This window comes from Aythya ferina (assembly GCF_964211825.1).
Source record: "Aythya ferina genome assembly, chromosome: 4".
Lineage (NCBI taxonomy): Eukaryota > Metazoa > Chordata > Aves > Anseriformes > Anatidae > Aythya > Aythya ferina.
In genome coordinates this window covers 69790074-69929110 of record NC_140300.1, presented here as the reverse complement: position 1 = coordinate 69929110, position 139037 = coordinate 69790074, and the positions used below count along the sequence as shown (strand labels likewise).

At 45.0% G+C, this 139037-nt stretch overlaps 6 protein-coding genes and 4 long non-coding RNA genes across 23 annotated transcripts in view; 8 read left to right on the top strand and 2 right to left on the bottom strand.

Moving 5' to 3' along the window:
• Positions 1–2869, top strand: part of LOC311436873 — a 19151-nt gene extending 16282 nt beyond the window's left edge. Inside the window, exon 6 of the long non-coding RNA XR_014693139.1 lies at positions 2801–2869. This is a non-coding gene — a long non-coding RNA (uncharacterized lncRNA). The remainder of the gene's footprint in view (positions 1–2800) is intronic.
• The window catches only part of LOC311436877, a 12910-nt gene extending 3326 nt beyond the window's left edge, over positions 1–9584 (bottom strand). Inside the window, exon 1 of the long non-coding RNA XR_014693145.1 lies at positions 9454–9584. This is a non-coding gene — a long non-coding RNA (uncharacterized lncRNA). The remainder of the gene's footprint in view (positions 1–9453) is intronic.
• EMCN (endomucin) lies at positions 6840–50496 on the top strand. 5 transcript variants are annotated; one of them, XM_084519416.1, is made up of 13 exons: positions 7766–7825; positions 11075–11240; positions 20309–20368; positions 21885–21998; positions 22370–22492; positions 27124–27243; positions 32256–32288; positions 34348–34413; positions 35822–35917; positions 37596–37620; positions 38488–38549; positions 47540–47613; positions 48765–50496. In XM_084519416.1, the coding sequence occupies exons 4-13, from the start codon at positions 21914–21916 to the stop codon at positions 48768–48770; spliced, it is 690 nt and encodes a 229-aa protein (XP_084375542.1). In that variant the 5' UTR covers positions 7766–7825; positions 11075–11240; positions 20309–20368; positions 21885–21913; the 3' UTR covers positions 48771–50496. The 5 variants fall into 5 exon arrangements, with proteins under 5 accessions (XP_084375539.1, XP_084375541.1, XP_084375540.1 ...); XM_084519413.1 differs by lacking the exons at positions 7766–7825; positions 11075–11240 and adding an exon at positions 6840–7031; XM_084519412.1 differs by lacking the exon at positions 11075–11240 and having other exon boundaries at positions 7488–7825.
• Positions 50497–57846: 7350 nt separating this feature from the next.
• Positions 57847–68760, top strand: LOC311436872 (uncharacterized protein). 5 transcript variants are annotated; one of them, XR_014693136.1, is made up of 7 exons: positions 57847–58505; positions 58647–58730; positions 59518–59607; positions 60737–60829; positions 65075–65188; positions 67871–68190; positions 68284–68760. XR_014693136.1 is itself a non-coding variant. In XM_084519417.1 (5 exons), exons 1-5 carry the CDS (start codon positions 58357–58359, stop codon positions 60988–60990), a joined length of 477 nt encoding a protein of 158 aa, XP_084375543.1. In that variant the 5' UTR covers positions 57847–58356; the 3' UTR covers positions 60991–61527. The 5 variants fall into 5 exon arrangements, 1 of the variants encoding a protein (XP_084375543.1); XR_014693137.1 differs by lacking the exon at positions 67871–68190 and adding an exon at positions 59126–59338 and having other exon boundaries at positions 60827–61623; XR_014693138.1 differs by lacking the exon at positions 67871–68190 and adding an exon at positions 59126–59338 and having other exon boundaries at positions 57858–58505.
• Positions 68761–71741: 2981 nt separating this feature from the next.
• LOC311436875 lies at positions 71742–73975 on the top strand. Of its 3 annotated transcripts, none has more exons than XR_014693141.1 (4): positions 71742–72056; positions 72135–72265; positions 72716–72807; positions 73801–73975. It is a non-coding gene; the product is annotated as an uncharacterized lncRNA (long non-coding RNA). The 3 variants fall into 3 exon arrangements; XR_014693142.1 differs by having other exon boundaries at positions 72708–72807; XR_014693143.1 differs by lacking the exon at positions 73801–73975 and adding an exon at positions 73061–73181.
• A 6589-nt stretch (positions 73976–80564) lies between these two features.
• Positions 80565–82760, top strand: H2AZ1 (H2A.Z variant histone 1). The gene is made up of 5 exons (XM_084519410.1): positions 80565–80748; positions 81114–81191; positions 81571–81684; positions 82098–82227; positions 82345–82760. The coding sequence occupies exons 1-5, from the start codon at positions 80746–80748 to the stop codon at positions 82404–82406; spliced, it is 387 nt and encodes a 128-aa protein (XP_084375536.1). The 5' UTR covers positions 80565–80745; the 3' UTR covers positions 82407–82760.
• A 411-nt stretch (positions 82761–83171) lies between these two features.
• DNAJB14 (DnaJ heat shock protein family (Hsp40) member B14) lies at positions 83172–105961 on the top strand. 3 transcript variants are annotated; one of them, XM_084519405.1, is made up of 9 exons: positions 83172–83447; positions 83621–83687; positions 88293–88467; positions 96939–97084; positions 100245–100430; positions 100841–100935; positions 101578–101687; positions 102895–103067; positions 105394–105961. In XM_084519405.1, exons 1-9 carry the CDS (start codon positions 83187–83189, stop codon positions 105516–105518), a joined length of 1338 nt encoding a protein of 445 aa, XP_084375531.1. In that variant the 5' UTR covers positions 83172–83186; the 3' UTR covers positions 105519–105961. The 3 variants fall into 3 exon arrangements, with proteins under 3 accessions (XP_084375531.1, XP_084375532.1, XP_084375533.1); XM_084519407.1 differs by lacking the exons at positions 83172–83447; positions 83621–83687 and adding exons at positions 83730–85820; positions 86829–87232; XM_084519406.1 differs by lacking the exon at positions 83621–83687 and having other exon boundaries at positions 83211–83447.
• Positions 105962–110097: 4136 nt separating this feature from the next.
• Positions 110098–113992, top strand: LAMTOR3 (late endosomal/lysosomal adaptor, MAPK and MTOR activator 3). Its single transcript, XM_084519411.1, has 7 exons — positions 110098–110164; positions 110329–110376; positions 110500–110534; positions 110633–110691; positions 111449–111582; positions 112492–112555; positions 112692–113992. The coding sequence occupies exons 2-7, from the start codon at positions 110368–110370 to the stop codon at positions 112763–112765; spliced, it is 375 nt and encodes a 124-aa protein (XP_084375537.1). The 5' UTR covers positions 110098–110164; positions 110329–110367; the 3' UTR covers positions 112766–113992.
• Positions 113891–138006, bottom strand: DAPP1 (dual adaptor of phosphotyrosine and 3-phosphoinositides 1). Of its 2 annotated transcripts, XM_084519408.1 has the most exons (9): positions 137205–138006; positions 127950–128072; positions 125185–125318; positions 121372–121502; positions 119309–119356; positions 119063–119125; positions 117514–117599; positions 115333–115420; positions 113891–114911 (listed from the first exon to the last, which is right to left on the bottom strand). In XM_084519408.1, the coding sequence occupies exons 1-9, from the start codon at positions 137492–137494 to the stop codon at positions 114861–114863; spliced, it is 1014 nt and encodes a 337-aa protein (XP_084375534.1). In that variant the 5' UTR covers positions 137495–138006; the 3' UTR covers positions 113891–114860. The 2 variants fall into 2 exon arrangements, with proteins under 2 accessions (XP_084375534.1, XP_084375535.1); XM_084519409.1 differs by lacking the exon at positions 119063–119125.
• Positions 121509–123819, top strand: LOC311436870. Its single transcript, XR_014693134.1, has 2 exons — positions 121509–121868; positions 122378–123819. It is a non-coding gene; the product is annotated as an uncharacterized lncRNA (long non-coding RNA).
• Positions 138007–139037: the final 1031 nt, after the last annotated feature.

Genomic DNA, 139037 nt, shown 5'->3' with positions numbered 1-139037 from the left:
ACCCTGGATAAAGACACCTCCCAGCCATTGTTATTCTTGAAGGATTTTGTGGCTCTTCCTGTTGTTTTGCAGCAGGTGGCTTGGTGACTCAGCCCGGGGCCTCCCAGCCAAACAGCGGGATCACGGGGAAACGAAAGTCTTTCTAACACCAACCTACAACCAAAGGGCTGAAGTGACCCCCCACACACCCCAAAAGTGAGGGGTGGCGGCCGTAAAGCAGCTTGGTCAAAGGGAGGAGGCCACGAAGGAGGGGCTGGCCGTGGATCGTCAGCCAGGTATCGCTCCCCTCACCCCTGGCTGGTTGGGAATCTGCTGGAGCAGCGCTAACGCCTGGCTATTGCTTCCTGAAGCACTTGCACCTTTTCCGATGCTTTCTGCTTTCGAGTACCGACCTGATCCAAGCGGCCTCGGTAACGCGGCAGACCCAATTCATGTCGGTGCTTCCCAGCAGCGATGAGCTGTATCCAAACAGTCTCTTCTTGCACAGCTCTGTTGTGCAATGCAGATCACAACAAAGGGTTATACCAATTAATTTAAAAAAATATGTATTTTTTTTTAAGTTTCTCTGCAAAACTGAACTTTCTGTCGGTGCGGTGTTACCCCCGCTGCCCCACCTGCAAAGGAGTGGTTTTGTTCTCTCATTGAATTGACTGCAGTAAATGCAATGATACGGCATGCTACATCACAGCTTTTGGCTGTAAATGTGTTAAAGCACGGGTTTGATCGGTTTTATTTGAGGAGCTGCCACCTCAGCTAGCTCTGTGACTCTGCATGGCATGCTATAACCCTCTGGGACTGGCCCCGGCCCTGGGCAACACCCACAGGCTGAGCAGGGCTCTGCAAAGGGCTCCCCATGTCCGTGGGGGATGACAAAAGTTAAATAACGCCTGGGTTAATCGAAAGTTTGGGTTAGTATAAGCAGGGATGGATGTGAATCGGTAGATTCCTGATGACGAACTGCCCAGAAATACAACAACTCAGCAAAACCATGTGTGTGAGAGAAAAATCCGTGAGATTTCCAGTTACCTGTAGGTAAGCTGCAATACCTGCTTTTAGCAGGCACCCGAGATGCTTCTGTTTGCAGTCGGCCTGTTGCTGCCTAACTGTGACATGCCACGGAAAGAACTGAATCCCCCCCCTGTATTTCTGAACAAGTCGGCAAGTGGAAAGGCAGAGAACAGGAAAATGTGTACGGTATCTGCAGAGGGGCAGATAGGCGGTCTGCGAGGAAGCCGAAATACTGGGGGTATGTTTTGGCACACCACCCAGGGATTTTACCCCCTTCTCTTCGCCGGCGCAGTTTCCTTATTATCAGATCGGACCTCCGACCGGACACGCATTGTATTGTGCATGTGTCAAAAAATGCCTGCCAGCAAGGCTCGCCCCGATGGCGACAACAGGATGTCTGAAATCCAGCAAAGGAATGAGAGCCGGGGGAGCCAGGCGCTGCGGAGCAGCAGCACCAGCCCTTCTGCATGCGGCCCCGACGCCACAGAGAGCTCAAGCTTGTGGATGCTGAGGGTTGGGGTGGACGAGGTGGCAGGTGACTGCAAAAGGAGCATGAGGAAAGGTGGCAAGCAGAGAGATGCTGCCTTAAGATCTTGGTGCTGCACAGCAAAGCATCTCCTGTGAGTTATCTTGGAGTGTAACTTGGCCTTGGGTCTGTAATAGGTGAATTCTGGCTCCTTGCTGTCAGGAAGCTCCTGCACACTCCCTCTCTGCCCCACATCAAATCCTGCAGGGCTGCCAAAGCCCCTGTAGTGTGCCCATTCTCCAGCCCCAGTCCCCACCTCAGGAGGTCCCCGGGTGCTGCGAGCAGCAGCTCAAGATGCTGAGGTCTCACAGCACTTATGGACAGGAACAGAACTGGGAGGTGAGGAACCTGGACACATTTTTTACCCAGTGTCTCCTTTTAGGAGTGGATGAAAACATGGATTTGTAGCAGACGCCGGGATCCTGGCGTAGCCACAGTGTTGGCTGCTGAGAAAGCCATAATACTGTGTTGTGTTTAGGTACAACGGGCTCTTTATAATCAGATATTTTATAATGCTCTCAGATGTGTTCTTTTTCTGGCACTCGTGGTCCGAAAACAAAGCTGAGGCAGTTAAACCTATAGCTTACACCGACCAACACGCAGAGTATCCCCTCGTGGGACTGACGAGAAACCCGATGCATTTTTCCACTGCTTGTGCAGAGGAAGACAAATGGAAAAAGGGAAGCCGCAGAAACTCAGCTCGGCAGAAGGTTAATGTCCTTCAGCATCATGCCCAGGAAAGCTGACGAGTGCAGCTGGAACAGAAAGCACTGCTCGCTTCTCAGCACTGAGGACCACTGCAGCCTTGTTCTGCTGAGTATTTTCTAGCCGGGCACAAGCAGGATGAGCTCGTGGCAGTTTACCGCAGTGAAGGCGAGGTATGCATCTGGAGAGATAGCGGCTGGATTTATTCAGGCTCTTGGAAAATTAAGGCATGGTTCAAAAGCATATTTCTGTTTTGTTTCCTCTGAGACAGCCAACAGTGTAATCACTCCATGCGTTTCAAATAACATGAGAACCTGGGACTGACTCACTGTTTCCCATTTCACTAGCTTGGGACAGGATGCAAAGCTTATAAACATATTCCGTGTGAGTCTTTACATGACATGAAGTTCCTTGCTCAAGTTTGCAAGCCCACATTTATTTTTTTTTATCCCTAGAATGACTGTTTGTGGTCTGTCCTCCAGCTCTCCTCCAGCCCATACGTAAGGACTTGGGGCAGCAGTACGTTTCTCCCCCCTAGCTTTCTTCTCTCTATTTCTGCAGTTATGCCTGAGCTTCTCTCTGACCCACAAGATGGAAATACCTGTACCTCAGTAACTCACAAAAAGAGAAGGAATGGACCTAGAACTGGACCATCAGAAGGACCCTTGTTGTTAAGGAGCACACTGCATCTCCAGGTAGGGACCTCACAAAGTTAAGGGACAACCACAGCCAAAGGAAACAGCCAAGTACAGCCTTCAGGCACGCTGGTGGGATCTTAGTAACTCCTGAAGCCAGTGAACCTGGTCAGCAGGTGTAGGGTAAATTGCTGCCCTAATAAAATTGCATTGTCCGCTGGTTTAGGAAAATAAGGACTGGGCACAAAAATTGGACTGTTTCCAGTGATACTCATTCACGAGATTGTGAAATAAACATGGCTCAGGATGAAAGTATGGTTTTCAGGGACATGATGGTGAACAGTGTAGATGCAGAGCCTTCTTTCTATCTCAGGCTTGTCTGGCAGCAGCAATGGGAGTGCAGAGTAAGAGAGGGATGCACAGGGGTAGCTCAGGAGCACAGATCTGCTGTGCCCACTGACAGTGACGTGTATCCACATCACACATACAGCATCCTTTGAAATCTGGCACTCAAACAGAGTGGCAACTGCATTCGTTCAAATATGTTCCTGACCTGAATCAACTGCAAGTGAATAAACATTGAGCTAGTTCCTTCAAGCACATTTTTGCTCCCTGTAGTACATCAGTAGAGTTCCAGGTATGAAAGAAGAGAAAAAACATGCTCAGCAGTAACAGATATCCTTACAGAGGCTGTTGGTATTGGAAAAAAAAATTCACACACACAAAAACAAACAAAATTCATCCCGCAATACTCAAGGGTGATAGCTAGTAATTATATTAGCTCTGGTCTTGAACATATCTTCTGTGGAAAGAGTACTGAAGGCTAAATGTGTTTTGGTCTTTAGTGCCTACATAAAGGGATCCAGGCACTTAGAGATTTAGTGGAATTTTTCACATTATTGGCTGGCTCTGAATCAAATCAATGACATTTAAACATTTCTGTGCTACAAAGGAAAGGTGGCTATCTTGGTTCTTAAGTACTTAAATATATTTGCGAGCCTGATCTTTAATACTTGGCAGTTGGGCACTGACATTTCTATTCGCCGATATGTTCCAGTGCTTTCATAAAAGATTCAGAGCAAAATATCTACATTTTAAAATGTCCCCTGGCATGAATTTTCTGAGTAACTTCTATATATGACCATCAAAATATCTTGGTTTAGTACAGCTATATTCAAGATCTTTAAAGTTCTACTCTATATTCAAATATTAATACATGTAATAGACTAAAACAAGTACTGTCCAAAATGATTTTTAAAAGAATGGAGGCTAAGTAATGTATTGAATGGAACTAAGTATTTCTATACTGTTTACATCTGCATTTTTCAGTGTAAATTAATCCTGCTTATGGGAGTATAAACAAACACAAAGGTAAGTAATAGGTAAGTCATAGGTAATTTCTGATAAAATATCATTTTAAATATATTTGCTGACGTGTAGCAAAGCAAAAAAAAAAAAAAGTGATTATCTTACTTTTTTCAGTGGAAGGAATAATAAGCATCAGTGAGAAAGGCTGGCAAATTTGGTCACTGTGTTTATTTCTTCACTTTAGAAAATCATTGAAGGCTGTGTATCTTTTTATTTTTGCTTGCGTAAAAACTTTGACAAATTTACTCTTCGTACCCACATTGGAAATTGCTCATAGCCCAGAGCAATGCAGCATGGCTGTCCATATTATTTCCTGTTCTACGCAGCCGTGCTTGGAGAATATTGAACAATATGTAAAACTTTTACATTCTCTAAATCTGAAGGGGATTATTTGAACCTCGTAGGAGAACTGTGCAGAAGAAGGCAATGTTTTGCTCCAAGCAATGTGAACTAAGAAAGAATATATAAATACAGCCTGAGACCAATAAATCTCTAACTGCAAATCCACTGTGGCAGTAAATGGTTTCCCTTTAATAATGAAATACCACACTGGCAAAAATAAATATATAACGTAGGCTACCCAACCATTACTGGACTACAAAATAAAGAGACTTTAAAACAGAGAGTCCTTTCATTCTCTAGAGTACTCTGTGGTCATGTTTCAAGTTTTCTTCTGCAACTATGAGGGCTAAAATCTTACTTGAAAAAGTGTGGAAACCGAGACTGTCACACAGACACTTGTACTGGGGCTCTAAGTGAAACTCCAGATAGTCCAAAACTGGCAGTAATACCACAGTTGGCAGCATTACCGATGACCAAATTTCTCTTTATAAAACAAAGCACACATTGGCACTGAAGCTAAATTTCTCAGTTTGAGCAAAGAAAGAAAAACATTTATTCAATCAAGGAAAACTTATTTGCTGTTAGGGAGGAAAAGAGAAGTTTTTTTCACTGTATACAAAGAGGAATAATTTTTTTGCTACAAAGATCTCTGGAAGATTTTTAAAACCTTTGAAAAAAATAAAAAATGTTCCTTTTTCAAGAAAAAAAATATGTTTCCATTGACAAGAGTAGTGAGAATCTCTCTTCTACACCCCAGATACTTCAAGACAGAAGCTGCAACTCAGCTTGGCCAGAGTTTTTCTTTTGGTGATTTCTTTCATCTGCTCCCTTTCTGTTCCTATTATTGCTCCTTCCTGTTCGTGCCGATGCTCGTCCTACCAAGTCTGATCTTGCAAATGCTGTCTGCCTTTGCTGTTGATGTCAGGGGGTCTCTTAGGGGGCCACACAGTGCTCTTGAAGCTGCCTTAGGATCCTCTGAGGTCCAATTCAGGTTTCTTGACTCAGCGGAAGACAGCTGTGGTCCTTTCTCTCCCATTCCCTTGCATGAGTTTGGGGAACTTGCTCCACTCTGATACGTGCAGTACCTACTGCAGAGATGCAACACTTTTTGCCCTCATTGAGTTGCAGGTAACCACCACCATCAGCATCAGCTTTGAGGACTCCTTTGGATGCTGCTACTCAACATGAACACCACTGAAGCAAATCAACACTCAGTTTCTTCGTTCTCAAAAAACAGGGGAGGCATCCTGTTCTCAAGCCTCTTGGATTTTGCTAAGGAAGTTTCATTACAGCCACTAAAATTCCTTTCTGTATCATTCCTTAGAACGAACATTTCAGGTTCTATTTTGGCAGCGCAGTAAGTCGAAGGTTAGAGCTCCTCTTACCACATCAGAAACATCACTACCCTGGGATGAGTTCCATCTCCAAGTTCAGATTTACCTTCTTGATTGAAGGCTTTCTGCTGCAGTGGTTACTGTTTTCTGGGCCATCCAAATTCACGTCCTGTGTTGGCACAAAAAGAGTATAAAAACAGCATGCTGGCTCTAGCTCCCTGCCATGTGCTCCGACCCACTTGAGAAGTGTCATTGTGTGCCCACCTCTGCTCTTAGTCAAATCTGTATTACGGTGAGATCCTTTCCAGTGATGGAGAAAGCTCAGCCTTGCTAAGGACAACTTGCAGATTTTCATTTCTCCTAGAAGCAAATACTTATCCAGATGAATTGCCAGAAATTCAGTATCTACCATCGGATTTCTACTGAGCACCAGCTTCTGCCACCTGCAATAGGCAGGGGATGTGTCACAGTCTTACGATGTAGAAATGTAATTTCTTTAACTAAACAAAAGTTATTCTGTACTCGAGGCTGATCTGCTACTGTTTTCCTCATCACATGAATAAAACAGCACCACTGTTGGAAGCACTGGCTTAGCTCCTGGGAGTTCCTGCATGTGAAACAGTTCCAAAACTTCCCCTTATAGTGAGCAACAATCATGAGGAAAAAAAAAAAAACAACACACAAACAAAACACTTAATTACTACAGTAAGTAGAGTTAGTAGAGCTGAGTATTAACAAGTCAGGCTGTTTGTGAGGTCAGGTTTTCCTCTTAATTTTCCTGAGAGCTGACAGAGAGGGAGATGAGCACACATGCTGCATGGTGTTCTCATTGGGTTTGAAGTTTTGTCAGTAATTATCGTCAGCTGCAGAAAGTCATTAAGGCACAGTATATAAGAGCACTGCAAGATGATGTTTTGATAGCTATTGAATCCAGAGCTCTGCTGGGGACTTTTCTATGTCCTCTAGAGAAGAAAAAGGGGTGCCACAGTTTCCTGGGTCAGCTGGACCTGAGGAGAAGACATAGATCCTACATGGGTTCCCTAGGGAACCCAGCTGGGAGCCACCTTTGAGGACTTTATTTTCACCACATGGCACAGCAAGTCAGCATTGCAGGTACCTCTGCAGAAAATTAAATATATATATATCTTTCCTTTGCTAACGAACCAGGATCTGTTACAGCTAGTTGAAATTCTTACATTTTATAAAGTTGTTCAAAGAGGTGTGTGTGGGCCTGGGGCCTGTCCCTCACGGGGCACGTTGCTCAGTGCCCGGCCTCGGCCTGGGCCGGTGTCCCCTCAGGGCTGGCACACATCCTCTGCTGGCTGTGTTGTTGCCCAAGGCCACTTAAAATGACACGAAGAGGAGGCAGATGGGGGCTCTTGCTGCCAGCTTTGCCCCTCCATCCCCAGCGTGTTATCCCCTATGAACCAGGCTCCTTCGCTGCTCCTAAATGTCCCCTGTGACAGTGCCCCCAGGTGCAGTACGCAAGGCGGTGATGTATAGCCTCTTCTAAAGAAAGTTCTGCCTCTGTTGAGAAACTTTCCTGACCTCTTGGCCGAAGAAGAACAAAATAATGTATTAACAAAAACACAGCCGGCTGCCAAAGAAAAGGAGTTCCTGTAAGGACTGAAACAATAAATCTCCTCCGTGCTGAACTCCCAGAGGGAGTATGCTGTGTTTCCTCCTGTTCTTTATCAAAGTCCCCAAAATAAGCAGGAATGGGCAGTGACTAGGCACAGGCTCTACACACCTTTTTCCATGGAGTAATTAAGGCCCGCCTCAGAGCGAGGGAGCACTCCCTGCCCAGCTGTGTGCGAGGGCGCTGCCCACACCGCCACCACCAAGCATGAATCTCCTGAGGACCGCCTGCCTTCTCCTAGCTGCGCTCTGCGTCTGCACCCTGGGACGTAAGTTTTTGGCTGTTTTCAGCTCAGCAGGCTGTTTTGTGTGCCAAAGCTTTTCTTTCATTAGATAGGTGTTCTCTTCTTTCTTTTTTTTTTTTTTTTTTTGAGGTGTAGTCATTGAAAGACTGCGTGCTGGAGGAGGAGAAGGTCCTAGCTAGGACCTTCTAGTTGAGCTATGTTCTAGGAAAAACTTTCTTGCCATCGTGCTTTTTGCTGTAGCCCTCTTTCTGGACATCGTGAAGCTCCTCTATCTGAGAGGAGTTAAAAGAGCTGTATTTACAAAGCTTTTCTGTTCCGTGTTTTTTTTTTTTTTTTTATTCATTGAACTAAAGCATCTGTTGGAGAGAGAGGGCTTTAAGGGGAAAACTGAAACGTCTGTCAGGTTTTGTGAGCATTTGGAAATCAGACCTGTCCTGATGGATGTCCCTGGCTCTGTGCCAGCAGTAAGTTTGGCTGGGGGTGTCTCTGAGAAACAAGCTTGGGTTTGCCCCAAAAAGATAGGGGGACTTAAGGCATTTATCAAGTGCCAGATCATGAGGGATGCAAGCCTGGGGGCAATGTTGCTTACTGAGTGCAGTATCTTTTTTTAAGTGATTCTGAGATTCACAGATGTAATCAAGCTTCACCGTATTCACATGGTCATTGAACTGCTGTTTTCATTATTCATCGGCCTGGGAGATCGTGCTTTTAAAGGGGAATTAGCTAGAAAATCCTGAGAGGGTGAGAAAATCTGTAATAAGGACCAGAATCTATCATCACCTTTGTCAAAAGATGCATTTGAAGTCAAATCTGCTTTTTATCTGCACTTTAATTTGCTGGTCCTCTGGTGTGCACACTCAGAACCAGAGCTTCCATAAATGCCTATGGATTGCCTGTAAATGATTTTATGAGTCAGAAGTAAAAATAAATAAGTAAAATACCAGGTTAAGTGATCAATTAATGAACCTTTGCTTAGATTATGTGGTAAAATCTGGACACATCTTTTGTGATGTAGTTTATGTGAGCCTGGGCTCACAGCTTTTTGAAAAGAAATATCAATACAGGAGATTAAAAATAACGTTGTGCCAGAGAAAGAACTGCTTTTAAAACTATGTTAAGTAAGTACAAGCCACAAAAGTCTGTGTTGAGGTACTATTTATTCCCTGTCTGCTACTCCTAGTAAAAATAGCTTTCCTGTCATTGTTGAACCTCTAATTTCACAACTTCTGAAAAGCGAAGTGGAGTTGGATCAAAAGGAGCATATTTAACACAGAAGTCCATAGAGCTTATCAGAAGGCAGCATGCGGGGTGGGAGGAATTTTGTCGGTTTTCCACTACCTTTCCTTTAAAAAGGGTTTTCCCCTCCTCTGCGTGATGTGAATGGGGCAGAACTGATGACAGAGAATAAGCGAATTGCACATAGGATACGTTTGCTCTGAACAATTTTGGCTCTGTAGAAGTATTTTTGAAAATGCTTTATCAAAAGGTAAACATGGTAGTGAAATTCTGTTGGCAAATTTACGTTAGGAAATGAAGAATAGTTGCTTGGATTATGTGTCTCTGTCTACGTTGCCCAAGTAAAAGAGCATCATCGGGTCAAGCTCCTGTCTTTCTGTGCCGTCTCTAAAAATGAGTAATTAAAAGCAGGTTACCTGGACTTTTCCCACGCATCACCTGTTAAAGCAGGAGCAGTTTTACTGTCTGATAAATGAGGCTGGACCAAAGTCTTCGGATTTCCACTATTTGTGATCGTTGCAGTGTTCTGTATGTCTGGGCTGTAACAACAGGCTCTGATCCTCTGAAGACCACAAGGAGGCTGATATCAGCCTCCTGCGTGTTCAGGCTCTCTGTTTTGAACACTGGAGACAGCAGCAAGGCATTTCTCTGGTTGCTTGGAAACACCTTTAGTATTTTAATATTAAGCTCAGTAAAATATAGAGAAGGTCAAATCACACCCCAGTGTTTTAATACTCCCTCTGCCAGGTTTTGGGGTAGTTTGTCTCTGTCTTCAAAGTTTCCCAAGACAAGTAATAATGTGGGTTTGCAGCCTTATCATGTAATGCACACAAGCTGTCTGTCCCTGCTCTTTTTTTTTTTTTTCCAAACCATGCAGAGGGGTGTTTCTAGTAGTAGTACTACTACTCTGGTAGTTTTCTAGCTCGTCTTGGGATCTTGCATCCTCAGAGTCCCTACTTTTTGGTGGGATCTGCCCTCTGCCAGCAAGTTACTGGAGGCCAGTACAGACCAGTATGTACTGGAGACCAGCCTCCAGTATATGCGGAGGCTGATGACCTGACAACCTGCTTCAGCTCTCCAGGCTTTTTTCCACCCTTTTAGAGCTAAATGATGTGCTGAGTGTAGGAGTTCCCTCATGCTCATCTCAGGGCTTTCAGTTCCAGCATATTGCCCTCTGTTCTTCACTATGAAATAAAACCAGGGTTCTTTTCACTTTTTTGGGAGCAAGACTTGGCATTGAGAGCCTGGCCCAAATGCCATGATTTGGAGCTGCTCCATTACAGCATGGAGCAACCTGAAGGTAGGCACTTCCCAACCCTTTCCTCATTAGGGGCTTGCTGTAGCACCTGGGGCATCATCCCAGCCCTACAACACTGTGGTTGAACCCAAACTCTGAATGTCTTGAGAGTTTTCCTGTTGTGAAAAAAAAACCCTTTTGGATGTTCCCACCACTCCTAGCAGTTTGCAAGCCCAGCTTTATCAGAAATCAAATTGTGGTGCTGGAGCTTATTGTAGCCTTTAATCGAGTTTTTGTTCCGGTACAGACTTTTTCCCTCCCTTCAATCCCTCCTTTTTTTCCCCCCTCCTCCCTGCTGCCACATCTATTTCATTTCTTTGGGCTGTCTCATGGTGGGCCAATTTTGCCTAATGGGTTTTAAAGGTGTATTTGCTACTGGACAAAAGAAAACCATTTATTTTAGCCCCACACCCGAGTGCAAGTTTACTGCATTTACTGAGGTTAGGAGCAGATGGCTTAATACCTGCTTGATAAGGAGATGATGATTTGCAGCCAAAATAAATAGAAACTGAATTTGAAGGGCATGTTGCCTGCAGCTCCAGACCTAAGGATGCATAATGCCATATAACAGCACCAACAAATGGTTGTCTCATCTGAAAACTTACCAGCCTATTTTCTTTTTTATTTATCTTTTTCTTTCATCTGGTTTAAACCCAAAATTTCTTATTAATCTTCAGTCTTTTACAAGTTAGGATAAAAGATCCACTGAAGCTTATGTTGTGTTTTGTTTTCCTAAACAGGAAAGGACCTTGATTACGGTGTCCAGTCACTTCTGTATCTGTCTGATCTGTGTGAAAAACCTGCAACAATACACATGAAAATAGTCTTTAAGAAACTTTTAACCCGAGGAAGAGAGCAATTTTAACTGGTACCCTTTGGTAGCCAGGCTAACACGCCAGGCCAAAGGTGAGTCCCCAAAATCACGTGGGGACAGCAGCATCATTTGTATTGCTCATGATGGGGGGCTCTGTCTGGTACAGGTGAAAATCCTGGTCTATTTATCAACAGAGAATTTTTACAACAACTCTTAATCTCTTTTTCTAGTGGCATTACGTGCACCTGGGTGTTAGCTGTGCCTTGTAGATAGCACCGTGTCTCAGGTTGCTGAAACCACAGAGCTGGTGGCACATGGTCGTGCATCATATTTATCTGCTGCAACCTTTCTGCCTCGTCTTGTCTCTCTAATGAAATTAAACGTTTTGCCAGGATAGGAGCACTATGCCAGCCTTGCTCTCTGAAGACTTCTCCGAGATATATGATCATTTCAAAAAGCACATCCAGGCTGTCTTAATGCCTTGAGTGCTCAGGGTTGTACTTGATTTGAGGAATGTCAGTGTAATCAAAACTTCAGGGTTAAATTAATTAAATCCCTGATTATATTAATGAGATGCTTGTGCTTCCTGCAGATTTCTTCTTTCATAATCCTTAGCAGGAGATTAATATCATATTTGGGCTTGACAGGCTTGGTGACTGAGGCAACAACTGATAAGAAAAGCAAAAGGCTTGGATTTTAGTTAGTCTGAGGAAAACAGTGCCAGCATGTTTACTAACCTTTCTGGTCAAGAATTTGCATTATTTTCCTCTATAAATGCACTACTTTTTGTTGAGGCATGTATTCATTGCATGATAATTATTTGCAGTGACCAGGGTAATTTTTTTTTTTTTTACTAGTTTTCCCACTTCTTCACATTCTCAACATCGAGCCTAGGCTTTTATTTGAAATACAGCGTTGATAACCTTCTAAATGTTAATATGCAAGCTGTTGTTTATCCCAGTGTGAGGACACTCTGAAGTCATCTTTCTTTGATAGATGAATTACCCGTCCTCATCTCAGCATGGATTATATATCACACCAATATAGGTGAGGTAAATATCAGTGTGAACTCATTCAAAGGCTGTGGAAGCAAAAACACCACCAAGCATTGCGAGATGAAATGGGGAACAAGTCGGGGATTGCTCTGACAAAGTGAGAAATTCAAGCGTTTTCACCCCAGATTCTAAGCTGTGTCACATCTGGGAATGAGCAGTGGCTTTGGCAGGATTCATAATTAATCTTCCACTGTTACTCAGGGTCCCCAGAAGCCAAAATACTGCCCTAGATGCTCTGAAACTCCTACCCAGCCATCCAAAACTCATCTCACCTTGACATCTACAGACAGTCATAAAGGCAGAAGTCTGTGGCACGACGAAGGAAACAGTTGGGGCCAGCATACAACTTGGTAAAATTTACTCATTTATGCACCTGACTGTTGAAATTTCTTTCTGGAAAATGCTGAATTCTTTCAGTTATGGAGCTTTTTGGGCATTCTGCAGAATTAAACTCTGCCTTGCCAAAAAACACACAAGTTTTGGAAGTGATAGATGTCTGGCTGAAAGGCTGCTACAGTAGAGCAGCTTCAGGTTCACTTTAGGAAGCTTTTTCTTACTTGAGCAAGTACTTACAGTCTATGAAGGTCTTTGCTGTGGTGCAGAAGGCAGCAATGTATTTACCAGACTGCGGGCTTCTCTTGGAACAAGTGACCAGTGTAGTTTTCAGCACATAACAAGAGGAGGAACTCATTGAAGATGAATGCCAAATAACCCTACCCATGAGACGTGCCGATGACAGAGAGGGAAATGCACAGCACAGGTACTAGAGGTGAGAGCTGCCCGGTGCAGGACTGTTTTTATTTGCTGTTCTCAGCCCATTTTATCTGCTCTGGTTCCAGTGGCTCCAGAGGAACCCATCATTTCCCTTGCATGCTGCTCCCAGTGCTAATGGAGTCGTGTGGCTGGTGCATCCCGGTGCTGCTGGACTTGTGAACTAGTGCACAGTTTGTCATACAGCAACGCTTCCTTGTAGTGCACTGCATCCTCCCTAGCTGCTTTCACCTTGCCTTTCCGTGAACTGGCAGAAAGCATCATTTTCAAGGGCAAATCCTGGAAAATGAGGATTGGTTATTTACGGAAGCCAAAGGAGAAGACCAGAAGGATCTGAGTAGGAAGCGCACAATGATTTGCAATAATCATAATCTTCAGAGGGAACTAAATTGCACTATTTGCCCACAAAAGTGCAAGAGACACCTGCAGATGTTCAACACCATGAGGTGATCAGCTCCCAGCTCTCCATGACTTCCCAGTGCACTGCCAGAGTTTGGACAAGCCTGAGCACCCCAAATAAGCTGTACCAGGAAGCTGGTTGTAGGTGTGGGTGCTGGTGGGGCTGCCGCTGCAGTTCCTGATGCTCTTTGATAGCATAAGTCCTTGGTGTTGAGCCCTGCCTCAGGTGTTCTCCTACTAATAACTTAATTTCTGAGGTCCTGCTTTGGAAACTAAAGCACGTGAGAAAAACAACTGGGTTTCATATCCAGATCGTATCAGATTGAATGCCCGTGTTATTTGGGATTTCTATCAGTCAGCTTTGTGAGGTGCTTGCAGATGAAGGGCTCTTCCTCTCTGTGTGTGTGCCACTGACAGAAACCAGATCTTTCCGAAGCACATCTTTCATCCTTGCCTGTGATGTGACTCCTGTGAGACCGTACTCCCATCCCCATTTTGGCCTTTCCTTTTGGGGTATTTCATACATCTGGTACCGCCCAGCCTGCCTGCTGGGCGTTGCGGTAAAGGTGAGGGAGGGCTCAGCTGAGCATGAAGTTATGTTAGCGACTGAAGCAACTCACCACGTTTCCACAGGGGCTTTCTGACAGGAATGGGTTTTTGATGCTCCGGATGTTTTTGGACCTTTGTCAGGACCGGGTGCGGCTGGAGCGAGTGCATGGGCTGGGCCCGGATGTGCTAAAAATGAGTCCGTGGCAGCAGAGGCATTTTCAGTTCCTGAATTACACCATTAGTCACGCTGCTGGGGATGAGCTGGGATCTTAGCACAGGGCTAAGAAATAACAGAGCCATGGCTTTTCCGATGGCCGCACCACCGGCACATCACAAAGGAGAGCTGCCCGTTGACCTGGGCTCAGCTTCCCCTCGTGCTCTTTGACATCTGCTCTGCCCAAGCACGCTCTGTTCTGGAAAACAAAAATAGGTTTGCAGATGGCATGGTAAGGAAAAAGCACCGTGAGCATTACCCAGAGGACAACATCACTTGCTCTCCGCTCCCTGAGCGGGGGTGGCTTGCACCAATACTCCTGCTCTCTCCTTTTATCCATTTTCCTTCTCTCCTCAGCAATGCACGACATGCAAAAAGCTCTTTCTTATATAAAACTGCGCCCATTAAAGACGTTTTCAAATTGATTTGGCATGACTAACGCAAGGGGGGTGGCAGCTGGGTTTTCATCCTGTAACACAACCCCTAGGAACTCCTACCTTTTATCTCGCACACGGACAGGCAAGCGTATCACCATCAAAGGGTAACAATCTGGTGGTTTAAATAGCTTTAAAGAGTTTAATTAAAACCTACTAAATAGGTTTAACAGGTTTAAATAAAGAGAGGCACAGAGCTTGGAGCCTTTGTCCAAGGCTGGCTGGGGTGCTGGTGATCACGCTGAGCACAGTTATTACTTTATGGAGTGCAAACAACGTGCTCATCCCTCGTTAGCACACAATAATGAAGACATCCACCAGGTTTCTTTGCAGGAGCAGAAAGCGCCCTGAGGAAAATCGCAGTTAGGTGGGCTTGGCTGGGAGCCTGCAGTTCTGCTGAGCTTATGGAAGAAGCGATGAGATGAAACTGGAGCGGAGTTTGGTGGCCGCGTGTTTGGGGAGGTAAAGCTGGGTGTGTTTGGATTACAGGTGCTAGGTGAAACACGGGGGCACTCAGTCAGACCCCTGCCACCACCGCGTAGCCACAGCTTGGTGCTGGGTTGTGCTTGGTGCCTCATTCGGGGGAGCGGAGGAGCACCGGGGCAGCGCCGGCACCAAAGTTTCGTTTCCTGCCTTCGTCCTGTTCCCGGTGGGAGAAATTGTGGCGGCTCCCTCCCTTTCCTTCCTCTCCTGTGGTCTTGCTGCCAGCCGGCCATACCAGCCTGCAGCCCAGGGGTCAGCAGCAAGCCCAACTTGGGGCAGCGTTGTGCTGTTGGTGATCCCAGCATGGGGCTGTCATCAGGGACACAGCTTTTCCTTCACCAGGCGCTGTTGTGGTGGGGATGGTTGCGTGCAGGTACCTTTACAAACACGTCCTGTGTCGTGTATTGCTTTAACACACCGAAGAAACAAAAAAAGCCGTGAAGGCTGTGCATTTTTCTCAGGGCTTACTTCAATTTCACAAAATTTGCAAATGGTTTTGTTAAATTGAACACCACCTTCGTCGCACACTGTTACCAGCTCTGGCCATCCCCTGGATTGCATCAGAACCGGAATTCCTACAAAAAAAATAGCTGACACAGCCATAGGGGAAAGATGTAAGGTATGAGTCATGAAGAGCTGTGTATATGAAAAGGGAATTAGCTGTACCAAATGAATTACTTTTAAAAAACAGGTTTGCATTTTCTGTGTTTTTAATATTTGTTTTTAATTCTTGAATGTTTAAGTTATAGGTTTTCTTAATCTTGGTCTTAATGGCACTGAATAGGAATGATTGAATTGATGTCTTCAAACCATACTGTTAAAATCGCCCCTAAATCTCTTCCAAGGGAAGGTTTTGTGTTTTGGAAGCACCTACGTTTCTGCTAAAATCTCTGCTTGCTGTTTTCTTTTAGTTAAAATTTATAGCATGGACTAGCCATTTACATGTATAACAACCCACAACTAACCCATGGCCACAATTCAGCGCTGTTGTTTGATGTGGGGGAAGTTTTGTGTCCTAATTTCAATCTTAACTTCTTAACTTCAATCTTACTTCTGATAAATTTGGAAGTACTGCAGGGAGGACTCTTCTTAGGATTTATCCAAACAGAGCAGGTAAAATTCTCTGTTCATAAACCCGTGCCCGACCTGAACCTGCAATTTTCCTGGCAATGTGTTTCTCTTGGTACTGGGTAGCTCTTATTTGTGCCATTTGAGTGGGGGTTGGACTGCATCTAGTGGAGCTAAAATAATTTCCAGAAACGCTGAGGGAGGACTGAAATAACAGCAGTTACTGGAAATGAATCCCTTTCCTTGCACTGTCCTCGGTTACAGCTTTCTGCAGTGTTTTCAGAGGCTTGACTCTGCACTGAACACGTGCTCCAAACAAAGCCAAATACTGAGGAAGCTGTAAATGCAAACCTTGTGGCTTGTACCCATGTTCTGGCTGGCTGTTCAGGAAGATCCACAGATGCAGCTGAAATCTTGAACTGCAGATCTGCCCGTTTCTTGCAGAACTCCTTTAGCATGTGGTGCCACTGTGTGATGCAGCTTGTAGGGCTCTAGGACAGAATTGATTGGAAAATGGGGACACTTTTGGTGTATCTTGGCAGAACACTACCCTGAAATGTGCAGGAAGATGTGCCTAGGATTCCTAAAAACCACTTGCAGTACTCGGTCTGAACCCCGGGACATTCCTGAGGAGGAAAGCCCCAAACCGTGTAGCTGCTAAACCAGATAGAAGGCCCGTGTTGAAGGCCTTGTGGTAAACCAAGAATTAAAGCCTAAGTTTGACCCCCAAATTAATACATTTAGGTGCACTTGAGTCTGTTTGGAGGGGTTGAGCAGTACCCAAAACTTGTTTTGGCTGTGATGTTTGTGCAATGGATGGTTGGCAGAAGATGAGCTACTCATTTGGGCAAAGCACTTTTTTTCTTTGGAGGATGACACAAAAAAAATTCATTACAGAAGAAGAAAGAAATTTATCTCAAGATTTAGGGTAGAAGGCAGCAAAGGAGGAAAGAGAAATGGGTAGGAGTGGAAAGAGAAATAAGAAGTGCAAGAACCACGCCAGGCCCGGGAAAATACCAGGTAAAAGAATGAAGAGATGAGGATTATTGTTTGCTTTCTGGAAAAGTCTTTTTTTATTATTATTATTATTATTATTTTTTTTATTTCTAGCCTCCTGATGACTTTTGTGGTCCTCTGTAACACCCCCACCTCCAGGCATTCATGCTCTTCTTAGCATGCTCCCCGAGGTGCACCGAGTGCTTCAGCTGTGGCCTCGCCAGGGCTCATCTGCATGGAGGGGGTTCAATAGCAGCATATCCTCCTGCCTGCCTACTGCAAGGTCAAGCTAAAAAATGTTTAAAAGTTAAAAGTCAAGTTAAAGAGGGGCCATTTCACCGTTTCTGTGCTTATAGTTTCTTTTCCAGTAAAAATCATTTATTTTCAAAATCAGATACTGATACCGAAGTGGCCAGCATTGGTTAATTCCTATAATAAATAAAATCAAGATGTATTTTGAACAATCCATCTATCTCTAAAGATGTTTACACTTTACTTTTTTTTTTTTTTTTTGGCATTCACTTCTGTATTAGCTGTTGTATGTGGTGTTTTAAACTCACTCAGTGCTCTGTGCTAGTCTGTAACACACAAACAGAGCTGCTGATGTAGTATCATGCAGTCCTCTCTGCCTTTTTTTTTTTTTCCTGTCTTGATTGCAGCAGTAGCAGGCACCTAATTAACACAAGGTCAAAACCCTCTTATCTCGGTCTTCCCAGTGTAAAGTTTAAAATAATGAGATAGAGGGAGGGAAGAGATGGTGAGAGCTCCAGGCTTGGAGATTGAAGCCTACATCAAAAACTTGCAGTTTTAGGACAACTGTGGCTGTCGGTCAGTTCTGGCTGAACTCAGGGATTCCAGTGGAATTTGTAAAGAAAGAAACTTCATTTAGTGTTTTAGTTGGATGGTTCTTAAATCATGCCTGAAGATCAGATACAATTGAATTTACTATTGTTTTAATTTTAGTACAAATGAACCATTTAAATCCGAGCCAGGGAAGACAATAAAGGCACATCCTGTGAACCTGAAAGGAAGAGAAAAAATAATTTAGTTTCTCTTTTCGCATTTTGGCCTCATGGCCAGGGGTCAAATGCTTATCTGCTCTTCTTCATTCATTCGAATCTTCCCCTGCTCCCCTTATTGTCTCCCTGTCTCTGGGCCTTCCTGCCCAGACCTCTCATCTTCTTCCCATCCTGTTATCTTTCTTGCCCTTCTGACTTCTCACTCTATCTACTTTTAGACATGTTTTTCCTTTTCTTTGCGGATCTCCCACCTGGCAGCACCACCAGCACCCTCCTTCATTCAGCCCAGTGTCGTGCCTTAGCACCTCCCGGCTCCAGGCGTGTTCTCCAGGCACAGGGATGCTGCACCCCAGCTCATCCACGCTATTTTGGCCGAAAAATAGGTTTAAGTGAAGGAACCATTGCCAAATAGATTTTGTGTACTCCCACGGCAGAGTGGCTCTCTCATATCAGAGGAATCACTGCATCTAAATTTGCCCAAAAAGGTTGTAGCTTTGGTTGGTTGTCCTTCATCTTACACAGCAGTCAATCCGACACGAACAGAAAAACAAATCTTTTTTTTTCCCTCTCTTTTTTCATCAGCCTATAGTAGGTCAGAGTTTTGTTTTCAATCTCTTTTCATCTTCTTCTTCTGTCCCCCCCCATCCCTCTTTAGTCACAACTTAACATTGCAAATAAGAGCATAATAAGCCACCAGCTGTATCGCTGCTTTTAATCAACCAATTCTCCCAAAATCTTGGCTAGTTTTAAGCATTTTTGCATGCTGCTTTCAACTTGTTTTTAAAGTGTACTTAATTATCCATCATTTTAAGGCAACAATTAATTCATAAAACTCCACTTTATTCTACTCTGCTAATCCAATTTATCTTACTTTATCTCTAGACTGGGATAAAATCAGCAACTCGTGATTCATAACAAAACTGCGACTTAATTTCTCACTTTTATTTTTTATTTTTTTTTTTTTTAGTTTTGAGGAAATCCCAGCCCATCAACGTGGTTATTAACTGGAACGTCTTTAAAGGATGAATAATGAACGTATTACAATGGGCTTTCTGCAAAGTTTTGCCGACTTAGGGCGCGAGCTAATTGGGCGACCGGTGCGTTTAGCTGGTGTTAGACATCGTGGTTGCTGGGAGATGTTACAACAAACCCTATGAAATGTAGGCACTGTGGAAAAAACATTCTGTTTTCGTGCTGTGGCCTTGTGGCACGGGGAATTACACGACCTGAGCTTTGTCACCAGATCTTATGAGAATGGAAAAATGTTCGATGTTCAGGGAGGCTCCCCAAGCAAGGCTGCTTGGGGAAGCCCATGAAGGGACAAAGATGTGTCCTGGCACATCTCTCTCTCTCTCTCTCTCTCTCTCTTTATATATATATATATATATTTATTTTTTTCTGCACAGCCAGGAGGTCTAGAAATTGTTTTGCTTTTGTTATGATGATTTTTTTGTCCGTTTTGTAATACTGGAGATTTTCATCTGTTAACTTGACCTAGGATATTTCAAACTGCCATCATTTATTGCAATAATAAAATCCCTGGAGCTGGAGCACTGCCCGGAGGGTAATGCAGAAAATCAGTCGTTGCTCAACCTGGTGCTTCCTGAACCACGTTCTGTGAATTCTCCTCTTACCCTCACATACAGGGATTGCTTTGATGCTGAAGACCCCTCCTGAAGTGTTGTCATTAGCCAGGGAACTACTAATGACATTTAATTGCTTACAGCAGCAGTTCTCCTGCTCTAGGACAAGAGACTGGGTGCTCACGCCTGCAACTAGTTGTTTTTGTTAACCCTCCACCCTGAAGGCTCAGAGCAACTGTGGTGGTACTCAAGGAGGAGATCAAAACCCTTCAGTTGCTCCAGTGTTCTCCACACCACTCTTAAGAGATGCTAACACTTGTTAAAAAAGCAACCTGTGGCCCAAGGAGGGAGGCTGTAGTAGATGCTTCATATTGGAGCAGCGAGGGCAAAGCCAAGAGCCTGAGGACACAGCTTGTAGAGGTTGCAGGCAGAGTTGTATGACTGGGTTGTTTCTGCTACCAAGCTTCTGGACTTGATTTCCAATGAGGTCCCATGCTGCTCTCTGCCTTGTACGCCTGTGTCATGCTAAATAGATCCAGATGATGACTAAACTAACGTTTCTCTTTTTTTTTGTGTGTGTTTGTTTCAGAAACTGAAATTCCACAGGGTAACGTCGGTGTCAGTACTCCTGTAACAACATTAACCTCTGGTAAGAGTCCAAATTCTCTGTTATCTGGTGTTCTGAAGGTCCCATTGCCTCTCTAGCTTTCATCTTTTCCAGCTGCTGGGACAAATCAGGCAGATTGCTCTGCAATCACCGCAGAGGAAACAGTGTATTTCCATGGGGCTCCTACATAAGCCTGTTGAGAAGAAAAAAGGATTGAGGAATCTTAGCGAGGAGGGGGTTAACTGGGGCAGGTTGTATTTCTTTTTTCTTTTTTCTTTTTTCTTTTTTTTTTTCTTTTTTCTTTTTTTTTTCACATAAAAAAGGGTTTAATTCTGTGAGCCTGTATGCTTAGGGAGTGGTTAAAACATGATCAGACATTAGCAAATGAGCTAAATATTCATAGTTCAAAAAGTTGCCAGAACAATTTGGGAAATAGCATCAGTTTGGGATATGGTACCGGGGAGTATTCAGTTTGATGGGTGTAGACTGAAGAGGACATGGACTTTAAGAGTAAAGAACTAGACAGTCTGTGTCTGTGTTGGGCCTCGGTTAAAAGATAATATATGTGCATAAAGCTGTCAATTCCAGAAAAAGTTATCGGTAACTTCTTGAAACTTTTAATGTCAAGGTTGACGTTTTGGGGTGAGGCAGTGGAACCAGTGCCCTCAGTTTCAAAAGACTGACTCTCTTGCGATTTTTTTTTTAGCTAGGTCAACCATAAAGTCCTAAAGCTATGAATTAACAGAGAAAAAACTGGTTCAGAAGGTGAAGCCTGGCTTAACATCTTCAACTACCACATTAAATTCTCTTTACTCTGTAGTTATGAAAGTTAACTACTGACTACATTGCATTCATGTGGGCCAAATACCAACTCTTTCATAAGTTCAGCTGTCAAAGATTGCTGTGTTGAAAGTGATGCACATGAGGAAGAAAAGTTGGAAATGGGACTACGTTTCTTGCTAACTAAACATGCAAAATAATCTGTTTTGGAGCTGAGAGTACTGATATAATCAAGATGAATATACTCAAAGTGCTAGTAATGGAAGTGAGTAAGGTGCAGCCAGAGGAATTGTGAATGTTATGTTCATTACACGAATTAGTCCTGCTCAAATTGTGCTGTAGTTCTTTCATGTTTCTAAAACCCTGATGTTTGTGCCTGTTCTGAAAACATTTAATAAATGCCCAATGCCTCTCGGTGAATGAGCTCTTCAAACATTTCACTGAAATTTCTCCTACAGCTTTTTGCCACAGAGGAGAAAGCAGTAATGCTATTTATGCCTCTGGGAAAAGCATCAGAAGCCCACTGTGAGGGCACCTCTGTGTCCCTCCCACAGGGGTTGACTGGTGGGCACCGCTGCTGATTGTGTGGGCATGGGCCAAACCCTCCCTCTGACCCAAACCAAGTGTGCTCTGAGCCCTCCTGAAACACTCGGGGGCAAGAAAGGTCTCTGAGGGCCAGACCCCAAAGATAAATTGACTGCTTTTGTGAGAGTCGGCAGCTAGAGGTATGTGATGCTTATGTAAATGTGATAAATCAATAAAAATGCTTCTTTTGCAGTGTCAGAAGCTGTGTCAGAAGCTGTGTCCATGTCCTCTTCACAAGTGACATCACTGCAACCGTCAGTGTTAGCGAACACTGCAGCCAAAGCTACAACTACGTCTGTCACAACTGGTGAGTGACAATTTCTTTGTGCTAATAGCTGAGGCTGTTCCAGAGGTCAATCAAGGGACTGAGCAGCAGTGCCTCGTGGCCTGGGGACTTACTTACACGTAGTCACTTCTTTGGCAAAGCCTTGAGAACCATCAGGCTCCAGGAAGCTCCAAGCCTTGTCTCGTAATTGCGTTATCGCAGATTTATGTTCAGGGGAGTTTTCCCTTAGAGGGAATGAAGACCCCATTGATCTTCAATTTAAAATCAGTATTTAAAGCTAGACTGCAGGCAAGGCAGGATGTGTGTTTTGTGTGTTTGTGCATGTGTGTGTATTTAAAAAAAAAAAAAAAAAAAAAAAAAAGGAACTATTTTGAATGTCCTTCCTTTCGTAGGCTCCATGCCTTCTTCAACTACAGCTAAACAAGGAACAACAGAAGGTACAACAGTGACAACAGTGCAGCAGACTACAGCACCAACCCTTGCAGCAAGAAATGAAGATGACAACACAACAAGCAGTAAGTGATGGTCTCACAGAGCCATTTCTGATTCGTCATACACTACGTTTCTGTAAAACAGTGTGGAGCGATAAAAAAAAAAAAAGATCACAAACAAGTAGCTTGTGTAATGGGTTTGGATCTTTGGAGAGGTAGAGCTCTTCATCCTGCCCACGGATTGTATATCCTAATGAATCTTTCTCCAGAATCTTAAATGCAGAATATTAGACCTTTAATTTGTAGTGGAGATGATCTGAAACTATGACACAAGATTTAAATCTCCCTGTACTTGGGAGAGATGTGCTTGGAAGGGTTTGCAGTTGTTTTTTTTTTTATTATTTTTATTTTTTTTTTAAATAACTTATTTCATCAAAAATAAATGATTCGATGTGATTGGTAGTGTCGGAACAGCCCCTCAGTTTTTTATTTTATATATGTGTATTCAGCGTTACAAATAAGTCTGCTCTGTATTATTATGAGTCATCATACTGAAAGCAGCGAGGTGTTACTAATTACCCTGCATCAATCTTCCCCATAAATCTTTAGAATAATGTGTGTGTTGAGCCAGTACATCACGTAGGGTTCTAGGGAAGGGGGGGAAAAAATAAAAAAAGAAAAAAGAAAAATCCTCTGCATCCAGCAAGTAGCTGGAATAATTTAAGCAAATATAATAACATGCAAAAGGAGCTCAGTAAAAAATAAACTGAAATTGAATCTCCCTTTTTTGTCTGTGAACTACACTGTAAATGTTTGCTCAAGCCTTTTGCTGAACCAGAGCTTTGAAATACTCCATTTTTTGTATTTAATTGAATCAAGCTAAATTTAAAAATAATTACAGAAAGTATTTAACTCAGCAGTCAGTGATACAGTGATGTTCTAGCTGATGTTTAGAGCAGAGTGAAGCCTGTGACAACTGGTTAAACCTTTGCTTCTCTTCCTGGGGTTGCCTCCTGGTGCCACTCTGGCCCAGACACTGCTCTGAACCCCAAAAAAATCCCAAAGCAGGCCATATTGCAACCCTCCCATGAATAGTGTAAGAAAGAAAAGGTTTTCCTGTGGGTGGAGTAGGCCACCATGAAAATACACAGGTGTCTGGAGCATTAACACTTCTTCTCTGTTCCTCTCCTCTTCTCTTTCCAGCAGCTAGCCTTCAGTCTCTAGTGTCTTGGATTGAATTGTTTTGAAAACTCCCCATGTAACCAAAACAATAATTAAAAAAAAAAAAACAAAACAAAACACCTTGAAGCTTGCAACAAAAATAGTTGATGGACCTAAAAGCAAGGCCTACTTGATTCTAACTCCCCTTAAGTAAACAGGAAAATTAAAGACACTGATTAAAACACCTCCTCACAGCAGGACTGGCAAGTTGCTCTCCCTGGAAAGAGCAAGATTTTGCTGTTAAAAATGGGTAGAATGTAAAATTTGGCTGCTATCTCCTTTTTTGTTGTTGTTGTTATTGTGGTGGTTTTTTTTTTTCATTGTGTTATTATTTAGCAGTCAGCTTTCCCCCCCTCTTTTATTGGCCTCAGAGAACTGAGGCAGGAATTGATGGTGCCTCTAAGAAATTTCAAATCTTCCTTTTGCTGCACCTGGTTTCTAATGAAAAACAAGCATCTCTGGTGTTCTGTAATGCAGGCCATCACTTTATCTACTTCAATCCTGGCTAAAAGCTTCAGCAAATGATTGCATCCTCACAGCAGGGGTTTGACAGGGCTTCCTGTTCCTGCTGCAATTTCTGTGGCTGTCACCTTCCACTGCAGATTCGGAGAAATACCCCAGTGCTCCATAAACTGTGAAGTCACGCACAGGAGTTTGTCTTTTATTCTTTTTCTTAAGTCTTCAGTATTTTTTCCTCTGCAGGACATAAATACAATCTCCCCTCTTTCTTTCCATGCCCTCTTACCCTGTGTATTATATAGGAAGCCAACAATTAGACTTGCCTCCTTAGTTTTCTAGTACGAGGGGTCAAATCCAACAGTTCCCATTTAGTCAAAAGAGTGACCTCACTTGTGCAGTCCAGGCTCAAACCAGGAATTTTAAGTGGTGTCACGCTACATCAAGTCACACCTGCATGCAGGATTTTACGTCCTGGGACACTGGCTTTATCAAAGAGAATATGAAATGAAAGGCAACGCAGGGTTGTGTTCTTCCTTCCCTGGCCGTGGAGCAAGTGTCGTGGGCAAGGTCAGCACTCAAGTTATTAAATTACGAAGTCAGAGTGGGTTTTTGGCTGTTGTGTTTCTGATTTATCTCGTGCCACTCTCCTGGAGGATGATACATCACACTGCAATGAAATAGGAAACATTAAAAAGAGAGAAGAGGAATGAATGGAAGGAAGACTCTTTCTCTTCATCATATCAAGCTGCTGGTAATTGAGAGAGAAGCTTTACGAGGAGGGATAAGCCAACAACATGTTGCTTGGCTGTCCTCAGGTCCCCGCCGCATGCTGCAGGTGCTCTCTGTATCTCTAAGACACGTGGCGTAGTTGGCTGCGGGGATGTGATGGTCAGAGGGGGGAAGGTTTCCTTTGGAATTCGTGCTCTGCAATTTTTCAACACTTCCATTAATGCAGTCGCCAATGCAAGCGGTTTCTCAGGCTGCTGATTTCAGGCAGAGACTTGCATGTGGGGTTTATATTCAAGACGTGAGCTCTAGGGGAAGGTTTGGCCTTCCCACATTTAGCAATGTGGGTTGTAATGTGGTCAGTGTGCCCTGTAGAGGTGTATCCTGGGCTCGCTGACTGGCTGAGTGGTGCTTGTACGCCCGTGCAGATGGCTGCGCTCTCTGTGCTGCCCGCCTGCTGCTTGTTGGAAGCATCACACGATGCCAAAGCTTGTTAGGCAGCAGCCTGCTGCAAGGAAGATTTAGAGCACTGTTGGGAGATGCTGAAACGCTCGTGGATTATATAGAGGTTAAGCAGAAAATCCTGCGAAGATCAAGTGAGGATGCGCGTCAAATTTCAGTTGGTTAGAGAAAAGGAAGGGCTCTGGGAGGACAAAAGCAGGGCAGTAGCTGAGGCTCAGGCAGCAGCTGTGCAGAGCAGCTCCAACCTGTTTGGATAAGCCCTGGTGTTGCTTATCCCTTTGACCACTGCATGTTAGGCACCGTCATTTATCTCATCACAGCACCTGCGGGGAGAGCGGCGTCACCTCTGGGGAGCTCTGCCACGCCGCTGGACAGCCACGTTATGATCTTTACCCTTTTATTTTTACTTTACCCTTTTATCCATCATCAGCTGATGGCAGCAAACACGCTACCAGGTGATGTGAGTGCTTTCCCTTGTGCCGAAGCACCATGGGTCGCTGCAGGGACCTGCCTGCCTCCCTCAGCTCTTCCTCGTGCACGATGAGCTTTGCATGGCTGGCAGAGCGTGTTCGTGTACCCGCCTCCCTGCATGGGAAGGATCGCTGCTATTCTAGGTTGCTAGAAGTTCATTCATCACTTCTTCAATGAGAATGCGGAAACGATTCAGGCTGGTAGATCTTTCCTTTACACTGTGGTCAAAAATGGTGTACAAGTTGTGTTTTTCACTCATTTCTGCTGCTGGTTAGACTTACATATTGAAGGTGCACAGCGCTGAGGTTTCTGAAGGGAGCTGACAGAGAAATTATGCCTCTCCTCACTAGAATGCCAGCAAAACTTTTAGATATTTAACCTTGTTCTGCATGAAATTCATTACAGTTTCCTTCCCTTCCCAATTCCCATATTTGCACTGAACCCCCAGGCTCCTGTGGCTTCAGCTCACTCTTCCTCAGCACGTTGATCTTTGAAGCCTGCATCTCCAAGCTTATTGCACTTGCTGAACAAAAGGGGAAGGGAAGGGGTGAGTTAAAGGCATATGGTGCTAGGAAAGGGAGCTTTGGGTGTTGGTTTTGTTTTCCCTGAGTAAAGGGCTCTCTGGGAATGCCTAGTTCTGGTCCTGCTGTGCGCCATCCAGGCTCACCCTGGACTGTGAGTCTCATGACGCGGATGGCCTCGATCCTCACAGAATCACAGAATTTCTAGGTTGGAAGAGACCTCAAGATCATCGAGTCCAACCTCTGACCTAACGCTAACAGTCCCCACTAAACCATATCCCTAAGCTCTACATCTAAACGTCTTTTAAAGACTTCCAGGGATGGGCTTCCTCTGTTGACTCTGCGAGAGCAGCAATAAGGCTCTTCAATTTTTCATATGTTCATTCTTGTGGCTATGTTATTTCCCAGACCTTAACAGCACAGGATGAAGTAATTAACTCTGCACTTAATTGCAATACCTAAAACTTTCCCAAATATCCCATTATGTGACTGTTGCAGCTAAAGCTTTATTTATTTATTTTGTTATTAACTATTTTTTTTTTAATGAAGGTAAGAGAGAGAGGGCAGTAAGCCATCTTCTGCTCATGTTGCCATTGCCATGACTGCCCTGGGCTCCCTGGCCAGTGCTCTCAGCTCTTTTCTGGCACAGGCTGTGTTGGACGTGAAGGATGTGCTTTAAAGATGCCCCAGCTGTGCCAGTAGTAACAACCCCATAGGGATTGCTTGCTGTTTGAATGCGTTGTGCTTTCTGACCTGAGATCTGTGATGGAGAGTGCATTTGTCTGCAGAATGGCCGGGGATCTAAGGCAGCACTTCTCCTGCTGTACCTTACCCAAATGTTTGTCTCGTTTCCAGCTGCTCAAGTGAATGGAACGCAAGCGACACAAAATGAGAGTGTGGGTGCTCCGTCTACTAAGAGATGGCTTTTGCCTCCAACAACCTCTCCACAAAAAAACACTTCTTCTGAAACCTCAAGTAAGTCTCGAAAATATACACTCCGTTTTCCTATGCAACGTGTTCAAAAGATCTTGAATCTCTCCTTCATTTGTTGTTCGTTGTCCCAGAATGAGGGCCACCTCCTTATTCATGCAGGGTACAAAGTGTTCGTGCCATCCAACTATGAAGTCCTGATAAGTGATGAGCGAACTTCAAAAGATTTGGTTAGAAAACTCAATGTCATTACAGGAGGATATAAATTAAGCTAATAGAAATCTTTATATATGCTGGATGTGGTCATTGTGTAGCACTGACTGCCAGAAGAGGTCACCGAGATAAATTCTCTGGCTGCAAAGCAAAGGAGAAAACAGCTATAATTTTTACAATTGTTAATAAATCTAGAGGGCAAGCTAAGGCATATCACCAATTAAATGGCATTGTTCAAAGTACAACGTGGTCACACGCAAGGTCAGAAAGATATCAATCCTTCCCAATGCCTGGCTAGCTATAATGTTTTTCAGGGTGTGTTTTGGTGTATTTAACCACTAAGCAACTCTGTGGCGAACGTAGATGCTGGGTTGTGAGAGTGATCATTTATTATGTGTCTACCAGGCTTAATTTTCCCAGATTTTGAAGAATCATTTACTTAGGTTTTCTTAAAGTTCCCTGAGCTTTCACTCAATACTATGTAAGCCTAATAGGGACACTGACTTTGTTTGCATTTCCCTATTAATATTAATGTTTAACATTTCTAGAGGAATAAGACTCTTTACAGCACCCTGGATTATGTTTGTAGGAGATAACTGTGAGTGCTCAATAATGCTTTTTTTTGTGGTACAACAGCACAGTGAACGGGATTCTTCTTATGGAGGGTGGGACTGGATATAAAAGTGTAGTAATATCATATCCTCAGTACATACTGAAATGCTTAAAAGCATGCAGAAAGACATAATAATAAGCATGTTAGGGAAGTTGGGATTTTCTCATTTTTAAGCCGTGGCCACTGATCTAGAGAGGAATCTCTCATTATTTTAATAAGCTTACGCCCCATAATGCACACACTGTGAGCTGTAGTTACTTGACTGTCCTGTCACATTTTGTGTCTTTTGGTAGACATGTGGACATTGATGAAACCTTACCATTGGCACCCTGCAATAAACCAAGAAATTGCAATGCTTTTAGAGAGAGGTTCTCACAGGGAAATTCTCCAGGTTAAAATGAAATCATAACACATACACGGCCGTGGATCCTATGCATTGAATTACCCGTTACATTAGTTGTGCAATTACACTTTCTGCATAAACCTTGCCCTGAAAGGTTTACATTTTTCCTTGGGTCTGTTTGTGAAAGTCATCGTCTTACTCAGCTCGCTCTGCTGGAAAGCCAATAAATCTTCTTTAGCTCAGGGACTACCCAAGGTGCCAGGGCTGTAATTGCCTGGCTGAGGAAGAAAGGGCCCATCTGTCCTGGGGGATTCAGCCTCGGTCCTTGGCATAGCCGCTGCTTCGAGTTCCCATAAAACTGCCCTGTCAAAATCATTTCCTCCCTCACCAGGGCTTCATCCTTGCACCTTCCCTGCCTCCTCGCAGGACCAGCTCCTTGCTGCTTTCTTCCAGCTTAAATACACAAAAAAATCCCATTACTCACCCTGCTGAGTTAGGTAGCTCATCCCTAATGGGTGCACCCTTACTCCCTGATCCACGTGCTATTGCTCAGGGCTGAGGGAAGCCACAGGCTGCACCCTAGTTACTTTTAAGCCATCAAAAGCCTGAAGCCAGTTGTTTCAGGCTGTACTGAGACTAGAAGAAACGCAGACTCTTGCTGCCATTGGACTCCTTTGCAACACTGAAATTTCATCTTCCATGGGGGCCTTCTGTAGGGTCTGGATGCCTTTTGTTCGCCAGAGAAGAGGTTGGTACATGCGGTGTGGCTCATGCTGCAGCCCACAGGGGATCACAGAGCTAAAAAGCTGAAGGCACCCAAGCCACAGCTTCTGTGTGGGAAGACAAATTAATGTGAAATTCATCCAGAACAGAACGTTTCTGTTTGGTGTGCTGAACCAAAATAATTCAGATGGCTAATCTCAATCCAAAACAATATGGGAAATGGTCTCAAAACTAAGCATAAAAAAAAAAAAAGCCATTTTTTTTGTGAAAAACTCTTTCTGCAGGAAAAGAAGGGAAAAAAAAAAAAAAAGAAACATTTTGAAGAGAAATTTGCAATCAGCCATATCAAAAGATCAGGGTGTGGGAGGAGTGCCACAGAGAGCTGGAGAGCAACTGAAAGGAGTGTGGGGGGGAGCCTGGGAAGGAGCTTGGAGAAACATCAGAGAGCAGCAGCGCTGTGTTGGGGAGGCTCGCAGCCAGCAGCTGCAGAGGAGGGGCTGCGTGGTGCTCACCCAGGCTAGCGGAGGGAATTGGGGCTGTTTTTAGCAAAGAGAGCAAGCGGCATGCGTGCCACTGACACGTACACGTCTTCAACTTTGGCTGTCATGTATAATACGCCTCCTGCTCCACCTCCGCAAAGGATCGCTGGCTAATATTTAATTTTTTTCTCCTTCTGTTTAATTGATGAAGAACCGGAGATTTCGTGGATCAGTCTAAATACCTCAGAGAAAGTGCAGGTATCGTAGCTTCTTATTCTCTGACCTGAACAACAAGAATCCAGAAGGCAGCGTGAGCTGAAATCCACCCAGCAGGCTGGTGAGACCGAATGACCTGCTGCAGTAAGCTGACAGGTGAATCAACCTGCTGCAGGTGTTGATGCCTCTATTGCACTCCTCAAATTGCAAGTCCTACTCACTTGATTCACAGGAAGAATCTTCCTAAGAAAAATTGCTAGGAGTAAGACGGGGAGGGTACGACTCTTGCCGTGCACAAACTGTATAGGAACACTGGATAGTGATATTAAGTAAAAATTGCCCTTCAGCTTCTTCACAGAGAGAGAGACAGAAATTGAAGCACTGGGGAGATGGAAAATACCGTGAAGCCTCAGTTAACACAATTGTAGAACCACAGCACAGTCAGGGCAAGGAGGGTTTTTTTTAAGGTTCTTAATTTCGCTGTGATTTATCTCGTGGTATCCCCTCTGAGTAATCAGCCAAATTTATTCGCTTGTTTTGCCAGCGAGCGCAGTTCCACGTGGCTGCCCTCCAAAAGCAGAAGCAGCAAGCCGCGGGGTGTCCCGGCTGTTCAGGTAGCAGAGGTTTGGGAGAGGTGAGCTCTCGGGGCCTCTCTCCATCTGCCAGGCTCCTCACCAGTGCTGCCTTGACTCGGGCAGGTATTGTCAGCTCACCTGGGCGTACACCAGGCTCTTTATCCTTGCCTTCTGTCTGTGCAGCCAGCGCTGTAAGCCTCGAGATCCTCGTGATGGATCTGGAAATCTTCCTGGATTATCTACGCTGAGCATCTGCCCTCCAGCTCACAGCCCCAGGGGACGTGGCGGGGGCCAAGCAGAGAGCCAGAACAACACGATAAAGGTGTTAGCAAGCAAAAGGCCGCCTGCCTTTCTGCCCTCTTTCCCTAGAGAAGCAGTGCATGGCCCCACCACCAGAAAGGGTGCTGGATGGTTATGTGGGAAATGCAAGCTGCAAGCACCTGCTGAACAGCTCCAATGAGCACAGCTGCATTTGGGTAGCTGGGCTGAGCAATCTGAGCAGAGGAGAGCTGGCACCTGGCTTGCTTACTGGAGACCAGGGGGGAGAGAGAAGGGCGTGTGGCTTTCTTTCACTGGCCATTTGATTTTTCACACTCTAGCAGAACCCCAGTGAGATATCTTTTATTGTTTATCTCCAGAAACGTGCACACACGTGGCTTTGCATTTGCTTGTTCGACCATTGCTGTGTGCTCACGTGGCACTTGTCCCGCTCACAATAAGAAAGGCAGGATTCAGGTAAAAAATCCTGTCACATTTGGATGTTCCCTGAATGCCAGGTGGGTGTCCTGCTGCTTTCTGTGCTTTTCACCGTTCTTTGACAGGAGAGTTGTGAACTTCCTGAGCGCTTTTCCTTGGCTCATGTCATTAATGCTGCTCAAACGTGCCAGAAGCATCAGCTAACGAGTCGTCACAGAGATCCTCTCTGAGCAAGGTGACGCTGCTTTGCAGCCGGATGGATGAGATGGTAAATAGCTTAGGAAAAACATCTCTGCGTTTTGGGAAGTCAGTATGAAATAACTGTGTACCCTCAGAGTACTTAGCATGGCTAATATTTACTATGTTCAAGAGCAGCTCTTGCTGCTGACTTTCAAGTACTTGCCTTCTCAGCCTGAACATGCTTTTCACGCCCGTTTGTGATTAAAACGTCGTTAAAGCTCCGTCACGTAGATCACTGGCAAAAGTGGCTGTTTGCACGCCAGCGGCTCAAGTGATCCGTGCTTTTAATTGCTTGTAGAGAGGAGGGGAAACAACAGCAGCTGTTCCTGTTCCCAAAACAGCTCTCACGGCAGTAGGACAACGTGTTTAACTCTGCTGCAGCTCCTCGTGCAGGAGCTGTCCTGACCAAGCACAGAAAGTGCTGTAGTGGGTCACAGCCTCCTGAGGAGCTCTTAGGGCAGGGCTGGATGAGCCCCACTCCTCGCGGACACCACAAGACAAGCCAGTCCTGTATGGACCCAGGGGAAGGTTTTTTATGGTGCCATCCATCCTGGAGGAAGCTGACCAGAAGCTGTGAGGTACACCTCAAAATAAGGAGGCAGTGCTGAGGATGTAGCACGAAGATTTATTTTTGAGAGGTTTCATGGCACTTGAAGACGTGTCTCAATTAGGCACTTGAGTTTCTTTTATTACCATACTTAGTTGTCAGCTGAACGCCAGCTATTTGCCCCAGGGCAATTGCTTGTTTTTGGCAGGAAGATTTTTATTCATTCATTTATCTTTCTGCGCACCAATTAATTCAGGATTTTCTGCCCTGCCCCATGCTGGGGACAGTTTCTTGCACAGTTACTGAGCCCGTTTCTGGAGTCTCGAGACCCCCCTTGCTTTCCCCTCCAGTAAGCAAGGATCTCTAGCCCTAAACCAGTTCCTAACAACCCTGCTCTTCTGTTTTATTGCAGGCCTTCACGTGATCACCCTGACAGAGCCATCAAGTAAGAGCAATGGCCAAGCTTGCTCTTTGCATGCTGGCTGAAGGGCTGGGGTGGTGAGGGGAAATATTTGGGGGACGAAGGGGCTGGTGGGGGTAGAATGAACCTGATGTGTGGTATGGAGAAGCAGGTAAGCGATGCTGAAGTCATGGCAATAAGTAACTTTGTTGTGGACGCAGGAGATGCTGCAAAGCAAACAGGATGGGAGCGTACTGCGTGATGCCATGGGCAGCTGATACCAAAATAGTGCTCACCAAGGAGCTAGTCCTTGTCAGCGGCTCCCCTGCCTCGTCCTGTGGTTGGAAGCAGCAGGTCCTGGGCTAAGTCAAGGTCTTCCTGTGCTGGTGAACCAGTATTGTCTTATTTCCCTTCCTCTGGGCTTGTCAGGAAGCAGTGGCTTCTGTGCAGCTCGCTGCAGCCCTTGTGTCTGCCACCAGCAGCCTGTTCCTCGTGTCACCACAAGGTCTATTGCTCCAATTAATTGTTATCTGGATCCCAGATCATTCCCTAGCTGGAAAACGTCTTCCAGATCCAATTTTCAGATCCAGAGAAAGCAGACAGGATGGGCTGGCTTGTGAGAAAACTTCAGTGGATAACTGAGTTGATGTTTTTAATTCCTCCATCCATTTCACTCCTTCAGCAGTGCTTCCTTTCAGCTCTTGGGTTTCTCATTGATGGTTTCACGTAGTTAAAACAATAACCTGTGGATTTGTCTTTCCTGCATTATTCTCATCTTGGCCATTTAATAGACAGCTAGGGAGATAACCAGTGCATTTGAATCCTCAGTTTTATTCTCCTGGGGAGACACTGCACAGGTGTAGAGATTCACATTTTTCAGAGCAATTTGTTTCTGTTGACATTTTCGGCCAGTATGCAGGATAAGTCATTGCTGTGATAATTGTCTGCCTTCCCTTTGTATCCTGTATTCGATCAGGGAAGGCAGAGAAAAGGGCAGTAGGATTTCTTTGAAAAATACAAAGCGATCACATGGACGTGGAGTCATGAATTCATGAGGATTATTTCAGTCACGTTATGATGGCTCACAGTTTCCACCCTCACGTTGTCGCCCCTCAGCAGACAGGCACCGTGGAAGAGAGAACTTCACAGAGACATGGTGATTTTTCAGGGGCAGGGGTCACAAGCAGTGATGGTTTCGATGCTTGGATGCATCCGATGCTGTGGTTGCATTGAGCAGGCCCCATCCAGTAAGTAGTACGTGAACGTTTCTCCCTGTGAGGCCAGTCTTTGGCTGAATGAACAAAACAAAACAAAAAAAAAAAAAAAAAGGAAAGGAAACAGAAGCTAAACAACTTGTCCAAAATTCACACAGCTTTGCAAAAGCAGAACAAATTGAGAACACAGCTCTCAAAACCTTTCCCTTTCCCTTAAAGCACACAGTGTTTTAAGTAGGACCATGTGGCTTCTCGTTATCTGGAAAACCAGTAAGCTGGCATCGCTGGGGGAGAAGCTGGCCCCTGGCTTTTCTCTGCTTTGCTTCTTTTGCAGCAGGAGACAACTTACTCTTACACAGCAGAGCTGAGCAGGATGTTGTAAGAATGGGAATAGGGGCAAAAGGAGAATAATGGAGAAAAAACAATCACCAAAATATTTTTCAGGACATCCCTGCGGGTGCAAGGGGTGTAAACGTGTACTGGAGCGGTGGGTCGGAGCCTCCCTGCCTGCTGCTGTGCTATTGCAGCTTGTACACAGAGCTCTTCCTCTGCTGGTACCCCTGCTCGGCAGGCCTTCTGCCTTTACCTCCTAAAAGTGAAAATGTTAGTGAGAAAGCAGATGATCCCAGAAAAAATGGCTGTAGGGGAGCAAGTGCAAAGCACGCGTTTCTCTTAGGCCACAGCAGAAAAGCTTTTCCCCCCCTTGTGCCAAATTTTTCAGGTGTTAACTGAGGGTGCCTATATCCATGGAGCGCACCGTGGCTCCAGAACTGGGGACTCCAAAGTCGCTTAGGGAAGGTTATTTTGGGGAGGCTGAGAAGGGTAAATTTTTCGGGAAGTGCTGGCACTTATATGTTGACCTGAAAACAATATTTCTTTTGCACGTCCAGATGTTGTCGTCACCGAAAGCAGTCCTGGAAACACGAAAATGCAAGAGGGTATTATCCGTTACTCCAGTGAGTATTGCTACTTCGTTGTCTGTCCTCTGAGTTTTCAGTAGATCAGCATGGTTTTAGATGAGCGATTGGAGTAGCAGAGAAGTAAAACTGGCAACGTGATTTCTGTCCATACCAGGCTGTGCACCCTCTTACAAACCCAATTTAACTGCACGTTGTTAACCTCATCCCAGAGAGAAAGAGAACTTGGCAGGTTGACACTTCTCTCACTGGAGAGTGGTGCGATTATTCCCAAGGACTGAAGTCAAAGTGATAAAATAGAGAGGGGAAAAAAAAAAAAGTGAACAGAGTCATCCCCTGTGAGAGGAGACAAAAGGAAACACGTGAAAATGTCATTCACATAGCAGTATGAATACTTATTACTCAAATATGTTGTTATGACTATACTACATGAATGTATTGCCCATTTTGTCACGGGAGGTTGGGTGGAAAGAGAAGGACTGGAAGTCCTCTGCAAAGTCCTCGAGCACTCAGTATTTACGTGGTGCATGTCACTTAGTTTTTTATTTTACAGTTATGTACCTCTGGGGCAAGAGTGTTACTGCAGATCCGATATTTCCTACCAAAAGCACTGGCTCAGCAAAATACGTTTGATGTTTTTCTACTCTGAACTTGTCTCCAGGTTCTCCCTCTGGTTCCAGGGACACCCTTCTGTGTGAATGTTAAATATTAATTGCATCAAGAGCCAGTGGAGATGCCACTTCAAAACAGAGGGGCCAGCAGGAGGGATGATGCTAAGGCTTTGCAGCTTCCCCAGCATGGGGCGGAGGCCACCAGGCTAAATACAAACGTGGTCGATGGCTGCCAGGAAAAAAAAAAAAAAAAAAGACAAATGGGGAGAAACTGGGCTTTGATATTTCCCCAGGAAAGCTTCTCTTCATGACATAATTCTTTCCTTTTTGCTTCTTGGCTGGGAAACACCTGTCAGGAAATGGCAGATGGTGGGAAATAATAAAAGGGAAGAAATGTCCTCATTTGAAAAGGAGATCTTGCATTTTCTCTCCCTGGTTGTGAGTGCTGTGGGGAACGTTGCTGAATTATGTAACTCCTCGGTGTCTTTCTGGGCGCACGATGCTAAAAGAGAAATAATAGCTTTAGTCGCTGAATTTCAGATCAGTCTTGCTTTCCAAAACAAAAAAAAAAGAACACCAAAAACCTTTGCATGCATCCAAAAATTGTTCCTGCAGCAGGGCAGTTTCACTCACTCTCCTACCTGGAGCTCACCCAAATCCTCCCCTGGGTGAAACCAGCACCCTGGGGTGTGGAGTGGATGCTGGGGGTGGGCCGAGGAAATCAGTGGGGTTTGGTGAAGGGGATGCGGCAGGAGGTGCTGGTGGTACCTCTCTCCCAGGTGCACAAACGCCAGGGCAGAGGCGAGCAGCAAAATGATGTTCTCCTTCTTTTGCAGACGTTATCTTGCCAGTCGTCATCACGTTGATAGTCATCACCTTCTCTGTCTTCTCTCTGGTGGCTTTGTACAGAATCTGCCACAAGAAAGCTCCAGGTATTTGGTTTGCTTTCTCTCAGCAGTAGGAGGAGAAAAAAATAAAAGAAAAAAAAAAAAGCAGCATGCTTCGAATTACTCTAAGATCTCTGGGGGCTTTTTAGATTACTGTAACCATAGATGCTGCAGCAGTCTGACAGGAAATCTTGTATTTCAAAGTATTTTGCCTAAAGTGGGAAAGTAGCACTTTATTTTCCAAATCACTAGGAATAACAGAGGGAGCAAAAATGTCTGTGATTTTCTGGAGAATATATAATGCTGTAAAGCTTTTGGTTCGGCCCTTTGCAGCTGCGAAGAGCTAACAAACAGCTGTGCTAACACAATCAGTCAATCAGGTAGAGAAAGAGGGTGAAAATAAGTTTGGAGATACTGTTCAGCAAAATCACCTTATGTTCATTTTATCTCTGTTGCAAATACAGGCAAAGAAACATCAGTGCTTTCTTTTAGGAAATACCTGATATACAAGTATAATTTTTTAGTTACGGTATATGCATGGGTACAAAATTGCTGAGCAAGCAGTACTCTCAGAAATAGTCATTTTTGACAGATAGCTAAAACCAGCACAGGCTTTGCTGCTGTCCATGAAACGTTTAAGGTAATGGGGACATAATCCCATTAAATTCCAGTTGCCAAGTTTTTCAGATTGTTGCCAGAGTGGGCCACAGGAGAGTGCAATTTTCTATTAAGTGGGGGGAAAAAATAAAGAAGAAAAAAAAAAAAGGCAAGCATGTCTGAATTCAGACTGTGAGCTGGCATGAGTTAGGAGATCTGTGCAGAGCCTCAACAGTGAAATCACTGGGGCCTGGAAATACAAAATCGCGACGGGGTGTGGAAGCTGCAGAGCAAGGTAAGCAGCGTGCTGCCGCCAGTTTAGCCAATGGCAGGGGAAAACCAGAGCCAAGCAGAAAGCAGAAGGTGTGATGCCCACTGAGGAAATTACCGAATATTCCGAGGGAAGGGGTGAAGACATGAGGTGAAGGAGGTTTCCTTGCCAGCCTCCCCCATGCACAGCCGCTAGCGCTCGCAGTGCCAGCAAATTTGCCTGAAAAGGAGAGGAGGAGGCAGCTATGGCTCTCTGCTGTCCTGCCCACGGGGCTCGCTCAGCCTGGCTGGTGTTCAGCCCCCCGTGCCTGGGGATTAGAGCTAGCTCCACGCCTCCCGTGCAACCCCTGGCCCCATCCATCTGCCCACATTCGGGTGTAAGAAGAAAAACTGCTTGGTGGGCGCTTCATTTTGGGGAGAAACGCGTTGCTTGCTGGCTGGGATGACAGACTGCCATCCCAGGGGTGAGAACAACCAGGGCGGGCATCCCCCCTCACCCTCTGCCTTTTAGCTGGGTTGTTACATGCTCGAGAGCTGCTGCCTGCTCACCTCCTCCGTGCCTGCAGATTTGGGAGCTGCAGGGAAAAACGTGATTTCTGCAGCTCCTCCGCCTGCACCGAGGGGTTTTCCTCTCCCTGCACAGTCACCACACTGATGACACGTGGGGCATGGTGGTCTTTTGGGAGGGTGCAAATTGCCATCCAGGCTGGCTGATCGGGTTAATGTGCTTAAAGAAAGCAACACTGCAAAATCGCAGCTAAGCCTTCTGCCAGCAACAGCAATAGCTGCGTCTAAGTGTTTTGTTTAATCGAGTCCTGTCAGCCACAATGACCCTAACTCTTTTTTCTTCTTCCAGAGAGACAAGAGAACGGCACTGAACAGTAGGTTGAATCCTGTCTCTGCCTTGCTGTGGGGTGCTTGTGAACGCAGCAAATTCTGCATGCGATTCTCTTTGGTCTTTCTCTGCTTAACCATAATAAGCAGTTGCTGTCCAAAGAGAAATATGCTGTTGAAAGGGACTTGCTTGCAGTTGCTGTATACCTGTATGCATGATAAGTGGCTGTTCCAGCATGGACAGAAATTGCAAGGGATTCTTTTGAAATGGATAAACTTACCTTGTGTTGTGCCTTTTTTTTTTCTTTTTTTTTTTTTTCCCCTTTCTCTTGCTTTATTCTGGATTATTTTTCTCTTTCTTTCTCTCCTGTTCCCCATCATTTCATATTCCTCTGTCCCATCTTCTCTCCATCTGTCCATTTGCGCAGGCTCAGTTAAAATGAAATTGGCATGAGCAGTTTTAGGGGAGTGAAGCTGAGGAAGACCCGTTAGAAGGTATATACCAGAGGCCATTGGGTCTGGATGTGGCCTCTCTCTTTTGTATGACTAAAAGCATTTGCGCTGGCAATTTGCTTGCTGACCCTGACTCCCTGGACCTCTGAGGTGGTCCTTCTTGCAGTGTGACGTGGCTAAAAGCCTTGCATGGGCAGAGGAAAAAGGTGACTCTCTTTTCCCACAGCTGTACTTCTGTGGAGCACTAGATTGAACACAGAGTCATACAATCTATCACCTATTGTAAGAGAAATGTCCTTTCAAAGAGATTGGTGTGCATTATTTGCCATCTATAAGATTCACGCATGATCCCAGGGAAAGCCCATTTCAGGCCTCCAGATCGTGATCTTAGAGCTGTGTTTAGCTGACCAGCTTCCCAGAGCTGCACACTCACTGTGTCTAAATGTCTCTGACTCCAACAGGGCCCAGTTGGATAAAGAAGGTGTCAAACTTCTGTCTGTGAAGATAACCACTCCCGAGACTGGTGAGTGTTTCTTCTGTGTGTCCGTGTGTGTGCCTCAGGGCCTGGAGAGGAGCAGTTCTGGGGTGTCATTTGCGATAGCAAAACCATCTTCAGTTCCTCTCAAGCCAAAGTCACTCAAAACAATTCCTCCACAGTGCAAAAACGAAACAAAACAGGCTGGGAGCCTGCCGAGCTGCGGTGCAGCTGCACTGTGTGTGGTGTCAGTATTTGGGAGTGAGAATACTGCCATTATAGGGAAAATCGTTTTATTAACTCTTCTATGGTAAGTGACCTACAGCTGTGCACGTTGAGGAGTAAATGAGATTGTGACATTTATTGGCTGGATCTGGCTAGAGAACGGCATTTGGGGACTGTTAATGTTCCTGCGGCCAAAAGGTTTGGGAGCGAGTGCTGCCTTCCTGCACCCAGCCACCCTGTGTATTCAAAATCCTACTACTCTTATTACAAATTCCTCTCTCCCGTGCTTGACCAATCCAGTTTCTTACAAAATGTGTGTGTAATAAAATAAAGGGAATAGAGGTTATAGTTAACATACACAAAGGAAATCAAAATCTCATCTCTGGTATCTAAGAGAAGGAGATAGATATTGGTTCTGAAAGAAAGAAAGAAAGAAACACAAAATAGGACTGAGGCAGAACAAACTTCTGACTAATCTGATTCACAGCTATCTAAACAACAAATCTGAAACTTCTCGTGGTAATTCTTCTCATGGTAAAACCCATGGCAGCTCGCTTCCTCAGCTGCGTAGTCCACCCTTGCTCCCACTTGACCTGTAGAAGTCCTCCGGGAAAAACAGTCTCTTACTTTATCCATCTTTTTAAGGTTTCTGCTCCCCCGGTGACATTTCAGAAGTTGCTCCATAGATGCTCTCCTCTTCCTCTAAATCCTCAAGAAGTCTGCTGAAACACAAATGTAAATGAGTCTGGTGGATGCACTCTGTAGTTTTATGATGTGGGAAACTAAATATTTTTTCAGTATACGTCTTTGGGAACAGATGTTTAGCTCTGTTTTAAGGGGCATGAAGTGGGCACATTTACTCTAAAGTCATGATATGTCTTCTGAAAGCTGAATGTAGTCTGAGACTAGAATTCAGAGACATTTTTGGACTGATTCTGCCCTCATACAGCTTTCAACAACAAAGTAACTTCACTGGCAGCAAGAAAGTTATTGTGTTTTGCAGCAGTGTAAATGAGAGAGCGCCCAGGCACAGTTTTTCACAAGATGAGGTCTGGTGCCTGTTAATCAGCTGCTGGTTCACCAAGTATCTGAATTTCTTCCATCCAGAGGATGCTTGATACTTCTTTACAGAAGTGTGATGTATGCATGCTATAATTGGAAGGTATGAGTCAGAGCCACTTACAAGACAAGATTCTTGCCCTCTTCTCATTAATACAATTCATATTTAAAACAGCTACCATTTTCTCTTGAATTCTTACATCTTTATAGATTTCAAAATTAAACATGCTTTCACTGAGTCCTGCTTTTCCACAGCTTTTGAGAGACACTCGGCTTCTTAAATTAAAAACACTCTGAAAGAAAGGCCTGTTTCCTTCCAGAAATATCCCTCTCTCATCCAGATATTTTCAAGTTATATTAGGGTGCCTGCCCGTTTGACTAAGATTTACTTGCTTCGTTAAAAGCTCAGGGAGAAAAGTAATCATTTATTAATGGTACAGGTGCACCACAACATGGGAGATGTCCAACTCATCTGGTCTCTCTTGCAACTAGTGAAACAACCCCTTCTCTACGTATGCTCCTCTTTTTCCTTTTTAGATATATAAAAACCAGCTCAACTGAAGGGTGAATTCATAGCCTAACTATTTTGGAAGTGTTACAGCTGCCTCTGGTTGTATGTACAAACAAAATTCTAAAAGGTTTTGGCTAAATTGAGTAATTTCTTAAGAAAAGCCTCACCTTCACAGCTAGACCTTCCTCATCCTCTTGCCATCACTAGGCTGCTCCTGTTTCCTGAAGATGAACACACACACAACAAAGGTCTGCACTGTCATGTACTCAACTGAAACTTTATTAACCGAAGTTGTATTTTTTTAAAATTTGTACTTTTATTATTTCAACAGAAGGTTTTGTTCTTGTATGAATGTTCCAAAAATGTTGAGAAAAGACTTATGTACAAAACATGCCAGGACGTAATCAGCAACTGTGCTCAGACAGGTAACCTAGAAATACCTTGTGCCAGTGATGTGTGTGGTGTAGCTTGATCAAAGCTTGTGGCAAGTTTAGTCTTGCCTCACCTAAAAACTGATTTAGCTGCAGATAGTTGAAGGAGATGTATGTGTCCGAAGGGCTATTTATCCCACCTGTCTGGGACGTGTACCTTGAACTGGAATGAGGTGACCTATGGAGGTCCATTGCCTACTAAAGGATCCTATTTCAGGACTTCTAAAATTAGGTTCTGACTATAAATTAAAAGAAAAAGGCTCCTTTTTCAGAAGCATAGTTGAATTGAATTTAATCGAGGATATTATTTCAAATACCCACAATTAATGTGAAAGAATACAGGAAAAGAACAGGGCCGATTAAGGCTGGGCCAAAGTAATGTATTTTAATGGAGCAATATCGTCAGGCACATCACTAGGTAAAAGTGAGCTTTGTTATTCTCATTGCTTAAAGCTCTCGTTAGAAAGATGAACTTCCTGATGGCTATGAGTTCTAAGGCACTACTGGTTAAGAAGTGATGTAAAGCAAATAAAACAGAGAGACAAAACTAAACATTTTGATTTTTATTTTTTATTCATTTACTTTTGCCAGTGAACTTCAGCACCCGATGAAAGTGCCTGTACGTTCATCGTATGTGAAAACTCAGCTTGGATAAAAATGCTTAGGATACTGAATCTTCTCAAAAGTTTTACACTAATATGCAATTATAGGGCTTACTACAGCCATTCCGTGTTGACTGTATAGGCAAATTTAGGGTGGCTCTTTCCGGGGAAAATAAATGGTCTTCTACAATACAGAACTCCAAAAAAAATCTACCTGAAAAAATAGTTCTTATTAGGGATTCATTATAGCCCACAGTCCTGTGCGTTTGGCTTACAAGTGGTAGATGTACTTGCTGTGAATGTAGGATGAAGGATTTGACGTGATGACTAAGAGATCAATGTCACGTCCATGATGTTAATGGTAAAGTATTGCCTATCACAGAAACGTACCTAGCTTTTGCTGTAATGGTTTTTGCATATTTCACTGAAAAAACAGAGTAGGTATTGACTACCTTTTGGGACTTACACAAAATGAGGAACAGAAATGAGGCTGAGGAGTAAAATTGGGGTAAAGCTACTCCTTACGTATGAATTATGCACAACAGAAATATTGCTACCGGAGTAATGATTTGACAACTTTCTTTTCTGGCCCTTACCTGGAGTACCTGTTCTGAAGTGTATCAATGGCAGTATAACAGTTCACTATTCAACGTAAAATCTCACAGGAGTGTGGCAGGTGACACATTTTGGAGTTGTTAGGTCTGATCCCTGGTGTCTTTGTATAAGGTGATTCATTAGGACATGTTTCGTAATCGATGTGAGTTTGTTTGTTGTAAGATGTGGCTCACGTGGCTTGTAGGGATATCATCTGTTCTGTGTTGAACTTGCTGGAAGGATATTAATAGTGTGCCAAAGACGATGTGGCACTTTTGGTGAGACACCTGCAATGGAAGTGATCTGTGCCTCTTCCAAACGGTGCTGCTGGTTAACAGTAATACCACTTCAGATCTGTTTCTGTTGCTTCAGCTGGGTGTACTCCCTGCCTGGAGCTTTTCATAATGTGTCTTGGGTGCGTTCTGTGCACAAGACGAGCTACCCACCTGGAAGATGGTGGAACCCATGACATAGGTTAACTGGACCCCATCGCTTCAGCCACTTTTGAGATGACCCTGCATGTGCCTGCAGCTGTTCAGTGTTCCCCTGCACTCCCTGAATTTCCAAATCCCCCTCTGCCAAAGCTTTGAGGATTCCTAACCTTCCATGTCAGCAGATGATGGCTGTGACCGAGCACCAAAATCATCAGAAAACAAGGAAAAAACCCTTGTTCTCATTCAGCACAAGAACTTGCCTTTGCCACAGGAATCCACGTGAAGTTCAGCACCTGATGAGACACCCCGCTGTGTTGCTGGGGTTTGGGCCTGGAAAATCCCATGCTCTTCTGATGATGAGGTTGAATGATGACATCTTCATCAGCGTTCTCCACTGAGCCCACTGGAGTTCAAGAAGCTTTTGGGCAATGCTCTCAGACACAGGGTCTGATTTTTTGGGTGGTCCTTTGAGGACCCAGGAGTTGGACTCGATGATCCTTGTGGGTCTTTCCCAACTGAGATATTCTATGACTCTGTGAACTTCTGAATGCTGAGACTGTTTAATCATGCTATCTCACACATCAAACCATACTTCTGGCTGTGGTAGAACAGGAAAAATCTCGTCAGGGAATTATTCCTCCTTGGTTTCTGATATGCTGAGTACATCAGAGCATGGACTGCGGCTTCTAAGAAGGTAAGAAACCTTTATTTTTGCCTCATTAGTGACTCAGCCCAGGGAAACTTACTCCTGCCAGAGGGAGTAGGGCATGTGTAGGGTATGGCTCCACAGGGGACTGTGGAGCTTTTCTGCATGCATTGGTAGTTTCATCTCTCTCTCTTTTTGTCTAAGAGATCCAGGTGGATGCACCTAGGAGCAGGTGAAGAAGCCAGGTCTCTAGGTCACAGAAGCTTCCCTTGCCGCCTCCTCTCACTTGCCAGATAAACGAAGCAGGTCAGCAGAGAGCAACCTGCTGGTATGCTGTGTGCTTGGAAGTGGTAAGAGCTGATGTTTCTTCTCATTTGAGGATAAAGTATTGATTATTTCTTTGTCATATTATCAGCAGTACTCTGTGTCCTATCTTTTCCCTGCAGGTAGAAAACCTAGAAGCTGCTTCATAGAAAAAGGTCCCCTCACAACAAAAAAAATAGAGCAAGTATCTGCTTCACTTTCCTTCTCTTTCTCATTTTCTCACACTTGACTTTTTAAACCTTAAATTGTGCAATGACCTGAAGTTGTGATTTCTTTCTTTATAGAAATGGAAGAACAAACTTCCCCAGCTCCTTACTACTCATGGCTTGATTCAATGTGTGTTTACTTGCACCACAAAGCTCCGACTGCACACAATTCCAGCTGAGACTTTTGGGCAAAACTGTCTGTAGTCAGAAACATTAAATACCATATCTTTCCTTCTCTGGTTACACTTCTAACCCAGTTTGCGAGCTATGTATATTTGCAAGAGTTTTTTCCAGGCAGCTTCTTACAGTCAGAGGATGCTGAGAGTCTGACTATATTTGTGTCTGTGGAGCATTTGCTAGCTTTGCATGTTGCTTTCCAAGATTATTCCCCAGCAGGGGAACATCTCTCGCCCCTTCCAATTGCACAGACCCCTCTGTCCTGCTGAATGTGGCCAGGACAGCTTGCAGGTAGCAATGGGGGGCCCTGCCTGCCCTCCTGCACCACGACTGCACCCCAACTCCTCTTAGTTCTGCACGGTCAAGACAAACATCTCGATTACTGGATCTATTGAGGTAGTTTCCTACTTCCACATGTATGAAAAATAGGATGCTTCAATCGAATTTTCTTCAAAATGAAAATTCGGCTTTAATTCTTTGCTCCGAACCAGATTGTCACTTAGAAGAGATTTCTCAGCAGCAGAAATTACAATGAAATTGCGGTGTAACTCATTTTTTTTTTCATACAACGTAATCTGAGATGCAGTGCAACCTATTTTTTATGTCAAAGCCTATTTTTTTATATCCTTTCTTCCAGCTTTCAAAAAGTCAGAGGGGCCTTTGCCCAGGTCAAAGTACTTCTGTACTCATGAAGATATGACCTGTTAGCTCTCATTTTATATCACCCTGCTCCGTGGTGTATGTGTATTCTGAATATTGCGCTCAGTTTCTGAATCTAATGGGAATAATTTTAAAAGTGTGGGATGAATTAAACAGCCTATCACAAAGGTGAGAGAGAGAAATGTTTTTTTTTCAGGGTTTTAAAGCTGCATGCAATCTGTGATTTCAGCCCAGTAGTTTATCACATATACTGGCATCAGGAAACAACATAATGAGAAATCAGTACGTTTGTGAGAGTAAATAAAAAATAATAATAATTAAAAAAAAAAGAAACAAAACTAAAACAATTATGCATAAGTGAAATTTTAATTTATCAGAAAGTCTTGCATTTTCATTGGAGTGCTATTACTTTGCTGGTTAAAAATTTAGCCTTGCAGAGGCCCAAGTATCTGTGTACTCAGTCTTCTTCCCATGCACTCAGAACAAGTATGTTGAAGGATCAGGAGCTACAAAGTTTTTCCTATTCCATCTTCCCCATACTCAGCCTGGTTAGGGGTGACTCCTTGGAGGAGGATGTATGCAGAGTGCATCTGGTTGTGCCCACTGATGAGACTGTCAGCTTGCCTTGGTGTCAGGTCTCCAGGAGAAATACTTAATGGGTGCCACCATGGGAGGTTGTGTGTCTGCAAACCCCATCTCTGACAACAGCTAGCATGAGATGTCAAAGGAAGATAAGGAACAGAGCAGAGGCACATTGACACATCCTCTGCTGCATCCTTGCAGCAATCTGCAGCTTGGGAACGTCCCGGATCAGAGGCTGTATCTCTTGTCCTTAATAGTTCTCAGTGGCTTTTACTTCCATGAATTTATCTTATCCCCTTTGGCATCTACAGCATCCTGTGGCAATAAGTTGGACAGTTTAACTACAGATCTGTCTGTGTTATATTATAGTAATGTTTAGAGACTTCACTGTACCTATGTCTTTGTGTTTACAATCCAATTTCAGACAAAACTGTACAAACAGATGTAACGTTGGAGGATGAGAGGGAGAATAAAAGGTTTAATAGAAGGGTTCATTTATCACTTGTCAACAGAAACTTCCATATTGGTATCGGTATAATTTCATTTTCCAAAATATTCTGTTGGGGGCCTCTTTCTCAACCTGTGTATCATGTCTTTCAGTTTTTGTAGAAGCGCGTGATATATTTGAGGTTGGCTTCTCACTGCCCTCAGCCAACCTCTCTGAGCTCACAGCTCCTCCGGCAGGAGAGGTCTCACAAGGCAGGACTGCAGGTAAAGGGGGTCACGCGGGGCTTGCAGCTCCGCAGCTGCCAGCACATGGTTTACTGCACCAACCTCTTTCTGAGGGGTCCCTTCATCTCTCAGTGACTCAAGTGTCTCTAGGCTACCTTTTATGCAAGATACTGTATAACAATATCGTGAGAAGCTGGTGGTTTGTGTCTCTCTTGATACCTTCCATCCCCTGATGTGCAACACTGCAGTTTGGGGGTGTCACCCTCCCCTCAGTGCATAACCCTCAATCAACAATGCCGGCTTTCCACTGATTTTGGTATCCAGCAATTATGCTCTTGCTGGAATATTTCGTGCAATTCTACTCTTTGTCTCTCAGCAACAACCTTCAAAGTGTGCAGGCAATCTGCTAAGACTAGTTGAGCACCCTCACTGTGCTGCGCATTTTCTCCATCAGCCACAATTTGGTGTGAACTAATTCCTTTGGTCGATTTTAAATATCATCTGTTCTAGCAAAACACTGAACGCAAATGTTTGCTTTTACTTTCCCTTGTGGGAAGCAAGGTCTAATCCGTTGTTTTTAGTGGGTGATGGTTTGGGGTCAAGTTTGTTTTTCAGCAGTCTTGGAATTTATTTCTGTCACTTAAGGCTATTTTGAGATCAATAAAAACGTCTTCCCACACTCAACTAACCTGAATGTTGTTCTTAATTTGCTCTTTGTGCTGCGGCTGGATATTTAGCACAGCATTGAACTGCTGAGCCATTAGACTCCAAAGTTGTCCTAGACAGCTCTCCGCACAGTCTCAAGGTGTACTGCAGTCCTGTATCGAACACAGTTTGTTACCTTCGTTATTCTTGATCAGGGAGCATTTGTGTGACCAGTTTCACCCCTCTACATCGCCATTCTGTCCTGATCATTGAGCTGTTTGTTGGCACTAATTGTTGTAGGCACCACAATGCAAATACATTCAGACACATTGACATCAGGCAAGCCCTGATAATACGTGGAGACACTGACCCCAGCACTAGCTGATGGCGTTTCACCCTTTCCATGGACTTTGCATATAGCACCACCAAATCCAGACAGGATGTCGTAGCCATCCCTGCCTCACGTATTTTATACTCTGGTCTGTTGACATTGATGGGAAGTTGTCCAAGGAGGTGAGCTGGCTCTGGAGCCTGTCCTTAGATGTGTTGCTTGTGGCTCAAAGTACACATCTTCCGTGGACAACTACCTGCTTACAGCCCAGGCAGAGCAACCGGGGTGGGACTGATACCAGCTTACTGATATTTATTACAGCTATTGAATATTATCTTCCCTGTGGTGATATATTTCCAACTGGTTTCCCCTGCATGCTTTTAGAAAGAAATTTCGCTAATTTCTCCTTTTTGCTCCCTATTAAATAATCTGCATCTTTATATTGAACACGAAAGGTTCAAACACGCAGAAGGAAAAACTAACAGACAAAAAATATTTAAAATGAAATAGAAAATATAATTTCTATATTACTACAAAACAGTACAATAATTGGAACCGGTTCACTTTGTTTTAGTTTTTCAAAATAAGATATTTTTTTCTAATAAGAAAAACCTTTTCACCTTCCAAAAACTTATCAACTTCTTGAAATGTTTCATTTTTTTTTTCTACCAGAAACTTATACTTTCTTGTTCTCTGAAAATCTGTTAGGATTTCTTGAAGTAGTTGCTGGATGCCTTTTTACCTGAAATTTAACATCATCAAAACTTCTGAAACACTAATTTAGCAGCACTTTATAATGTGTTTTGAAATAATTGTATCCAAAATGTAAACGTGACAAGGAGACGGGTTAGTTTGTGCAGTGGCCAGTGATGTGCTGCTGCTGGACTCACGTATCCTCTCTTCATGTTTGACCGAAGCATGATGTATTTTGTTTTTTAGGAGAATATTCATCTCAGGGGAAGAATAGAACTCAGCAGTGCAATGATTCCTCTTCACACCTCAGCAATAATTACGTAAGTTGATTACTTTTGTCTCGTGTCGTGTAACGTTAGTCCTTGTTAGTCTCAGTATTTTGCCATGTAAAGGGGTTAAAAACACAAAACAAAGTGAGCAATAATCTCAGCTGAGGAAGCCTCAAGGAGCAATGGCTTAAACAAAGCTCAGCTTGAACCAGTCTCAGGCAATCCGAGGCTGTAGAAGCCCATGGCAGATGAAGAAGCTGCCACCTTGCAAAGGCAGACTTTTACAGATTTAGCATTTGGCTTTAACTGTTCAGTATTCATTTCCTGGATGTAATTCCCTTGGCAAATTTCTTTTTTTTTGTTTGTGTTAGAAGTAAGAGATTTCTTAAGACAGTTGTCTATAAGAAGGAACTTGATACTCACAAGCATTCAGCTCCTTTTGTTTCCTGAAAAGGATTTGTCTGTTCCACATCATGCAAAAGCAAACACTCTTATTGAGATGGTTTAGCATGGCTTCAATTTATTGATTGCCAGCATGCAAAACTAGCAGGTGTTGCACAAAGTTTTTGTGTGTTCAAGGGCAGGGACCATCAGAGCACCTAGGAAATGCACTGTTTGAGGTAAGGGTGTCGCGTTTTCCTGCACGCATGAAGCTTTCTCAGGCACCACAATCTGTCCGTAGAGTTGCTTCTCCTGTAGAGGAGAAAGATGGCTTGAAGAAACAGGTATCAGATCATACTGTGGGATGGACTGGACAGAGGCAGATATGCTGGGCCCAGACTTGCACCACCTTTGTGGGGTGAAGTCCCCCTAGAACAGGTCCCATCACTGTCTACTGAGAGAGATGCAGTTGAACAGAAACATGGAGAGACCCTTTTGCAAAACATCTTTGAAGTTTTCAGCCTGTTCTTATTTCCCCTGGGAATGCCCAAAACGCTCTTCCTGGATGCAAACAACAAGGAAAAAATAAACTAATTTGTCCCTTGAGTTAGAGCATCAGAATCCAACTCTGCCTACATTACCAGAAACTGAGAGCTTGCTCTGTTTGTGTGAATGCAGGACAGTGTCCTGGATGATGGATTTACTCCTTGTTGTCTGCTCCGCATAGGATTTACTCTGTCCGTCATCTATTTCAGTTTAGTATTATGTTTTTGAGCAGCCTTACCTGGAATAATAATCTTGAGGTATTTTTGTCATTTCAGGTGTGAAGCAGCCTGTTTTATCACAACGTGCAGGAACGTCCCATGAAGGTTGCAGTGCTGCAGGAAATGTGGAGTAGCTGAAGCTTTTTACCAGGCAGGACACTTGTGTTAATGACCAGCCCTTGACTTCTAAACCTTGAGTGTCTCCTGTCCCTTCTGGAATGACATGTGCTTTTTTGGTGGCTTATTAACTGATATATCATATGTATTTATTATTTTCTTATATAGTAAAGGCAGGGAAGCTTTCAAGAAGGTTCAAGAAGAGCATGTTTGCGTAGTAATTATTAAAAATGTTTTCTGCACATACAGGAAGGAACATGTTAGCATACTTTGTTGAACTAACGGTAGGTAAGGTTCTTTTAATTGTATGTAGCAAAATACAAACAGGGCCTGACCCTTGAAACAGTACTGGGCATATTGCCACGATGAAAGTTAATCCAGTGATTTCCAAGAGACTCCTCACTGTAGCACACACTTGTCATAAATGTTTACAGGATGGGATGCCTGGGTGAAATCCTGAAGTGTGTGCTTTATTTCTGTGAAGGGGGGGAATATACCTTGCACTGAGGGGTTTTTGTTTTCATTTTTTAGTTTATCTTTTATTTTTTTTAAAGATCTGTAAATTGCTGAATATGGTCCTTCTAATGTAGCAGGCAACATAGTTTATTTTCTCCTGTTCCTTGGCTAATCACTGCATTATGCATGCTATAAATGTCTCTCCTACAAGCTGCGGTGCACAGTGGGGATCAGCAGGATAAGAAATTTTGCAGCCGAACCCTGTGTTCAGAGTAATGCATGGGATTCCTGTTGGCTATTGAATAACTCCGGAAGTTTAAAGAGTGTTTCAAGTGATAATTACAGACACTTGATTTGTACAGAGCTGGCACTTCAAAAATATCAAGTAGTGCTTCTACCTGCATGTATCCTACTTTGCTAGAACTATAAATGTTTGGAAATTATATTCTTTTGAGCGTCTGCTCAGCCTCAATCCACTGACTCTGGCAGTGTGCTGAGAAGCTCCATGGTTTTATTGGGGAATGAAAGGGAGACAATTAGTGGTGTAAGTGCAGGACCAAGAGCTAGGACAGTAATCTGAGTTTTAATACCTACCGATACAGTGCTTTTGAGGAACTTCTCTCTCCAGTTTACTTCTCTGGGGTAAGAAAACTTACCTAGCAATATGTTAAGAAATTGAGCAGATTTCTTAGGTCATGTTTATACACAAAGATAAAGTGTTTTATTCCCTGTGTTTGACCATTGCTCTTATTTCATCTGTGATGGATCTGATCCTCTGTCTTAGCAGCACCAAGATAAACTTTTGATGAAGTTTTGTAAAAGATGGGGAACCAGCCAGGGTGCTCCATGATGCAGCTGAACTTCTATGGTTTGTTCAGGTGTTCCTGAATCACTTGGGTTGCTCTGGAGCAGAGGAGTCTTGAATGCCTGTTTCAGAAAAGTCAGGCCACCTAACACATGCCGTTTAGCATCTGCACCTATTCAGATTCTTGATTGCTGAAGTTTCCAATGAAAAAAGCAATCACTGTGGATTTTCATATTGGTAAAAAAAAAAAAAAAAAAGTATTTCATAGAATATTGTGTCCTACTGAGAGTATAAAAGAGCAGAGAAACATTGTGAAAAAAAATGTATGTATAAAATTTGTTAAGAAACTACCATGATGTGTCAAAAAAAATAACAAACACTTCCTATTAAAAGTTATTCTCTTTATTAAAAGGCTCTTCTTTTTCTCTTTGCAGAAAGGCAATTCATTATGCATACCTAGTGCCAGTATCAGCCATTACACTGCACTGCTGTAGCAAAGGGTGAGCTGAACTCATTCTGGAGAGCCCAGAGAGCAGGTTAGATGTTTGGGGCACTGTGGTGGTGGGGGAAGCATCAGGCCTTGCAGAAGACTTGCTGGGGGTGGAGTGGAGTACAGAAATCTTCTTACACAAGTTGACAGGGAGAGAGAAGGGCTTGCTGCAAATCCAGGTATTAGGAATGTGAAAAACACAATGGGAGGGGAAGGTGCTTGAGCTTTTCATGATGCAGGGCACAACAGGTGACCAAGCTCTTGCCAGAAGGCTGGGAAATGTGCCACAAAGTGACTGGCTTGTATGAGCCCATGTGAGGCAAAAGAGGTGGATTTAGTGGAGAGCAGAAATGAAGAACTTGTGAGCCTCCTAACCCCTGAGGTGACAAAATTAAACTTGAAACCCAAAACGTTTCTACAGCTGCTGCTACTGATAGTGTGTTAGAGTTAAGCTAAGAAAATATTTAAACACGGGCTACACTTGGAAGAAAAAGATTTTCTATGCCTGTGATGCAAGAAAAGTACTTGCAGTGTGCCAGTAATTTTTGATTTTTCTCTATGCAAGCTCCTAATAATGTTCCAATGGAGATGAAGACTCTCGTACAGTTAATTCAAACTTGATGACAGGGGCCTTACTTTCTTCTCTTTAATTCACTAGAAACAGTCCATGGTACCTTGAGGGTCTGCAATTCCAGGCTGTAAAAGCACTCTACTGTGTCATTGTCAGAAGGGAGCACAGAAGTCTAATGATTATCCTTATCTCAGAGGCATTACAGAAGTCTTGTCAGTTCATTAGGTTGCCAAACCAACTAGAAGGGGGGAGGAGGGACAAACAGGGACCATGTCAGTACTCACTAAACAATAGCCTAGAAAAATCTTAAACAAATAATCTGTTATCCCTACTGAGTAGAAGATCTGGTGGTGAAATGACGCTTACTGAAGTTTTTATAGCTCAGCTGTATTCAGTGAAACAGGAAATTGTAATACAATGTAATACAAATAACTATCCTTCCAGTCCCAGATTTCTTTTGTTAATAGGAGCAAAAACCATACTGGTACTGAAATAGCACACACCAGGTGGCAAAGGCTGCCCGGGAAGGCTGAGCCTTGGGCCAGGCGAGGCTCCATAGCACATCTAGAGCCCTGTGGCCGAGGGCAAAGCCTCTCCAGCACCATCAATCACAGCTCCTCAATTTCTTCACATTAGGACACTATATCTAATAAAATAAATAAGCGTAAAGATTACTCTATCGATTCCCAATTGAGGCTTCTTTTTTTTTTCCACGTCTGGCCAAGGGCAATCCATAAAGCACAGGCTTTAATTCACCCCAGCAAATGCAGTGGACGTGAAACTGATGCTCATAAGATACACGCCATGCATGGCTGAAGAATCTTCTCAGCTCCCTCTTGTCCACCCTGCAGGATCGCCAGTGCCAAGAAGAGCAGTAAGAAACCTTTTCTGAGGTCAACAGCGATGGAGCTGCCAGCTCTACACTGCAAGCCTCTTCTAGCTCCTCCACATAAAAGTTATTCTTTTGACAGCTTTAATGCACGTGAGCACGTTGCCCGACTGCAGCTGGTCAGCTCTGCCCTGAAAATAACCCGTGGGAGAGACAAATCCATCTCCAACCTTCATTCCCCAGGTACAGGGGGTCAGCATGAGCCAAATACCACCACAGCCCCCAGCACTACATGCTGCTTGGTCTGGTCACCCTCGGGTGCATTTGAGCTGTTTCCACGAGTCCCATGAAGGCACAGCTGCACCTTTCCAAAGGGGACGTAGGCCAAGGGAGTGCAGCAAAGAGCTGCTACTATCCACAGAACAACAGTAATAATAATAATGTACAACTGGAATCTGGGATCTAATGGGTTCCCTCAATATTACCTGACAGAAAGGGCAGAGAGGAGGTTGTCCAGCCTGCCATCACCCCCTGATCTTCTTTCAGTAGGAGGACCACGCTTGGCCCCAGTGCTTCACAGGGACACTTCCTACTGCTGTGGCTGGTTTTGCTCCCTCTTGCACTGATATTTCAGTGTATTTCAGTGATATTTCAGCACATGCCAGGTCACCAGGAGGAAGAAAGCAGACTGATCAGCCGTGGCAGGATGCTTTCCCTCAATTCCCAGGTCTAAGGTGTGCCCTCAGGGCTCCCGGTTCCAGGCCTACCAGCAGAGTCTGTGGCAGGCAGGTGCAATTAGGGAGGATGTAAAGCAGCTGGGCATGGACAAGTCCAAGGAATGAAAGGGGGACGCATTCAAGGGTACTGAGGGAGGTGGTGGAATTCACCGTGAGGGCTTCCATCTGTCTTCTTGGAGAGGTTATGATGATCAGGGAAAGCTTTGCGCCAACCTTCAAGCCACGCAAATAAGAGGATCCAAGAGGCAACCAGTTGCTCACCCTCCCGTCATTATCTGGGAAGACCTGGGCCCCCATCTGCCAGGGGAATCAGCTGAGGGGATCCTCACACTCACAGCCTCCTGGAGGGCTGCGTTCAGCTCTGGGGGCCCCAGCACAGTTAGGACATGAATGTATTAGAGTGAGTCCAGGGCAGGGCCATGAAACAGAGCAAAGGGCTGGAGCACCTCTCCTGTGAAAGCAGGCTGAGGGAATTGGGGTTGTTCAGCTGGAGAAGGATCTGGGGAGACCTCCCAGCTAGTGCCCTTCTAGTACCTATCAGGGACCTCCAGGAGAGCTGGGGAGGGACGCTTTGTCAGGGGCTGGAGGGGTAGGACCAGGGGAAATGGTTTAAACTAAACAAGGGGAGATTCAGAGTAGATACGAGGAAGACATTCTTTACTCTGAGGGTGCTGAAGCAGCAGGATTGCTTCAGGTATGGTGACATTTTCTGTCCTGATAGAGGCCGTAAATCCAAACAGAAGAATGAGGAGGAGGAATCCAGGCACCGAAAAAAAATCAGTGGGATTGCTGCCTCCTTGGGGAAGGCGTGTGCGTATTTAGGTACCCACATGTAGCCAGAACAAAAGTAATGCATGTGGCCCTGTATATTTTCTTGGTAACATTGCAACCATCTCTCCAATTTGGAAGTGCAGATACCATTGCAAGGACAGAGGTGTGATTTGGGAAGAGGAGAGAAGGATCATTGTTTCCTTGCACTCGAAAAAAAATAAATGTCCTAAAAGCTTCAGCTTTCTGAGACTTGCCATGGACTGCAGGATGAAGGTGACTTCAGATCCAGAAATATTTGATAAAAATATTCTGGGTGCTTTTTTTTTTTTTTTTTTTTTTAATTAAATGAGGGCACCTAACCAGCTGGTTTACTGTGCCAGTTTTAGGAACATGATCATTAGGATTCAGCTGCAATGCTGAGGCAGTGCACTAACTTTAGCTGAGCCTCAGTCATTAAGCACATAGGGGTTTTTTATTTATTTTCTGTAGCTGGGTCTGACATACAAAACAAGTTATTTTGCCCGTGTGTGTTGGAAGCAGCAGGAATTAATGCGGAGCATAAACAGCCGATCTGACAGAGCAAAATAAGGAAAAGTTAATGGATGTAATTACTGGAGAGAGCATTCCAGGTATTCAAGGTGGCATTCGGGGAAGAAGAAGAAGCCCTAATTGCAGTGGATAAAATAGTTTCCAGGCAGAGATCCCTTTCACGCATCTCATGTGGCCCTGAGAAATACTTGAGCAGCACCTGGGTGATGCCCAGAGCAAAAGCTGACCTGTGAATGTATTGTGCCAAATGCCATGCCTGTTTGTTCAAAAGAAAAAAACGAAGAAGGCCATGAAAGGAAAACGGGAAAACAAAATCCAGCCTAATGGTGGAGAGGGGAATTTGGGAGAATTCATCTCTCTTCTTGACTTTGCAGGAAATGAATCTGCTTTGCCCTCCCATCGGCAATTTTTATCTCTCTCTCCTTCAGGAGAACTGATCAGAAGCAGTCTCTGGCAGCCTCCACGCACTTGCATGGGAAAAACATTTCCCCATCAGCATCTGCTAGCGATGGCCCCAAAACCCTAGCAGCTGAGCCTGCAGCTTGTCAGGTCTGGACTCTCCGTCAGATTGATTTTTCTTAATTATGTGTTGGGTGTTAAGCAACACGCAACCCATAGCTACGAAATACTCTGTTGCTAAACACCCGCTGCATAACGAGGACCTCAGGAGCAAGTCACAAACCCGGGCACCCTCCGTCCTCCAGCAGACAGAGGGGAGGGAGGGCACAGCACTGCAGTGTTTTTAACATGAACCAGAGCATTTCCAGCAATACTTCCCTTGGCATGCAAGTGGCGATGCAGGGGTCCCAGGGATGCTGGTTCCAAATACGGATGCTCGATGAACCAAAAAGTTCTTGCCTTGGTGTCACTGCGCTGTAGGAAAAGGCAGCCAGGGCAGGATTTCATCGTTGCAGGCAGAGACCAAGAGCAGTCCCTTGCCAACGTGCTGTCAGGTTGTACAGGGCCAAAAACCAGTGCCGTTCACTTTGGCAATGCGAGGCATGTGTTGCAGCAGGTGCATTCGGGTTTTCCCAGCCTGTAAGCTGCTTTGGAAAGGCTTTAGGAAAGACTCTACACCAGGAAGCACCGGGACACCCGGAGTGGAGGGAGCACCAGTCTTGATATTCTCCATCAGTCTGGGTGTTGAGCACCGCAGGGTGCTCAACATACCCTTGTATAACCGCAAGTCTAAGAAAACCAGAATTCTTGTGTCTTGCAAAGGAATGTTTTAGCAAGTTGTGTCAATAGAGAGCTTGAAGGGAAATGTATTTGTAGGCTTTTCCTTGGAGTCTCTGATATCTGGGGGGGGGTTCAGAATAACTGCTAGCTATTATGACTATGGCATGGGACACTATGCAAGTCTCTGCTATCTGGCCAGGAGATTAAGGAGACGGGGAGAGCTGAAAAACAACTAAAAGACAAAGCTTGCAGGGGATGTTGCACAAGTCTCTGACATACAGCCAAGTTGGACAAAGGAGAAGGACAAGAGGGAGGAAGACCATGAGCCTTCAGCACGAGAGACCCCCAGAGCGACCACCGGAGACTGATGCGCATGCTCCAGTAGGAGGGTTTGGATTCCAGAAACTAATTATAATAACCCTGTTTTTTTTTAGAAGTAGTAATGAATATGTATCAGCCTAGGAGCATAAAAATCAGCTGCTTGATGTAGGTGGTGTGCGTCCTGGTGGAGCAGAAACTCCCAGCGCACCCAGCGCTGTTTGCTTACCTCTATTCCTTTAATAAATTGTAAACTTTGATTATAGTCCTATTTTGAAGACTGGACGTCCACCAGGCCTCACAGGCCATTCACAGGGACAGTCACACCTATAGCAGTGCTAAATCAACCACAAAGAAGACAAAAAAAGGCTGTAACTGTTAGGAATAAGAGTTCGGAATAACAAAAGCAAATAGGCTCATGGATTTGAGGAATATTTCTGAAGATTTGATAATTTGACTATAATGAGGGGGAGACTGGGACACTGGGAGGAAAGGGAAGAAACCACATCTGTGGAAGAATTAAATTGCCAGTGCAGGACCCAGAGACAGAGAGAACTGCTCTTCTAGTGACACAAATTCTTTTGCAAGGTACAAGAACTATATACATTAACCATTCTGTTTTTCTTAGCCTTGTGGTTATACAAGGGTCTGTAGGACAGAAGGTCGCATTCATCATACCAAGCTGCCCTAGCACTGTTCCATACTGACACGCATCAGATGAACGTATATAACAACCAGAAACATCAATGTAACCTTACAACCATCCTCCACTTATGTTTCCATCAAAGCAGAGAGAAATTTGGCGTCCTGATTGCAAGTGCCCTTTATGCCAGCCCTCATCGTGGTGCATCCAGGAGCGGTGGGTAGGTAACAGCTTCTGAAGGCCGTGTTGGTTTATTTTTCCCTGAGAACAAATGCATCCATCCCCAGTACATGAAAACCCTATTGATGTAACAGAAAAAAAAAAAAATTAAATTAAAGGAGAAATGAAAAATGTAAAGTGAAGCCAAAGGCTCCCAGACAGGATGGCTGTTGCAGCAGCGACAGCCCCTGAGCTGCAAAGTGCCATGGCCAGCTAACAGATGGAGATGTTCACAAGCAGCTAAACCAGATCTTGTGAAATGTGTAGGTCTCGCTTAGCCCTGCAGGCAATTGGAGATAAGACCTCTGCTTTCAGCGTGGTGTTTCCTTCCAAAAATACGGACCAGTAGATGCTGCGGTAGCTGTGGCTCCCTGTGACTGATGGGACAGCTTGCTGCCAGCCCACGTTATGAGCACCCTGGGTCGTGAAGCTCCTGCTGGCTCCTTGTTCCCTCTGGAAATAATTCCCTGTTTTAGTAGGAAAGGTAGCTAATGGAAATATCTAACCCTGGAGGGAAAGCTCTGGAGAAAGGTGCGCCTTGTTGCCATTTGGCTTGGTTTAAATCTCAGGCAATGCCATCTTCCTACCTAACAAAGCCCCCCAGGTCTTTTCAGCCTCAAGATCCTCCACATTCCCCTTCAACAGGAGAAATTAGGGGTGAGTTTTTAGCAGGAAGCTCGCAGCCCAGCTCTTCACCCTGCCGTGCTCCCTCATGGGTTGCTTGAGGCTTGCCCTGCTCCAAGTTTCCTCTGTTTGGCATCCTAAGTGTTGTGCACACCAGTTCATATCGTTATAACCTTGTGACTGCCTTTAAGGTTATAGGCTTTTTTGATGGGGAAGAGCTTCAGGGGAGCTGGCTGCACTGTCTCAAGGTAAGCTCACGGTTTCTGTATTTACACAGATTTTGTTTTGGTAGCTAAAAGGAAAAAAATAAAAATAATAAAAAAAAAGCCCTTCCCTATCCCTTCTTCTGGATATTTTTTCTTCTATATTTATTATTTTCTTCTGGATATTATTAGAGTCTGGTGCTGGAAACCCTTCTGAGACTGTTCTAACTTTCACCCTACGAAATAGCAATTAAAATGAAATCAAAGGATTTGATATTTTATTTATTTTTTCCTAACTGGTGAAAAACTAACACTGTGTTCTTACCGAGAGTCTGGCACCCTGAAGAGCATCATTTCCAGCTGGAAGGCCGCTCCTCTGCCCATGCGCTGTGGCTTGCCTTCCCCCAGCTCTTCCAAGGGTGTTGGAGGAGTTTGTATGCCCCTGTGGGGACAGTGCCCTTCCTTCTGCCTGTAACCCTTCCCCAAATCTGCCCATTGGGTCAGAAAAAAGGGGACGGAGACCCTCCAGGGACCCTCAGCCCTGGAATGTATACATTCAGGCTAATGTTATTCTACAGAAATAGGATAAGGCAGGAAGAAGTATTGTGAAAGTCCTTGTGTGGTTACTCATGACCTGCAGTGGCTTGATTTACTAAGACAAAGATCAAATATTTCAATATAATTAATTGTAATTAGCACTCAGTGGCTTTAGGAGTTCATTTCCAGCCCCAGTGATCAATCAGCAGTCACTGGGACTCAGCGGGGCTGCCACAAGACGTCCTTTGAAGCCTTTCCAAGCGACAGCTCCAATCCCTTGCACAGACCGTACAGTAATGGCCTTCTCTTTTCAGTGCGGGCGATACGCTTTGTTTGAAGGAGCTCCTCTGCCATGCTTTTTGTGGGATTTTTCATGGAAAAACCCTCCGCAGCACATTCAGGGAGGAAGCCTACAGGCGCTGTCTTTCACGGTGAAATTTCTGGAGGGTGGCTGGGAATTTTTTCGTCCTTTTTTCACATCCCTCTGTGGGTTGCATGCCGACACAGGTGAACTGCAGATCTCACTGCCAACAGCTGAAAACACGTGGTGGTTGGTGCTTCCAGCAGCTCAGAAAGGAGCTCCGTTTGGTGATGGAGGCCCATGAGGTGGTGGAGGAGGTCCAGAGAAGTAGCCCAGTACTTCATCCCCACAGCCTTGCCTGTGGTTGCCCCAGGGAGCCTGGCTAAAGATAAGTTGGTTGGACTACAAGGGGGACCCAAGCAAGAAAGTTCTGTGTGGCCGACAGAGAAGTATCTACTAGGAATGGTTAAAGTAGAATGAGACTCTTTTAAGGCCCTCTGATTGTAGGCAATAGTGGGTTGATTGGTCTGCAAGACTGTTATGTCTCAGATCTCTTCTTTTTTTTTTTTTTTTTTTCCAATTCTACATAGGAGCTTGAAGTATTTCTATGGAGTCTACATCAGCTCGGAAACCATGCAAAATCTGCAGTATGCACCAGATCAGAGACAACTTCTGTGAGTACACTTGCAGAGAAACGTGTGTAAAAGGCTCTTTGGGCAGTAACCAAAATTGTATTATTTTTCTGTAAAGCCTATATTGCTTTTTCATACACAAAGCCTAGTGTTTGGAAAACTCATCTTCCCTAAATTGCTTTCTGTGAACGCAGGTATCATACAGTGTTTTATGCAGCGCTGGGCAAAATATATTTTTAAGGATCAGGTCACTATGGTAACCACTTCTTATCTCAGAATCAAAAAGCAGTTATGATTGTAATTAAAAAAAAATGTATGCTGTCTACCAAGAATTACTCTGAATTATAATTCATTTTCTGTCACATATTGGAGTTATTTTTATTGCTCCCAAAGGCATCGATTTTTATTATAATTCAGCAATGCAACCCTTTATACAGATAGACTATACCCTGCTTCGAGCAGACCGCCAGAAATCATGGTCAAAGGCTTCAGCCTCGGAAATATTTCAGCAAAACACCAGGAACACTTTGTGTCCTTACGAAGGGGAAACTGTGAGAAAAATACAGCCTCCCTGAAAGCTCATGCTTCATTGCGAGTGGCCGCATGTCCCAAGACCAGTGATGATGAGTTACAGACGTGAAAACTATGAAGTAAGAGCTCCCGCCTAGTTATTGATGTCTCCTGTTGCTGGCAGCTGGTGGAGAATTTCCTTCAGCTTGCTCAGAAGAGTTCTCCTTTTAAAAAAAAAAAAAAAAAAAACAGAGAGAAAAAAGAAAAAAATAATTAAAAAGATACATGAAGAAACCCCTTTTCTGCTTTTCTTCCTCAGGCATTTGTGCCCTTCACTTCTGTTCCCAGCACCAGGGCCACGTGTGGAAGTCTTGGTGAAATCGCTGCGGCTGCCTTTAAGAGCCATAAAGTAAGTAACACAAGCATCGTGCTCCAAATGGTCCCGAAGGAGCTGCCTGGGAGTTCAAAAGTGCGTCTTGAATTCGACAGGAGCAAAACTGGGCTCGTGAGTAGGTGACCTGCTCCAGCTGGCTCTCGCAGGGCTCAGCCCCACGCTGCTTTGTGGAGGAGAAAATTACATTTTTTTATTAGATTATTTTAACCATTTTCAAATAGCACCAGGGTGGCCCCATGGCTTCCTCCCCAGTTTGGGTCTGCTCGTGGCTGGGAAGCCAAGAGATTGTTAGCGGGATCTCTGGCACTCACCCCAGTATTTCATTTTTTTGGACTACAACCTATTCATCCTTCAGCTAATATGCTACAGAGCAAATATCTGCTACGTTTTATGTAAGCAGTAATAGAATTGTTTGCCTAAATTGTTTTCTTTTTTTTTTTTTTTTTTTTTTTTTTCCCCTTTCCAAGAGGGAGGCAGAACAAATGTTTATCTTCCCCAGACCTGTAGCTTTAGACGCTTTTTTTTGGTCTCATTTCTCCATGATACAGTCAAGCGTCCCCACAGATGACCAAGCACTTTCCCTTAGAAATGGATTTAATGCTTGGTGACTGCAATTCCTCTAGAAGCACACCCTGGAAAGCCTTTTTAGTGCCTAAAGTGTGGGATTTACTCATCCTGGTGTGGGGAAGCGTGACGGGGCAGCCTCCCGATTAGGAGTAATCAGTCAGGTTAATGAGCCAGGGTCTAATCCTTTGTATTCTTCTGGAGCTGCTCCAGCACCCCAAACGATGTGAGGTGAATGGGAGGTTTGAATGAACTAAGGCCCCCCTTTCTCCTTCTTCTTCCTCCATCTCTTCATCTTCCTTTTCCCACCCCTCCTCCTCTGCACCAGGCCCTTGCTTCATGGAGAGAGCAGAGGAGTTTCAACTCCCCCCTAAATCCCTGATGCCCTAAATCCCTCCCAGAGCTGGCAGTGGCAGGGAAAGGTTTGGGAGTGGTGATGGGAGAGGGTGGGGAGGACCTGCACAGGTGGGCAATGAGGGTGGCAGGGTATAAGGAGCCGTGGCTGCAGGGTGGTGGTGATGCTTGCTGTGTGCTTTATCTTCATGGGTTTTGTGTGTTTATTTTTTCTCTGTTAAAATAGCTTCCTTCCACCAGAGCAGAAAGCGACTGTTTCTATTTCCCTGTATTGCAGCAGTGCTTCTGCAAAGTTTTGGGTGTTTTTTCCCTCCAGCAGGTAAGATGAAACCATACGCTTCATCTAGGCAGGATTAACCCACTCTTAACTGCTCCGGAAGGTCTGTCTGTGTGAAGGGAGCGATGTGCTTTCCTTTTAGTAACCCAGAAGAGCACAAAGACCTCCTCACCAACACCATGGCTTCCTCGGGTGGACACTGAGAGAAGAGGAATACTTCACAGTGGCTATAATGTAGTTGAGTGGCAAATGACTTCATTAAGCCAGCAGTGATAATTAGTTTAATCAGCTGAAGTGCGGCTCAGCACAGCACACTTCAGAGGTGCGTGGCGTGGCAGGGGCTGCTGCTGCTGCCTGGGAAATCATCCTCGGCCCGATGCGTCTTCAGGCAGGGGGCCAAGCAGGGGGTCTTCCTGCTCCTCCCGTTATCTTTGCAATTAATTTCCTGCTTTAATTAATTCCCTGATGCCACTCGGTGAGGCCAGGCTGAGCTTCTGGGAAGAAATTGCAGCTTAGCTGTGATTCAAGCTACAGGAAAATGTCCCATTCACCCCAAAACACCAGTGACTTCTCTGCCTGAAATCCCACCGTGCTGTGAGCCCATCCCAGGCACCTGGTGTCCCCGAGCCCCACCAGAGAGTAGCATGGGTCTGTGGTTGCCTTTCTCTTGATGGGGGAAAAAATACAGAATAACAAACACTGTTCTTCTCTTACTTCTTTTGGGACCAGACCCAAAGGAAATGTGCCACAACTAAAGGGGTCCACTCACGTTGATGGTCAGATCTTTATGAAAACTGCTTTAGTACCGGATGTCACAACTGCATTAACATGTCAATGTAAGTTTTTTGACCTCTTGCACCTATCCTGTTTGTCTTCTATTTTTTTAAATTTATATTTATTTTTATTTCACTTCTTGTTTGTAAAGGATGGAGGGTGTGTACAATGCAACCCTCAGGTTTGCAGCACCTCCCTAGCACCCAAGTCTGTCTTGCTGGGATCTGGCTGTTGTAACCTGCCTTGGGTTTTGTACCTGTGATGGTTTTAATGTCCGTCATCGCCTTCATCGCCTTCTAGTCTGGCAGTGCTTGTGGAGGTCAGTTTCCAGCACCACCATGGGAGGCTGGCCTCCTCTGCTGCCCTTTTGTCTTTCTAGATCCATGACAGCAATCGCTTGCTGTTGTAGCACTACCCCTAAACAGACAATTTTATAGAATGAAAGGGGCTTGTCTGTGTCGAGGGTAAGGATCCTATTTTTGTCTTTCGTTGTACGGAGCCTGCTGTGAAATGCTCCTCACCATGAAGGCCGCGCATTGTGGTCCCAGCCAGTGGGGATCTCAACTCCTCCCTTCGTGAACCGCTTGGTGAGCAGTGGAGATGAGATGTGCTGCAGATGAGGGCAGAAATGTGCCTCAGCACCACAGCCTCAAAACAGGAGGGATGGCCGGGCTGCTTTCATGAAGGAAAAGCTGGATGTCAAGCGAGTGTAACTCCCTTTGCTCTTGAGCAAACTCACCTGGCAGTGCCTGTGCCACCTCACCCCAAAGAGCCCACCATTCTGGGCGGCCTGCTCCTTCTTGGAGCCACCGCAGTAGGTGATCCACAGCAAATTCTTCTACTCAGAGACAGGACGCCCCAAGGCAGCTGCACCAGGCCCACATGGTGTCACACAGACTGGATGGAGCCCAGGGACCTCCCTTTTGCCCGCCACCCCCTCTCCTTCAGCGGGAGCCTTGTGCAGTACGGTGGCTCCAGCCATCCTCACGCTAAGCCCTGAGGAGCGCTTGTGACTGATAATTATTCAAGATTAGAGGCTACAGCAATCAGAGTGATGCTGAGCTTACAAGAGCCTACTTCAGCTTGAAGTACGCTGACGTGCCTAGTGCTGGAGAGCAGAAAACAGCGTGAAGGGCCCAGCCTCGCTTCGCAACACGAGGAGCAAATCCTGCTGCTGGAGCTGGCTACTGCGATAATCAGGCCATCCATCTGTTTTCTCAGCCTTGAATTCATTTCCTCATCCTCTGGAGAGGGTAGGATGTGATCATCTTTGCCCGTGAGACCTCAGAAAGAAAATGACCTCACGGAAATGGAAGGGATTCACTCACACGACAGAAATAGCGTGTTGCTAAGGTAGGACCAGAGCTCCCTCCAACCCATCTGTTCTCCTCCAGCGAACAGAACAAATAAAAACCCTCCTGGAGCTCCAGATCCACTGCTTGCATCCTCTACCTATGGCTCTGAAGCTAAGTATATATCCTTAAGAGCTTCTGTGTGCAGGAGGGCCTGCCCTGCAGCCTGCTGGTGGAGTAGCTCAGGAGGCTGGGGCGTCACACTGCTTGGACTTCACACAACAGCCTCCTGCCATGCCACTGCTTTGTGGAGCAAGCTGGTTAATGGAGTCAGGGGAGGGGAACCAGGCTGAAAGAGGTGGTCAGGAGATCCAGGCAATGAAGTGTCGTATCAGCAAAGTCTTTTAAACAGGAGCCCTCGTGGATGAGAATGGAGGTGTGGAAGCCCTGGATGCAAATGCCTCCAGCAGATGTTGCATGTGAGCTGATTACTTGCCCTGAAAGGCAAACACCTGAAAGAAACAGCCTTTCGTGGTTCCCTGGATAAGTTCAATTTTCCATCCCTGTAAATCCACCCTGTGAATAAAAATGAGGCAGAAATCCTGTGAGGCCATGAGCTTCGTGGTAGAGCTGGCCAAGGAGAAGCAATGCTCACACAAAGCAGGGACAAACCAGTCCCACCTCCCTGCTGCTCCAATCAAGTGCTGTGACATGGGATCCCACGTTGATAGGCTTCATCTTTTCTTTATTTTAACCCTGCCCTTCCTTCAGAGGATCACAAACATGGAAGAAGAAGGTTTTCCAGAGCTCAGGACAAAACTGTTGAAAAATAACAGTTGTATTGCTGACCACAAGGGCTTCCTGTGTAATGGAAACCTCTGCTCCAGAAACCCACTGGGCATCTTCTTTGCAATAAAAGAACAACCCCACCCATCACCAGAGCCATGTCGTGAAAATAGTTTCAGGAAGCTTCTCTCTGCTGGGCTCCCCGCGCCTTGTAAGAAGGGAAATGTGTGCGCTTTTTTTTTTTTTCCCCCTCTAAGATGTGAGCTGTATGACGGCTGTGGCTGCTGTTTTGTGAACAGGCTGCGGGCATCCCACCTGAGCACAGCTGGAGGTGCTCTGCAGACCAAAGATCCCAAGTCAGTCACTCGTCCTGCTTTATAAAGTAATTTAATACGAAGTAATTCAGGCAGGAACTCAAGTCCTTTGCTGAATTGGGGCTTCGGGGTAGAACGTGCTGGATTTTTTTTTCTTGTGATAAAATCCCACTTATCTTAAGCGGGTATTTATAAGAGCTTGGGCAAAACTGCTGACATGTTGCTTGGAAGTCTTTCACAAAGATCTCATTGGTGATAACCTGGACACCAGCATGCGGGCGTTTGGGGGAAAAAAAGAGCATAAACCAGTGCTGTGTGGGTGAGTTAAATCGGAGAGGGAGAAATCATCCAGTTTAGCTATTTTTAGGCAGACAACTGTGCAGATGTGAGACACAAATAGAGGAGAGCCGGGTGAGAGCCAGCCACGGTGGAGACCTTGATGGCCAGCTATTCATTTCAGAAGAAAATTGGCAGTGAAAGGGATCTGGTCATCATTAAGCTCTGGCAGCATTTGCTCTAATCCTGTTGAGCTGACTTCTTGCTGCCACTCAATTAAATGGCTGCTTTACGGGGAGCAGCAGATGCACCAGGTGGAGGCGGCTGTCCCACTGTTGGGTTTTCTTTTGAACACCAAGATTGGTTTTCAGTAGCACCCAGGCACTAACCTCTTGCTAAATAACAGATTAATTCTGGACCCATCTTGGGTCTTCAGCAGATCTCATGGCAATCAACTTCTCAGTTAAACTCCATGCAGTGCAGAGATAAAAAAAAAAATAATAATAAATATATATAATATGCTTGCAGATTGGCAGCCTGATTATTTCATTGCATGCTCCTCACTTCAACAAGAGTCACCGACTGACTGCTTCAGGCAATAGGTGAAGATTATCTTTTTAAATACAAGCAATGAAGTTGCAACTGTTTATGTCTCTACCTATTTTTGGAGGAGACTTGGATGGTGTATGTGTATGTTAATGCCTCTCGTTAACCCCGTATCAAAAGGCAAACATAGTAAAGCTATGGACAAAAGTGGTAGTTTAATCACTTTTTCCCTGAGTTTCTGTTTTCCTGTGCCTGGATTTTTCATGGGGTCTCAACCAATTTTGTTCTCCATCTCACAGTGCTCTTTTGAAATGATTAAAAGAAACTTGAGAAGTATGAGAAATGTGGCTGTTCCCATCTTTACACCACTAAGATGCAACGTTGGCTCTACAGCACTTGAAAGCGATGTGTTGGTAAGTCACGTCTATGGTTGTGGTGTCAATGGGGCTGGAAAAGCAGGGATGGAAGGTGGGTCAGCAGCTAGATGTGAGTGCCTGGGCACCAGTCACAGCCATTCTGGATCTCTGTGTTTGTCTCTGCCTTTAAAATAAATTAAATATCTCTTTATTGTGGCTGGCAAGCAGCCAAGGATGGCTCAGCTGCGATGCTCCCCAGGATGAGCTGTGCGCGCTGCGTGTGGATGGTTTTGCTCAATAACCCCTAGGCAGAGGAAGACAAAATTGCCAAAGCCTGGAAAAATGGGACTTGTTATCCGTAAGACCCCTGAGCTAAAACATTGTCTTTGCTCAGCAGAGGAGACTCATTGCTTTAAAGCAGGATCTCCTCAGCCCTAGGCGCCACGAGGGAGGACGGGATGGCCTCTTGTCGGCGGTGACGGGTTACTTTTTGCCACGGGATTACTTTGTTGGGAGGCTCAACCCTCAGCAGAGGTTGAGTGTGTGTGTATCCGGGAGGCAATAACGCTGTGCTGATGTTCTCCCACGCCGCCAGCCCCCGGTGCAGTGAGGTGTTACAGGCAGCATTCATCTTCCCTGAATCACTGACAACACGTCCTCGTGCCGGGAGCCGTCTCTCTCTGTATTTCTTCAGTATGACCAAAGAAATTTCAGTCATACTCCATGAGATACTGCTCTAGCTTCCCCCAAATCTACCACTAACCTTCATAACAGAATCCCATGTGGATGGACCTGTAAAACATTCCCCACGTTGGAAGCTTCCCATTAAACCTTTCCCACGTTTCCTTCGTACTGCACACGTTGCATCTCCTTGGTGCTCTGCTGGCCAGTGAAAACCGTGGGGCTTCAGCTAGATTGCAGTAGAGGGAGAGGAGCAGGATCAGATGCGTTCGGGTAATGACTTGTATATGCATTAAATATTTTCCTGATTATGGTTTTGGATAATTGGGGGAAATTTCAAAGTAATTAGAAGCCACTAAAGGGACATGATGTTGTTTCATGTAGTAAGCTCTGATTAACTGAAGTGTGGAAAATCTGCGCTGAAGGAAACAGCCGAAAACTTAGGGGATGTCTTTCATACTGAGCGGGCCATTACAGCACTCACACAACCAGAGGTCATCTGGAAGAAAACCTCAGTGCTGGAGACCCTGCTGTCACCCTTGGGAAGTCACTGCTAGGGCTGCAATTCACCCCCGGTCCTCCACGTCTGGTTTTTGTCTTAGTCCTGCTGCCACCAGCTTGATTTTTGTCACGTCCCTGAGGCTTGCGGAGGTCTTCCCTTGGGTTTGTGCGTTGCCCTGACTCCTTCAGGGAGATGCCAGCTGCTGCCCTGGGTCTGCATCCACACGTTGGCTGAGTAGCTGCTGGCATCGTCCCTGGATTTGTTTAGGGGATGTGTGGATGTGGCACTTATGGACGTGGTTTAGTGGTGGACTGGGGGATCTTAAGGGTCTTTTCCAACCTGATTCTACGGGTCTAGGTGTCAGCGCTGTCCCCAGAGCCGCCGCCTTGCTCCCTGAATGTTGGAGGTGAGATCCAAATGACCCCAAACCGAATTTATCCCCAAGCTGTGCTGGCAGTATGAACTGCTGTGCTGCTGATCACCACGTGCCTTTTTAGCTGTGCCTGTTCCTAAGGCTTCCAGCTGCGGTCACCCATTTTCCCTGTCCCTGTGCCCAAAGCAAACCACAGAAATCTCCCAGAGAGAGTCTGGACCCAGACCATCCCAAAAGCACTGGGGTTTTCCCTGAAAACCCTGAAGACCAAGCTGAAATAAGTAGCTCTGTGCAGAACACTAACAAAGCATAAACACGGCGCTCACCTCGTGTCTGTCTCACGTTAAGCATTTCTTAAATACTACAGGTACAATATCGTATTCTTTTTCCCCCTTTTTAATCCACTGGGGAAGGGACGTGGCTTATCACACGAGATAATCTGCGAGCTGAATATAGAGCTGTCAGGCGCAGCACGTGGAGGTGGCAGCCCTTTAGGGTGCTGTGATGGTTACGTTGGATACCTGCATCAAGCAGCATTCATTTCAGCCTCAGAAAGCCAAATCCACCTCATCTCCCCTCCCTAGGGGGCTCCGTAATTCAAAGCATTGATATGCAGCAGTGGGATACGTGGCAAAAGGGTTTTCCTGACATTGTGCTGTAGGTAAAATTAACTCCCTGCATGACCCGAATCACCCTGGCATGATACCCAGCGGTGTGAAGCTGTTTCTAAGGCTTTTTTTTTTTTTTTTTTGAAGGGTTTTTGCAGGCTCCGTGCCCTCCATAAGATGCTGATCCTGTAGGATCCTCGTGGGATGCCCTGCGCAGACCAGCTTGGCTTTGCATCTCCTGCCAGCCCAACCCCACAGCATCCCAGCCCTTCCCAGCACCTGCTGGAGGTCCTGGGGGAAAATTACAGCAGGAGGAAAGCCCCGGTGCCAGCTCCCATCGCCTCGCACCTCTCGTGGTCCCCAGCCCTGCCCCGTGCCCTTGGCAAGGCACGGTGGCTTCTGCTGGGCTCTGTGTCACTGCGTCCCTGCTGCTTCTTGCCTCTGGTATCAACAGAGCCTGCCTGGCGGGTGGGTGGGTGTGAGATTTATGTTGCAAGGAAATTCAGGGAAGCTTGAGAGTTTCTTTTTATTTGTTTCTTTTTTTTTTTTTCTTTTTTTTCCTTTTTCCTACAAAGCTTTTGAAAGTCCGCTGGGGACCCCTAATGTTTGCCTGCCGCAGAAGCACGCGCCTCCGAGCTGAAGCTGCAGGAGCCTCTTTGGGTATCCCTGGGTTCGGTTGTTTTGGGATTTCCAAGGTCCTGGAATGCTTTGGGGTGCAGAAATCTTCGTGCTGCCCACGTAAAGTGTGGGAATCCCTTGTGCCCTGAGCCATGACAGCAGAAACATGTAACGTGTCCAGCAGGAAAGTCAGTCAGCAGAAGGAAAATAGCGCTACCCTAGCAAGACATCGTCCATTCAAGCGAGCAACCATTAAAGGGGAAAATACATTCATAAAGTGGGTGGTATGGCAACAGGAATTATGGTCCTTGTCAAAGCCAGTGGGAGGAATAACCCTATCAGAGTTGTTTTGTGTTGTGTTTTTTTTAAGGCCGCTCCGCAGCCCCGAGATCAGCTTTATTTTCAGCTCTCTGAGTGCCACCTCATCCAAAAATGCTGCTGTCATCTTTCCCAGACCAGAAGCATCATTGTTGCCTCCCACCCTCAATGCTACAGAGGAACCAAACCCATCCGAAGCGTCACACAGAGCAACACTGTGGTTGCAACGGGGATAAATTGCCCTTCTCTCTTTCCAGCCTCCAGCCCCAAAGCCAAGTAAATCAGCAAAACCTGGGCTTTAAGTGGCTTCTAACGTACTGAAAGTCAATTAGAGTGATTAAAATGGAGCTGCTAACCACAGGTCTTCATCACCGATGCCGTGCTCAACATCTATTCTGTGTGGTTTGCAAGTAAAAGTGCATGGAGAGGAAAGGATTTTTTTTTAAAGCAGCCAAATTGCCTCTAATTAGCAACACAACTGTAGTCAAAACATAATGTGAGGATAATAAATTGATATTTGCATAATGGAGACACTACCCAAATGTACTTCAAATAAGCTGAATTGGATTATAATTAGAGCTGCGTTTTGGGAAAGAAAATCCTCCTAATTGCCTCCGTACCGACAGCATCAAGGAGGAGAGGGCTGCAGGCACAGGGCATGGCCCCGAAACAGCACGGCAGGGCTGGGGGCCTGCGGGAGTGGCTCCAAAAGGCAAGGCAGCCTGCCTCTTTCCCTTTTTTCCTTTTTTTTTGTCCTATGTTGGGAAACACTCCCAAAGCAGCTGCTGATGCTGGGAAAACCCCAGGAAGCTCCTGGCTTATTTTCTACAGCCAAAGCAGCAGAGCTGAGCTGCGGGGCGCGAGGCGTCGCATGCCTCAGCAAATGAGGATGAGTTGAGGAGCCTGTGACTGGGCGGGTAGCAGCAGCAAAGCATCCTCCTCCCCCAGCACTGTGCTTCGTGTGGTTGTGCTGACAGAAAACCTGGGGGAAGGCGTGTGGGAAAACAAGCTGGGTGGGAGAAACTTGTGTCTCTGGGGAGACCGTGCGGGGATAACAGTGCAAGCACTACTTCTGTGCCTCGCGTGGAGCTTGTGGATGAGGGGAAGCATTGGTGCTGCACCAAGTTGCCACAGCCTTCTACCAGCTTTAGTCAATCAGCAGTTACTTGTCTCTGTTGGTATGTGTGCACGTTGGCTCTTATTTCCCAACCATTCAGTTTAATTACGTTCCCCCCAAACTGGTGCGGTGATGGCGAGCTTGTTAAGGAAAGGCAGCTACGCAGTGAGGGCATTATTTATATTTGCTATGAAGCCACAGTTATTTCTATTACAAATGACACCACGCGCGTGTGTCCTGCTGATTTATGATGGCAAAGATAAGCTGTGATCATTCTTTGCAGCACACGAAATACACACGGCACATCTGCACCTACACGCTCAGGTCAGCATCTGGATCCAGCTTAACAGAGCAGACGAGTTGGTGCAAGATGTGATTACCAGCTGGCAATTAATTATTGGTAAAGGTGCAGAAGAAGGCAAAGCTGGAAGAACATTTGTGCAGGCATTCAGGGCAGGTTTCGGCTCTTGAGGATGTTCTCCAAAAGCTCCTGAGCTTCTTGGAGCCCGTGGGCTGCAGCCACACTGAGGAGTTTCTCCACTTCCCTGAAGGACATGAAATCTTCGTTTAAAAAAAAAAAAAAAAAATCTAGAAAAAGGTCTGGTTGGTTCCTATCTGACTTTAATTTACCCAGATTTTTATTAGAGGACCATGACTACTCGATCTGAAAGAATCTGTGATGCCAACTCTAATATTCAGAAAACAATCTGGTTTTCTTTTTGCTTTTCCCTGTGGTCTGGGCATGCGTGTTTGGGGTTTGGTGATTCTCCCAGCCTAATTAAACTGAAGCAGAAATGATTTGGAGGTCTTACATACACCTTATAAAACTGAAAAATGGAGTCTGCCTGTCTCGGGAGGAATGGGGCCCTCCTCTGCAGTGGAAAGGGGCAGGAGCAGCTGGGGTTACCCTTCCTCCAGCGCCGCCGTCATGTTTCGGAGAGCTCCCAGCGCCAGGTTGAAGGAGGAGTGAGGGTGGCCCTGTCCTGCTGCCTGCCTGAAGAAGGAGAGGGGGCAAGGAAGGCATAAAGGAAAATACAAAACAAAAACTTAATTCAACTATTTCCCCCGTGCACCTGAGGTCTCGATCTCAAGATATTTTTTTGGCTTCCCCCTGGCTTAAAATAAGAGGACGGGGAAGGCAGAGTGAAGTGTCTTGACCCCAGGCGAGACTCAGGGAGGGCTGGGCACGCACCGTGGTGCAGCACACCTCTCCCCACAAAAATATCACCAGTTCTTTTTCCTCCTCCCACACCCCGACAGGCTTTCCCAGAAAAGAGCCAGGCACCGTGTCAGGAGTTGTTTGGTTTTTTTTTGCACCTCACCTGAACCAGTGCATGGCCAGGTCCTCGCTTTTCGCCACTCCAGCTCCTGAGAGGGAAACAAAGCAGCAGAGTCGGGGCGAGGATGTAAAATACGATGCCCAAAGGCCGGGGTGCAGAGCCACGTTTGTGTTCCCTGTGCACAAATATCCTCTGGCAGGGAAGATTTACCTTGCAGATACCTCTGCCCCACGATGTGCTGGGCATGGGGGTACCCCAGGCGAGCGTATGCCTGAGCCACGTGGAAATGGAAGCCCTGGTAGCACAGCACCATGTACAGCAGCAGCAGGGCGGCCGTAGCCACAGCCACCAGCTGCAAAAGAGGAGGTGTGAGGAGAGAAAGGAGCTGACAACCAGCTGCAGCGAACGCTGCACCCCAGCTGTGAAGCCTCCCGAAGCTGTTCCCCGAAGAGGAATGGGCGGAGAGCTTCATGGACCCGCAGAAAATCAAAGCAACCTTTGATGCAGAGCCGCTTCCAGCACCCATTGCAGCCAGCAGGAAAGGCTCCGCTGGCTCCAGGTGGGTCCCAAGTCAAGATCAGTTTGTTTTCCAGCAACCCTCTTGAAGTAAAGAAGTAAAAAATAAAAAAATCATAAGCTGGGCACAAGACACTGGCCATTGAAACTAACATCAGAGGCAAGAGCTCCTTGAATTTTTGGGGGCAAGCCTGCACCAAAAGGCACCACAACGATGCTGGTCGCTGCTCAGACCTCATCCGTGAGTTACAATGCTGCAAGTCACAGGAAGACTGAACTTCAGGAACTTATCTCAGCATCTAAGCCAGGAACCGAAGCAAGCCTTTGTCCTGGCCCCCTCCTGCATGACCTGGACAAATCTATTTTTTTTCTTTGTGTATTATTTCTTGTTAGGTGGTGGCAGTGCTTTTCTTCTCCATTGTCTCACTCTGAAAGCCCCCCAAGCTCTGCCCGTGTTGCAAAATCTTCTGCAAGCCCTTGGTTGTGCTCCCCATGCCCGTGAGCACAAAGCCCTGGGTGCTTTGCAGAGGCTGCACTGATGCTGCCAGACTCAGCACTGCCTCCCTGAGCCCCTCGCTTACCTCCCAGGTGCTCCACGCCACGCTGGGGGGCTCCCCACCTCGCGGGGAAGGATTTTCCTCACGGGAGCCAGCGCTGCCCCTTCCCACCCGTCGCCGCCGTGCCGGGGGCTCGGTGTCCCCCATGGCTCCCCGCTGCTGAGGCTCTGAGAGCTGCAGGTCCCCATGGTCGCCTTCTCCCAGCTTTGCTCCTGATTTATGGTGGTCGCAGCCCAGCTGCTAGGCTGAGATAAGAGGGATCATGGAAAAGGCAACCATCCTCCGCCAGCACCCTTTGAAACTGCTACCATTCAACCCCGTGCTGGATGCTCCTCCGCCTTCAGACTGCGCCAGGGTGGGTAAACAGCTAAATCTGACAAAGTTGAGGAAGAAATTAAAAGTAAAATGTTTGCTTTTCCTGCTTTTCCCACAGGAAGGCAAGTGCTTCGCGAGGATGCTACTCAGAGCCACAGATGTTGAGCGGTTTGTTAGCTCAGTTGTTTGGGCTCCACAGGGTCCTGTCGGGCTTTGAGTGAGTGAAATAAGATGCGGGCCCACCCCCAGGTGAGAAAATCAGAAAGGGTGCAGCGAGGTATAACCAGGGAATTATTTACATTTATATAATATATGTAAAATATATAATTAACAACCCCTGCTCTCCCCCAAAGTTCGATGGGATGGGATTATTCTTATTTTTCTAAGCTGGAAAAGGGCTTACATGCTAAAGGCGGGCATTTTCTAGCTGTGTAGTCGTGCCTTTATTCATCTGCAGTGACTCCACCTAGTGAATTTCAGACGGTAAATCATGTTTTGCCTTCACAGCTCAGCACACGGCTGCTTTTAACACCAGGTACTGCCTCCTGCCTCTTACCTTTTCTGCTCTGGAGCCCTAGCCAAGGACCTTCAGAGTGGCAAAGTAGATGATACCCATCCCATGCAAAGGGCTGACCTTGCCTGGTTGCCTAAGAGTAGAAAAATTAGGAGTTTTTTTTTCTTTTCTTTCCAGTTTTACAGCAAGGGGAGTGCCATGCTGTGGTTTTGAAGGCAGTGATGACTCAGCCTAAAACCCTTACCGAAGAGGAAACCCTTCATCCGTCTGCATGGAGGTAAAGTTCTCATTTCTGGTGTTGTGCTGCCATCGTGGGGCCGACCTCATTTGCTTGGTCACGGCCACACTACAGTCTGAGGCCCGTCTTCATGCTCCTCATCCTCTTGATCAAAATGCAAAGCATTTTCAGGGTATGTGAAGCGAATGGGACATGGACAGTCATATTGTAGGGTCAGCTGCTTCTAAAGCAAACCCTGAGGAGAAGGACCTAGGCTGCAGTGTCCTTATGCTCATTTACCCTTTTTTTAAAGCTACAATTATTGGAATTTAAAGTTAAAGATGAAAAACAACAGCAACAACAACCTCAAGGAGTCATTCTGCTTGGGAATGAACCAATCTGTAGCTGAAGATCCCAAATTTTGGCAAAAGTAAGCTCCTGAGTTACTGTTACCATTGCTCATAAAGGAATATCTGCAGTAGATTCACCCTGACACCTGAATCAATGAAATTATACTTTTCTCTGCACAGTCAGGTCCTGGTGCTTGCAGTTCTTCATTGCAGGTGACTGCAGTGACACATGGGAAGGTGTTATTACTTGCACATTAATTCATGGCACGTTATCAGTGAGGGGCATGCTTGTGCTATAAGCCAGATGTGGTCGTGGTTCTCATGCCTGCAGTGAGCTTGAGCTGCTTCTCTGCAAAAATCAGCCTTCAGCACAAGGAAAAAGTAAATTGGGTTGTTGATGCAGCAGCCAGTGCTGGCTGTAGTAGCTGCCTCCTACCAGCACAGAAGAGTTGGATCACTTCTCTTTGCCATGGCTTTGGCAAGGAAAGGACAAGGGGCAGGTGGCGTTTCTATTTCCCCTTTCATCTACAGCAAACAAGTTTTGAAGAACGACTTCCATCTCGCACAAATGAGCATTTTGATTGAAAACCTGGAGCCAGCCACGTTCAGGAAAACACAATTTTCCCCGCGTTTCTTTTTCACTTGAAGGGTTTTGCTAATCATGTGGTTTCTCTTTTCCTCCTTGCTGTGTCGGTGTGGTTAGGGCTGGAAGCACTTAAATGCCCCATTTCAGTTGAAAGGTGGATGCTGAGTGCTGGAAGGAGAATAAGGTGGCTGTGACTGGAAGGAATTAATAGGACAACATCACTGTTCGGGAGACCTGGTGCCTAGACTGAGTCCCAGGGAGACAAGAAAGGAAAGAATAATAATGGATTGCGCCGAAACCCGTATGTGAATATTGTGTTTGTCCCTTCTAATTTGTTTTCCTAAGGTTTGCTACGCTTTGTGCCAAATGAAGAAACATACAATTGTTGAAAGAATGGTAGATGAAGGCTATGAAACCAAAATAAGCCGTGCCCCTAGCACATTGCCAGTTCAAAGCAAACACATCGACCTCGCCACCTCAGACAGAGTCCAGGCACTGCCTTGGAGTGTCCCTGTCTGATTAGCCTCAAGGAGTTTTTCCGATTCACTTTGTTAGGAAAAGAAACGGGTATAACCCAACTGATACAACTGGCACGAGTCTATTTAATCAAAGCGTCCCCTAGGCACCGGCAACATGGGGCAGATGGGATTCCCCCTCCCTGTTCGCCAGCTTGAAGGTGGTTGAGTGCGTGCTCACACGTGGCTTTAGAGCACAACACCAAACAGTGTGAATGCTCCTCACCTCAGTTACCCTGCTGGATGGAGCTCAGGTGGAGGTAGCAAGGGGGACCGAGGCGTGCAGCAGGAAGGCCTTCCTTGCAGGGCAATGGGTAGGAGGTGGGCAAGGACGTGTAGCTGGCATGGTCCCTGACAGGCTCTGGTTTCATTTTGCCTCCACAACCTCCCTTCACAGCTGGCTAAACAAGAAGGAGATAAAAATCTATTCAGACCAGCCATTCCGGCACAATTAATAGCAGCCAGAAGGGTGTACAAGAAGCAGGACCGTAGCTATAAGGGGAGCTCGAGTCTCTCCGATAATCAGCACGCACACGTTGCCTGCAGGTCTATTACGGAGACGTGTGAAGCTGTTTCCAGATACCAGATCATCAAACGTATCTGTTAAACCCAGCAATTGTCCCCATTCATCACCACGCATGGCACCACAGAGCAGGTGATCCTCCTCAACCCAGGCACGGCAGCCAGCAGGGAGACCTGAGGGAGACTGCCCTTTCAGGTGCAGTTGCGGGCAGCTGTGCTGCTTCTTAGTCCATTTTAAATGCTAATTAACTCTGTTAACAAGGTCATAGACTTGTGATGTATCCAGACAACACCACATTCACAGCCTGGTGGTCAGTGAGGGGTGGGAAGCGGTCCCTGCTTTACAGGATGAGTCCATCCAAGTTGCCTAAACGTGCCTTACGGGCTCCTGTCCTTTACTGCGCTGGACATGCTACACAACAGGATAAAGAAACCCTTCCCTTGTGCCCTGGTGTGCCACAGCTAGGTGGTATATTCTGCGACTGCGCGCACTGCTGCCAGGGGGTCATCTCTGTCCCTCTGGTGGTCGTGAAGATGAAGGCCGTAGTCTTCCTCGGCGTTGTGGTTCAACTTCTGGATTTATTTGGTCATGTTGGCCCAGCGTGAGACAGGAAGGCAGGATGTTGATAAGTTTAGCAGCTTATCAGGAGATGGTTCCATGAGCTTTGCAGCAGGGTCTTTGAACAAAAGAGGCAACTGAGGTGCAGAAGGAGAGAAGGGGAGGGGGCTCTTTTTTTTGTTACATTAAGCAAAGGAATTTTCATAGTGTCTAGCCAAGCATTATACAGCTCCTTCCTTCAGCAGGGAGCTTTCCCAACTCCCGCTCCTCCAACGGGACTCCTTGTTTTTATAATACAAAAGGCAACGAACAAACATTTATTGTGGCATCCAGCACCTTCCCCATCATTCCCAGCCCCCCGGCGACTGTTTTGGTTGGGATCCAACCACCACTCTAGACCCTGCCTGGTCATCCCATCCCCACCATGGTGGGTTTGGTGTGCTGGGTCTGCCTGGGATGGACTCAACCTTCCCCACAGCAGCCCCTACAGCACTGTGCTCTGTACTCGTAGCTAGAACTGACTTGATACTGCACCCATGTGTTTTGTCTACTGCCGAGCACAGCGCCAGGACTCCCGCAGCACCCTCCCTCTGCCACCCCCCAAGCCCCAAATCCAGTCGGCTGGCCGTGGGCAAGAGGTGGGGAGGGGGCATTGCCGGGACAGCTGACCCCAAAAGACCAAAGGAGAGTCCATATGGTGACGTCACACTCAGCAGTAAAAGCTGTGGAAGGGGAGGGAGAAGGGGGGAGACAAAAGAGACACAGATTCTTTGGTTAAGACTCTTTATTTTTGTTTTGTTTCGTCCACTTCTGCTGCAGAACCTCATCATCATCGCTATCCTGCAGGAGATCGCATAGCTCTGGAGGCATGTTTGTCACCGGCTCGTCGTCTGAAACTTCTTGTACAAAATTAGAGGGGATAAATCCCCGTTTGCCATGCGGCAGCTCTCCCACAAACCAGCCGTCCTCATCCATGTCTCCAATTACATAGACGTATTCTCCTGCAGTCAGAGGAAGCTCTGCTTCGGGGTGCTCGTTAGGACCCTCGAAAGGATTGTAGCTATAGAGAGCTATAAATCTTCGAAGTTTTGGCAATTCTTGTTCCAGGGACGGCAGTTCGAAGGACACATGCTCTGCTCCTGAGTCTCCGGTCTCACCCACAGGGCCCTCGTCTGAAAGAAGGCTGCAACCAGGACTGTCGTGTGCGGCATCCGACGTCGAGGTACTTGTGTGGGATGCCAACACTTCGGTTGCCTTCTCAGAAGCATCACAGCAGTCTTCATGGTTGCAGAGGTCATGGCACTGCTCTGCAGAGGCCTGTGCTGTGGGAGGAGACGTCACCTGGAGTAGTTCTGAGGTGATACGGTTGGATTTTTTTCTTTTTTCTTGCTCAAGTTGCTGAGAGAGCAGCTCACATCGTTGATTTTGCTGCTGACACTGCTTCTCTAATTCTCTCAGCTGCGCCTGAGCCACTTGCATGTCTTCCTCATGTGTCCTTCTTTGCTCTGCCCAAGCCCTCTGGAAATGCTCAACTTCCTCTGCTTTGTTCTGCAGCAGTCGCTTTGTTTCCTCAAGGTCTTCCTCCTGTCGTTGCCTTTCTTCTGCCAGTTGACGCATGGCATTCAGTTCACAGCCCAGATCTTTCAGTTGTGTTTGAAGACGTTTGACCTCTCCAATGGCAGAATTTCGCTGCTCTGTCACTTGCACGAGTTTCGCCTTCAGAGCAGCGTTTTCGGATTGGACCTCCTCTATCCAATCCTTCTGCCCGCGGAGCTGAGAAGTTTCTTCTGCGCGTCTGGCATTTTCATTTGTCATCTCTGCTAGACGCGCTTTCAGGTCCTCGTACCTTTTCCGCAGTCTTGAGCGTTCCTGATCCAGGTTCATGTGAGGCGTAAGTTTTTTCCCAGCCTCGCTTTCCAATTGCCCCCTCTGCTGCTGGTCGACCCGCTCTGTCTTTGCAACCTCTTTCAGTTGCCTGGCTTTTTCTTGCAGAAGCTTGGTAAGGAGGCCTAGCGTACAGGTGTTCTTCTGGAGCCACTCCACCTCCTCCGTCACTTCCAGAGAGCTTTCTTCCATCAGGCAGCGGGTCTCCTGCTGAAGGGCACTGCATTGCCTCCGCAGGTCCTGCACAGCACGCTGCAGCTGAACTTTCAGCTCCAGGAGCTGGCTGTCTCCGCTGCCAGGTGGACAGGCCTCTTCTTGTGCTGAGACCTGCACACCCACGTCTGCGACAGAGCGCCCGCTGCTCTTCCCATCTCCCTGGAGGCAAGCGTCTTTTAAGCTGGAGGGGGTTGTCTGCTGCCCTCCTCCACCAGCAGCACCAGATGCACCGGGGCACTTTGAAATGCAGGGCCCGGTGGCTTCTACGCCCAGTAGAGTCTGCAGGCGGTGCCAGGCCATGGCCTCGTCCCCTTTGTGGGAGGCAGGCGACCCACCCTTACCCTGCTCCAGGATGTACTGCAGGAAGAGCCTCCTCTGCGCTTGCAGTTCATTTTGGAGGCTCAGGATCTGGGTGGCCTGCTTGCTATCCGCCCGCCCGCTAAGCTGCCTGTGGACCTCCTGCAGCTTGCCGCGGACCTCGCTGCTTCCTCTCCAGCCTCTCCTTACCACCTCCTCAGCCAGCTGCCGCTGCAGCTCCCGTGCCTGGCGGATGGAGTCGTCCCGCTGCTGCTGGAGCAGCTCGTGCGCCTGGCACCGCTCGGCGTCCTTCTCGCGCAGCAGTTGACGGATCTCCGCCGCCCGCTGCCTCTGGCTCTGCTCCTTGAGCCGCTGCAGCTCCCGCACCCGCTCCTGCTCCCATTTGGAGCGGAGCTTCTCAGCCAGAAGCTGCCGCTCCCGCTCTGCCCGCTTCTTTATCTCATGGGCTTCATCAGCAAAGCGGCGCTGCAGCTCCTGGGTCTGGAGACGCTCGGCCTCCAGCTGGGCCCGCAGTTCCTCCAGCTCCTGCCCGTGCTCCTTCTGCTGCACAGGGCTGCTGGGGCGTCGCGCTGGGCCCCGACGGGATGAGGAGTGACCAGACACCATGGGTCCCTGGCCAACACCACCCCGGGTCATCGTTGAAGGAATTACGAATTGGTGAACGGTCACCAAACGCTGCCAGCAAAAGCTACCAGCAATCGCACGGCCTGGGCCTGAGAGGGACAGCAGGCTCTGAGCCCTCAGCAAACACCAGCACCGCACAGCAGCAGAGGCAATCTCTACTGCTGGCCCCGCGGGCGCGAGCGCGGCCTTATATACTGTGCCCTGGTTGTGACACCATAAAGGAGGGATGACGCCATATGACCTCATATGGCGTGTGCTGGCCCCAAATACACCCCGACAGCCTCAGCACAAGGGGTGCAGAGGAGGGAGGTGAGGGGTTGGGAACCAGCACAGAGCCCCCGCACAGGTGCACAACGAGAATTTATTGCCAATTTATTCCTAAAAAAATGCATTTCCAGTGCACATCCTTTCACCTTACTCTGTTTAACGTGAAAAAAAGCAGCCATCCAATTTTTTATTATTTTCTCCCCTTTCTCAAAAGCACCCTCTCCTGGGTTGCCCCACACGATGATGTCTTCAACATACATCCACGGGTCCTGAGGGAACCGGTGGACTTGCTAAGCCACTGTCCCTCATACCTGTGAAGTTGTGGAAGTACGTTTAAGGAGTTCCCACTGACTGGAGCATTATTTATAAGTTGCCCCCTTAATTAATTTTCAGAGAGCATTGTATTAACCATAGAAAGGAATTTATTGAGTAAGCCAACAGCAAGCAAAACAGCGCTGGGCGGCCGGGGAGTCTCGGCTCCACCACCCCCTTTTTATATCTTGGTAATTCCGGGATTACGCAGCACATCCTGGGATATTCTGCGACTGTGCGCACTGCTGCCAGAGGGTCGTCTCTGTCCCTCTGGTGGTCGTGAAGATGAAGGCCGTAGTCTTCCTCGGCGTTGTGGTTCAACTTCTGGTTTTATTTGGTCATGTTGGCCCAGCGTGAGACAGGAAGGCAGGATGTTGATAAGTTTAGCAGCTTATCAGGAGATGGTTACATGAGCTTTGCAGCAGGGTCTTTGAACAAAAGAGGCAACTGAGGTGCAGAAGGAGAGAAGGGGAGGGGGCTCTCTTTTTTGTTACATGAAGCAAAGGAATTTTCATAGTGTTTGGCAAGCATTATACAGCTCCTTACTTCAGCAGGGAGCTTTCGCAACTCCCGCTCCTCCAACGGGACTCCTTGTTTTTATACTACAAAAGACAACGAACAAACATTTATTGTGTATGACACCTAACCCTACATATACTGCATTCAATACACAGACACCTCAGCATTAGCTTCATAGCTACGTGCCCTGCTCTTTGGTGCGTGCTGAACGGGGCTGTGCTTGCTGCAAGGCCAGAGCAAAGCAGAACCTTGGGTGTTTTGCTGATGTCCTCAGGCTGTAAGGGACACGGGGGCTGAGAGCACACGGCCACGTGAGAGGCCTGTGTCGGGGATCATCTCCGGCTGGTAGGAGACGGACTCTTTCATCTGCTTTGTAGCACTTTCCTGGACAGAAAATGGAGAAAATCGGCTTTCTCCTCACATCTCTGTTGCCAGAGGGCCGTGTGACCGGGAACATGGCTTCCCTCGTACCTAAGTGCCTAATAGGTACCTCAAGGGAGGCTGTAGCGAGGTGGGGGTTGGTCTGTTCTCCCACGTGCCTGGTGACAGGACGAGGGGGAATGGGCTTAAATTGAGCCAGGGGAGTTTTAGGTTGGATGTTAGGAAGAACTTCTTCACTGAAAGGGTTGTGAGGCACTGGAACAGGCTGCCCAGGGAAGTGGTGGAGTCACCATCCCTGGAAGTCTTCAAAAGACGTTTAGATGTAGAGCTTAGGGATATGGTTTAGCGGGGACTGCTAGCGTTAGGTCAGGGGTTGGACTGGGTGATCTTGAGGTGTTTCCAACCTAGAAAATTCCATGGTTCTGTGAGATTCTGAGGGAAAGGAACGAGACCTCGACCAACTCCCGCAACCTTCTGTAAAACCTGGATTTTATTTTTATTTTTATTTTCATATTTATTTTTATTTTCCAACTCAAAACCAACTCCTGCTGACAGAGAGCACCGCCAGCTCCGAGCAGCGTGACACAAACCCGCAGCGCCAAACCCCCCCCACCCCCTCAGGCGATGGCGGGCGCCTGTCCCTTTAAGCGGGGGGCGGGGCCTGAGCCGCAGCGCCGCAGAGCGCCGCAGAGCGCGGCCGGCCCCGCCCCGCGCCGCCATTGGCTGTCGCTAGGGGATCGCCCCGCCCCCGAGCGCTGCGATTGGCCGGCGGCCGGGCCGGGGTTCCCGGATGCGGGCGGCCGGGCGGTTATAAAGGGCCGGGGGAAGGCGGGAGCGGGCGCAGTTTGAATCGCGGCGGGTCGGGGCCGGTCGGTGCTGCGGGCCGGGCTCCTCGTCCTCTTTCTCCTTCTCTTCCTCCGACAGCACCCGCGCTGCTGCTCCGCCATGGTGAGGGGACGGGGAGGTGATGGTGGGGATGGGGCGGGGAGCTGGGTGTACGTGCGGCGGCGCCGCCGGCCCATGGCGGCGGCTGAGGGGCTGAGGGGAGGCGGCCGTTGGCGGGCGGCGCGGGCCGTTACCTGCCGGTAGGCGGCAAACGAGGGGGGGGGTGTGGAGGGGGAGGGGGAGCCGCATGCGCAGTGGCGACACCGGGGAGAGGGAGGGGCGGCCGCGCATGCGCTGTGGGGCCGGCCGCGGCCGCTGGATGTGGAGGGCAGTGCGCAGGCGCAACGCGGAGGGGAGGGGGGGGAGGAGGGGGGCGCATGCGCGGTGCAGCGCCGCGGCCGCCCTCAGGAGTCTGGTGTCGTCGTCAGGCTGGAGGCAAAGCCGGGAAGGACTCCGGGAAGACCAAGACCAAAGCCGTGTCCCGCTCGCAGCGTGCTGGGCTGCAGGTGAGGAGCCGGGGCGGGGTGGGCAGGGCGTGGAGAAGCGGGGTGGGCCTCGTGTCTGCCCGCTTGTGATGTTTTAAAGGTCTGTAGGGTGCACGGGGTGGTGTCAGGAGCCCGCACCCGCTGGTTTTGTAGGGCTGGTGTGTGGCAGCACGGCCTTGCTGCTGGCACAGAGCGGGGCATCTAGCTAAGAACACTAAGCAAAGCATCGAAATTGTTATGTCCAATGATGCATGTCTCATGTTACAACTCAAATCCCTTCAGTCATATGTCTCTTACTAGGGCTCTGCTGCCCAGCATCTGTTTCAGAGCACTATATTTCTTATATTTCTTCTGTTATCCCTGCAGTCACAGCCTGCTCATGTTTCTGTTACTTTTCCAGTTCCCTGTAGGCCGCATCCACAGGCACCTGAAGTCTAGGACTACCAGCCATGGGCGTGTGGGAGCCACAGCTGCTGTGTATAGCGCTGCCATCCTGGAGTACTTGACAGCTGAGGTAAAGCACCTGCCAGGGGTGCGTGCACGCTGCTCAGGTCCAAAATGGCACAGTGACCACAGCCTCCCGTCTCTGGCAAATTTGGACAGGGGTGTGAACTCTTCACTCGCTTTGTGCCAATTTTAGCTGTGTGCTTCCTCGGGGAGTTGCCAAGTATGCATGGAATTTCTGGCTTGGCATTTTCTGTGGATCAAATAGCTGCGATTTACAGCTGGGGTGGGAGTGTGAAGGACTTGATAAAACGTGTAGCTGCGGCACCTTGTGTCTGCTGTAAAATATTTTGTTCCTGGGGAGAACTAAAGCCACACCTTGAAAGGAGGAGCCCTTAAAGATGCATCCTGTGCTGTCACTGACATGTTCAGGCCATGCAGTTGGTCTCACTTGATTTGTGTTGATTTGATTCTCATCTGAAGGTTCTTGAGCTGGCAGGAAATGCATCCAAAGACCTGAAGGTGAAGCGTATCACTCCCCGCCACCTGCAGCTCGCGATTAGAGGAGACGAGGAGTTGGACTCCCTCATTAAGGCAACGATTGCTGGTGGTGGTACGTAACCTGCCTGTGGCACGGCCTCTACAAGGTGTGGAGGTGGCTGTTCGTGAAGTGTGAAAACGAGCAAAACAGTTGAAAAGAAATAATATCTTAACTGTTGCTCTCCCGTAGGTGTAATACCGCATATCCACAAATCTCTGATTGGGAAGAAAGGACAACAGAAAACTGTCTAAAGGCTGCGAGGATCCCTTGTTATCTCAGGACTCTAAGTACTTCTTGTCCAGTGTTGGTGGTTCCAGTGGACTGTATCTGTGAAACACAATTTTGCCTTTTTGTAACTTTAAGAAGCTGAAGCTCGCCTGAGCTTTCTAACAAACCAAATTTCTGCATTGAAGTCTTAACCGTATTTAAGTGTTACCATGGCTTCAGAGAAGCTATTGTATTTGCGGTGGGTTTTTTTGAGTGAGCTGGCTGTTTTTAGATTGGTTCGGCGAGGTAAATGGAATTCGGCGGAGTAAATGTTTTGGTTTTGTACAGACTTTTCATCCACTAGAGTGGAAAAATGTTCAATAAATGTTATATGAGTACCGGCCGTGTCCTGTCCAGTAAGTGAAAGAGGGTTGGTTTGTACAAAGCATGTGTGGGAGACAGCATCCTTGGGGAGTGAGTGTGCTTAGGAAATGGAAATATTACTAGGAAAAAGGGTGAAGCTGAAGGGATGGATGTCAGTAATTAGGGGGTGTCAGCCAGTTTTTAGGGGAAATCCTGCTCTTTTTTGCCACTTTTTGTAAAAAGCCATGAAGCCATCCCTAAAACCACACCTCCTGCAGCAGCACCTGCAGAATCCTAACACATAACCCCGGAGGAAACCCAAAACCGAGGCAGCCCTAAAAAAAACAAACAAAAAAACCCCGGTGCTGAGCGCTGAGCACCGCGGCCCCATCCCCACCCCGCTGGGGGTTGGGGGCGGCCCCGACCCCGGCTCCGCCCGCCCCTTCCCCCGCGGCGGGCGCATGCGCGGCGCTGCCCGGAAGCAGGGGCCGGGCCGCGGGGTGAGGCGGCAGCACCGGGAGGAGGGGACGGGACTGGGGGGGGCCCCGCCGCCGCCGCTGCCCCGCGCCCTGCAGCCGAGGAGGAGCCGATGGAGGGGAACCGCGACGAGGCGGAGAAGTGCATCGGCATCGCCAGGGAGGCGCTGGAGGCCGGAGACCGCGACCGCGCCCTCCGCTTCCTCGGCAAGGCCCAGAAGCTCTACCCCACCGACACGGCCCGAGGTGAGCGGGCGGCCCTGGGGGGGGGGGGTCACCCCGCACCACGCTCCAAAAACGGCGAACGCCAGGCCTGGGCGCCAAGTAAAGGCGTTCAGCAAACGTTTTCCACCCCCTCCAGCCCCCCAGCTCTTATACACAACCCCAGGTGCCATCAGGGCTCTTATTTTTTTTCACAGCGCACAGGGTTGGTTTCTTTTCCCCGCAGGAGTGGATGGCCGTGGCTGGTAAATCAGCAGGAAGGAGGTAACTCCGCTGCCTGGTTCGTATCAGGCGTGTGGCACTGTTTGTGTTCTTGCCGCTTCCTCGGAAATGCAAGCAAACAGAAGCCGGCTGCGTTCCCCTCAATTTCTGTAGTGTGGTGTGACGGCATGCTTGGAAACGTGTGCAGCTTTTTGGGATCTGTGTGGGCCAGGAAGGCTGAGCGTTTCAGTTCACCCTTAGCCTCCAAAATCAGTTAGAGCAGCTCTCAGGAAAACCAAAAGACATCTCCATGTGATTTGTTTTGAGCTCTTGTGCTTTGTTTTTTATTTTAAGTAGGACCGCTGCTGCGTAACCACCATTGCCAAGTATTCAGAGCAAGGAGCAGACGGCTAATTAGGCTATTGTCTGTAGGACGCTTCTGTTATTCACTGTGGAAATTAGCAAAGTGTGTCACGAACGAGGTGCGGGTCTGGTGAGAAGAGGATGGCCCTGCGGTTGTGGTGGTGGCCTGTGAGCTGGGAGCTGTGCGCCGACACCGAGTGCCTCCCAGCATTTCTCTGTTTCCATCCATCAGTGGCAGCTGATTGTTTGTGCTTCGTTTTCCAGGTATTATCCACCTTGAAACAAGGGCCTGATGTGTGGAACTGGCGGGCAGTTAAAGCTCCATCTGAGGCTAGTGAGAATTGCAGATGCCCTGATACCACTGAAACAATCAGGCCCTAGGCCTGGTTTGAACTAGGCACTTTGAAATTAGGGGACTCTGTAAACCTGTAATATCCCCGTGCTTCAGTTCCCTGGCCGTGGAGGTTGGTGATTCCTTTTGAGCCATCCCATTTCCTCCCAAAATAACAGCAGCTCCTTGAGTTTATTGAAGCTTGTCAGGCACTGCAACTGACCTGTTAATCTGCGCAGAAAGCTGCAAAGACACCGAATATCCTGTTCTCAGGACAGGGACTGGGAATTGTGTAGTAAATCAGGGCTGGAATTTTACAGGGAGAAAGAATAAATGAAACGGCTGCTTCGTTATCTCGTTGTCCTTTTAGATACATTACGTTAGGGGTCCGCCTGGAAAAAAAAAAAAAGAAAACAGTAATTCATTAGATAATTAAAAATCGTGTCATAGCATATACACAGGATAAGAAAATAGTTGAGGTTTCTGACTTAATTCTAACACAAACTGTTATTTTACAGATGTAAAACCCCATAAAGGGTTGGTTTTCTGTGGTGAAAGGATGATATGACAGCCTTGGGTGCCCTTGTGCTCGCTTGTTCTCTCTTTGGGATGTGCATTAGGAGGTACATTAGGAGGTTCCTTCTTTCCAGTCTCTCTCTGAAGTCACAAATTCACCATAGGGCATACCTGTAGTGTAAGTTTGGTGTCCCATCAGCAATAAAAGCAGCGAGAATGGTGGTGCTGAGTTGGTTTTGGGTTTGTTTTTTACTGGCAGGACCTTCCTCCTCCTCCTCCTCCTCGTGTTGCAGCTGCTTACAAAGGGAGCAGAGCAGCTTTTAACTGTTACCTCCGAAATGATGTGGCTTATTTTTGGCAGCATTTACGTTGAAAGTTCGGTCACCAGTGAAGTTTGGTTTTGCTAAGCAAAGCCTGAAGTGCGCTGCCTGCAGCTGTGCTGTTTGAAGGCTTTACTGGTGCGAAGTGGGAGCTCGGCGTGGCACTTGGCTGATGACTTCAGGGGAACTGCTCGCGTTGACGTCGCTCTTTGCTAGAAAACTGTTGAACAATTCAGCTGCTCCATCAGCCTATTCAGTTTGGTTGTGATTTTGATTCATCTTGCAACTGAGTGGGAACTAATTGCTTGTCTGGAAAGGATTTGGAAGAGTGGATGTGAAGATAACAGGATGGTCTCCTTTTCAAACATGTGCGCCGTTCTGCTTGGAGCTGGAGGCACCAGAGGACGTTACGGGCAGCTTTATTCTTCAGGGCTTCTCAAGATTGCCTGCACTGCTTCTGATGCTGCCTTTAAAAGCAAGCGTTTCGTTTCAGGAGTATGTGAGCTTCGTTTTTTGGGGGGTGATGCTCTCGTATGAGTTCAGCTGGTCTTCCCAGTAGTGAAATGGGAGTCGTGTTCGACCCGCAGTGGAATCAGATGCAGTGCGAGGATCTTTCATTCAGGAATGAGAAAAGGTGCACGCAGGAGAGCCTTCGTGTGCTTGGAGGTGAGGCTCATCGTCCTAACCTGCTAAGAAAATAAATTGTTGACTCCTTGCATATCCTATTTTAAAACACCTGTGTGCACTCTGGGATTTCCCTTTAATACTGTCAGTAGCGCCGTTCTAACACCTGCTTTTACCACCACCACTTCACGGATGAGTCAAAATCTGTTGTGGCTGTATGAACCGGGTATTTTTACCTGAAGGAAGCAGCAGCTCCAGACCCTTTGTAGGACGTTCCTATTCAGCGCCGAGCAGTCGCGTGTCTGTGTGTGCTGCGTCCTGCTCGCTTGCAAAGTTAAACGCTTACGGATATGACCGAACAACGCTCGCTCTCTGCGAGTGCCCCAGATTGTCTCCTCGGCACTGCAGCTCCGTTAGGCAGGCGGGAGTGTTGGCAGGGGTTTTAGGAAGTAGTGGTGTTGGAAGCGTAGCACAGGCAAGGCAGCTCCCGGACAGACTTACTGCCTTGGTTTGCTCCGAGGAGTTGCTGGAGGTTAGAAATGCGAATTGCTGCCTGTAGCTGTGTTTCTGCCACTTTTGGTGCTGCACAAGTGTAGGGATGGGGTTGTTCTAGAGGAATACAGGTACAAAGGCAGGCTTTGCAAAGCTGCTCATTAAGCATCATTTACGGAGAGTAAGTCAGGGTGGCGTGATCGATAGCATCCCACGTTACACCATTATTAAATACTGAAGGTCACGAAACAGAAGAAGAATAATTCTGTTTTATCACTTATCTGGAGCAAATCTGGTCTGCAAACACTTCATTTTGAGGGCACTCGTGTTCACATCTCTCTTCTCGATTAGTTATTACTTCGTTGACCTGAAGACTTCAACTGCGGTACCAGATGGTACTGGCAGCAGCTTGCAGCTACTCGGATGCGTGCTTCAGTTGCAACCCTTCACGCAGCTACAGCTTTCCCGTTCTCAAGAACTTCACTTCGTTTGTAGTGAAAACACCCCCTGAGTGTACAAACCAGCACATAAACGTGAGCCTCGTCTTTGTTTCCGCAGTGAAAAGCCTGACCTGACCACTGAGGAATCGTGCTGAGGCAGGCACGAACGCGAGAGCAGCGCTGAAACCATCTGACTGTCTCGGTCAGGCTGCCTGGGGCTGCCTGCCCGCAGGTAGTGGGCAAAGCCTGAAGTAAAAGCAAACTGGGGAGCTCCAGGAAGCACCTCTCAGAAAAGTGCTTCTCTTCCTTTTAAACAAAGCTCTGCTTCCTTTTCCTTCCTGTGCTGCTCTGAGGTACAAGCTGGAAATGTGGAGGAGCCCGGTTCGCTGCTGCTGTGGGAGAGACCGTGCTGGTCAGAGGAGAGATTTTAAATTAGATTTAGGGGAAAGTCCTTCAGGCTGCTTCTCATTAGCTTCTAGAAGAAAATGCTTTTTCACGGTAAAGTGACAACGTGCCTTCACGGTGAGTGGGATCTTCTTTAATGACACTAAATCCTGCTTGTTTATGAAATGCTGCGGAGTTTGCTCAGTGTAGTTTGCTCTGAAAGGCTGTCTCCTCAGTAAGGAGAGGCTGTTTAATAAGAGCTGGGTGCAGCTGACTGGTCCCGATTTACCCGGGGCAAACAATCGTTGAGATTTCAGCTCGTGCTGTCTGAAGGGGGTACAGAACATCAGCTTGTGGCCACCGATGGCTCAGGCTACAAAACTTCAGCTGACGTGCTGCAGAACCCCCTAGCAGGGTGTGTTGCAGTTTTGCAGCCTGACACAAATGTGGCTTCATCTTTCTGGTTCTCACCCCTCTTGCCACGATGAGACATTATCAGTGCTGTTCCGAGGTGTAGGGCTTCTCGTGCACCTCCCCAGGTGAGCGTGGGCTCGGTTGTGACACTCGCCGAGTCGTTTATCAGGAAGCCTCTTGTTCGTGACCTTTTTTTTTTTAAAGAAACAACGGAAATGAATGGTCAGTTTTGCTGTCAAGTCCATAACTCTTGGTTCAAAAGCCTGTTAACCAGATGAATATCATATAAAAAGTATTGTTGTGTCATAATTATCAATAAATCTGTTGCCAGGACAAGTCTGCCTGCTTAGGCAAACCAGGAGCTGGGTTTGGGCTCTGGGTGGAGCACCTGTCAGGTTCTTTAGGGTGTTAGCTTCGTTCCTCTTTTCTGTTTGCAGTTGCTTATTCAGGTACTCTGACGTTTTCACCCCAAAGAATGCGTTCAGTGCCTCTGAAACACATGGAGATGGAGTACCTGGACATATTCTCTGCGGTATTAAATTACCTTGACAGAGATTGAGAGAATTCCAACCACGAATTTTGAAATGCTTTTCCACAGTTGCGCCATACAAAGGAGTTGCAGAAGGGCCTCAGATACGTTTGCGGTACAAAGTGATGAGTGAAAAGAAAGGGGAATACAGCAGCTAGTCTCTTACGGTGCAGTGCTCCCATTGAAGGCACTTGAGAGCCCTGACTTAATTACTAATGCCCGTAATGATGCTACGATATCCTGTTGTTTTTGCAGTTTTGTTGGAAGCTATTACGAAGAATGGAAGTGCTGCTGGGGGAGGCGCCTACTGCCGAAAGCCAGCCGGCGGCAGTGATCAGAGTAAGCCCAGCAGCACGAAGGAGAGCAATGCCTCTGCTGGGAGCGAGAGTGGGAAAGGCTACACCAAAGACCAAATGGAAGGAGTATTCAGGTATGGCCTTGCTTAAATACACCGCTGGTTTTCATTCTGTGTGTTGCATGCTTACGTTTTCAGAGGTAGCATCAAGAGAAGCAACAGAAAATTCAAAATACAACTTGCAGGACAGTGCTTCTATTAAATATTTTTATACTCAGCTATCTAAATTTGCATTGCATACTTACTCTTTAAATGTCTGAAGCTGTTCAGGCTGGCCTGAGCCCAGCGTTAGAAACTATTTTGTTCTGGAAGTACAGATATATGAGAAACATGGAAGCACGTAGCCTAAACACCGTTTGTAAACTGTCTGGAACTTCATGTAGCATGATACCATTAAGGCGGGACAACAGCAGAAAAGGAGGATGTGAGAAAAGAAACAAAGACCAATAGAAATGTCCTTTTGAGGCAAGTAACTCGTAGGTTATGTGATCATTACATGCTCGTTGTCAGTAGCAGTGAGAAAAATACTGTTTGAGATGTGCTCTTTTTTTTTTCTTTCCTTTGCTAAAGAAATACTGACGTGGCCACTCTAAAACTGCACACCTCCAAACCCACCTTTATTTTCAGATAAACAGAGCCCGGATATTTTCAAGGGAGTTCAAAGAAGGGAAATGAAAAGGCCCTCATCTCCTAGTTTGTGTAGGGTGACCTGTTGTGCAGAACACAAATCTGTGTGTTAATTTTTTGCTGTGAAACGTACGTCGCTGTTAATATTGTCTTGGGATCTTTTCCTGACGTTCAGCAATCTGTTCAGCTGCGCTGCCAGTGAGGAAAAACTCACCTTTCTGTGCTGAAACAGCAGCACTGTATTCAGGCAGGTAGAAAACAGCATCTCTCGTGGTTACCCTCTTCTTGTGGCTATTTACTAAAACTTTTCATTTACCATCATCTCCCTGGCTGATTGATGCAGTTGACCTTCATGGGACATCTAAAGTAAACTCTGAATTAACACATAGAGTTTCAACCACCTTGAGATACTGGCTGTGGTACGTGTGTGTGCAGGTGAGGCCGTGGGCACGTCTGTGAGCCAAAATATCCAGAAAGTAAATCCTCCATAAAACGAGGCTTAGATCAGATGAAGACATGTAACACGTTTCCAGAAAGCTGCTACAAGTAAGGCTGTGTTTCTGCCAGCGTTCACTCACCCGTGACGCGCCATTCTGAGCTGCAGTCTGCTTTGACATCAGGCTGCCTGCAAGTTCTTTCTTGTTTGCTTATTTGTTTTACGAGAAAGTAACATTCTCCGCTTCTTCTTGCCTAAAATGATGCTACAGAGCCAGCTTTTCTCCACGGTGTGCTTTTATGGGATTGCTTCCTTGAAGGGCCTTACTAGATACCAGACAAAATTATTCCGGTGTGGGGAGATGAGAACCAGAGGTATTCACCCAAGTCACACACTGAGGATAATATTGATGCAACACTGCTTTTCAGTGACTATTTCAACAATTTATTTTGTGAATATAAAATTTGGGGTTATAATCCCTCTGGAGGGGGTTGCAAATAAGCATTTGTACTAGCTTGCAGAGTAGCCCAAGTTTGTTTATATTTTACATACAACGTAGAAAATCAGCTGTTAAAACAGTATCTTGACCTTAGTCCGAGTGATGCATCCTTTAGCATAGCAGATCCTAAACCTTTGGAGAAAGACTGCCTGTTAGTTTAGATGTGCAGTAATCAGCAGAGCAAATCTCTGGCCTTGCTGGAACATTTGAAGAGTTTGTCACGTTGTCTGTTAGTGACATCAACACGCCACTTAAAAAAATTTGTGGTGAAGAAGAAGAAAATAATGTTTTCCTTGCCCAGGAGAACAGTATTAAATCCAAACAGTGGGCTAAAACCTAATGGAAAAATAGAACACATTCAGTGATGATAGCTGAGGGGAAGCTCGTATTTAAACCACAGTGAGAATGAGCTTTTTAGTTGGAAACATGACAGGCTGCATATGTTATTGCTTCAGTCGGGCCCCAGACTTTTCCAGTTAAATGAAACGTGCCCCTCTGGGAAGGGTATTCTTTAGAGAGTCAAGCTTGTCACCACCATATGCTGCTGCCTTACCACAGCTGAACAGTTTTCAGAGCGTTGAATTGGTTATAGAAATGCTGTGTGAAAAAAAAAAAAAAAAAAAGGTGGGTTTAATTTTGTTTCATGCTTGATTTCTATTTTTTCCTGTGAAAAAAATACATTTTTAAATAGCAAGGTAAGAAATCTTAAATTCTCTGTTAATTCTGAGTCTTACCATGAATTTGAGTCCATCAAACTAAATTGTTCTGTATGTTTGTGATTTGAAAGATGGTCATTATCCTCAGGTATTCTTCTCTCTAGGAATTTTTGGTTCAGTGTTAGTAACTCAGTGTAGACTTGAGAGGAGGTGTTCCAGATGTAACTACACGTGCCACGTACAACCGTTTCTTATAGGCACTAGTGAGCAGTAGGAAAGGGATGGCTCTGAGCTCTCCAGCTTGAATCACTGAGTGGTATGCCTGGAGTTGCCCAGAAATCTTAAATTTGCTTTAGGTTTAAGAAGCTTAGTGAAGAAACTTGGATCAGTAGAACTAATTAAACTGCATTGCTTTTCTGGGTTACTCTAAAGGAGTACAAACAAACACCTGAGTGCTGTTTTTATTTTTTCCACATACACAGGGGACGCTGCTCACTAGCAAGCTATCATAACACTTTTCTAGAGCATTGCATGAGCTTGCAAACAAGTTACTCGACAGGGAGAAGCCTAAGGTGCAATACATTTCCACTGATTGCATAAGTGCTGGGTGATGCTCGGATCTCTGTAAGAAACGAGAGGTGAAACATCTGTGTAAGAAAGAAAATGGAAACTTATTTTTCTTTTACTTAACTGGAAAAGTGTTAATTCTTACAGATTACAGTCGTCAAAGAGCTGTTAATTACTTTCAAGCAAATTCTGTTCGTAGTATCTGCCTTCTTATACCACGTGTACAGATGCTTTGGAAAGGTTTTGTGAACTAGCATGAAATTAAAAATAAAAGAATCAGTTGCCTGCTGTGCATTAATCTTTCCCATTTCTTTTTATGCTGTCAAATGTGTGTTATATTTTACTGCATAATTTGAAGAAAAATGTTTCTGAGCTGTCAATAGGTTGTACACTTTATAAAGATTCCCTTTAAATGATCTTAAAACTCATGGGATGTCCAATGCCTCTTTAGTAAAGAAGCTAAAGCATACATTCCAGATTACCTTTTTGAGAACTGCAAAAATAACTGCTGTGAGTAGTAATATATAATGTGTTAGACTTGGTTTGCTGTCTTGTGAAAGCTTTGTTGGAGTATTGCTTCTCCTGCACTGCTAGTGCCTGCCCCTTGGAAGAGAGCACAGGAAAGGTTTATTTATTTATTTATTTATTTATTTATTTATTTTGGATCTTTGAGCTAGAACCAACACAGACTGCTAGAGGCATGAGCTCTGTAAGGAACCTTGCAAGGCAGGATTAAATTTCATCCAGTAGTGGTCAGCTGTTAATCAGCAACTTGATTTGAATTCATCGAGCAAACCAAAAATTCTCTCTGTGCATTTCACGTAAGGAATGCAAGCTATGTGCAGGCCTTCTGCACACTCAGCAAAAAGATACAGCGTTACTTTTTTTAACGTGGGGTCACGAAGATAATTAAAATAGAATAATAAGAGCAGTCAACAAGTCTTTAAAAAGAAAGAAATCAGGGCATGCCTTTAATTAGGCTTCTAGGACTGCTGTGAATCATTGAAACACGCAGTTGAATGGTTGGGAAAGTCAAGGTAGAAATCATAGTTACAAGGTCTGTCAGGGAGAAGTGGCACAGAAGATGTAGTGGCAGAAAGCTTTAATGTACATTTTTTACCATTAAGCTACGCTTTACAGTTAAGAAAAGAACTTAAAATCTGGAGGAAAGTACGCTAATGTGAGCATAGATTTGAGTATTTCATTTGATACAGGAGAAACAAACTGAGTGAGTGCATCTGAGTCCAAGTACCAAGAGATGCACCCTAATGTGGTGTCGCATCTGTAAGAAAAACAGTGACCTGAAACGTCTGGGACATAGCAGGGGTAAGCTGGTAACAGCTTGAGCTCTGCAACAACAGCGTGGAGATGCCCCTCTTTCCAACACAGAACACCTGTTGCAGACCACTTTTTTTCATCCAAACCATGACTGGCACATTCCCAATTCAGCTGCAAGATGCCGTTTGCTTCATGCTCTCTGTCATCATTGGAAACTTGGGCCTAGGTAGAAAACTGGTTTGTGCTTCAGTACATTTTTCTGCTAAACGCTGGGATCAGCGTAGCTTCCTTTTGCGCAGTTCTTTATCTCTGGCATTCACATTGCTGCACGCTGTGCTGCTCGGTTTAGATTACCATCGGGAGAAATAACTGTGGCTCCCAGCAGGAGCTTTTGGAGATTGTCGTCCAAGTATTTGTCTTTTGGGCCATCCCTGTGTGTGCACACAGAGGTTTTGGAAGGCCCTTTGAAATAATGTAGTGGTAATCAAAATCCATAGCTACTGATCAGTGCAGGTAGTTGATGCAGAAGCGCAAGCAGGTTTGGTTAACCTGATACAAGCTGTTGACCTAATCCGAATTGTAGATTTGAGCAGTGGAACAAGGAGCAAAGCAATAGGATCACATTGTTTTGTAAGCACAGGAGAAGCAGTGGTGGTAGCCCCAGAACTTCTGCAGGTGAAAGCAGACATCTCTGCTTTTCTCTGCTCAAACAATTCAGCAAGGGCAGAAATCAGCTAAAGAGCAGAAGGAACTTCAGAGTGATTCTGAAATAGAAGCAATCCAGCCAGGAATGAAAAATGCAAGAATCGCAGCTCACAAAAATAAATTGATGCTGAAAGCAACAACTTTGAAATAAGCCAGAAATAAACAAACAAACAAAAACCAGTTCAATACGAACAGCTAACATCAGTGATCAGCATTTTCTAAAACATCCACTGGTTTTCCTCTAACTCTGCCCAGCCTCTGCTGGCCTGTGTTGCGTGACTGGCAACAGGAGACAAGTGGACGAGTGCTCCCTCCATCCCTCATGAGACAAATTTCCACAGGACAGCTCAAAGTTCAGGCAAGGGATGGTGGCAGAGTGGGGATTGGGGTGCATCAGCCTACGATATCAGTTGGCTCGGAGACGAGGTGAGGAGTAGGCCGAGAAGGCCGGCTTCTACTAAGGAGCAGGGATCAGAAGTGGGCCATGGCTCCAACAGCTCCCAGCAGCTGGAGAGAAGTTTCTGCTAAAGATGGTGGCAGGCTGAGGGAAGAGGACTTAAGACACCACAAACACTGATGAATTTGTTTAATTGGAAAGCACCTTCTGATCATCTTTGCTTGTGCTGCCTTCCCCAGTGCGAAGCTGCTGTGGAAGGAGTGTGGGTGCAGAACTACTCGGACTTTGCTGAGGGGGCAAGAACCGAGCCATTACCCTGTAAGGATTGCTTTTTGCCTTGAAGTGACAAAAGACAAGACAAAATTAAAGACAAATGTAAGACAAAATTAGGCAAGACTCTAATGTCAGGGTGTAGTGAGGGTTTCATAGCACATAGTCACTGCTGAGGATTCCAGATACAGGTGCAGTTTTTGGCCTCTGTGTATTTACACGATCATTTGATGTACTTTAGCTTTAAAGTTTGATCTGCCTAATCCAAAGTCCTGCTGAACTCTGCAAAATTGCCTTGCGTGGGCCACGTGCTTCACTACGAAGTGGCACGCAGCAGCGCTCCTGGGGCTGTCCACAGAGTGCTTGCAGCGTGTGGTTGCTGCTGGGGTTTGTAAGAGCCAGCACTGAGCTGCTTGAGATCTGAAGATGAAGAGCTGAAGATGTGTTCACTGAGGCAGTGAACAGGAGTCACGTTATCTCGGGGTTCATCCTGTGCAGCAGGACATACCTGGTCTGGAGGCTCAGTGACAGGTCTGTGGCAGGCAGCATTCCTGTGAGTAGGCCGGGCCCATCCAGACATTAACCCACAAGGAAGAATAAAAGTCAGGGGTGGCCATCACAATCTCACAAAGGCTTCTTTGTTCAAGGCTGGCTGTTTAGCCTAGGCTAGCCAGTCAGGGTATGAGGGCAATTTGGAATAAGGTGTGCTTGAAATGCTAAGTTATAGCTTCATACAAAATTGGGAATGTCGCAATGGAAATATCTGTGCATTTGCATATTTTGTTTGACAAAGCAGACATTAACAAAGATATGCAAAGAGAAAACAGAAATGTGTTATACCTTGGCAGAACTTTTATTTCTTGACACGTAACAGCTCATTGGTGTGCCAGGCTCAGGATAGCAGTTTCATGCACCTCTTCTGAGGGCAAGCTCTGTATGAGCCACGCAGCAGGTTCCTGCCCGCACATCCTCATCAAGACGTAGCTCTGCGTTGGTGCACTGGCTCTAAACAGTTTGTGGGCTCAGAAACTGGTGAGTCATGTACTGACGTGCTCATCTTCTGATCAGTAATAGCCATTCCTACTGTCCCCGTCAGGGATGGCCACCACGGGACTTCCACTGGCCGCGCATGGGAGGAAAGTCTGGGGCAAGTTTTGGAGGATTAGAACAGGCTGACGTTCCTTGGGCTGGTTGTTGTTGTTTTTCCTTTGCTTTTCTCTTCATCCTACAGTGTTATGAAGTTAATTTTTATTTTTTTTCATGTTTGTTACTACCAGGAGAAATGAACATATGCTTTTGGGGAAAAGTTGAGGTGAAGAACTTGGACCAGATGCTGAGATAGCAATTTCTTGAAATAAATCTTAACCTGATACTACTAGACCTTCAAATAAAGCTGTTTGTTCTTGATACAGTTCATAAGTAATCCAGATCTTGAGGCTAAAGATGAAGGGATCTGTGTATGCTACCAGAATTTTTGCCAGATGTACAAATTAACAAACACAAGTTTCCAGTACTCAGAGTGTAATTTAATGTATTTTCTTTCCATTACTTCTTGTTGACGGATTTACTCTATTCTTTTTAATTAGCTTTATCAGCTTCCTAACTGCAGCTTATTAAACACTACTTCAATATAATGAGCTATATTTGTGTCACAGGATGTTTGTGCATGCATTCGATGCAGTGCTCTTGTGAGCACTGCACCCAGACAGCCGTGAAAGCTCGTGTTGTTCCATTACACCACAAAAAGGATCCCTCAAATGAAACCTGAGTTGATCAATGTGAGAGCTACGGAGGACCACACACGATGGTGTGGGTGTGCTCCTAATGCTAGCATTCCCTTAATTACAGGGTCCCCATTCTTCATTCACCAAACTGCCAAAGGCTTGCTTACTCCCTTTTTTTTCCACTTGGCTACTCTGTGTATAGTCTTTGTAACACTAAACCCATATTTACCTAGAAATGTGTGTGATTAAAGGAATGTGGACACAGTTATAGCTATGTGAAGAGACTCGCATTAAGCTTTTAAAGTATTTCTGGATGTAATTTCTATTTCTTGCTCAGACCAGCTCTTTTCTTTTGGTATTCTCCAAATGTTAGCGTGCCTCGTTTCTGCCATGCAGTTCTGTTGTTCAGCCTTATTTTTCTCTGTTTCTCATCTCTTATGATGAACTCTTAACTTTTTATTAAAAAAAAAAAATAAAACAAAACTTAGCAGGATTGATTTTAAGGTGTATTTATCGGTTTGATGAGTTCTTCCTACCTACATAGAATTAACGTTCTCTCAGTCCCTTGTGACTGCAGTTTCTCTCTTTTGGGTATTGTAAAGTATACAAATCATCAAATCATTTCCAGGTTTTGCTGTTCATCTCTGCGTGAGACTGCTTGTAGTGTAGACTGCTATATATAATATAGACTGCTTATACTGAATATTTCCAGGTTTTCAGTGTCTTCACTGAACATTTGTGATGAGTCGAATCTGTAATTGCAGGAACCGTTTATGTTTTTTTAACTTATATTAACACTTACAGAAAGTTTCTTAAGATCCAGGTGCATTCCCAGCAACAGAGGTGTTCTCACATACCTTATTTCCCTCAGAAGTGAATGTTTGAATGAATTGTGAGTTGACTTTTGTTTGGAGAAAGGAAGGTATTGTTTGTTTTGGTTTATATCCTGCATAACGAAATGCATTTGCTGTTGACAGTCAAAACTGGTCTTTCTACCTCCTAGCTCTGCAAAGTAAATTTGAAATCCTCATTTTATGCATTATTAACAGCAATATTCACATAATTGGAGATAAGGAAATTCTGTAAAAACTGCGAACAGAAACCTTTTCTTACAACAGTGGTAGTTTTACAATACAAGTAGAGCAAAATAAATTTATGCAGTAAGTAATTTTGAGTACAGTAGTTTACTGTGCTCGGTTTTGAGCTTATTGTGAACAATGGCTTTCTTATTTGTTTGTAGGGTGGATTTTTTTGTTTATTTTGTATTAAAAGCGAGAGTTGTAATGTATTCCGTCAGTACAACATGTTAGCTCATTTGCAGCTGTGTTCTAACATACTACTGTTACATCTTTTTGGTTACAATATTTTTTTTCCTTTTCTTTTGCAGTATAAAGAAATGCAAAAATTATTATGAAGTCCTTGGGGTGTCGAAGGATGCAGGTGAAGAAGACCTAAAGAAGGCTTACCGAAAACTTGCTTTGAAATTCCATCCGGACAAAAACCATGCACCGGGAGCAACAGAGGCTTTTAAAAGTAAAGTTTTTACTTAAACTTTCTTTTATGATTGAACTCTGTCCGTTTAAAAGCAACTCATCTGCATTGTTTGATTGTCATTCTATAAAATTGTCAGTGTGGTATTTTGTAGCTAATATTATACTGACCTTTTTTAGCCAAAGAAATGTTTGACCTTTATTATTTTGGCATATACCTAGAAGTTGAGATGAATAATGTGGACTTCTGGAGAGGGTTCATTTTCAGAGGATTGACTGTAATTTTCAGGTACAGAGAGGGAATACTAATGCTTGCTTTGTGAACTCCAGTTGCGCTTCTTTGCTGTCATCCATTTTGACTGAATGTAAGTCTATCAGCTGAAGCTGGTTCAATGTAATATTGGTACATACGATATGATTATTCAGATTTTTGAGGCGGGGGGGTTATAGCATTTGCCATTACTTTGGCTTCTGGAAAACCTGTGTCAAGAATGGTGATTTGAATGAAGAGTAGTAGTTACATGGAGTAAATATTAACAGTCCTCATAAATATGCTACTTTTTAGGATAGGAGTAGTACACTTAAAAGGACAAGTGACACTGGTTGGTGCATTGCTTTTACTGGATATGCAGCTTGTAGTGGATGGTATTATATTACATTATAAGTAAATTGATTTCTAGTTTAAGCATTGATGTAGCCCTCTAAAACATCCTGAGTACACAAAATTGCCATGAGCATATTCATTTTTGTATTGCTGAAATTAATAGAATTTTACTAGGTAAGCATTTGAATCCATGACATTTGCTTTTATTTCAAGCTCAAATAGCAAAGTAACAATAGCAAAAGGCAGTTTTTACTGAATCGTGTTTTGCTGAGTTACCTTTTTGTTAGAATTCCTCCCATGTGTGTACTTTTGTTACTTTTTCCATACAAAAAAGCATTTATTGAGAAACGCCCATTCATAGTTGCCTTTGCCTGTTTCTTTGATCAAGATTTACAATCTGATCTGACCTAAGGCTGCCAGGCTTTGCCCACTGCAAGGAGAACTGTTTTGAAGAAAACTACTGCTTCATCTCAAACATAGATGAAAAGAAACACGAATCTGTCTGAAATGATCATGCAGAAACAAACGATCTGTGGTATTTGTATTTTTTCCTGCATGAGGTTTATATTCAGACATTTTAAAAAAATTATCATTTACAATGCTTACATTGGGGAAAAAAAATGCCAACAAGATTTCTCAAGATTTTAAGAGGTAATTATAATAGCTTGTTAATAATTACAGAGAAAAGCAGATGTACCATAGCAGGAAAGCTTATCAGTGATTGTTGTTTTAATAAAGCTATGTGATGGCTTTATTCTAAAAAGGTGTTCTTATAAAATTGTCTCCAGCCCTAGAAATTAGATAATTCCTCCCTGTTAATAGCATTTTAAATAATCTTTGAAATATTGGAAATCAGCATCTTATTATTTAATCTTTGATTTAAAATGAGCCCTTTGGTCAAGTTGGATTTCTTGGACTTAATTTCACTTTCTGGTTCTTAACTAGATGAGTGCTTGAACAGAAAATCTTGCTGACTAAAAAATACAAATAATTTTGAAATAATTATTTTTAAATATTTAAATAATTCAGATTTTTAATCTTTAAAGAAAGCTACAATTTTTCTTGCATTGAAATGATTGTCATCTCTTTGTATGGCTCAGTAAATGTATCATTTAGTTTGCCTTTAAAGGTGCCTGATGAATTTCTGACATACAGTTGAGACAAGGAGTTTCATAACAAAATGTTAAGAAAATGTGCTTTATTTTAAGGAAAAGTTACATTAGAAAACAGAATTGAGTTTGGTGTCAGGCAAGGTACTTGGATCTTTAAACTACCTGGTACTACCCTTTGTTATATTAAGCAATCTTCCTTGAGGTTTTATTTTAGGTTAGAAGTTTGTGATTTCTTCAAATATAATCACTTTTAATCTCTTGGAATCTCTTTCATTTTTATGTCCTTTATTTAAAGATAACTCTATTTGGATCAAATCTGTTTTGAATTAGCATCAACTAATCAAAAGCAAATAGTAAACGAATAGTCAAGAAAGCTTGCTGACCATACTGTGACAGTATGGTGTCTTCATTTTATATGCTCACCTGATTAATGTCACCTTAAATTTTAAATTGTTGAAAAAAAATCTAAGTTTTTTCTACTAGTTTTATCATTGGCTGAGTAACAGAGTAATCTTGTGGCAGCATTTGCTGTCCTTAGTGTGTATCACATACTCCCAGGCTTAATTTCTTTGAGTTTTCTTCTCCACTTAAAGTCATTCTTAATTATTATTGGTTCTAAGGGCATCTTAGGTTTAGTGAAGACTGTGCATTAAATGTCAGCAGAAGTTTTCCTTAAACCTGCAAGAGCTGTGTGTGTGCACAGCAGCTGGGGTCAAAGCTCATAAAGCCAGCAGGCCTTGTGGTCTTTTCACACTGCCTCTTTCCATGCACACCTAGCTGAGTTTTTCCCTTTCTGCTTTCGAAATTGAAGTTGTTCGTTCATGGCAATGTAGCGTGAAGTGGGACAGGCAGCCAGGCCAGACTCTAAATGTTAAGGTTGTGTCAACAGCCTGAGGAGCACACAGGTTCCTGTCAGGCACGCACGTACACCTCTAACGTTACGTCGTGCAAAACTTCGTGTTATTAACGTACTCCATAAGGAATCTTCAGAATCGTGAGGAAAAATTTCATCTACAAGAGCAGGGACATAAAGTTTACACACTGAAAAACGTTTCCGCTTACCACATGAAACCAAAGAAACCTGCTGAATCTATGATGATTTCAAGTTAAGCTGCTGGAGCTGACTGAACTTTGTGATTGCCCAGCTTCAGAGCTTTTCTTGCAGTGCTTGATTCTGTTTTCTCAGTTGCTGTGAGAAAGAAAATTTCCACAGAGGTAGGTTTTCCCCTAAAAAAAGGAAGAAAACTGCCCCACCTTCTGCCCAGTTCAACAGGTTAAAAGGCCTGGGAATGGTGTTGTTGGGAAACCTGGTAAAAACCGTGCTACAGACAGTAGAGATGTTTCTGGACCCTGTTGTACTATAGGTGATTTGTAACACAGCAAAGAACATCAGTCTCTGCCTGTTCTTGACTTCGAAATTGCAATTTTCATGCTGGAATAGCTCCTATCTTTAATTTATGAAAGTTGTCTTTTATTCCTTGCTTCAGAAATCGGAAATGCCTACGCTGTGCTGAGTAATCCAGAAAAACGAAAGCAGTATGACCTTACAGGCAGCGAAGAGCAAACGTGCAATCACCCTAGCAATGGTAGATTCAACTTCCACAGAGGCTGTGAGGCAGATATTACTCCAGAAGATCTATTCAACATGTTTTTTGGAGGGGCATTTCCAACAGGTATTTGTATTTGTCGGCATAATCATGGGAGTGGTAAACTCTGAGCAGTAGTACCCAGAGTGGGATTAAAGTTTGGCATTGGAAAACAACAAAATGACTCCAAACACCCTCCATCCCCAACTCTAATCCATGTCACATTTTAAATGTCCTCTAAGTGTTGCTAAATCGCTAAAATGCAAGTTTGGTTGTTTGGGGTTTCTGTGGTGATCCTACGGTACATGAAATAGTAAATCAGTTGGTTTAAAGCTTAAAATATTTATTTTAAACGGCTTTGGAATTGTGAGTTACCTTAAAGCTGGGTTATTTTATGCATCATCATGTGGTAATGTTAAATTCTCTACGTTGTTGCTCCTGTTTTGACCTCTAAACAGTTTCTTTTAGATTTTAAATGTGGATATTTCTTTTCCTAGGTAGTGTACACTCATTTTCTAATGGTCGTGCTGGCTACAGTCATCCCAATCAGCACCGTCAGAGTGGACACGAGAGGGAGGAAGAGAGGGGTGATGTATGTTTAAGCACCATTGACGTTAAACTGCGGATTGTGAAGTTTTTTTGTAGTCATTTTCAGTGATGTGATTGTACAGTGGCTCTGTACTGTAGAGGAAGATTTATACTTGCCCGTTACATATTTTAAAACTTTGGCAGGTGGTGGTCTTACTGATGTGGTAGACGGACATGCAGATTTGAGAAGATAATAGCACGTTTTTGTAAATCCGTTGTTGTATGCCACTGTCATGCCAGCGCCTGGTCACTAATTCTTGCTTGCATTTAAAAGTTAATTTGGGCTGAAGTAAGAATTGTACTTATGAATTATACATAGTCCTATGTAATTGCACATGATTGTATTGATGAGACTAAAACACGGAGTCCTGTGTGACTGAATTCAGCTATTAATTTAATAGTGGCTTGTGGCTACGTGCTAACTTAGGAACGCTTGCAGCTTCAGCATGCTACAGATATTGTGTATGCATTGGAAAGTTAAGATAACACTACAGTGTTTGCAGATTTGTAGTTATAGTTTCAAAGTAGCTTTTGAATCTTGAAGTAGAAAGTCATGCTTAGAATTAAATTATGTCAAATGTACCTGCTAAATTGATGCTGTTTTATGAGATACCTGAATCTGTTGTGGTTTTTTTTTTCCCCTTAGGGAGGTTTCTCTATGTTCATTCAGCTGATGCCCGTTATTGTGCTGATCCTTGTCTCCTTGTTGAGCCAGCTGATGGTATCTAACCCTCCTTATGCCTTATACCCAAGATCGTAAGTAATTTTCAATCACATTAGTTTAAAGCAGGGGGAAGGATGTTGTAATCACCTTTTCCCAGTTAGAAGCTTTTAGAGAGCCTTCCATTAGTTGGTCCGTGATTTCCCACAGTCAGGAAAGGGAGAGAAAGTGTAGATGAAGTGAAGCCAAACAACATTTTTAAGGTGTGTACTAAGAATATGCTGTGCGAATGTAACAGAGAAAAGAGATTAACAATACTTGAGTTTAGGAGACCTTTTAATAAGACACAAAGGTGTTTATGTATCTCCAATGTATTTAATCAAATGCTGAAACCTGCTAAGGCTCATCATTATTTGTGATTATCATCATCTGTGCTTATAGCCAGCAAAGTGCCCGAAGGCAAACTCATCCTTATCAACTAGATAAGGGCAACAGAAACTGCCTGTTCTGTATGATGATAGTCTATCTCTGTTTTCTTGCAAGGGATTTTGATAGTGAGACTTATGTGTTTCGTACAGAAGGATCCTTTTTTTTTTTTTTTTCCTTAAGAGAAAGAACTTTTTAAAATACCAAGCATGCAACTACCTAACACACTTGTCCCACTCGTCACAACTATTTTAACAATCCTCAGTTCCATCTAGAGCTCTCAGCTCCACAGCAGAAAGGCTTTTTTTCTCCTTTATTATTTTTCCAGAGTTCTTTATTTCCAAAGTGTGTTGTTGTTCTTTTCTGCATCCAAGTTACTGTGATATGTATAAATACTTAGCTGCCAAAATGTTTGTGCACGCTCCTTGATTTTTAATCTGCAGAATGCCAGCAGGAAAACGGATTTGTCAAGGGTCGCAGAAAGCAATTTAGAATGGAGATGCCCGTACTGGGCTGTCACAATAGTGACCCGGTTTGTTTTTTCTTCTGTTGTGTTTAAATGTAATTTTCTATTATCAAAGCTTGTATGTGGCTAAAGAGGTATGAAACAAGTGTCTTACTAAAGTGTTTTTTTTAAAGATTAAGGATGAAAACAGCAAAAGTTTAATGCTCTCTATTTAATGTAATAATGAAGGTAGTATTTTCTTCTCTGGCAGATGGTACAGCCATTCATTTCACTGCTTGTCTTGAAATGGCAAATTCAGTGATGTGCTGTTCTTCCATAATAACAACATTTTTAGAAGTATGTTTGTGTTATAAAAAAGATCAAATAACCATCTAGTCTCTCACCCACCTCTTTTTTTTTTTTTCTTGCAGAAGTACAGGTCAGACAATTAAAATGCAGACAGAAAATTTGGGTGTTGTTTATTACGTCAACAAGGACTTTAGAAATGAATACAAAGGAGTGTCGTTACAGAAAGTGGAAAAGAGTGTGGAAGAGGATTATGTGTCCAATATTCGTAATAACTGTTGGAAGGAGAGGCAGCAAAGTAAGTTTGTTAATATCTTTAATTTCATAAACACATGCATTACTAAAAAAAAAAAAAAAATCACAGGCAAGAATGAAGTGCTTATATTATTAATAAAACTGAATGAGAAAGCAAAGGTAAGGTTCCCCGCCGTTTCTCACTTCTTCAGACTGTCCCAGATAGTGTCACTTAATTTTGCTGTGACCTAACCACCATCTGAACGTCCTCAGCAATTTTAATCTATCATTTTGTTATCTGTGACCATTTCTTAGAAAATGACTACATTGAATTGGTAGTGAGAAAGGAGTTGCTCTAAGTTCAGGACGAAAGCTGAAAATTTTAATCTCTTCTACATTATTTTATCATGGCATCATCTTTTGTATTGTGTATCATCTTTAGGTGCTTTAATATAAATAAAACAAAAGCCCAGATGGATGTTTCCAGCGAGAGAAAAGATAATCTGCCTGGGACTACAGTACCAATGGCACTGCTTTTCCAGGCAACCAAGGACACCCAACATGACATGTTAGAACACCATAAGCTAGAAATCAGTGCTTAGCCTTTTGCCAGTGCTGAGTGATTTTTTTTTTTTCCTCCCTGGACTTGGTTCCTTGGCTACATCAGACTTTGAAAACAATCTTTTTAGTTCACTGGCTATGTTTCCTGCCTAGTTTAATATAATACAAAGAACTATTTCCTTGAAGGAGATGCAGCACAGAACTTAGTGTTAAAGCATAAGAGTACTGAGTAGCATCTGCCATCTCCAAATTATCACCCTGCTATTCTATTACCTGTGACCAAATGGTTTGAACTTTCAGCAGGTAAACTTGGGTAGTATCCTACCAGAGAAAAAAGTCATTTGTGAACTGTCAGTTGCTTACTGAAAGCAAATTTCACTCATTATCTGAGTGTAACTGTCTGTTCCTGCAGAACTTCACCCTCTGCAGACCAGCTGCCCAGCCTTTCTGCTGAGATGGCCCCGTAGCTCCTCCCAGCTGTAAAAGCCAGACAGACCTCACAGTTAGTCAGATGCCTGCACAGGACTGAAAGCATTCATTACAGTTGACCTCTGTGTATACAAATACAAATCACTGCCCATGCACAGCAAGCCCACTGCTTCCCAGAGGCGTTACCCTCCGTATTCATTGCGTATGCCCAAGTAAAGCTCTAGAGGTTTACAAATTGCCCAAAGGAAAGCAGAACTGTTGGCAGAAAACTGTGCCAATCAGTCACATGTATGCAAGAGAAACACCTGTCCTTCGGGGGGAGAACTACCAGATGGCTGCCCTGACTACTCGATTTGATCAGAATAATGTTTTCCAGGTTTTTCAAGTACAGGAAATCATCAGAGTATGTTTGGCTATAAAACAAATAAATATCAAAATCTCTTGTATGTTTTCCAACTGTACTGTCCTTTGATTATCTTGAAATGATTGAATATGCCCCCTCTTCAAGAAATTTACATCCTATTTGCCTTCTACAAGTGGCTGCTAGATGAATGATTGGTAGTCATATCTTATGAAATGCTTTGCAATAGCGAGAGATGGTTGTTAACAAAAATGAAACACAAGAGAGAAGCCAGCACAATAAAAAGGGTAGATATTCTTTGTACATTTTTTTTCAGCAAAATGTGGATTGGGTAGAACAGTCATGTTGTTTGCTATCTGCAAGTTATCAGATTGTGTAAACTACCCTAACTGACATTCAAGAAAGCAGGCCCTAATAGATTTTCTCTACTTATAGAAACAGCTGACTTATATTTTTAGAGATTTAAAACACATGTTGTGATTTTGATATTTTTTTTGACAGTTAAAATCTTCTTTCCAACATTGATTGACATTTAAGAATGAATTAAAATGCCATTGTACACCAGTATAATACGGAGAGCTCTTTTAATAATTCCTCTGAACACCAGCAGGCTGAAGCAGCATCAGCTGAAGTAATGAGCTTAACCTTCAGAATGGATTTTTGGCACAGAGAAGATGCTAGAGCTTTCAATAACGTGCAAAATGAGTGTTGCATATATCCGTTTTGTTTAACGAGACCTGATGCAAGTAGTAGCTTTTGCTTTTGTTTTGTAATCAGGTACTGCTGTATGAAATGTGGGGGTGCTGGAAGGCTGTCACCACTTTCTCTGCTGAAAAAGATGAAATGTTTGGGAAGACCCAGTGAAGGGAAGCCTGTAGCGGTGCCGTTTAGGTGGTGTCTGTGTGTAGTTAGAATAGACAGAAAGAGAAAAGGGTGAGGATTAAACCTGAGGTGTTTCAGACAGCTCAGAAGAGGGATGCATCACGTGCAAAGCGTTCAGTTTCTAACCTGAAAAATCTTCTTTCTTCTTTTCTTCAAGAAACAGACTTGCTTTATGCAGCAAAAGTTTATCGAGATGACCGTCTCCGAAAGAAAGCAGATTCCATGTCCATGGACAACTGCAAAGAACTAGAACGGTTGACCAGCCTCTATCGAGGAGGATGAGCAGCAATTGTACACATACATCTTTATGTATGCCGTTATTTCTCTTGTAAATTAAGAAGAGATTTAGTTTCACCATGAATGCTGGAAAAGAGGGGTGGATGTAAAACTCTACTGTGTAGCTGTTTCCAGAAACCTTATACTGAAATATCATTTAATGGCTTCTTTACCTACTGTGAAATATAGATAACTTTAATTGTCTAGATTTTACTTCAAAGCTTCTGTGAATTCTTTCAGCAGAGAGAATAGCTCAGAAAGGATGCTATACTTGTAGAGACTTAGTCATAGTGGTTCTCCTCTACCATATTTGCCATGTAAATATCTGTGGAAAGAACACTTTGTGTATATACGAGTTAAATGACTTTCTATTTAAAATCTCAGAAATTTAGTTCCATACAACATTTTGTCTCACTGATGGAATAAATAGTATGATTACATCACTCCTATTCAGATGTCAAGCGTGTGGAGTTGAAACAAGATTTTTTAATATTTTATCTCTAACTCTATGTAAAATCTTTAAGGTTTGTCAGCTTAGAAGAACTTGGTATTTTTAAATATAATAGCATATATTCCTAATTATCTGTTGGGGTGTATTGATCTGGTGTAGAGTAGCAGTTCGCTGTTGTAGTTTTTTAGTGTTTCTAAGCAATGCAGAGAAAACTAAGAAAAACACTAATCTCTTTTCAAAGTAAGTATTTGCAAATTCTGTACAGACCATTGAAAGCATTGCTTTTAGTACTTGCAACAGTTTACAGCAGCTCTCCCGTTTGGTATTCCAGCAGCAGTGAATCCGTATGTCTGGCTAACACGCATCTATAGCTTCCTTAATTTTCACTGGAAAGGTAGAAAACACGCAATAGTAAATCTCAAAAGCTTTTTTTTTAAAAAAAGGCAACCTTTTTTTTTTTTTTTTTTTTTTTGCTGGGAGACTTCCATTTTCTTACTCTTTTTTTATTTCAAGCTAGGTCCTAACAGTGATTCCTCAATGGGCACCACAAGTGGAGCATGGAAATACTGCTCAGGACAAGCTTTGTGCCTTTCTACACTTTTGCCAACTGTTTAAATGCTTGCTGGCTTGCAGTATGCTCCTGTGGTCGGAGCCATGTCGCTTGTCCCGGGCCACGAACTAGAGGAGGAGGTAGCGTATGCATTTTTCTGGACCAGAATATTGCTGGATTGACTTCTTAGAGATGAACAAACACCGATTGGTTTCTACATCCAATGTAACTCTGTACTTGGAAGCTATGTGTAGCCACACCTGACAATGAAACAAAGGTGTTTTGAAGCAGCTATGTACAATGCACTTAAAGCTTGTTGAAAGTGGGTTGAAAATGTATTTTTATTTTATTTTTTGACATTTTAACAGTGCTATGCAGGAGAATGTTTTCTTGTATTTGAGAATGCCAGGTGGCTTGTAACAAGGGCAGTATTTTTTTGCTTGAGAAAACTGCCGTCTTTGAACAGTGCTCTCAGTTTATGTGGAGCCAAATTCTCATCCTAAATTGAAAGTTTAAAGACTTGACTGACTTCACTGGAATTCCTTCTGATCTAGTCTTGCCATTTGAGAGCAGGATTTGACTTCAGAAGTACACTATATGCCATTGCTCTTGGTGATCCAGAAATCAATTTGCATGTGTACCTTTTCTAAACTGTCCCACTGGAAATGCCTTCTATTGAATTAGTTGGTGTAACGTGAGAAAGACTAGCTGCAGACTTTTGACTAAGCAGCTGAAAGCGCGACGTTCAAGGTAGACATCAAAGCTTGAGGTACAAAGCAGAAATAAAAGCTGTTGAAATAAATAAAGGGTTGGTTTACCGGATATTCTTACCGTGATGACAGGAAAAGGGAGAAGAAATGGAAGGAAACCCAAACGTTTGAAGTTTGCCCAAAAAATTTGCACAGAAAACATGAATTCCCGGATTTTCAACTGCCCAGAATGTATTGTAATTCTACTAGGGAAAACAAAACAAACTATCAAATTACATACTGGCACTCCTGTGTCATCTTAATAGCAAATAATTGTTCCAGAGGCAATAAGTAGTACGTACTTACACCTTCTGGTCCACAAATGGGTCTGAGGTTGCAGGCAATCTCTCGGTTAACAGAGGAAAAAAGATGGGCCGTGCATTTGTCAAATACTGGAAGGATGAAGGCAGAGTTAAGAGATGGTCATAGCAAAGCTGCCGATGGGTATAATCTGCCCTGCTCTTACTGCTGCTGCGGCTGAGAAGTGGGTAAATGCAGAGTTGTGCATTAGGATGGTTAGATTGCTATCAGCATCTCAGCCAACTGCAATAATGCGGTGCCTGCGTGTGGCGTAACGACCACACGGACACCAGGGTTCTTTCAGGATCAGTAACCGCTGCTACTTTTATTGATGACTTTACTTCATTATTCTGTCTTACCGAGGACAGGCTCCCTTCTTACACCATTCCCCCACAGCAGTCCTTTTCCACTCACTATTCACTGGTGAAACGACTTTGCTCAGCAACCAGCAAACCCCCAGCAACTTCCATGCCTTGACGGCTGGAGAACAAGCAACCCGAGAAAACAAGGGTCTCCTGAATCACCCTTCTGTGTTCCCTCTAAACTCTACATTCCTGATGGCCTCATCGTTAAGTCTGATGCTATCACCAACCATGGGGCTGGTCGACCCCCATGGCCACACTCCCACATCTGTGTCCTATGGCAGTGCAGGTGTCCCAGGAGTTCAAAAGGGAGACCTAAGTTGTTTCCTCAGATTATCTATTGTAATTGCCATTTAAAAAAATGAAAAACTGTCAATATATTTATACTTGTGGAAAAATGCTACTTAGCATCTAACAGATTAAATAGCTGTGCACTTTGAAATATGCGGAATGATGCTATTACTTTCAGAAGCATAAAGATTAACCTGCTCTAAATACGGCCTGCAAACATTCTTTTAATATTTCAAGTGGGTGTTTCTCTCCTCGTGATTTTCTCAAGTCTTTCTTCTCAAGTCTGAAGGTTTTTTTTTCTTCAGAAATGTTACTGTCTTCCCTGGTCTTGCTAAATGGAACCTGCTGGAAAATTCAGAACAAGTTTTCTTGTGAGCAAGATGCTAACTGAAAAGCGTGGAGTACTGGAATCTTTACAGATGACCTTTCCTCAGAAGGTGAAGTTCTCATTAAAATAAGATACTGGCAAGAAAAGGGAAAAACTAAATTGTGTTTTTGAAAATCCCTCAAGTTTACTAGCTACTAAGAATTAACTTCTTACTCTTTTTATTTTGTTATGACCTGTGTTGAATCTGGAATTAAAGATAGCACAAGCATGGGTTCTTGATCTCTTCTTTAAAAGAGCAAGCAGGAAAATCCTGCAAAAAGTAAAAATCCTGGCATGACGTTTTGACATACCATGGTGAAAATGAGAGATGATTTGCATTTGCTGAAATGCAACATTGGTATCTATTGTGTTTGTGGAGCATCCTGAGTCACAAGCAAGTTCAGTGTCCACATCTGATCAATGTTTCCCTGCAAGTTCTCTAAGTGTTTAGGAAAAACGATTAAATTTGGGTTTTGACTTTTTTAAACAGTCTTGATTCTTTTCCAAGAAAAGGTTAAAAAAAAAGTCATCACTAAAATGTAATAGGTGCATTTGAAAAGGCAGCAGAGACAACTTTAACTTATAGATGTTTTTAATATAATTTTATAGTGAATGCCATAAAGGGATTAAAGTGGGTGGACGAGAATGTGTTTTGTAAGGCTGCTTGCTCCACGGATTTCCTTTCATCCCCTAAGCAGTTGTAACCCTTCCTTCTGGTAGACCTGTTGGAGAGAGCAGAGGGAAAGCGCAACGGTAAAACCAAACGCCTGGTTTTAGGAAATGCTTTTAGTTTATGCGAATTCCTGAAACGATACCTGAGGTGGGTTACTTGAGGTACCTCAGGTGCCGCCTCAGGTGCAGCAGCGGAGGAAGCTCGGTGGCTCCTGCAGGCTGGCTGGCAGAGGCCGCCTTGAGAAGCCTACCGAGATGTAATGGATGTAAATATGTGCACTACGTTTGGCGTATGGTCAAAATGCTTTGGGGAGGCAATAAACATGGGAATAAACACGCCCGAATTTCTCTTCTCCAGGGTGACCGCGCAGCCCCTTGGTGTGGCAGCAGCTCGGTGTGGGTGCCAGGTTTCTCGGCGTTTGTAGAGGGGACACGGGAGCGCCCTTGGTGCCAAAGACACCTGGAGAGGTGTCACTGGGGTGTGCTGCGTGTGGCGGGGCTGCTGGCTCTGCAGGCAAAACCCCTGTCAGCCTCACAGCCTGCGGTCGTGCTCAGGGTGATGGAGAAAGGGGCAAAACGCAGCATTAGATGTGGAGCTTAGGGATATGTTTTAGTGGGGACTGTTAGCGTTAGGTCAGAGGTTGGACTCGATGATCTTGAGGTCTCTTCCAACCTAGAAATTCTGTGATTCTGTGATTTAGCGTCGTGCTTGCACACTGTGAAACATTCACACGTTCTTTGGGGACTAAAACAGGCCGGGGTTTAGTGAGGAGGAGCTCCAGAGAGCCGAGGGGCAGCGCCTCCCTCAGGCGCCCTCCCCTCCCCTCCCGCCCCTTTTCGGCCCCGCCGCCTCCCCGTAGCGGGGCGGCGCTCCCGGCCGCCAGCACGTCAGAGGCGCTGGGAGCGGCAGGTAGGGCGGGGTGGCCCCGGCCCCCCCCGCGGGTCGCGGTGGTCCCGCCCGGCCGCCACCGCCCGTGCCGTGAGGGGAGCGCACCACGGCGGCGGGGCCGGGGGGGTTGAGGGGGGGGGGGGGGAAGGAGCGCGGCGTTGACCGCTCCGCCTCTCGTCCCGCAGGCCGGCCGAGGTGGCAGCAGCGCCGGGAGGCCGCCCAACATGGCCGACGTAAGCGGGGCGGCCGTTGGGGCCGTTGGGGCCGTTGGGGGTGGCCGTTGAGGGGCGGTGAGGGAAGGTTGGGGGGGGGGGGTGGCGGTGCCGGTCCTGTCACGCCGCTCTCTGTCCCCGCAGGACCTGAAGAGGTTCCTCTACAAGAAGCTGCCCAGGTATGTTGAGGGTGTTTCTCCTCCCCCTTCCCCTATTTTTGGTTAAAAATACGCTTTTTTTGTGGTAATCTTTGTGTTTCTGACGCCGTGTCCCGCAGCGTGGAAGGCCTTCACGCCATCGTGGTGTCGGACAGGGACGGGGTGCCCGTCATCAAAGGTAACGGCTCGCGCCTCCTCTCCCTCAGAAGCTCCTTACCCGGGTGTTTAAACTTACTCCAGGCTCCCCTCAGCAGCTGCAGGCTGGGGGAGCTTTCCTCTTGTGCCTCTTTACTGAATAGAGTTGATGTGGCGTGAGGCGCTCACATCTTCGTGTCACCCCCTGGAGACACAGAGCGCTTATCTGGGCCCTGTTGGTGCTGAGGGGCACCTCAATCCACCTTTTACACACCGTACAGTATACTCGATCTTTTAGTCATCTCATTTCTATCATATCTCTGCAGTCCTTGCTTCAGGCATTTTTACACCGCAGGCAAAATGACTTAAGAACACAAAGATTCAAGTGTTTTTTGTTGGTGGTTGATTGGTTTGTTGTTTGTTTTTTTTTTTTGTGTCCCAAATTATGTAAGCAACTAGCAGCGCTTGCACGTTTCCATACACTTCCATTCAGGTGACTGGAATTTGCCATTAATCTCTTCATTTACCACGTGGCTGTGCGGGATGTGGAACTGAAGTGCCACCGGCACAGGCTGTGCGTTGTGAGGGATGAGGCAGGCAGGGAAGGGCGCTGTGTAGCGACTGTAGGTCACTTAGAGAGCGCTGAGCAATGCGCTGCTCCTGAGGATTTTCCTGTACTTGTTGCGGAGGCAGAGATGATGTGTTACATGTGCACAGATCTGCTTTTGGCACTGAGAAAGACAAGGATTCAAGATGCAGTCACAGAGTATAAAAGCAAAAGTGTTCCTGTTCTGTTCCAGTTGCCAATGATAATGCTCCAGAACACGCCCTGCGACCTGGCTTCTTGTCCACGTTTGCCCTTGCGACAGATCAGGGCAGTAAACTGGGACTTTCTAAAAACAAAAGCATCATCTGTTACTACAACACGTATCAGGTAAGTAACCTCAGCACGGCTTGTTCTCAGCGACTAGAGCTCCTCGTTATGTTCCTCTGAGTAAGGGGGAGAGCGTGGTTTGAAGCACGTGAGGCTTCCACTTGGCTGCTATTTCTGTTTTCCTTGTCACACTGCTTAAAGCTGACTAAGCTAAACTTCTGCAGTGTTTGTTGAACTTCTCAGTTTTGAGAAACACTTAAGAGAAGACCGGTCACTGGTTGGAAAGGGTGAAGTTTCCGAACAGGCAGCAACCAGGTACAAGCAGCAGGTTCTACTGATGTGGCAGAGTCTGCTGTGAAGGGTTCATGTTCTTTTGCAAAGGGTATTTCTTTATAATTAGTGATGCCTACAGTTAAATAAGCACGAGCAGCCTGCTTCATAGTTAATCTTGCTGCTGCAAATGTGACTTCAGGAAAGGTTTGAAATACTCATAACTTCCACAAACTGGTTATTTGTGTCCTGGAATCTGTCACCTACCACGCTTCTGTTCTGGTGGCCTTGAGAGCTTGAAGTTTTGGCTGCAGTAAGCCAGCCTGCTGTTTAGCCCCTCGTGTCTTGTTTTGTTTGGAGGATAAATGGTTGAATGAATTAGTTCGCATACACGAGTGCATTGCCGCGATTCTCTTGACGCTACTGGATAGTTGGTGTGCTTAAGATTGAAATTCTCTATCAATGGAAGAAAAAAACATTCCTATATTGAATCATACTGCAAAACAACAGCCCTGCCAGCCCTCCTGTCATCTCCTGTTAGAGAGTTGATGTGGTTCCCACGGAGAACTCAGCTGGGGGGATTGCCAGGCCTTCCCCGCAGCTTCCTGCACTGCGCTGAAAGCCCCGCGGGTGCTTGTGACTGTGGCATCCATCAGGTGAACGCTGCTGCTGAACACCGCTCTCTGTCTTTCCTTGCAGGTGGTGCAGTTCAACCGCTTGCCGTTGGTGGTGAGTTTCATCGCCAGCAGCAACGCCAACACAGGTACGCGCTGCCCAGCAGGGAGACAGCTCCAGTGGAACCCCTCCTGTCACCTGGCAGGGCAGGGAGCCGCAGGTTTTGGAGAGGGGCATCTCCGTTACGCCACCTGATGAGATTTACATTTATCTTCTTTTCCCAGGGCTGATTGTAAGCCTGGAGAAGGAGCTCACGCCCCTGTTTGAAGAACTGAGGCAAGTCGTGGAGGTTTCGTAGCCCGGCGGTACAGCCGGAGCGCAGCATCCCTCTGCAGCCCGGTGGGCAGGAAGATCCAACGACCCTCAGTGAAATAACACGTCTCGGAAGAAATACCACAGCTCCTTAGTATACTAAGTAAGAGTAAATTGTACATAGTACTGAATCTGAAACGATCTGCTAGTGTCTTGTCGGTGGGTGTTACTTTAGACCACGCTTCTCGCGTCGCGCCGTACCGGAAGGGCCACGACGCAGCTCCCATGGAGTTGAGCCCAGCCGGTGAGGCGCTGCTGGCTCGGACGCGTGGCCCCCAGGCCCCTGCCTTACCGGGAGCCAGGCGCGTGGCGGTTTGTCCTCAGGTGCCATCAGAGATGTGGCTGAAAGCGTTGCGAGGGCCGGCGTGCTGGTGTCAGTACAATCAGTACAATCAGCCTATGCCCCATCTGTCTGACGGTGGTGACGCTTCGGTAAAAGAATCTCGCTAACCTGGGTGCCGGCTGCATCCTGCTTTCCTTAGGAACGCTGTTTCCATGAAAAGTGTTGCTTTAAGGGGCTTTCCTGTTGCCCACATAAAAGCACCTGAGCAGTGATTCACTTCTTCTTTTTTTTTTTTGTTCTGTGTGTAATATGTCTGTGAAGTTCTCATGTCTCTTAGTTTTGTGTGGGTTCATCACTGGTGACACTCTCAGCTCATTCACCCTTAGGTTTTCCTAAGTAAATATAAATAAAAATCAGTATTTTTAAATGACAGAGCCTGGTCTGCTCTTCTTTTGCACCGTAACGCTGTTCTGTGCCGGGAACAGGTCTCTTGGTTGTGCCAGGAGTTTACAGGCTGAAAACTCCGCTCAGCTGGGCTGTGTGGGTGTAGAAGTTCTTGGGTGCAGAAGTTCTGTGTTTGTAAGACCACGAGGGCTCCATCCCGTGCCTTCACCTCCTCCCTTCTCTCCTTCATGAAGGCTTCAGGGGAGACGTTCAGCTCCAAATCCCACCTGGTGGCTGCGCTTCCAGCCACAAGCAAAGTCACCACAGCTTGGTAGCTGAATTGGAGGTGCCAGGGCATTAGCTGAATTCTTCACAGCAGGAAGGAGGACAGGTGTATTCTGCAGAGCTTTAGCAATACGGTACAGAAATACGGAAGACCTGTGGTAGTTTTATAGTGACGTTTTATTCAGAAAACAGTCTGTATAAAAATATTTACAAACACTTTGAATTTCTAAGTTGAAATAAAATACTATTCCTATGCCCAAAGCTGCATTTTCTGTTTTTCTTCCAGCGTTTTCCCCCTCTTCAGGTTTCTGACATTACAGGCAGCTGCTGAACGCTGTTGCCCTGCTGCATGAGCAATGCCCAGCAGGGGAGGTTTGCGGTGGTGTTTCAGCAGCACCTTTAATTCTGGAACACAGCTCTGGACAAAACCTCCTGTCCTGCGTGCTGAATTCTCTGCCTGAGGGAAACGTACAAAATACAGCCCATTTTCAGAGGGACAGCACAAGGGACCAAACTGCAGGTGGCGTTCCATTGCTGTGGGATAAATCTAAACTGTACAAAAATACATTTGACTGGAAGTGCTACTTATCCATCACCTTGAAAAGGGCCTTGAAATATTAGGTTTAATTGTTTGGATTGTAATCTGGGTATTATTTACAGAAATGTAATGAGTTCTGTTCTTTTGATTTAAGCCCTAAACAGGCCATACAAAATAAGTCTTTAATGTTTCCAGGAGGCCTGGTTTTAAGTAGCAGGCTCAAGGTTACAGACCGTGCTGCTGAGGGTTAGTAGTGATGGAACTTGCAGTAAATTCTCAAGAGTGCTCCGAATCACCACAGGGTTTTGAAGTGACTGCCTAGTTAGCGGGCGTCTGAACCAAGTGTGCACCACGGACGTAAATCGCACGTACCAAATCGACTGTGATTTTGCAGCAGTCTCCACGCGTGACTCAACAGCCTGGAAGCGCTGGGCTGTAAAATTTGTGTGCAAACATCTGCGTGCGGCAGGCACATGCGCACAGGCCCTCCGCAAGTCAGGCAGGCGTTTGAAGCTGTCCCCTCGTAGCCAGGCGCCTTTTCCCTTTGGCACAGAGGCGACTGCTGCCCAGGGCGCGGTGCTGGAGGTGCAGCTAGGAGCTGAGGGCGGAGTTACGCTGCTCCAGTTGCCTCCGTATCTGCGACTAGAACAGAAGAACAACCCATTACCATTTGTCTGCAAAAATGAATCCAAACACTGATTTTTTTTTTTTTAAAGGAAGTAACATTGTCAAGCCTTCAGGTTGTCGTGTCATTGCTTCCTTCAGGACCAGCACACGCAGTCTGTGCTGACGCTCAGTACCGTCCACTATCTACACCATGACACATTTGAAGATGGAAGTCATTTCTCCTCTGTAACAAGTATCCAAAGGGCATCCCAAAAATGTAAAGTGGGTTTGCAGACGTGTACATTACATGAAAACTACGTATTTTGGTCTAGTTGGCCCGGAAGCCAGAGCAAGCACCCCTCGCTGCTCCTAGCAGGCTGTAATATTGGGGCTTACTGCAGCAGTACCGAGGGCACTGCTTCCCGAGGCGCAGTCGCTTAGCACCACATCACCTTACCAGCTTCCATCGCAGGATTTTAATCCACTCGTCCGCTTCTATCCCGGTTTTGGCGCACAGGTAGTATGTCCTTAGGGGGAACACCAGGCTGTAAGCAAACAATCAGAAATATTTCTTAAATTTCTGGAACAACCAGCGGGTCCTCCAAAAAACAAACCCGTCTGGCCTGTATATTGTGTGTGCATGTTACGACAGAGCAGGGCAGTGATGCTGAGAGGTGAGCCAGCGGTGGCTCACAGTCCTTTTACAGAATCACAGAATTTCTAGGTTGGAAGAGACCTCAAGATCATCGAGTCCAACCTCTGACCTAACGCTAGCAGTCCCCACTAAACCATATCCCTAAGCTCTACATCTAAACGTCTTTTAAAGACTTCCAGGGATGGTGACTCCACCACTTCCCTGGGCAGCCTGTCCCAGTGCCTCACAACCCTTTCGGTAAAGAAGTTCTTCCTAACATCCAACCTAAAACTCCCCTGGCTCAATTTAAGCCCATTCCCCCTCGTCCTGTCACCAGGCACGTGGGAGAACAGACCAACCCCCACCTCGCTACAGCCTCCCTTGAGGTACCTAAAAAGAGCGATAAGGTCGCCCCTGAGCCTCCTCTTCTCCAGGCTGAACAAGCCCAGCTCCCTCAGCCGCTCCTCGTAGGACTTGTTCTCCAGGCCCCTCACCAGCTTCGTCGCCCTTCTCTGCACCCACTCAAGCACCTCGATGTCCTTCTTGTAGCGAGGGGCCCAAAACTGAACACAGTACTCGAGGTGCGGCCTCACCAGAGCTGAGTACAGGGGGACGGTCACCTCCCTAGCCCTGCTGGCCACACTGTTCCTGATACAAGCCAGGATGCCGTTGGCCTTCTTGGCCACCTGAGCACACTGCTGGCTCATATTCAGCCGACTGTCCACCATCACTCCCAGGTCCTTCTCTGCCTGGCAGCTCTCCAACCATTCCTCTCCCAGCCTGTAGCTCTGCTTGGGGTTATTGCGCCCCAGGTGCAGGACCCGGCACTTGGCCTTGTTAAACTTCATGCAGTTGACCTCAGCCCATCGGTCCAGCCTATCCAGATCCTCCTGCAGAGCTTTCCTACCCTCAAGCAGATCGACACACGCACCTAACTTGGTGTCATCTGCGAACTTACTGAGGGTGCACTCGATGCCCTCGTCCAGATCATCGATGAAGATATTAAAGAGGACCGGCCCCAGCACCGAGCCCTGGGGGACGCCACTAGTGACTGGCCTCCAACTGGACTTGGCTCCATTCACCACGACTCTTTGGGCCCGGCTATCCAGCCAGTTTCTAACCCAACGAAGCGTGCGCCAGTCCAAGCCAAGAGCAGCCAGTTTCTTGAGGAGAATGCTGTGGGAGACGGTGTCAAAAGCCTTGCTGAAGTCAAGGTAGACCACATCCACAGCCTTTCACTCATCCACCCAGCGTGTCACTTTGTCATAGAAGGAGATCAGGTTCGTCAGGCATGACCTGCCTTTCATAAACCCATGCTGACTGGGCCTGATCGCCTGCTTGCCCTGCAAGTGCTGCATGATGACTCTCAGGAGGATCTGCTCCATGAGCTTTCCTGGCACTGAGGTCAAACTGACAGGCCTGTAGTTTCCCGGGTCTGCCCTCCGGCCCTTCTTGTAGATGGGCGTCACGTTTGCTAGCCGCCAGTCAGCTGGGACCTCCCCCGATAGCCAGGACTGCTGATAAATGATGGACAGTGGCTTGGCCAGCTCCTCTGCCAGTTCCCTCAGTACCCTTGGGTGGATCCCATCCGGCCCCATCGACTTGTGCACATCCAAGTGCCGTAGCAGGTCACCAACCAGTTCTTCATGGATAGTGAGGGCCACACCCTGCTCCCCATCCCCTTCCACCAGCTCAGGGTACTCGGGGACGTGCTGGCCTCGGCCCACATGCACCCAAACCACACTCAGGCACAGAAGCAGTTACGGTGTGACCTGTAGCAATATCTGAACCAGCAGCTGGGCCCTCCCTCGCCGAGCTCCATGAGTCTAGGTGGTGATTATACACACTTAAAGGATTAGGAAAAGAAGTGCCCGCAATATACAGGCCTACCCTCTTCCTCCTCACCAACCAAAGAACCTCTTGCCACTGGCACCCAGCGGCTACATTTAACACCCTTGGCTATTTTGGCCTGCCCAGCAAGGTGCGGAAAGAACAGAGACTTACCAGAAACAATTGACTCTTTCTTGGGAATAGTCAAACTGCACAGCTGAGCATTCCGTTAAGTCGAGTGCCCGAATTGGTTCTGTGGCCTTGAAAATAAAGTGGTTTTAAAATGGGAGCACATGGAAACAGAATATAAGGCTAGTTCAGTTCCTCTTCGATGCACGTGGACCCTTATACACGCTCCAGGTTTCTCTGGGTGTGGGGGCAACAGGTACAGCACTGGAAACCCAAACTAGCAAAATCAACGTCGGTGCTAACGTCAGATGAATGCAGATAAATGTAAGATACTGGGCAGTAAGCTCAAAGCTGGACAAACAGCAAACTGCTGCTGCAGGAAGTCAGAATTAAATTAAATTACATTAAATTAATTTCAGTAACAGATCAGGTGTCCAGCTGAGGCTCACAAGAAGGAGATAGTTGTAAGTCTTATCAGGCTTAGCCAGCTGCTGGAGATTTAATTAATTCCAAAGTGCTCTGAAAGGCTGAAGCTGAGCAGGGAGAAGGGCATGAGGAGAGCTCAAGCTGTGTGTGTTTAGCTTTCAGGGGATAGGCCTGGAGGTGCTAAGGTGCGGGGATGCAGTGATGCGTGTGACTGCAGCCCCACACCCTTCAGAGTTCCCTTCTCTCCAGGTGTGAGTCCTTTTGACTCGTTTCTCTCAAACTTCACCCTGCTGAGCACCTCATCAGAGGTGGCTGAAGTGAGAGGGCAGCTGCTCTCTGCTCAAACACCCTCAGCAGCTCCCGCAAGTGGGGTGCTTCCCTTACAAATGTTACGCTGGAAGCTGAATTCAACATGATTTAACTGAAAGGAACACTGATGGCAAATCCCACAAATACTACATCATTGTTCATAAATGGGAATTTCAGGATGAGAGGGCAAGTGCATGCTGTTGTTTTAAAACCTGTTAGGCCCTTGAAATAGGGCTGGGCAGAGGTAAACCATTTGGCTGCACTTCTGGAGGAACTCGCCCTGGAGGTCTTGCAAGGGTAGAGAAACTCTACCTGCATTTTTACTCGGTTTAAGACGAAAATGGAACAGCAACAGAAAGGGTGAACATTTTCCCAGATGCAATAGGTGAAACTATGTGCTAGGTGGAGTGCTAACAAAGAGGTTTTTTTTAAATAAGCAGTTTATTTAAACTGTGCAACCTTTTGAACTCAAAGGATGAAATCAAGGAATGCAAAACATACTTCTGGTATTTGCAGAAATATTTTAATAGCACTGCTCTCCGCTAGGCTGTATGTCAAAACTAACCAGTGAAAGCTGAGCTGGTAGCTTGAAAGCCACTAATAAAAATGCCCTGTAAAGAGCAACGCTAGCTAGGAGGTAAGACTGACAGAGCACAGGAGATGTTTCCTAGCTGTAAAACTTAATAACTTGCTCGTTAAGGTCATCAGCAAAACTCTGACTGAAAGGTCTGACCCCTCTGACAGCATGGGAAGCTGTAGCTTGGTAAGCTGTGATAGATACGCAAGAAGCCAGAGGTAGGAGGAGGTTGCAGCTGCCTCTACAGAGATTTGAAGAGTGGAACTGGTGTTGGCTACTTACTGTCTGGTCTTTGAAATATTTAAGTTCGTTCCTATGCAAAGTAAACCACCTTGTCTTCCAGTTCTGAAAGATTAAGAATGGATGGTAATTGCCTTGGGAGAATTTAGCACACCGCTTCTTGGGAAAGCAAAACACAAATTGCACCTCTCTGTAGGGGAATTGAAACCGAGCCATTTCAGCTCTTCATTCACTATCTATTGTGTGTGTGGTTATAGAGTAGAAGCAAGGAGTAAGAGGTTTTCTTACCTTGACTATTTTGCCTTGTTTTATCAAATAGCCTTCTTTCGTACCAAGCTGTGAAGTGAGAAGGAAAGGGATCAGGGTTAGAGACAGCTCTGCTTCCATTTCCCACGTCCTCCTCTTTGCCTACATCCATGAGGTGGAGGAGCAGCCTATTCTCAGGAATCTTTCCCTCGCTGCTTGCACTATCCTCATCCCATGTGCCCTGCTCCCCTTGTGAGGCTGGATCCAACACCGGGATAAACACGGACCTGTGCTGGCTCTAGAGGCAAAATCTTACACTGTGCCTCCCTGTTCAAGCCTCTGGCCTACATCTTGTCAGCCAAATGAAGCAAAATACTTGCAGTTATGTTTCATTTTTATTTAGTACACTTGGTTGGCTGTCCCTGTGCATGTTATAACCAGAAGTACCCAGGGTTTACCAGACAGTGGAATTACCCACAAAAATCGCTGTTGAAATTCAATAAATTTATTCTTTCAAGCAGCCACATGTTTTAGAGGAAAGACCTGTTACATTCCACGTGCTTACTGAAAAATTAGTTTTTGAACTGTTTTACTGGTACCATGAATGACTTGAGGAGCCTGTGATTTCTCAGTCACTGAAACTTTCTGTAGAGACCTCATGTGAGACTGCTGACCTCTAGAAACCAGATTCTTGCAGAGTTGCTTACTATTTGCTCTTGGAAAAAACAATGCCTTTTATATGCAAGCCAAGTTTCTTTGAAGGCTAAGTGGAAGTCAGACATGAATAGTTAGTTGTAGGATACAAAGCATTTCTTTCATGGACTTAATAAGCCTGTATTAATGCAACTCTTCCTCTTTTACTCTCAAGAGTTAGTTATTAATATACTTTCCTCTGTGTTTTGAGCAATACAGTGCTGGACAAACCACCTGTCTCACTTAGATATGAGTTACTAGGGATTTAAAGTCTCTAATTACTGTCCAAGTGAGTCACAGATGTCAGAGCAGATGGCCCAAGTGGATATGAAGATGCTCTCTTGTTTCTCACACCAGCAAGGCATGGCTTCTAACATGACACAGCTTTTTACTAGGGCTGAAAGGGTGGAGGCTCTCCTCTGTCATATTGCTCTTTCTATTTTGGGTGCAAGTCTGTGTTAGAATATAGTAAGCCATCTTCCTTCTTACCATAGAGTAAGATAAGATGATTCTCAAGTAGTAATAAATTCAAATGAGAAAATGCTAAAAAAAATCTTTCAAATAATGTACCTATCAGGACACAGATACACTTACTACTAATTTGGTTGTACCACACTTCAGTTTGGGGTTTCCTTTTCCAAATGTGTTCCTGCCTGGCTTTTTAATTAATTAATTTTTGTTTTGTTTTGTTTTGTTTTCAAAAGCTTCCTTTTTAAGTGAATTAGAAAGTCAGAGGTGCTCTCTTCCTTCCTTCCAGTTAGGAAGGGGTCTTGCTAACTAAGAAAAAGAATTCTGCCAAACCAAGAAGGCTACTAAAATAATGAACAATGAGTTTCTGTCTAATCAGGTCCACTGCTCCCTGTCAATTAATCCTCATGCTCACTGAGTGAGACTAAATGTCACAGATCCTGAAGCTATTACTTGTTTTAGTTGTTGTGTGCTCCTCCCCTCACCTGTGGAGAGAGGAACTTCTCACTGACTGTAAAGGAGGTTTGCCAAAACTAGGGCTTAGAGTGCAACCTGACAAAGGTATTGTAGCATACAGCCTGACAGGTTTGTCAGAAAGACTTGAGAAGTGCTCGTCTTCTGTGTTGTTTTTTAATTCCTGGTAATGTTAGTGATAAAGTGGCATTTTAAAGTGAAGCTAATGCAGAACTAAAACCCTCTTATGTACTTTGTTTGGATGGCCAGACTCACCTAGACCAGCTGCAGACAATGTTTTCCCACTGACAGCATTGAGGGTCTCAATGGCTTTGTCTGTACCTAGCAAATCTGTTTTGCCTAGTTTGGCAAAGACTTCTTGTATTTCAGAACCCATAAGTGGATGAATTACTGGTGTTATTCCACAGCTCGCTCCAGCAATCATACTAAGCTCAGGCCACCAAACATCCCTCACACCAGATGTGACTTACTGAGGGAGCACTTGGAACAAGATCACTCTCTGTCCTTCCCGTCTGCATGGCCGTGTGAACTCGGACAGACTCATAGATGGATGGTTCCTCCACTTTGCATGGATAGGGATGCTTCAACACAATTAAAGTTCCTGGAGAGAAAAAGAGCAGGAGTGAGTAATTTGGCAAGACGGTCTTAGAAAATAACTGGCGGTAGCTGCCTGCTTGTGGAATGGTGAACTCGACCTTTTCTTAAAAATGGAAAAGGAATAATGGCTCTCTCATGTTGATAAATCTGGTCAAATATTTCAAATCTGCACCACTTGAATAGCTGAGACTTTGTGGAGGATGTCTTCTACAAGAATTCACCCGTGCTACAGAAACGCACTTGTTGCTGGATTTACTTGCCCAGTGTCACCATCTTGGCTCTACTGTGTTGCTCAAACAGACTCAACAATGACTTTTGGGCACCTGGATCTGGCTTAAATACATTCCCTCATCCCTGTACATATCCCTTGGTATGGATTTTTTCGTGAAAACCCTCTTCAGTTCTTCTAAGTAGTAGCAAAGATTTGCCTGTTGACTTTCTTCAAAGTACAGGCATCTCTTTCAGGGCATGCATGAAGTTATGACTACAGCCATTATCACATCTGTTTGTAAGCATCTGTGAAAATTGTAAATAAATGGTGTCTCTAAAACTTTTAAACTTACTGGTGTTCACCCTAGGACATATTATATTCCCTTCCTGTGCATGAGGCTGGGTGGGTAGGCAGGACGCTATATTAGATATGAGGTCATAAATCGTCCTGGTTTTGCCAACTCCCCCCACTTGGATGCTGCACAAATCCTTTAATCTGTCAGATAGACTTCAAAACTGTAAGCCTGCATTACCATCACCTTTTATTATTTTGCCATAGTTCTTCCTAGTTAGTAACATTTTGATTATAGCAATTCTTTATTCTCCAAATAAGTTCTTTTTTTTTTTCTTTCTTTCTTTTTTTTTTTTTTTCCCATTTTCTGCAAAAAGCTGTGTTTACAGTAGTGAATCCATCTCACTATTCACCACGGTGAAGAACTTCCTCAAAACAGGATCTGCTCTACCTTCTAATCTCCTTGTTTAAAAACAACGTCGCAGAGTACCACATGCTGCTGCATTTCCATTTCGTGCTGGAATTGTTAGCTGTTGAGGAGGAAGGACTTGAAAGCCAGAGGTGATTTGAGCAACTTAAATGTGAAATGAGGCTTAAATTATGTTTTGTAATGTGAAGAGCTGCACAGGGAAGTGGAACCATGACAGCTGAAGTAGCCAACTGAAATCTGTGCACGGGTGTATGTATGGGTGTATGCAAATACATTATGTTCAGCTTGCAATAGGTAAAAAGTCATGATCAGTTTAATTCTCTCTGACCTTACAGGAAGAAAATGCTGTGCATAAAAAAAGGAAATTGAGACACACCCCATCACCAGCCTACAGCAACTACTCCTCAGCACAGGCTCTGAGTATTACCATACGTACGTCGTAGACGGAGATCCCCGTGGCAGAACTGGCAGGGCTAGTTTAACATTTCACACAATGCTCGTTTTCTAGTAAGCTCTCCATGTTTCTTCTCCACAAAAGATACTTGTACAGAGTCATTTGGCAAACACATAAAAGAACTAGTAAAGGCTGTATTGCAGCAAGATTCTGCTGTTTGTGCACAGTATCTGTTTCTAAGGAGGAAGATAAATTAGCCACGTTGTTGGAAATGCTAGGTTTGAATGGCTTTTGCTTTCTTGCCTGAGTAATGACTCTATGTTTCTGTATGTTTTCAAAATAATATAAAGGAAAAAATGATAAACAAAACAGGTAAGAATAACGTTTTGACCTTGTCCCTTTGAATAAAGACAGAAATATGGAAATATTCTCTTCAGCATTAATAAATAGGTTCAGCTTGCCTGTTCAAGAAACAATCTCACAGAACACAACAGCCTCAACTTCCTTTTCATTATCTGTAGTTCAGGAGGAAGTGTACACATTACACTGCAGAAAAATATGTTAATCCATGCAGCAAGCTGAAGTGGCAAATGAAGCTGTGGCAAGACAAGGTTTGTTGGCCTTGGAGCACAATCCTGCAGCTGTCCCAGTACGAAAGATCCACTGTGCTCCACTGCTGCAGCCCTCCACGTTCAAGTAGTGATCAAAGAGCCTGGTGTAGCTCTTCAGACACACAATTAGCTCCAGTGAGACAAAACTTCAATGGAAAACAGAGGAAACCATCACATACTCTTCTGTATTCTCCTGGAGAAGCTGGCAGCCCATGGCTTGGACAGGTACACGCTTTGCTGTGTTATAAACTGGCTGGTGATGTAAGTGATGTAAGCCCCTGCTCTCTATTCTAGTAGAGATTGGTTGTCATCCCAGAGAGTTTCAACATCTGCATCTGAAGGAGTGTTGTCTGAATGCCAGCTCTCTCTTCCTCTCTACTGCTATCCATTGTAAAAAAAAAAGGCAAAGGATTTTTTGATGGGATGTTCAAGTGTTTTTTTCCTGCACTGTATCATGTTCAACTTAAATAAATCAAAGAGGCTTCACAGAGCCAGCAGAATCTGATGCGGGGGCCTTAAGGCGACAAGTGAGCCCATCCTTCAGCACTGTTGAGTCTGTCCACAGAGATCACGTAACATCGGAGCCTGAATTTCTACTGTCTGCAACACATGTACTGAAGGAATGGGGAAATATAAGCTTTATGTCATCTGAACTCTTTACAGCTAGGCCTGTGGGTGCATGTCCGACTTCACAGGAAAAACTGCTTATTGGCACAAAAGGTACCACCAGAAACTCTGTTCTAAATGCAATACTGAGTTTACTACTGCATTGCTTTGTAAAATATTTTGCAAAGCGACCCTTGAATTTAATGCCTGTGATCTGCTTCTGTTAACAGAGCACCGATGTGTATTTGTGTGATGTATCACAGCCACTGCATGTGGCAGCTATTATTTAACTGGTCACTTGCATATCTGATCAATGCGACTCAGAGTTATTTACATACACTTTCTACGCAGGATATGAAAATTTTTGGCACTTATCTGTTTTGACTCATCTTCTACTTACATCTACTCACATCTGCAGCTTATTGTTAAAACTGTCACTTTCATGCTAACACACAGCTGTTTGTTGCGGGATTCAAGTCTGGCAGTGCTCATCTCACTTGTAGGAATAGAGTTTAATGTTTTGACTCTTAATTCAGACAGTGTGCTGGCTGCTGAAGAAGCCTGTGTTTTTCTCCTTTCTTAAAAGCCACACAAATCACTGTGATAGCAAATGAAATCAGCAGACTGATCTGCTGTAGACAGAAAGAGGGAGACGTCATACAGGGCACAGTTCCTACAAAAAGGGGGAGCATATCACTGTAGGCTTGTTTGGATGAGGAATTATGAAGCTAAACAATTTCAGGTCCTTTTTCTACTTATTCTTACTGGGGGATTTCAACTCCATATATGAACACTTATTTCCTCACTATAAAAAACTCTGCTTTGGTTTTGCCCTTTTTTCAGAAGGTTCTGCTCCTCCCATTACATGCATATTTTGAAATGCTGCCTTCTCTGGGAGGCCAAAAAGAGCTCGTGTCCCTAGATAGCAAAAACCCAGTAAGTTTACATGTAGTTTGTCTTCATCATAACTTGAGTTTTTGAAGAGGCATATTTTGGATACCTCAGGTTAACACAAACGTAAATCTCTGAAGAGGAGCACTTCAGCAATAGATCTACCTTTTAACATATCAAAAGTTCCTTTGGCTCAGATCTGTGTGAAGCCTGACTATAAGCACGTTGATACAAACATACGTCTCTCCTTACCTGTTTCACTTCCAATTAAAGGCTGATTTGCAAAGTGCATGACTAATTCCTTCAAGCTAGCAAATTCGTTAAATCCAAATTTGAATGAACTTCCTGTGTGTTCAACATGGAAGTGCTTCACAGAATCTTTTCCCCTAAAACACAAAAGAAAAGTTGTCAAGGCAGAAATACCAAGGGCATTTGGCATGTAAAATCCCTAAGCAACAGCTTCCACTACAGGAAATCAGATCATAGGCTGAAAATCATTGTCCTGGCAGTAATAATGCTGCTATTACTAACAGGTGCTAATAGTCAACACATCTGGGAATCGGATTTATTAAGGAAATTTAATTGCTGCTTTACAGATGAGGGATAGTGAGAGCCTAGAAAGGCCAGGTAAGTTAAACTAATTATTGTTGCCAATAAGAAAAAAGACTTATAAACAAGGTTTCCAGCCTTCTGTCAAAGCAGGATGACACTCTTCGTTCATCTGGCTTTGGTCATGATGCTGTGCCCGTATCACTCAATGTACCTTACTTTTCATGTGTCATCCCAATCTCACCGAAAACACTTTGTTGCTTTTTCAGTCGTAGGCTGCATCCTTTTTGCACCCCTATTAAGCCTAACTTCAGACAACTAAGGCTTTAAAATTTGTCTGCTTTGTCTCTGTCCTCAGGCAAAGGGCTCCTTTGTGGAGCTGACAGTGGGTGCTGTCAAACAAGAGCCAGGGTCCTTTTCCTGTCAGGGAAGCAACATTATTTGTTTATGAAAGCTGGTGATATTTAGAGAAGTGTGCAAGGCCTCACTTCCTGGATGGGTACTTATTTTGACTTCAGAAGTCAGTGAAGCACTTAGAGCGAGTATCTCTTCTCTGAAAAAGTTACTTCTGTTAATATTACCAGCATCCAAAGGAGTTCGGAGAAAAATCTGGCTCAGGGAAACTGTATGTAGCAAATACACAGACAAATTTTGCAGAAGAAAGGGATTTGCCTTTTCTGTTGTTTATTGCCACTTCCACAGGAGACTGAACAGTACTCAGGACATGATATCGTAGAACATGCCTCTGTCAACCCTTTACATGCTTTGCCCTACAGCTCAGATACAAAACATGCAAGTCAAGTGCAGAGGCTCTATCTACCAAATAGCCACTACAGCCGTTTGCTATAATGACAGTTCTTATCTTTTCATTTAATTTCACAATAAATACCATGTTGCAATGAGAGTAACTTCTACTCTATTTCATTGTTCCTTTCTAGGGTTGGCTAATTTAGCTGGGGAAGGGAGTGTCAGGCAGCATGTAGTCTCTCTCCCTGTTCTTCTTACAGCTGTCAGTTAAAACCCCAAGGGACGTTTGAGCACGGTTTCCTTTCACAAATTACTATAACGACTGGTGAAGTTTCTTCAGAGGCAGAAAGTAAAGTAGAAGCTGTAGAAATAATTTTAGGAGAGAAGAAAATGGCAGCTATAACTTCCAAAATAACTCTACAAAATAAATCAGAACGAAATAAATCAGAACAAAAATGAATTACTTCTTCCAAAATGAAGTTTTAGTATTAGTCAAAAAATGCAAAGGAAAACTTAGAGTAGAAAATGGATAAATGAAGCATTTTAAAATCAATATAAGTATTTCAAGGGAGTTGTACCACCACAAAACTGATGTAACAGAGTAAAAGACCAAGCTTCAGGCTCAGGTCTGGAACACCCCATACATACAGGGATGTACTAAGTGACTTTTATGTCAAAAGATGAGTAGAAGAAGATTGGAACTGGCCTGAAGTAGACTTTTCTAGGTGTCATAAGCCTAGAATTTGTTAAAATGGCAAATATATTTTCATTAACACTTTAGCTTCCATTTCAAATTAGAACAACTACTTAAATTTCATTTTGTTATGATGAGTTGTTTCCTGAGTGCCTTTGAAAACTAGTTTCATGATTATTTTTTTTAAACTGGGGTAGATTATTCCAAATAATGTTTGGTTGCATTTTACAGTCAAAAAATACTAACTAGCAAGATACAGGTTCTGCTGAAATTACTTCTTTAAGGCAGGCTGTTATACACACATGCTACCATTCTCCTTTCCAACACTTGCACTCAATTCAGACATTCCTACTCTGAATATCTGTTCTGTAACATCAGCTTCAGACCTCAGTCTGTCACCCTTCAAGCTCCCTCTATAAATGGCTGTCTATAGCAGGAATAACTTGAGCAGTGTGTGTACAGTCATGCTTGCTCCAGTGTCTTCTATCAGAAGTCAGCGACACAGCTGATATTTACTTTTTACACCTCAGGGGATCAGGACATGGGCAAAGTGCACTTTCCTCTGGTTCTGAGTGACTACACTCCCAAGTCATAAAAGCTCCTTGTACTACACATAGAAAGTCACAATTTCAAGGGAGAATGCTCTGTTCCTACCTGCCAGGGTCATGAATAACTAGCACCCTTGTATCTATTAGAGTGACTTTGGCTTAAAAAGTTACTGTGATTCAGCTGAGCTGTGGTTCAGAGGCTCAATCTGAGGCAGAAATGAGCATGAATGCAATAGCTTAAATGTTCACTAGAGACTGATAAGAACAGATACTACATTTGATGGTTTTTTTTTTTTTTAATTCTAATAGAGTGTCATTCAACAGGATTACGTCATTAGGAATATATATTCAAATAGTCTGGGCCTTAGAAAGAAATCTAAAGGTCATATCAAGGCATGAGATGCAAACACAGAGCAAGTGAAGACTGAAAAATGCCAGTTATGCAGCAGTAGATGAACTCACTTCTGTCTGTACCTTACCTTACTGAGAGGGAATACAAATCTTCCCTTTCATTACTCTTCCTCAAGAGATAGCTTCCATCCTGCCCGTTGGAAAGAAGCAGGGCTTCTGCTGCGTGTCGGGTAAGATTATCATGATACCACCTGGGAAGACAAAAGGGGTTAAAGCATCATTCCCTCTGCTCTTAGTTAACAGCTTCTGCAGAGTTATGGAGCTGAGTTACGAGAAAAAGGAAGCCCTGTGACTAACACTGCTACAATTTGACATTATTCTTCTCACAGGCTCACACAGATTGCTCAAAACTCGGCCTCTTAAGGAACCTCCTTTTGACAAGCTCAGAAAATCATTTTTGTTTTAATAATGAAAATGTGTTCTTCCACAATTTACAGTTGATAGCTTGCTCAATCTTTCTAAGAAGCCTGCAAATTCTACGTGTGTAAGCAACCAGAAATATCCAGACCTATTCTTAGAAGGTGAAAGCAATTCCAGGGGGTATGCAGGATTCCTTCTCTAATTTCAGAATCTGTACTTCCTGCTGTATCTACACACTTGGGTATAGTTTCTCTTTTGGGGCAAACACACAGCACTTTAAAATAAAAATCTCCTCCCAAACTCAGTATTTCTCACAACTCAGTTCACCCTGCACTGCTACAATCTGCAATTTAGCAGATTCGCCCAAACTTCAATTTTTAATTTGAAGCATGACCTTTTTTGGAGGACGGAGCAGAGGGAAGGAGCAAGGTTAACCAACAGAATTTGATAAGAAAATTTAGACAATATTACCATCACTGCTGCTTGGCCATGTGTAGTCTGAGGAATGCAGTGATGTCTCTGAACACTTGCTGCATTTAAATTCAGTGAATATTCATTAATTTTTCAACACAAAAACAATCCACAAGGAATCCACATGGAATTCTGTGGAAAAAAATCCTGCGATGAAGACCACGAAATGCTGTTCACAGCCTCGTTTCTGCCCAGAATGAGTCAAGATAGAAACACCTGATTTGTTTCAACAGAAAAGGATGTCATTAAAAATATTCCCCAGACTGAAGACAGAAAAAGGACCACAGCTATAAAAGGCTGGAGTGCCAACCCCGTAAGAGATGCTGTATGCAGATAGGAAAATGGCTATATACACACACCAGGACTTCTGGTGCAGAAGAAGGAGAGAATACAGGGTCACTGGTACTTCTCCCCTCCTTTGTATGGGGGCGGTGCTGTTTCTCCTTCCCCTTCCTCTAAAGAAGGCTCTTAGTGTGTGCCTGTAGTTTTGGGGTCAAAGTCCATAACTATTTCAGCTATTGAAATTTAATTTGTTTGACAGCAGAAGGTTGGATCACAGCATTTTCTGGAATTTGTATCACGACAGTCTTCAAGCTGAAGACTATACACTCTTTCTCCTTATCTGTTCATCACAAGTTGCCACTGAACTTGGCATCTCCCACAAAGTTTTAACTCTGAATTTAGCTGGCTGCCTACTTGAAAGGCCAGCTGGTTGACAAATTGCTTTATGAGAGACCTCAGACTGTTAACCCTGTGCAAGACAAGTTCCACGTGAAACTCAATACAGGCAGAGTATCGCTGCTTTGGCTCTAGGACGTGCTCTGTGGACCATCTACACAGTCGAATAAAATAATGAGTATTTAAAGATCAAAGTGTCATCCTCTGAAACACCTGTCAGCCACAATCTGCTTTGGGATTAACTGCCCAAGTAACAGTCAAAGGTCAGATCTGTTCTGATGGGATGAGGATCACAGCAGCTTGCAGGGTTGGCTGGATCTACAGCTGAGAAGACAACGCTGTGTTTTGGGTAGGATGTGTCATCATGCCTTTTCTTTCACGTCTGTGCAAAAGAAATATATTCAGAAAACGTCAAAAAAGTGGTCATTTTCATAAAGAAGGCATGTTCGGTTTGAGGTTGCTCATAAGCGTGCTGTTACCTTATTTCCAAAAAGCCTTTTATTTGGATTTTAAAACAGATGTCACCTAAGTTCATAAAATGTTCAGCTTAAACCTCTTCACACACAAGAGCAACTAATGAAATTCTTCCCCTATGGTAGCAGAGCCTGGGGGGAGCACTTGGGAAAGTAACTTTGGCATAAAGTGGATATTTAAATCAGCTGCAAAGGTTGCACCACTCTTCTCACATAAATATGCTATCTCAGACAAAAATCCCTCAAATATTACCACGGTCATCTTGTTCAGCTTAAAAAATAGAAGTGAATGTGAAGCAATAATGCAGCTTTCACTGCCAAAGTGGCTGCGTTACACAGCTATTTTTTCCCCTCTGTTGTCACAGATGGCTCAGTCAGTAACAACTGCCAGGTTACTTGGCTATTCCACTCTGAAAATGGTCATTCAAAATTCGTTTCAATAACATAAAAGCAGGTCCCATTTAAAAATCCCATGGAAAAATTAGCATTTGAACGCGGACCACCAGTAAATACACACCCATGGAAATGTCTGAAGGTCCTTCTGATCTCCTCACCCAGTCTATCTGATGACACAAATAAAAGTAAACAAGGCTAAAAAGAAACCCTAAAGACCTTGTAGTTGGATACTGCTAGATGCACTTCAATTGAATTTAAGTATTTTTCGGGGGGGGGGGAAGAAATCCTTTTTTTTTTTTTTTCTTTTTTGGAAAAAAATCTTGAAGGCAGTTCCTTGAAATTTGCAGTCAAAATGCAGCATTAAAAAATAAATACAATCATGGTAATTTGATGAATTAGCTGTTGTATGCCGACTGATACCAAATGAACTTTTAAGATAGCAGCCTGAAGCTCAGTCTTTGTGGGTATCAAGGAGGGGAGACGTGGCTCATTCAGCAGCACGTTATAAAGGGCCACCACCCTTACCTTAAGTTTTGTTCTTCTGAGTGATAACTGGAAGAGGAAACTGTAGATAGAAAAGATATTGTATCTACTTCCCTGACTCCTTAAATCAATACATTAGTTCAAGTTGAAAGACACTACAACTACCCATCTATCTGAGGTCATTAGGAAGCTCTACTTCAAAAAGCTGAATTATCTGGTCCACATTTTCATTTTGAACGACAGCCTTACATATTGGGATCTCCCTAAAGGTCCTTCGAAAAGTCAGCTCTATTTGACATAACTTAAAGAGCTTGCATTTACTGCAAAAATTCTGGAAATATGCTCAGTACTCTGACACGTGCCAGACTGAAAATCACCAGGAGAGCAGAAATTGTCTGGGACTCCTGACACAGACCTCTCTGAAGAATATGGGGGGAAAGAGAGAAAAGTCCTTCCCTGCCTCTGAGCCTCTTCTGCCCTTGGCCTTGCATGTGCTCATGTTTCAAGTACAAACTTCTGGGAGGTGTTTTGTTTGTTTGTTTTTCTCAGTTACTTTATTTCTCCTATCAAAACTCCTGTATGCTCCACAATGCTATTCCTCCTGCTCTTCAGGAGGATGGGCCCATCGACAGCATGTCTTAAGGCAGGCACACATGATACTGACATTACCTTTGTTTCTCTCTGGAAAATAACACTTTTTCAGAAATCAGACCACCCTTTAGATGAGATTTCATCAGTGACAGCACAGGACGGGCTCTGCTGTTGTCACTGTTACGATGAGGAGTGGGCAGAAGAGGGACGCTGCCCCAGGAAGCCAAAAGCCGTCACAGCACACGGCCTTCTCCTCAGGATCTGCGCACCCGTGGGACTTCCCCGTGGTGGCTGACACACCACAAACCACATCTGTACCAGCCATCTGTGCCATTAGAGATACGCCAGTCGGTACAGGCCCAGGATAGGGCACTTTGACATGAAAACTTACTTATTTTTTGAAGATCTCTGTGTAGTTAATGCGTAGATCTCTCTAATCTAATCTAATCTAATGAGTAGATCTCTCACCACAGCAGTGTTTGGGGTGGGAAGCTCCCTCTTCAGGTAAGAACAGCATCCCCAAAGCATGCATTTGTTCTTTAATAAGCCAAAATACTTCAAAGAAAAATGCTACTGAAACATCATGTCTAGGTCCCCTACAGATCAGGCATGTCAATCTGCCATTTCCAATAATGCCATTGGCAAAGAAATGGTATGGGTATTTTTCCAAAATGTTTCTTTTCCACCCATGGGGCTGGTGAATAAAACTGCAGTTGGCATCAGATGGATTAACTTTCTATTAGTATTGTATTGGAATACACAAGAAACACAAAATCCATGGTTGGCATAAGGATAAGTGCTGAGAGACGTGGCTAATCCTCTTCTCAGACATTTCTATATGCAACTGCTTCATGTCCAGCAGCAAAGCTCGCTTCTCTTCAGAAAAACAACAGGTAGCTAGCAGCTGCACAGAGCACAGCAAGTTTTGACTGTCGTTTGCTTCTCATGTCTGAAGCGATGCTTAACTCTGAAGTACGCCTCGCTATCAGAAAAATGCAGTAGGGCTTATATTTTGCGTCCTTATCAGATTATGTTCCCAGGTAGTTACAGCCTGGATTGAGTCAGATACTCTTCGTACTTTTGGGTCACTTCTGTAAACGCTCAGGCAATTTCAAGTTCCTTCTCTGAAACGGGAAGGAGAGTCTCAATATTCAGCTGAATTTCAGCTGAAGCTCCCTCCCCTGCTGCAGTAGGTGCACTACTGCTTGCTCTCCGTGGGCGAGCGACCCTGCAGACAGCACTGTGGCTGCCTGAGCTGCAGGAGCCAAGCAGAAACGCCACAAACTAGGTCACCTCTCATCCAGCTCTGAAAGGGAACAGAGATACACGTCAAGGGGAGACGGTCTAGAAGTGCTCTCAGTAGGACTTCATTCCTAAATTATTCAGAGCAGCTATTTACCCTGGTTGCTGTTTGTTGTTATGGTGGTGTTGATAGATCTTGGCCTGTTTTGCACCTTTTTATGTATAAAAGGTATCTTCTACCACAGCAAGTTCAATTACTTTATATTTTGAAATTATATACTAGCCTCAAAGATGTATTCCAGTCCTTAGTTTAAAGAAGTAGTGTACTGCAGTGCTTGATTTATCTCCTTTGGCTGGACATGATGCTCTTCATGTGCATGTACCCCGAAAATGACTCTACAAAATGGCCTCGCTGGTTTTTCTAGTCTCTGCATGCTGCATATTAGCAACTTCAAAATCAGACATGTCCATTTCTTTTTCCTATTCAGAAACCCTAGCAATATTACCTATCACCATCATGAAGGGCTCCTTGTATGTCACGTCAGTGAAAGCAATGATCTGGCAATGTTTGCACGAGTTGACAGAGCTCGAGACCCTACAAAAGGGTGAAAATGTTAAGAGAGGAATTATGGGTGGCAGACAACCAAAATGGTATTTAATAGACATCCTTTCAATGTGTCACACCGAAACACTAAGTTTCAATGTGTCACAGTCAAGCACACACCCATGGAAAGTATTTTGCTGGAATACAAGGGTGCCACCTCATAGGAACATTAATTAAAAAATAGAAATATAAGGAAGTGGCTTCAGTTCATCCAACCTTAAAATTCACATCTTCTATCTGCAGGCTTTCACTAGTTCAGCTTCTGCTTCTCACTTCCATTTTCTCTCCTCCTTTTCTCAACTGACTTTGTTCTGTGCTTCACACATTTCTTTGGCCCACTTTCTTGCTGAGTTAATTTTGACCTTGTTTACATTAGAGATATAGATGGAGAAAAAAAAATATTCTGACCATTTCCTCTGCCCTGGTCATATCAGTTCCTCATCGCAGAACCAAATGTTATCATAGTCTGATTCATGTCTGTGGTCTGATTTCTTTTCTCTTACTAAAACTAAGCATGAAGTTGCTCATGCTTAGACTTATTCTGTCTTACAAACACTGTTTGTCACTATATTGTCAATCCTGGAGCAGGAGAAACATAAAAACTGTGCTACAAGAGATGACAACGCTGGAGCTACGAAGGGAAGAACGCTACAAAAACCTGGCTCCTCTTCCCACATTCCTTTCGCCTCTCAAAGACAGAAAATAAATCAGCGTTGCCTAAGCTGTATTATGTTGGGAACAAGGGTGCATTACCAAATCAGTCTGTAATTACTTGAGATGACAAGATATTCCACATTCTCATCACTTGCGCAAATAAAAGAACCACAGCGTGGAGTTCCCCAAACTGACATGATCCGTGATCGGCTACTGGAGTTTCACTCTGCAGTACTCAGGCTGTCCTTTTAGCAAGAGTAACAGCAAAAAATGCAACTGGAAAAAGTGCTGACTCCAGGAAGAGCCAGAGAGCTCTTGAGAGAAGAACCTTAATTCAGTTTCCTTTTCCTTTAAACCAAGATATGTCTCTTTTGACAAACTTCAAGGCTCCCTTTCAAATATTTTTGGAACATTTAGATAAAAAATTAATGAATGTTTTTAACTTCTGTTCTGGTTTTGGTCTTCCTATGCATTCAGCATTAGTTACATCTATAAACACCCCGACAACGGAGCTGACAGGGTTCTGGATGGCCACTTTGAACTCTTGACTGCCTGACCACCGACCCTATCAAATAGTTTAGATGGCTTCAAATAAACAAGCCTCCATCTTCCCACAGACTGAGCGACCGAAATAAATTGTTTAAAATAACAACAAAAAGCCAAATCCATCACACTTGCTATGATGTAAAGGGCTAGAAAGTTCTTCTTTATAAATACCGAGGCTTTGCAAAACTACTACCCAATCTAATAAACAGTTTTAGATATGCCTAGACCTCTCAGTGCCTATGATTGTCCCTGATAACAATTTGGATTGTTAAAATCTCATTTCTTTATTTTTATTTTATTTATTTATTTATTTTTGGTGATGGGTGATACACCTCTAGCAGGAGCAAAATAACGATGGGGTTTGAGTATATTGATTTTTTTTTTTCCTTCTCCCTTCTGCATTGCTCTTAACAATGCACTAATTACAGTGTAATTACAGGAGCATTAATCTAGACAAGCTCAGTGAATACCAGGTCCTCCAAACCTAGCAGAGTGTCTGATAGGTTTTGTACTGTACACCCAACTGCCCTGTTGTCAACTTTCCATTTTGATAACCAGCTAACCTGGTAAACTCTTAAATTATTCTGGTACCAATCTCCTTTCCCTTAAAAGTTAAAAAAAGTGCTTCCCATTTCACACTTCTTCAAACCTTCTCCAACTTCTTTGATTTTTGCACAGCAAAGCAGAAGCTGTAAAATAATGTGTTTCACTTTTTCCCAAAGCCATGTGAATGTCAAAGTTGCTCCTCATTTGAATGAGCTTTTTCTCTGTTGGTCTTTACTATGGCAATGACATATATTCCTCACCAGAATTGGGGCTCAGCTGTTCAAGATGCTACACTGGGTGTAAGGGAAACTCATCACTGCCATAGCACCAGGGACTAAGGTTAAGGGAAAAAAGTTGTGGTGGCTGAGAATTGGATGTTATGGGCTGGGGAGTGACATGTTTACTTCTTACAACTGAAAAAAGTATTTACATTAAGAAATCTTTTAGACCATGCCACCAGCACGTTTGGTGTGTGACAAATTTTTTCCTCTTTAGGAAAAAAAAGAAAAAGAAAAAAAAAAGTGGACTTAGTACTACCCCCAAAAAAAATAAGTGCTTTATTTAATGATTTGAAGGGAGTCTTTGTTTGGCATTGCTTATTGAGCTTTAGTTCATTTAATTCAACACACTGCCCTGAAGGAAACGCGTAGTATTTTGGAGTAGGGTGAGAAGTTTACATCTTGTCCCTAAAGCAGAAATAAAATAAAGAGGCTACAGGTTTAAAAAAACATCTTGGTAGCTTTCTCATTTGCAGTCTTCCATTCTCACTTGTACCCAAGCAGACTACAGTCCTATGGGATCATAGGATGAACTTCTTGCCCACCAGCAAAGTCATTTATGAGCATAGGTCACTGGCATAGATCAGCTCAGGCCATATAGTCTAAAATAGTCTAAATAAATGAAAGTCTGGCAACCTGGAATCATGTTTTCTGCAGCAGCTGAAACTCACTTTTTTATTATTTATTTTTTTTCCTGTAGCCTTTTTTTTAGGATGAGAGTAATCTTACAATTGTACAGGGAAAGCAGATAATGCCCACTCTGGCTACCATTGCAAAAGTGACTTTACTTCATTTTGCAAGTTAGATGCTTTGCTAACAAGGCACTTCATTAATAGGTGCTTCCAAATATGCAAACTTATTAGCTGTATGGAGATAGTAATTCCAGGCCTTCGTATTCCAACCTCTTCACTAAGTGAATTAATCCCTAAAATAAATAGTTATTTTACCCCATCCGTAAGTACCCAGCAAGCAGAAGTTTTGCTTTTTTCTTCTTTTTGAATGCAGAGATGACACCAGAGCCTGTTTGCTTTTTCAATATCATCACTTGTCTTTTTTTTTTCTGCTTTGTCTCCCCTCCAGTTTGCTACCACAGCCCCTTCCCTCCCTGGCTTTATGGTTGCCACCTCTGCTGCTCCACCAGCCCCCATTTATCCTATCTACAGCAACGCTGCCCGTGGAAAAAGCAACGCAAGCCTTCCCGGTGTAAAAACCAAAACTAGCTAGAGCAGACAAAATGGGTGAGACATGTCAGACTGCCAGCAGCAAGGAGGGAGCGGGGTCTGTGGCAACCTGCAGCCTTCCTTTTGCTCCTGGGGCTTTGTTTTGGGGCAAAGAGGGCACCTTCCAGAGGGCTGGCGGCTGTCCACCGCCCACTCCTCTTGCTGCCAAAGCCCAAGGTGCCCAGCAAGGTGTGGAGTTGGGGTGGCCAGGGTCCAAGCCAGGCTGCCCACTGGGGCTGAGGATGCCCAGAGGACGGGCTCCAGGCTTGAGGGGAGTAAACTGCTGGCCAGAAAAACTTCATCCCCTGGTCCTACATGGGGACACCAACACAAAAAGCAGCGTCTTCCTGATGCAGAGGTCTTAACCGACACAGCTCCGCACCACCCTGGAAGAGCTGTAACCCCCTGGTTATATTTGAAGCACCTGCCTGCACTCTGGATTTTTCTAATTAGGATTTATTCCCCACCTGCTGTGTGCCAGCATCCTCTGTACACCTGTTGCTCTCTTGGACCCCATCACCCAACAGGGTACCAAGCCCCTCCAAGCGGGCTCATTAGCACAAACCACAGCGTTTCTAACTCCACTTTTTATTAATAAAGTTTTTTTTTCTTAACCCCACGCTTTGTCACCCAATCGGGCACTGCCACCCCCGCGCTGCCCCCCACCCTACCCCACCCCACCCCACCCCGCCGCCGCCATTTTGCGCGGGGCGCCCCTCGCCCCTCCGCCGCCCCGCGGGCCGGGGGGCCGCCATTTCGCGGCCGGCCCCCCGCTGCTTACCCCAGGGCCTGCAGCTCCTCGTCCAGCCGAGCAGCGGGACGCGGCTCCCGGCGCTCCGTCATCGCCTCCGCCCCGCCGGGGGACGCCGCCGGCCCGCGGTGGCCTCTGCGGGGCGCTGGGGAAGTGCACGGGCGGGTGGCGGCCGCTCGGCGCTTGTCATGAGTGGTGCAGCCCGCAGAGCACCCCGGGGTGGTACTTGCTGTCCTCATGAGCGCCCGCAGTCGGTACCCCGGCGTCTTTCGTGTGCACGACGAATAAACCTTTCTTACTGCGTTTGGTTCCCGTTTCATCTCTGACTTACTTGTGGCGTTCCTTCAGCTGCCCCAGTAATAGGTTGCAACTTGTTTTTTTTTCCTCGTGGTGATCAGAACTGACGGAGATCCAGCATGCGTGAAAGTCAACGTGTACACACCGCTCACTCCTTATACAGGCTCTCATGTTCAACACACTGATGAAACACACTTTTATTATTTCTTTCTGAAGCTGCTGTCCCTTTTTTCTTGATCTATTTGCTTTCTCAGTTTCCTGAGCACCCTTTACACTCATAACTGCAAGTTCAGGTATAAGTGATTTCTCCAGCGATTGTCATCCCTCTCCATGTAAATTTTAAAGAGATCATACTGGTTGCCTCTTGGAAACAGGAATAAGAAAATACTGTAAAAGATTGCAAAAAAAAAAAAAAAAAAAAGTAATATCTATCAGGGAATGAAGTTTTATTAGATGATGACTGAGCTCTGTGAAAGAGAAATTTCTTAGTGTTAGCTAGTGCCCGTCCTTCCAAATGGTTAAAAGACTTGTTGCATACGAGAGGATGTCTGTAATCCCTAATACATCATGGGCAGTAATTATGACAGTTCTGGCAAATTCTTATCTTCATTAAACTTATTTGCTAAAAAAAAAAAAAAAAAAAAAAAAAAAAAAAAAAACAGGGCTCTGGGGAAGGGAGGGAAGACGCAACGCTATTTTCCAGTCACACACCAAAGTTTTCACTGGGTATCCAACACTGAAAACAAGTTGTTTCTAGAAGAACTGATATTTCAAGAGGCCAGAACAACTATCTGTTTTCTCATAAGTAGTCATTTGAACAATGTGCTCAGTGTGGAACTAACATTAATTTGGAACAGGCTCATTAAAATCCCACTGCTCCTGATGCTCTCAGTGAATCGGTTTTGGAAAAGTTTTTTCTACCCTCCTAAATAGGAAAAGCTTCACAGACTTGCCATACATCAGATCAGACTGTCCTAATTTTCTTTTTCTTTTTTTTTTTTTTCTGTCGCTAATTGTGCTTTTCCTGGTTGCAAGCTGCTCATCTCCTTTGCTTGACCATTCATCTCAGCAGCCAAGCATTCAACCGTAGACAGATTTCATAAATGAGCTGTTTTTGTTTTCTCCTTCCTAGCTCTGCCTGCTTTTCCCCCTTCCTCTATCACTTAATAGCTTGTGACCAGATATTGGCTTTCCTAATCTGGTCCTGAGATCCATGACTTTCAGTTAAATAGTTGGTTTTGACATCTCCACAGTTTGCTTGAATTTATTTTTTTTTTCTCCTGATCTGAAAGCTGCTTGGTTTTCAACAATGCTTTTGCTTAGTCCATTTCAGGTTATCACGTTTGCTTGTGTTACTAATATAGGAAGAAAATTAAAGAGACTGGAAAGAAATCAATTAAATTCCAATGACAAGCCACAACTGTATTTTAGCAAATTCTAATTATATCACAAATTGTTGTAAAAGTTCAGCTTTGCAGGCCAGAAGGTAGTTTCCAATCCTCCTTCATGTTTGTGCACCAGTGGGTGCGGTGGAAGAGGGTTCCCATCTCAGAGCAGATGGTTCCT

What these genes read in the sequence shown, in the direction of transcription:
- EMCN (XM_084519412.1), top strand. Translation starts at nt 7,765, where the DNA reads ATGAATCTCCTGAGGACCGCCTGCCTTCTCCTAGCTGCGCTCTGCGTC. An exon ending in CACTTCTTCTGAAACCTCAA is followed by an intron (nt 27,244 to 32,255) that starts GTAAGTCTCGAA and finishes GTTTTATTGCAG; the next exon opens with GCCTTCACGTGATCACCCTG. An exon ending in GATAACCACTCCCGAGACTG is followed by an intron (nt 38,550 to 47,539) that starts GTGAGTGTTTCT and finishes TTTGTTTTTTAG; the next exon opens with GAGAATATTCATCTCAGGGG.
- LOC311436872 (XM_084519417.1), top strand. Translation starts at nt 58,357, where the DNA reads ATGAGGTGGTGGAGGAGGTCCAGAGAAGTAGCCCAGTACTTCATCCCC. An exon ending in CCAGATCAGAGACAACTTCT is followed by an intron (nt 58,731 to 59,517) that starts GTGAGTACACTT and finishes TTTCTTCCTCAG; the next exon opens with GCATTTGTGCCCTTCACTTC. An exon ending in CTGCCTTTAAGAGCCATAAA is followed by an intron (nt 59,608 to 60,736) that starts GTAAGTAACACA and finishes CTGTTAAAATAG; the next exon opens with CTTCCTTCCACCAGAGCAGA.
- LAMTOR3 (XM_084519411.1), top strand. An exon ending in CTCTACAAGAAGCTGCCCAG is followed by an intron (nt 110,535 to 110,632) that starts GTATGTTGAGGG and finishes CGTGTCCCGCAG; the next exon opens with CGTGGAAGGCCTTCACGCCA. An exon ending in CGGGGTGCCCGTCATCAAAG is followed by an intron (nt 110,692 to 111,448) that starts GTAACGGCTCGC and finishes GTTCTGTTCCAG; the next exon opens with TTGCCAATGATAATGCTCCA.
- DAPP1 (XM_084519408.1), bottom strand. Translation starts at nt 137,494, where the DNA reads ATGAAACGGGAACCAAACGCAGTAAGAAAGGTTTATTCGTCGTGCACA. An exon ending in TTTAATTGGAAGTGAAACAG is followed by an intron (nt 121,503 to 125,184) that starts GTAAGGAGAGAC and finishes TTTTCTCTCCAG; the next exon opens with GAACTTTAATTGTGTTGAAG. An exon ending in GAAAGAGTCAATTGTTTCTG is followed by an intron (nt 115,421 to 117,513) that starts GTAAGTCTCTGT and finishes GTTTGCTTACAG; the next exon opens with CCTGGTGTTCCCCCTAAGGA.
- DNAJB14 (XM_084519405.1), top strand. Translation starts at nt 83,187, where the DNA reads ATGCGCGGCGCTGCCCGGAAGCAGGGGCCGGGCCGCGGGGTGAGGCGG. An exon ending in CCCCACCGACACGGCCCGAG is followed by an intron (nt 83,448 to 83,620) that starts GTGAGCGGGCGG and finishes TTTTTTTCACAG; the next exon opens with CGCACAGGGTTGGTTTCTTT. An exon ending in AGCAACAGAGGCTTTTAAAA is followed by an intron (nt 97,085 to 100,244) that starts GTAAAGTTTTTA and finishes TCCTTGCTTCAG; the next exon opens with AAATCGGAAATGCCTACGCT.
- H2AZ1 (XM_084519410.1), top strand. An exon ending in CGCAGCGTGCTGGGCTGCAG is followed by an intron (nt 81,192 to 81,570) that starts GTGAGGAGCCGG and finishes TTACTTTTCCAG; the next exon opens with TTCCCTGTAGGCCGCATCCA. An exon ending in GGCAACGATTGCTGGTGGTG is followed by an intron (nt 82,228 to 82,344) that starts GTACGTAACCTG and finishes GCTCTCCCGTAG; the next exon opens with GTGTAATACCGCATATCCAC.